Source organism: Pieris napi, chromosome 4 (genome assembly GCF_905475465.1).
Source record: "Pieris napi chromosome 4, ilPieNapi1.2, whole genome shotgun sequence".
In the NCBI taxonomy this organism is placed as follows: domain Eukaryota; kingdom Metazoa; phylum Arthropoda; class Insecta; order Lepidoptera; family Pieridae; genus Pieris; species Pieris napi.
In genome coordinates this window covers 5,392,090-5,526,055 of record NC_062237.1, presented here as the reverse complement: position 1 = coordinate 5,526,055, position 133,966 = coordinate 5,392,090, and the positions used below count along the sequence as shown (strand labels likewise).

At 34.2% G+C, this 133,966-nt stretch overlaps 11 protein-coding genes and 1 long non-coding RNA gene across 19 annotated transcripts; 5 read left to right on the top strand and 7 right to left on the bottom strand.

The window, feature by feature from the left end:
- Nucleotides 1-1,179: 1,179 nt before the first annotated feature.
- Nucleotides 1,180-1,850, bottom strand: LOC125048780. The gene has a single exon (XM_047647661.1). It carries the CDS (start codon nt 1,793-1,795, stop codon nt 1,271-1,273), a length of 525 nt encoding a protein of 174 aa, XP_047503617.1. The 5' UTR covers nt 1,796-1,850; the 3' UTR covers nt 1,180-1,270.
- A 1,658-nt stretch (nt 1,851-3,508) lies between these two features.
- LOC125048781 lies at nt 3,509-6,318 on the bottom strand. The gene is made up of 2 exons (XR_007116869.1): nt 6,018-6,318; nt 3,509-3,806 (listed from the first exon to the last, which is right to left on the bottom strand). It is a non-coding gene; the product is annotated as an uncharacterized LOC125048781 (long non-coding RNA).
- A 16,708-nt stretch (nt 6,319-23,026) lies between these two features.
- LOC125048778 (larval/pupal cuticle protein H1C-like) lies at nt 23,027-23,992 on the top strand. Of its 2 annotated transcripts, XM_047647658.1 has the most exons (2): nt 23,027-23,418; nt 23,455-23,992. In XM_047647658.1, exons 1-2 carry the CDS (start codon nt 23,112-23,114, stop codon nt 23,901-23,903), a joined length of 756 nt encoding a protein of 251 aa, XP_047503614.1. In that variant the 5' UTR covers nt 23,027-23,111; the 3' UTR covers nt 23,904-23,992. The 2 variants fall into 2 exon arrangements, with proteins under 2 accessions (XP_047503614.1, XP_047503613.1); XM_047647657.1 differs by having other exon boundaries at nt 23,027-23,992.
- A 2,371-nt stretch (nt 23,993-26,363) lies between these two features.
- Nucleotides 26,364-27,314, bottom strand: LOC125049148 (cuticle protein 16.5-like). The gene has a single exon (XM_047648276.1). It carries the CDS (start codon nt 27,220-27,222, stop codon nt 26,440-26,442), a length of 783 nt encoding a protein of 260 aa, XP_047504232.1. The 5' UTR covers nt 27,223-27,314; the 3' UTR covers nt 26,364-26,439.
- Nucleotides 27,315-37,432: 10,118 nt separating this feature from the next.
- On the top strand, nt 37,433-42,470 carry LOC125049160. Of its 2 annotated transcripts, XM_047648293.1 has the most exons (6): nt 37,433-37,546; nt 38,490-38,837; nt 38,929-40,095; nt 40,334-41,152; nt 41,248-41,540; nt 41,688-42,470. In XM_047648293.1, the coding sequence occupies exons 2-6, from the start codon at nt 38,493-38,495 to the stop codon at nt 42,295-42,297; spliced, it is 3,234 nt and encodes a 1,077-aa protein (XP_047504249.1). In that variant the 5' UTR covers nt 37,433-37,546; nt 38,490-38,492; the 3' UTR covers nt 42,298-42,470. The 2 variants fall into 2 exon arrangements, with proteins under 2 accessions (XP_047504249.1, XP_047504250.1); XM_047648294.1 differs by lacking the exon at nt 40,334-41,152 and having other exon boundaries at nt 37,434-37,546.
- Nucleotides 42,471-42,838: 368 nt separating this feature from the next.
- On the top strand, nt 42,839-47,797 carry LOC125049062. Its single transcript, XM_047648145.1, has 5 exons — nt 42,839-43,178; nt 43,820-43,959; nt 46,075-46,169; nt 46,364-46,493; nt 47,672-47,797. The coding sequence occupies exons 1-5, from the start codon at nt 42,929-42,931 to the stop codon at nt 47,765-47,767; spliced, it is 711 nt and encodes a 236-aa protein (XP_047504101.1). The 5' UTR covers nt 42,839-42,928; the 3' UTR covers nt 47,768-47,797.
- On the bottom strand, nt 47,792-50,255 carry LOC125049063. Its single transcript, XM_047648146.1, has 3 exons — nt 49,894-50,255; nt 49,510-49,758; nt 47,792-48,241 (listed from the first exon to the last, which is right to left on the bottom strand). The coding sequence occupies exons 1-3, from the start codon at nt 50,074-50,076 to the stop codon at nt 48,086-48,088; spliced, it is 588 nt and encodes a 195-aa protein (XP_047504102.1). The 5' UTR covers nt 50,077-50,255; the 3' UTR covers nt 47,792-48,085.
- A 1,739-nt stretch (nt 50,256-51,994) lies between these two features.
- On the bottom strand, nt 51,995-94,118 carry LOC125048607 (3-phosphoinositide-dependent protein kinase 1). 3 transcript variants are annotated; one of them, XM_047647357.1, is made up of 6 exons: nt 93,925-94,118; nt 90,831-90,903; nt 55,222-55,477; nt 54,199-55,137; nt 53,812-54,089; nt 51,995-53,590 (listed from the first exon to the last, which is right to left on the bottom strand). In XM_047647357.1, exons 3-6 carry the CDS (start codon nt 55,403-55,405, stop codon nt 53,486-53,488), a joined length of 1,506 nt encoding a protein of 501 aa, XP_047503313.1. In that variant the 5' UTR covers nt 55,406-55,477; nt 90,831-90,903; nt 93,925-94,118; the 3' UTR covers nt 51,995-53,485. The 3 variants fall into 3 exon arrangements, with proteins under 3 accessions (XP_047503313.1, XP_047503314.1, XP_047503312.1); XM_047647358.1 differs by having other exon boundaries at nt 90,831-90,895; XM_047647356.1 differs by lacking the exons at nt 90,831-90,903; nt 93,925-94,118 and adding an exon at nt 56,757-57,171.
- A 370-nt stretch (nt 94,119-94,488) lies between these two features.
- LOC125049010 (DEAD-box ATP-dependent RNA helicase 20-like) lies at nt 94,489-101,180 on the bottom strand. Of its 2 annotated transcripts, none has more exons than XM_047648004.1 (7): nt 101,046-101,180; nt 100,840-100,938; nt 98,871-100,317; nt 98,564-98,792; nt 98,271-98,429; nt 97,704-98,180; nt 94,489-97,470 (listed from the first exon to the last, which is right to left on the bottom strand). In XM_047648004.1, the coding sequence occupies exons 2-7, from the start codon at nt 100,872-100,874 to the stop codon at nt 97,340-97,342; spliced, it is 2,478 nt and encodes an 825-aa protein (XP_047503960.1). In that variant the 5' UTR covers nt 100,875-100,938; nt 101,046-101,180; the 3' UTR covers nt 94,489-97,339. The 2 variants fall into 2 exon arrangements, with proteins under 2 accessions (XP_047503960.1, XP_047503961.1); XM_047648005.1 differs by having other exon boundaries at nt 98,871-100,311.
- A 3,369-nt stretch (nt 101,181-104,549) lies between these two features.
- Nucleotides 104,550-120,174, top strand: LOC125048776 (integral membrane protein GPR155). 2 transcript variants are annotated; one of them, XM_047647653.1, is made up of 16 exons: nt 104,550-104,777; nt 104,917-105,032; nt 105,109-105,398; nt 105,492-105,793; nt 106,054-106,175; nt 106,452-106,617; nt 109,346-109,573; nt 110,902-111,054; nt 111,619-111,790; nt 112,575-112,733; nt 113,702-113,716; nt 114,047-114,173; nt 115,255-115,444; nt 116,893-117,068; nt 118,334-118,459; nt 119,145-120,174. In XM_047647653.1, exons 2-16 carry the CDS (start codon nt 104,941-104,943, stop codon nt 119,335-119,337), a joined length of 2,511 nt encoding a protein of 836 aa, XP_047503609.1. In that variant the 5' UTR covers nt 104,550-104,777; nt 104,917-104,940; the 3' UTR covers nt 119,338-120,174. The 2 variants fall into 2 exon arrangements, with proteins under 2 accessions (XP_047503609.1, XP_047503610.1); XM_047647654.1 differs by lacking the exon at nt 113,702-113,716.
- A 1,641-nt stretch (nt 120,175-121,815) lies between these two features.
- Nucleotides 121,816-123,603, bottom strand: LOC125048777 (DNA-directed RNA polymerase III subunit RPC8). Of its 2 annotated transcripts, XM_047647655.1 has the most exons (4): nt 123,381-123,603; nt 122,684-122,867; nt 122,316-122,456; nt 121,816-122,035 (listed from the first exon to the last, which is right to left on the bottom strand). In XM_047647655.1, the coding sequence occupies exons 1-4, from the start codon at nt 123,489-123,491 to the stop codon at nt 121,833-121,835; spliced, it is 639 nt and encodes a 212-aa protein (XP_047503611.1). In that variant the 5' UTR covers nt 123,492-123,603; the 3' UTR covers nt 121,816-121,832. The 2 variants fall into 2 exon arrangements, with proteins under 2 accessions (XP_047503611.1, XP_047503612.1); XM_047647656.1 differs by lacking the exon at nt 123,381-123,603 and having other exon boundaries at nt 122,680-122,816.
- Nucleotides 123,604-126,148: 2,545 nt separating this feature from the next.
- Nucleotides 126,149-132,390, top strand: LOC125048884. Its single transcript, XM_047647837.1, has 4 exons — nt 126,149-126,468; nt 126,776-130,747; nt 132,092-132,328; nt 132,379-132,390. Exons 2-4 carry the CDS (start codon nt 126,806-126,808, stop codon nt 132,388-132,390), a joined length of 4,191 nt encoding a protein of 1,396 aa, XP_047503793.1. The 5' UTR covers nt 126,149-126,468; nt 126,776-126,805.
- Nucleotides 132,391-133,966: the final 1,576 nt, after the last annotated feature.

Here is a 133,966-nt window from a genome sequence, read left to right as displayed (position 1 = left end):
TTTCACTTCATTTTTTTATAACCTTTTTGTTTCTGCATTTAAATTATAGGGAACTATTTCAATTGAATGTATTGTTTTAATGAGACCTTATTTATCGAAATCAATAAGAAATGTTCTGCTATGATCGGGAAGCTGGCAGAGGATTTTACGATTTAAAAAAAAAATCTGGTCTCAAACGTCCAGAACTAAAAACTATTAGGAACTGTAGACCTATTGTGTGTACTAGAACTCAAGTAATCAAATTTTTGTGTACTGCTGGTAAGCGCTCTGCTAACGTTACAGACACCTGCCTTGCGATTCCGTAACTCACTTTTCGAACTCTCACAGCGGTTTTCGCAGCGGCCGCGGCTTTCGCGCTCAAATCAGTCGTGAAGCAGTCATTTTATGATTTGGCATTCTGATAAACAATAAACTACAAGCTCCCTCCTTAGCAGGTTTGAGAGTTCGAAAAGTGAATTACAGAATCGCAAGGCTGATCCGACCCTTTATGAGTCCTTTCGATTTTTGAAACAAAAAGAGAAAAGTTTTATAAAGAAAAAAATATACAAGTAGTTAGTATAACAAAGTACTATTTTACTTATGCGTAATAGTTGAACAAATAAATAGAATTTAAGATTGATACACGGCGAGTGTCCTATATAATAATTGATCGGGTTGACTCTTAATTTATGAGTCCGCTGCACAATAATATATCCATAATTGTAGAGGAGGTAACGGATTTGAAAATTTGTGAATTGCTCGAGCAAGAGCAGCTATTTAAAAGTTAAAATTAAATTTATTGTAGGCGTTACACATGGTTTTTTGCACCGACATTTATTTAAACTGTAATGTAATTAATTAATAATAATAATTAAATTAAATTTAATGCATTTTGAAGCCGATATTTTTATACGAAGTATAGAATAATTTATAAATTCTTTAAAAAAATTGGAATAAAACTGGACAACACATTTAGTTAGACGATATATTTACAACATACGTTATTTGTGCCATATTATGGATGGAAGAGAAATAGTTATATGTGGCGTTAAGATGCATTTAATAAACAAATTCTTGAAACCATAGCTTAACCATTGAAGATTTTGTTTGGATAGTTTGATTGTTTATGCTTAACTACATTCACGCAGATGCATAAAATGCGCACATTAAAAATTATATGCTGGATAGAAAAGAAAAACCTTTTTAAAATTTAGGTAACTCTCTTTATTTTGTCAATTTTTAATACTATATAATTAATTTTGATAGCCTAATATTGTTGTTCCAATTTAGTTCACCAACCGTGTCCCCAACGTGCGGCGACTCCCAAACCCCAAGGGGCAACGGGAGCAATGGGTGCGGCTAAGCCAAGAGGAGCGACAGCAGGTCCAACAATGCGAGCAGCTGGCCAGTCAACACGGGCAGCGTGGGACCAAGCCACAGCCGGTGCAAGAATGGATCTCTTCTTCAGAAGATGTCCGCCATCGAGCGCCCTCGCGGTGTAGTGAGCGGCACGGTCCAAGTTAACACTGAGCGTATCCAAAGGTCTTCCGTCGGCAGCCAAAATGTTAGCAGGCTGACCAGGTGCCAGGGAGAGGGGCCCTCTGTAGTTGTACGCACTGTGGCCGAGGCCAAGGGGCGCGGCAATCGCTGCCGGTCCAACCAAAGCTGGGGCAGCTATCGCAGCGGCTAAGGGAGCTGCACGTAAGTGTGCACCCAGTGGAGCTCCCCAAGGGGCGCCCCATCCGAGACCGAGAGGAGCCAGCCCAGTGGCCGACGTCAGGGCAAGGGTTACGGACAACACCACCAGCTTAAACATTGTGGTCTGTGTTGTTATTTGTTGTGAGTGAAACTGTGCATGTTCCCTGTAGTTCACAGCTTATATACTTGAATTGTAGGCGATATCCAGATTCTTTGTGACGTCAGGTACTATGCAATAAGGCGTTGGCTTGGCATCATACTCGGAAAGAAATTACTCTACAAGGGTAGCGCCACAAGCTGTATTGGGTACTAAGCCTACTGATCAATTTAGACTCTATTCCCTTAGAAATTAATCTGAAACTTGACAACTTTTGTTATTGATAAGATTGTTCGAGTTTACCTTGGACTCCTTGATAAAGGTCCATTCTCTTTAAGGATTACAATAATTATTATGACAATTATGTTTATAGTTGTCTGTCAACTAAACTATGTATTAACAATGAAAATCCCTCAAGTGGTGGCCAAGTTTAAATCGAATATCATGATGAATATTAATAAATTTCCTGAACTCAAGTAAGCAGGTCAAATATTATCTAATGCACATTGGATTACCTACAATTACGAATAATGAAACGTCGTCCTAATCATCTCTTATTTAAAGAACTATAGAGGTTTTGTTCGTATCACTTCAGAAGGATTATTTCTGGATGCTTAATTAGGACCTTCGAACACATACATTTTGGCACACGTTTTACCCGAATATAGCCAAAAAACAGAGTTCGTGTAAGAAAACACATTACCGTACAAATATCTGTTTAGTAATAATTCGTACATTTTTAATTAAAAACTATACGTAATCTACGCGTGAAAACGCGGCTAAAACCTAGTAATCATATATCTGGGGCATATGTATGTAGGTTTTTGTATAAAAGTACCATAAAGTACATTACTTATTTGTACTTTATGTTTTATTAATAACCAATGACAGTGATATGATCTAGTTGACTGCAAAATATGTTTTGCCATAAAAGTAATTATAACCTTGCTAGCTAACTTATTATTATTGAAAAAATATTGTTATTATTATATATCTTATATATTATATATCTATAAAAGCTTGCCAACGCTCGGCACACTGATACATTGATAAAATAAAATACAATTTTTTAATGTGTCAAGCACTTACAGGCAAACATAGCATATAAGATATAATAAAAATAAATTAAGAAAAACAATAATATAATTTAAATAAACATTAAACGAAAATCGCTCTTAATGTGTGAGGGGAGCAACTATGGATATCCAGATCCAGCTCATTTAACAGAGTGCTCAATCTGGACATCGAAGGATCTCATAATCTGGAGAGGGAAAAATACATTTTCTCTCTCTTTCTATAAATACGTAATTAAAAAATACATACACATTCTATCATTTTATTAGACGGTACGTGCGATTGCCGGATGTCAAAAGGGTATTGAATATGACCGGGTGCCATTGAGTATTTCCGAACCAATTCGACTTAGGATCTTAAAAGACCGGCAACGTACTTGCGAGCCTTGCAATGTGAAAACATAACCTCCTGTCACATAAAAAAAGACATACGTTCTACGTAGTACCATATAGCTAGTGTTTGTTCGCACTGTCTCCAAAAGGTTACCTTTTATCAAAATCGGATATAATACCTTTTTTTTAAATAAAACCTTTTTTTATAAAAACTAATCAGTGACACTTTCCCCGATTACGCAGTCTCAAACATATACATATATATTCTAGTATCCCTCTTTCTAATCTTATTCAATAAAGGGTTTTACGAAATTAAAAGAAGAATTACCGGCAATAGGCCATTTATTAAATACAAGAAAGAATATATAATATAAAATATGGTTTAAATAATAGATATTTTAAATGTGAATATAATTAAAAGATTAGAAAAGAACTTGATCATATCCATACGCCTGCACTATTGGTACAGATTCCACTAATGGCACGGAGACTATAGGAGTGCCGTGAACCACAGAGTCCGAATAGCTGGAGTAGCTTTCAACAGCTGGGTACACTTCAGCGTATGTCAGGATGTTGCTAGGTGCTGGAGCTGCCATAGATAAAGCCAATAGGGCGAACAGGAAGACCTGAAATAAAATTGTTTATGAGTTTCTCAGCTCATGAATATTTAAAATGCGCTGATACATTTTCGTATGTTATTGAGCTTTAGATTCGCGTCAATAGATGGCGCTAAATGCATAAAAAGAAAATCACTGGAAACGATACTATTTTGGATCTGAAAGTAAAGGGTAAAATTTAAATAGATTAGCTCAAGTTCGGGCCCTAAATATATTTTTATCCTGAAAGCCAAACTTCGACCTTCCGTTCAAAACTCTTTGTTATATCAATGAGCGAGTACCAGGGAAATTTCGTTTAATCTACCAAAAGCATTAAGCCATCAAAGAAATTTAATTTCCGGCGAGTGATTTAAGGTCAATAACTTATTTCGTACACAAATATCCTGAAAGAAAATGAATTTTTTTCAGTAAGTAAACATTTTTTCATTTTTCTGACGTTACTATCAAAATCAAAGAACGTTGCGATCATATTAAATAAAAAGGTTTTCCAATATTATTTACACTTGCACCTCAATGAATAGGGAAATATACTTAAAATGAAATTTGGCATATGTCTTGACTTTAGCATCACTTAAGTTCGAAATAAAATTATGTAATAGATAATATATACAAATGATCTCTCCTCTCTTTAACAGCCTGCAAGTACACAAATGTTGAATTCATTCTTATATTACTGTCACAACCGAATATGATATTATCTCAATTCATCTGGTGTCTAAGTCAGTGTATTTACACTCTTTTAACTAAATTACTCAGCCTTTCAGTGAAATTGTCTTCACATTGTGATAAAAGAAATTCAGTTTTAAATATTCTCATAATATATTTTTGTATGATGCGTGACGGAAAAGGATATTTATGTTGTAATTTACATTTAAAATTTAATTCTATCCAAAAGAAGTCGCGTAGTCATTAAAACAACACTTTTAATTAGATAACATTATGATAATTTTATTTTAAAGTGATGGCCATACACGAACTTTCCGGTCTAGCTGTATGAATTATTAAGACGCTTTGTTACTGCTTTAATTATGACGCTCATACAAAACAAACAAAGAATCCTACTTATATACATTATTTGCAAATGTTAAACTGATAGTCACAAATTATTTTTCTATTATGTACCAACTTCGTTTACTTGGAAATAAAAAGGAAATAAAAATTCGCTGCTACCGAAAGTAATTTTGAAATCGCCTAAGAACTTTACATATTACAGACGAACAGAAAAAATCTAATCTTTCCTTTTTATAATACTTGTGTATATTGACCATTAAAAACTTACACACTCCTATATACTATTTGAATATTTATTCAGGAAATGGCGCTACAACTATTACTATTATAAACAATTTCTTATGTTTTGTGTTTGGTGAATCAAGTCAACTCGTCACCAAATGAAAGTAATTTATTTTTTACATAAAATAACCAAGAATATCCCACATATATTTATTTAAAGAGACATGAGAAGTATGTTAACACATTCAAGTTCAATCTATACAATCCTACACAAATATTATTCGGTAAAAGTACGAACTTCTCGTATGTACTCAATAAATGTAATCAACCGAAAAAATGTATGAAAACATAAAAAATATTTGTAAACACGCGAAGCTCTGCAGATGCACAGGTTAACGACCCCAGTCATAAGATACCGACAGTCGAACATCAATACGACCTACATTACTATTTCTATAATACAGCGCCTCTCGTCCCTTCCAAATCCACCGAAAAATTATTTTCCTTTACTTTAACGTATTAGGTTTCAGAAATATAATAAATAAGCTTGTTTTCGGGCTTTATCTGAACAGAATTATTATAAGCATTTATATCACGTCAAAATTAAGGTTCGTTATCCAGTTTACTGTAGCTTAGGAATAAGTTATGTAATTTAGTTATAAAAATAAGCTCAATTAAGACAATACTACAAAATAAGGATTTTCGTTAAAAATTTTACTTTTAATGGCTAATTCAACAATTTTACATTTATTTCCAATTGGAAACTGTAGTTGCATATTGCTTGCTATCCAGCCTGCGAAATGCAGTACTGGTTTGGAGTAAATTATATTTTATTAATGTGCGTAAATATTATTTATTTATGAAAGTGTCACACAATAATAAAATTCTGTTAACTTCGTTGTACAAGTACAGAAGATATTAGGCATAAATATCGAAAAGGAGAGTAACGGAAATAATTCAAACTTAAAATTGTGTTCTCAAACTTACCGCTTTGGACATCATGATTATTGAATTTAGGTAGATACTGTTTGAAAGATTTACTTTAACTAAATTTATTAAATAATTCCTATATTTATATAGGCCTTATACTCATTAGATTTTTTGCACCGTTTAATATTTAATAATATAATAATAACAATTATCACTTACGTTATTAATCAGTTTTTCACATGAGTTTAGTGGTATTATGACCTTAAGAACACTAATTAAGAATTTCAAAATAAGAACAATTACGAAATGTTATTGTTGTATGTTGGTTGAATGTGGGCATTTAATTATTGCGTGTGGCGTTTATTAACTGTTGTCTCATGAGAATAGTAATGATAATCGTGGCTAGATCTCTTATTATCTATATTTACATTACATATACTTTAGACTTCATAGCTCTTAAAAACCCATAAAAAATATATATAATCCACTTTCCTTCTACTTTTATTGTTTCCCTTTATTCTTTCATGTATTTTTATATTATCATGAAAAATATCCCTAATTCCTAAGGATTTCGTTAATACGCAGCTAGAAGGCTAGATGGCGTGCCATGCGCAAGGGTGTTTAAATCTCTTGTAAAAAACAAGGACACGAAACAACAATCTCAGCGCCTAACCTACACATATGAAGGTTCATCACGAGAAAAAATTAGACACAAAAACTCTTTCTATTGTTCATATAAGTTGCGTTTGACGACGAGTGATTCTTAGTAGTGATTTGGAAATTGAGTAGAGTAGTAGAGAGTAGTTCGTTGTTCAACGATCCATCATGTTTTTCAATTATCAGTCTCAGCCCAGTGCAGAGTTCAAACCCTGGCTGTACACCAATGGTTTTCTCGCTCTATGTGCCATATACTACTTGCTTGTGTGAAATTATCACCAGGAAACCGGCTCATTTATTTATTTATTCACTAGCAGACAGCCAAGCGTTGCTATGGAGAATACCAATCATGGGGACCACCACGCTTTTTAGGTGATGCCATTAAATTGTAGCTTATGTGAAACGTTGGTACTTTCAACACAGCGCCATCTGTCAGAATTGTGACTGTCAAATAATAAACAAATAATTTGCAATAAAATAATATTGCGAGTATAAATTGAGATGTAAGCTATCCTATATTTTAAGTTAGATCAAACTGCACACCGTGTGCAAATTTGATTGAAATTGGTTAAGTAGTTTAGGAGTACATAGCGGACAAACAACGTGACTGGTAATTAATATATTTTAAGAAGATTATTCACATGCCACGACATGTCAGGTACATAAAGGTATAATTAGTTTTTTGTGTATGTAATAATAATGTTACAACAAAATTTACAATAAAACCGAGCCTGAAATGTGTATGCGCATATCTAGTGGAGGGTTCATACATAAATAATCCTTTGATTTTTTCGATAAGCGCCTATAAGTGTGTCTTTTAGAAAATGTAATTGGTCCATTCTATAGTAATATTTGCGTGGTATTGTAGTACGGATCAAATCATTCATCACCTTCAAAGTATCAGAGAAGTAGTAGTAGTGTTTAAATTGCTCTCAGAGTATCATGCTTCAGAGAATTAGTACTAGTGTTTAAATTGCTCTCAGTATCTTTAACATGACTCAATCTTTGTGCTACACGTGCCATTCAAAGTAGGTAAAGAATTAAAAAGTGTATCAGACCATTTCCGCTATTGAATAACACCGAAGTATTTCAAGGGCATCGGCGCTAATATGGCAACAAAAACTTGTACAAAAACTAATACCACTGAACTTCCTTTAATATTTATACGGCGTTTATAATTGTTTTCCGAAAAACTTATACCACAATACCTTTTATTCTCCTTCAGGGTTTAACAAACCAGCCGTAATTGCTACGAGTCATACATAAATCTATAATTTTTAGGAAAAAATTCCGATGATTTTATCAAGTAGGTATTCGGTTTCTTACAAATACTTGGTTTTTAGACAAACACTATTCGAAAGGTATTGTATGTTCTGTACTTCCAAATGAAGTACTGCTCATGTTTTAATAAAATAATGTATAACTACAATTCATCTATTAGGGTTCTTTTCAATCAATGTAACAGTAGAAATTAAAACCAAGAGTAGTTTAAAACCTTTAAAAAAAATTTATTTCAGATGGATTAAAGAATTACGCATTGGATATAGTTAACGTATCTTTAAGATTATATATACGTATAAGTGTTATGATTAAATAAAATTGAAAGTTGTTTGAAGAACCGAAACGCAGGGCAGACATATTTCTGTGTTTATTACTAAATTTTAAGGCAAGTGTCTCGCACTTATAAAAGTAGAAGGTAGAGTAGCGTTTCTAGTAGCTTCTATTTTTAGATATGTTATACGGTATTTAAATAATTCTATCTACATTCCTTTATTAAAATATGTAACACGGGAAGTAATGAGTAGTTCGGTCAAGCAGTTGTAGGTTGCCTTGATCTAGAAAAACTGGTTCTACTAACAACTAAAGCTTTTCTCTGCGCTATTATTTAAATACTATCGGAACTATAATTTTATTACTTTATAACCAGCCTAAGCAATGTTTTTACATACAATCACTGTCTTAATGGTCACTCGTGTTTCTTTTTTTTAATGAATTGTTTGTTCGAACTCCAAGTGGCCAATTGGCAACAGCGCAAAATCGTTGCAGAGACCGTTCTCTTGTCCCGAAGGACACGACTCACTTAAGGTCATTCCGCCAGCAGACTAGCTATAGCAAGTAACATTTAATTTGCTATATAAAACATATGCGAAATAGTCCCTATATAACAAAGTAGAAATTTCGTTATTTATTGCACTCCCACTGGGAATACCCTAGGTGTTCCGGTAGCTTTACAAAAACGCTCAGCCAAGAATTTCAATTTAATATGACCAAGGTCAAACTAGAAGTGTTAGCTTATTGGAACCAGCATTCTATGTGCGCTTTAACACGTTATCGTAACTCGTAGGTCGAAGCGAAAACATAGTGGGGAGACCGGCATGCCAAAGATCGACAACGCGTGTCAAGAAGCAGAAATGCGTCTACCCTATGCCTCAATGGGGGGGTAAGATGACTTCATATATCAAGGCGAAATCAAACTCTTGCGTATGTGCTATATTATTTTTTTGCGTCCTTTAAATTTGGATACAAAAAAAAAGGCTATTGCAAAAATTGTGCGTCAAATTATTTTCCGTCTTTAAGTTAAAAACTACAAACCATATTTCCTAAGACGGATTCTCACTTTTAAGACCCTATGGAAGCGACTTTATTTTTTTTAATGGATTTTCGCTGTTGGCCTTAACGGCCTTTACAGCTCAACTTGGGCTGCTTTGGCGAGCACAGCTCGGCCGCAATGGGCGTTTTCGGACTTCGGCCTGGGCCGTCGCGGGGTGGTCAATCGCCTGAAGGATAGGACAGAACCTCACTGGAGTGACCGAAGTACATGACCTAGTCTAGGGCCAGACGGAAACGACTGCGTGTATCTGTCGACTGTGCGACACAGATGGCTTATCATCCACCTGTCTATGAAACCATGAAAGAAACGCATGCAATCTGAGGCCAATATCTATATGGGGTTGTAGCTCCGCTGGATTATTAATAAAAAAATCTGTTGTCTGTATAGTCGGTTTACTAACGATAGTTGATCGTGACAACGTCATGAGAAAATATTGATGGAATGGTTGCATTTTTCAAAAGAAATTTTTAATTTTATTTGTTTGATAGATATTTTGTATGCATATAGTGAAGGAGGTAAATGGAAATCACAATTGAATTGATCAAGTTACATTTATTTGTACGCATAACTACAATTATGTCAATTTTTTAACTAACGAACGCTGCCGAACGCAGAGGCCGATTGTGCCTCTTTGTCACTTTGTGCAAGTGAGAGCGAGGACGCTCTCACTTGCACTTCAAGCCTTAAATGGAACGCCTCAAAGAGCGGTAACGCCTCAAAGAGCGGTAACGCCTCAAAGCGAGGTAACGCCGCATGCGTCATGTTTTTTCGTGCGTGCAGCCGGCTCCATCGAATTATAAGACGTTGTCACGTCAAAAATGTCTAGCACCGCCAATTAGAAAAAATAAATAATCTCGAAACTGATACAGAAATCTGAGGCCTAGAGGTTGTTGGGCCAACGGTCTTTAAGTCAGCAGATATTATGAAGAGAATATTAATATCAAATGCACTTTTAATAATTTCGAGAAACTTATTATACGCGCAAAGGTACGGGTATCCGATAGTATTATAAGTTCATCTGAGTCCAATAGGACACTTTGTCAACATTACGTATGCTGAGCACATACCAATCTTCCGGACCTAATCTCCTGTCAGTCAGTACGGGTTCAATCTGGAAATATATGAGGTCACTGAACTAAGGAAAACATGTGGATTTTATCAGCGTTCCAAATTTAAAATTCGTCCAGATTTTTACATATTCTTTTTTATAACAGTATAATACGGTGGAATACTTCTGTCTTTATTTATATATAGTTTTGAGATAATGTGATATTTTCTTTACGTGTGGTTAATGTTTAATAATATTTTTTATAATACGATACCTTTATGTATATTTGGTATTCTTTCTTATTGTAAATAAAATGTAAATGGCATACAACGATGTATGTTGATGTATCGATTATATGTAGTGAATACCTGAACATAGTAATAATTAAAAAGCGATCGCTTAAACCTAAAAGTTTAATGCATGCAGAGACGTTTCCGAATATACATCTTCACAAACGTTTTAAAAAGCATGTTTTGTTCTCAAATACATTGTTAGGCCTCACGCTCAATCTTTAAATAACTAAAAAAAAAAAATTTGTTGGAAGAACAAGCTATTTGTCTTCCTTGAGAGAAGTGATGGCCAAGTGGATTCAAAGTTGGCACCTTCACCATTCTCATCCCTAAGGTCGTAGGCTCGACCCCCGATTTTGCACCAATGGACTGTCTGCCTAAGACTGGATTTTCTGTGGAGGAAAACATCGTGAGGAAACCGGCCTGCCTTAGACCCAAAAAGTCGATGGCGTATGTCAGGCACTGAAAACTTATCACCTTATAATAAACATATTTTATTTTATTTTTTACTATTGATCACCTATTAAGGAAAAACAAATGATCACGAAACAGATACAGAAATCTGACACCCACACCAAAATGTTATTAGTGCCACTAATTTCTTTGTTTTGGGAGGGAGACAAATAATAACATGAGTATGTTACAGTTAACACTAGTTTTTAGTTAAAACTCGTTTTCCCAAGTTAAAAATAGTTTTTACTAAATGCCTTTGTCAAAACTAGAAATAACAAGTGAAAACTAGAATTTACCACTGATATAATTCATTTTCTGATAAAACTAGTTGTCACTCCGAGCTTTAGTTACAACTAGCACTAGAGAAACTAATTTGAATTTTGGGATTGAAAACAAGATAAAGTTTTAAAAATATTTATTAAAAAGATCTAGGGTATAGAAACATAGTACCGTACCTAGTAAAAAAAACTTACACTAAAGGAACATTTTAGGGAACATCAGCATAAAGTAGTTGCCAAGGTGACAACATTAATTAAAAGTAAATAAAATAATCAAACAAATCAACAGAATACAACCATAAAATTTAAAAAAGGAACATTATAATAATATTTTTAAGGGATATTGGTAAACATACAATAAAAAAATAATCAAACAACCTTAAAATTAAAAAAGATGACGATCTACTTGTTATTGCAAGACAAACTATCGTGGCATTTTGAATTACAAAGGTAGCCATTTTTCTTGCAGAGACACCTTTTTGACATACATCCTTTAATAAGTTTTTTTTACTAGGTACGGTACTATGTTTTTATACCCTAGATCTTTTTAATAAATATTTTTAAAACTTTATCTTGTTTTCAATCCCAAAATTCAAATTAGTTTCACTAGTGCTAGTTGTAACTAAAGCTCGGAGTGACAACTAGTTTTATCAGAAAATGAATTATATCAGTGGTAAATTCTAGTTTTCACTTGTTATTTCTAGTTTTGACAGAGGCATTTCATTTAGTAAAAACAATTTTTAACTAGGGAAAACGAGTTTTAACTAAAAACTAGTGTTAACTGTAACAAGTACATAGAAAAGAAATATAAAATTCGTAGCAAACGTTAGAAATGACCTATCTTAGATCTTCACTAAAGTATTTTCAGTTTTAAGGTAATCTACGTAGAAGCAAACATTCATCAAAGAAGAACAGAATAACAAACGCAGGACAGTAAATAGCTAATTCTTTAATAAAACACTTGTTTTCACTCCATTGACTTGTTTACTATTTCGTATATGGGTGTAGAAAGTAGGAAGTTATCAAAATGCGTGATAAAAAACTAAGGACATGTTTAAATATGGAAAACTTTTAATGTCCAAATAATATTACATATCTAAATATAAAAACGGCAACAAGACTCGGAGCTGCTCAACCAGATATCCACAATTTATTTTTATTTTGTTTAAAGACAATTCACACCAATTGACCTAGTCCCATGCTAAGCTGGTGAAGCTTGTGTTATGGGTACTAGACAACGAATATACATACATATTATAGATAGATAGACATATAAATACATATTTAAACACCCAAGACCTAAGCACAACACCAAATGCTCATCACATCGATGTTCGTCTCAGCCGGGGATCGAACCCGGGACCCATGGATTTGCAGTCAGGGGTACCACTAGACCAATGAGTCGTCAAATTTATTTTTAATATATATTATTTATCATAAAAGAAAGAAAAAGTAACGGTTAATGATGCTTTAAGTTATTGTAGAAGACAAATTTACATACTAAATTAAAACTAAATACTTAGCTTTCACTCATGCAATATTCTGTTTGATAACATCATTGTGTGCTTAAATGTTTCTTACATGTTTAGTCTAAAGCGTCGTTAAAAGTTATTTACGAGCCCTTATCGACCTTCACGTACTCTTTGTTGATCATACCCGGTTTTTCGTGCGATGATATTTAATAAGTTAATAACAAAATATTTACAATTCAGATAATGAACGCAGATTGTTAATGCGATGGAACCTTGTCAGATTATTGATGACGAAAAAAAGGTTAATAAATTTATCAATAAGTAATTGATATTGACTATATTAAAAATATACAAGTAGGAAAGTAGTTCACGAACCAAACTGTAAATACCAATACCGAAGCCCTAAACATCAAGTAAGTAAGTTTAGGTTCATCATCGGACGTCAAGGCAAAATACAAAATACCATCCGTATCACCTCGACGTCCGTCGTTCCACAACTGAGCGTTTTCTAAGGCAGTTTTTGCCGCGCACCACCACTATATGGAACCAGCTGCACACAGAAGTATTTCCGAACCAATTCGACTTAGGGTCCTTCAAGAAAAGAGCGAACCAATTCTTGAAAGGCCGGCAACGCACTTGCGAGCCTTCTGGTAATGAGTGTCCATGGGCGGCGGTATCACTTAACATCAGGTGAGCCTCCTGCCCGTTTGCCTCCTATTACATAAATAAAGCAGCACAGTAAAGGGCAGTAATTATGGCTATACAGTCAGGAATACATTTTCGCTTAACAGACTATAACAATTGTATTTTATATTCGGACAAAGCACAAGTCGTATAACATTATTTGGTGCACTAACAATTGCAAAACAGAGATCTAGGTCACAGAGATAATTCTATTATAAACACTTTAAATGTATCTTAAAGACATCAAACCTTTCTAGATAATACTTAAGCTGTTGAAATGATTTTAACATTCTTAAGTGAATAATGTTGTAAGTATTGTTTTTATTTAGTCCTAGCTAATTCGTGAAATAAACAGAGTGGGAATTATGTGGGAAAAGACACAGACAAAAATATACACGACCATATGTAACTCGCTATTTGGGTTAGGAAAATCAAGGACTATAGAACAGAAGCAGCTGGAAGATGCTGCGCTACGATGACGTGATTCCCTGTTGAGGATTTATACAACTTCTAGATCATGGCCTCATAGCTGGGGCCTTCGGGCTGGCCGGTCAGTGATTACGCAGGTCGGAGATCCTCCCTTTAGATTAAAGGAAACATGGTAAACTTCCTCCATAAAGTGTGAATGTACAGTAGGAAATGTGTAACAGGACACACTGAAACAAGTCCTGAGTGTTAGTTAACAAGTCCTTCATACTGTATTCTTTCTTTTTGTTTAATTTTCAGGTATTATATAATTTGCTGATACAAGGATACTATATCAAATAAAATGATTCACTCAAACTCAATAGTTAACATACATTAATAAATTTATCACTTAAAATATTCCATCGATATTAAAGGAAAAAACAAGTAAAACTCAGTAATATTTGTAATATTAACTCTAGAAAACAATTATAAATCACAAGTCTTAGGTATCGCCACAAGAAAAAAAAACTTTCATATTGCACAAACATAAAGAGTACATATATCCCTTAATGTTTGAAAAAGGGTTTACATAATAAAAAAATAAATATAGTTTAAAAAAACTAAAAACGGGACGCTCGATAGACGAAAAATATGGCACAGAGCGCCCCATGCTTTTTCACAATAAAACCAGTATTTTTGTTCATCACCATTTTCAGCCTAAATTAGGAATTATTTTTCACTTTTTAGTTTGATGTGCTTTAAAAGCGTGTTTTATAGTTTCTTTAAACTATATTTATTTTCCACTTTTGAGTCCTAGCAGCAATACGTGTTGTCTCAATTTAATGGTATTGCTTTGTGGACTTAAAAAAAATTTCATTGTTTTTTCGAGATAAACCTATGAAATTATTATATTGTCGCTGATTCTTTATAAGTGTACAGTTTGAATTAAATCTGTCCGTCTAAAGTGGGTCAAAATCGAGTCCGAAGAAGTCGGTTAGTTATACATACATACATACAGGTGAAGCTAATATAAAGCGTGCTTAAAAATTCTAAAATGCTTTTTGAAAAATGTTTTGACAGGTCTTGATTTAGCCTCATAAAGGCTTTAAAATAAGAGGTTTGTGTGATAAATCAAGAAGACAGAGACATTAGAAACGCGTTGACGGATGTATTAAGTATTAAGTTCAAGTAAAACGACAATTAGCATAGAGTGAATTGTCAGTATAGCTTTGTCCTCTAAGGACGGAAACTGGTTTTGTGACCGGACAGAGGTACATTTGACCAGACTATACTTTCAAATTCGCAAATACCATTTCGACCAGATTAAATCAATGTGACGACTCATTGGTCTAGTGGTTAGTACCCCTGACTGCGAATCCATGGGTCCCGGGATCGATCCCCGGCTGAGACGAACATCGATGTGATGAGCATTTGGTGTTGTGCTTAGGTCTTGGGTGTTTAAATATGTATTTATATGTCTATCTATCTATAATATGTATGTATATCCGTTGCCTAGTACCCATAACACAAGCTTCACCAGCTTAGCATGGGACTAGGGCAATTGGTGTGAAATAAAAAATAAAAAAATGTGGCAGAAACTGGAGAGATAACATTATTTTACTTTAGCAGTTTAGCTACATTACTGCAGTGTCAGTACATAATATCTAAAATGGGCTAACTTCAGAGGATATGTTTTCACTTCGGGATAATGGGCTCTTTGACAATGTAAAAGATAAAGTGTGATTTAGTAATCTATATTACTCATTTTAGTAAATAAAAAAGGGCTTTAAAAAGCGTTATGTAGGGAAATAACTTTAGATTAATGATTGGGTTATTAAAAATATTGATTTTTTACGTCAGTCACGTGACACAAAACGGTCACAGTATAGTCGAATAGATGCTGACTTACTGTGCCAGTAAATGCCAATGCCAGTCTTCGTCTGACTATTTCTAATACAATATAGAATTTTTTTTTCATCGGTGACTGCTTTTATCGAAAATAATGTGTATTTATGCAATTTATACCTTCTTAACTGTAATCTTATTGTTTGTTGCAAATGTTATATAGGAGAAAATAAATTATTATTATTAATTCATTTAAGACTGATAAATAACAAACAACTTTACGTTTGTTTACGTTTGTATGGTACCTACGTCATAAGGAATGGAGCGACAACATCTTGCCTAGAGATTTTAACTGGTTCTTAAAATGATCAATGTTTTTATTCACATTTTGAAAGCCTAACAGAATTAAAAATAAGAATTTATGTAGGTTTATAAAACCAGTCACTAAAAATAATATGAAATTGTTTTTAAAATCTTACCAACAGCAACGCATCTAAATACCGAATTATTATTTTTATTAGCTAAATAGCTTATAGCACTATGAAAGTTTACTATGAAATAAGCACAGTAATGTTAATTAGTTTTACATCGCTACTGTTGTTAATAAGACTGTATAATTGCACGATTTGAACTTAAATGCTCATCTGTCTCTTTTCATCGCAGATTAAACACAATTTTACAGACAGGGAAGGAAGAGCGTAAACTGATTATTTTTTATGAGGGAGCTGCCAAAAATCTCATCCTTTATAATTCTAAATTAAAACGTTTTATTAAGGTGATTTTTAAGCCACAGCAAGTTTTAATATTTACTATATTCATTCAAAAATCACCTTCACTGTCAAAAAATTAGCAACGTTAATTTAAGTAACCTAATTTTATGTATATTTTACACTCTAGTACACATAGGCGTGCGATTCTCAACCCTAAGACCACACAATATTTTCAGTGTGCAAATAACACAAGGTCAAACGGTGACGAAAAACGTGTTAATCACAGTTTTTACCGGCACGTCTTAGGGAATGATGAATGTCTACAATAAGGGTAAGATTCAAAAACGAGATGTAGCGCGGGCTCTAATTTCCATCAAAGTGTCGAACGTTATCTGATCAACACTTTACTATAAAACACACATACATTGAGGAATTATGGAATTACAAAATTAAAATTCTTTAAAGAAAAATCAAAATTATGTTACCTTATGAATCATTTATGAAAGATAACGGTATAATGAATTAGCACGTCGTTTCATCTTCAGAATTCATTTCAAATTACATTTTTTATAGTAACTCTAGTGCTACCAATATATTTATCTCAAGCGATCTGCGCATGGGCACTATATCTAAGCTTTATATCCACATATGTACATATAAAATGGTGTGTCTTAGCTAGCTGAACAGCTAATGGAGCAGCTTTACCACTCCATAACGGATATCGGCTGGAACCAAATCCCGGGCGATGCAAACCCACTGCCTTACTAAGCCATAAGGCACAAAGTCGGTATAATATAATTAATTGAAGTGAAACTTCTTTATCGGCGTTAGAAAAACATTTAACGTCACATTTTTCAGTTACGCGTCACATTTTTCCGTTACGCGCTATCTTTTTCTTTCCCTACCACGGTTGATTCGAAGAGATTCTAAGCCATTAATAACAAAAATATATAATAACGATAACAATGATAGTAATACATAATTCTATTACAATTAATGAAATCCAGTAATAATCTTAGTAGTAATAAGGTAAAATGAAATAATTGTATTATTTTATTCATGTCTATGATAATAAAAGCCTTTTGTGAAACTTTATCTAATTTAACTTTATTTAACCAATTTCTGTAAAGTCGCTTATAGTAGATCATTTTTCGAAAAATAAGGTCATAAAGAAGTTTCACTTCTTACGTGTGTACACTAGTCACACATTTTTTATTTATTTTTTATAAATCCCCTTTCAGAGCTTCACACTATCTCAAAGAGACGTTTCTGATAATGACTTCCACAAAAGCCAAATTATCTCTTACAATACCTGTAGGAGTGAAAACAAAAACTTAATATTGAAACCGGAATCGCTTTTGGAATTATGTGGTATGCCTTGTGTTGCACATAACGTGCAAAAGCCTACTTTAAAAATTATTGCTTTTAAGGTTATACAACCACATCGGCCTTAAACGTTTAAATTTGTTACCATGGTAACAAAATATAACCAACTAGCGGCCCGTCCCAGCCTCGCACGGGTGGATATTTTATAAACATTTTGGCATAAACTTACAGTAAATGCAAAACTTACATACAGTTTTTTAGGTAAGGATTAAGGTAAAGGTAAAAATTACATGGTCTGATTTTGGTCGGAATTTCTATTAAATTTAAAAAGTTCTTATAGTGACATAACTACAAATTTTAGACACATGCGACTACTTTTTTTAGATATTGATATGTTTTTTTTATATTCAAGAAATTTTGTTCTATCATCAATAGTTTTCGCAGCGCATACGATGAAAGATATTTTATAGAATTTTTTACACCTTGGGTAACATTATTGTATTTTTAGTAGGGATCCTTATTTTTCAAATGGTGTAAGAATTTTTAAAATCGATCCAGTATTTTTAGAGCCAATTCGTTACAAAAATACTTACATACAAATCTTTTCTCTGAATAATATTAGTATAGATTATAACACAGTACTATAGTCGGGTTCTTCTGTTAATTTTTGTCACTGACCTGACTTTGTACGATTGGATGTTTATTCTATATAATAGTTTGAAAATAAATATATAGCCGCTACTCAGACATACTCTAGCATTTAAATAGGGAATAAAGTTTTGAGATAATAATAAAAATCTTTCCTCGTTATAATATGAGCAGATATAATCAAAGAACACTCAGGGATCACGAGTGTGTAGTCAACGGTGGTTCTATGAGCAGACATCAGTTACAATTGAATATTATTTTGATTATACAGTAATGATTATGTAGGCCAAAAACTATAGAACCTTGACCGACTTATATAATAACGTGTGTTCGAGTATTCGGCGTGGGTCAGTCGAGTAATTTAGAAGATTAAGTTTTAAAAAAACATTATTTATTGCATAGTAATTGTATATAATGAAACAATAAGTGCTTGCTACTTTATTTGCGTATAACTTATAAACAAATTTTTATACGAGCTACAAAAGGCGTAAAGAGAATTGTACTAGAATAGACGCCTATTTACGTTTTTTAGTTCGACCACAAAATTTGGACAAACACATTCTACAAAAAACAAACATATCAAAATATTAAAATTGTGTTGTGTCCCTACATACACGGCTAGAAAATATAATTATTCTAAAAAATACGACCTCTTGTAAGTAAAAAATATTAATAACATATATATCCAAGCGTTCAAAGAAGGTTTTTGCATAAAACAAGAAGACAGAGAATTAAAACCAGTGGCGCCATTACCATACCCACTACGCGATATTAAATTAAAAACAGCTATTTACGGAATAGGATATTAAATTCACAAAAAAACTTCAGTATAAAAATAATATTGTGATTCATTGGACGGGCCCAATTATTGTAAAAAATGTAATAGGAAAAATATTAGCTTGTAGCTTTGTACTATTATTTAGATTGTGTGTACTTTTTATCTACAACCGGTGGTTTTAGTGAAAAATGTGATTTAAAAAAATAATTAAACATTCCTCCATGTTAACAACAATTGGTAAAATTATGGCACTTATTGTCCAAGAAAACTACAAATCCGGCTGAATGATATAAGAGCAATGAGCATATGAGAGTTATGTTCCCCTATGTAATATTACACTAGACTATTGTATAAGTTAGCTTAACTCCTGAATACCTATGTACAAACGGTCAGTTTCAACTTATATATATTAAGTATACACTCACTTATGTCAATGTCATACGCTTTATAATTAATATCAAGGCCATTTACCATTCTAACTTCTGCGAACAAATTGCAATAATTCGTTCACACGAGTAAACGACGAAGTTATGCACAGAAAATCCTGGCACTTATATCTTTAATATATATTATGTATAGATTCGTATTTCAATGAACTAATCATGCAGATAAATCGTAATTTTATCCATCAGTGCGTAGTGTAGTAAATTACAATTTAAAAATATGGAATAAAAGTTACATAATTTCCTGTATTGAGAAAATGACAGGTATAATTATGCTTTTTTCCACAGCCTATCTTCACCACTGGTATTACCATTGTTAGCTGAGGTTTGACTATGAGACGGGAAACCTCCTTTGCCCACCAAAGCAGAAGGACCAATTCACAATTATATTTAAAAAATCTAAATATTTTCAAAAAAATAATCCTACTTGTACTATCTCTCTATTCAATTTCGATGAAGACAGCTTATGAAAATTATATGTGGGCTACTATTATTTCGTTTGTTTAGTAATATAAAGCTATATATAGGATCAATACATACATTATTTACTTAAATCATTTAATTTCGATCTGTATACAAAACTGTTTAACTATTATCCAACAAACCTATGACAATTATTGTTAAATCATGTCACGGTGACAACACCGTGAAAATTAAGTATTTTCTTCAAAAATTTCCTGTAACAACAGTAATTAATTATGTCAATCTATATTAGGAAGTCGATCTTTTATTCATTTTAGTAATCGGAGCAAGGTTTGTACTTTTACCTCGAGAAGCCTCACGCATACAAAAGATTTAAATGGACCACTGATTACAAATTGACCCTGTTTCAAAAAAGGCCTTTATGCCATTCTTTTGATAATATATTCCTATGATATAAGCAGTATCAGGCCAGTGCGGTGTTTCCAATACTTTGACTACGCATATTGAATACGCGGAAAGAATTGCTATGAAAGAAAACGTAAGGAAACCGGCAAGACTAATAATCAAAAATCGACAACATATGTCACGCAAACGTACTAAAAGCCTGTTGTTCTATGGCTATATTTTTGGAATCTAGGTTCACATCTCAGAAGTAGGATCGTGAAGGCTGTTAATAAAATAATAATCAAAGAGCCCACAGAATAGTAGGATTCAAATCAAATATGCGTCAATATTTAAAAAATATATTTAAGATAGATTTGCTTTAATTCAAATTAACACCGGTTTAGGCTTAGTAGCGTTTCGAAAAAATTTAAGTGTAGTAGAGATGAAAATTACGATTATTATTACTATGCTAATTATACGTAGACCAACATGAAGTAAAGAAGTAGGCACGATCACACGAATATCACAGCGTTTACTCCATTTAAAAGAGACAGTAGAATTTTTAATTATAAGAGTGCAATTAGACTGATTTAGTTCTCACATATAAGGGGGGATCCTTAACGAAGTGAACGTGTTTATTTACGGAATAAATTTGTGCGTAAATATGATCTTATAAGTTCGACATGTACGCAACAGTAAATACATTTCAAAGTCGATCGGAATTACGCATTATAATATTATTACAATATTGACCTCCACTTGTTATACGGAACATAACATTGCGTGGTCGAATATAAAAATAAGTTGTCATTACACAATATTTACTTCCTTCCTGATTTTCAAATAAGAGATTTTAAACTCGATAAAAAAAATGAAGACATTACAAGTACGCGAATATGTAGGTGTTGGCGAAATATACATCAAAGGAATAATCATTGTTATGAATTTGAAACAAGAAACAGGGTTTTTAACTTAGAACCTTTTTACAGTACGAGAAAAAGTGCCGCATCTAAGAAGGTCTCTACGGGCGTTGTTAGAATGCACTTGTGTCATAATCATATATTTTATTAAAGAAATGAAAACATGCTTTGATCAATATGACGACAAATAATTCAATGTTATCTAAGTGTAAGTCACAAACGGGTTTTTGAAATTGAGCTTGAAACCTACACGTCACATACAAATCCTGTTCAGTTGAATTACGGAGCCGGACCCGCCCACAGCCAAATGTATCAATAATATTTATGTATCTACGTATATTTTTATCTGAGCTGACAACGTAGATTTGTATAGTAGTTCCGCAGTACGCGGTAGTCTTAGCTATGAGGAAAATACATGTAATTAATATGTACGTTTTAAAAACTTATACGAATTAATTAACCCAGTTGAACTGTGAACATTTGCCTTCCGATAAATATGTATATTTATAAGCTTTTGACTCTAGTAGATGAATTTTTTTAATTAAGCATAATAAACACGTGGTAGTACAATCCTTTTATGCCTTAGATAGCATACATTGCTTTGATATATTTTTTTTGTCATAAACAAGTAAGCGATCAGTCTTCTGTCTGACCTGTCGTTGATTTTTGATTCGACACCTGCCGGTTCCTCACGATGTTTTCCTTCTCCGTACGAGCGAAAGTTAGATGCGCACATAGATATAAAATCCATTGGTACACCTTGGGATCAAACCTACGACCTCAGGGATGATAATCACACGCTGAAGCCACTAGGCCAATACTTCCCAATTAAAGGGCCTGGGACTAGTGCTAGACAGGCTACTTCTAATTTATTTGCGATATTTGTTTTAAAATAAGTGTTGTTTGATGATTTGCTATTTTAAAAGAGTACCGAGAGTTTTTTCTCTCGGCCTACACCCTCTGTCTTCTTTGCCGATGAGTAGGGATGCCTACAGATTGAAATTCAATGACGTGGAATAAGTGATACCTGTATCTAATGTTCCATAATAAACATATTTTTTTTTTTTTTTTTTTATAATAGAATTATGAAATACAAAGGTATTAAGGATATGCCAAGAATTTAACTCCGTCAACAAGTAACAGTCACCAGTATACGCGGAACTATATCGTTATTAATTCTTATTATTAACGCGCTTTAAGTTCAAGTGAACTAAGCTTTTCTTTGTGAACCTAGTCTGCTACTGTCGAAGTTAACAAGGCTACCTTTCTATTCACATTCTCCGCATATAACCTAAACGAATTATAGGACTAGAACTAAGTTTCAAAATCTATTACGAATTATGAAATCTAGGCATGGCAGTAACACGAAGTTGTTTAACTACAAATAACTATGTAAGCAATTACCCAATTCTAAATATTTATTTAATTAATATTAATGAACTCAGTTTTTTTTTAAGAATATATTTTACTTTAAATACACAAGTTAACAAACGATTCTATCTTCACATATGTGAGGTCTACAATTGTTGCGCACTACATACCTCGACCACGAAATTCTTTCGTTATAACCGCCATTCGCAACGAGGTCATACATTTTATTGACATCTGACATTGTTCTAACTTACCGTCCATTTGCCCACTGAAATTGCCTTACTTTTTAATTATATCCGGGCCGTATAAATAAGGCTGAGGGCGAGTCGAATTTATCAGTCGGCCGTGCACGGTTTGAAGTGATCTACTAAGTTCGTCAGCAAAACACAGACCACGTTCATTATGCAATCGCTGGTGGTGTTATTCGCTCTCGCCTCCGTGGCATGCGGCTCTTACATCCCTCTGGCTCAGCCAGCACATCATCCCGCAATTGTGCTGGACCCTCACGGCCGGCCCTTGGATACCGCCGAAGTGATCCACGCTCGTGCTGCTCACCTGCAAGCTAAGGCTCTGGAGCCACACGCAGCTGTCGCAGTCGCTCCCGTGGCAGTCGCCCACTCAGTGGTTGCCCCCGCCTATGTCGCCGCTCCCGCCGCCGTGTCTCACCAGTCCCGTGTTGATGTCCGCACCAGCCCCGCCGTCTACGCACACGCCGCACCCTTAGCCGTAGCCGCTCACGGTGCATACGCCGCACCCTTATCGGTAGCCGCTCACGGTGCATACGCCGCACCTCTCCTCGGTCACTCCGCTCTCGGCTACGCTGGCCACGGACACTACTTGGGCAAACGTTCTCTGGGACACATCGCCTACAGTGCCCCCATCGCCGTCCGCGCCTACCACGCTGCTCCCGCTGCCGTGTCTCATCAATCCCGTGTGGATGTTGTGTCCAGCCCAGCATACGTATCGCACTCCTACGCCGCCCCAGTGTTTGCCCATGCTGCTCCAGTCGCCATCGCTCCTTCTGCAGTCTCCCATCAGTCCCGCGTTGACGTGCGCACCAGCCCCGCTGTTGTATCCACCGTTGTCGCTGCACCCGTAGCGCATTCCGCTGTCTACGCCGCTCCCCTCGCGCATTCCGCCGTATACGCTGCCCCATTAGCGCATGGTGCCGGACATTACGCACATGGCTGGTAATTTAGCGAAAACTGACGAACTCCTAAGATAATTTGTACAATACTCATATAATATTTATAAATCAATAAAAAAAATAATAATATAAACAATTTTTGTAGTTTTAATACATCGGCATTGACTTCATTTTGATTATAATAACCATGAGGCTTAATTTATTGAAGATTCTTATGCCTCTTGTTTAAAAACATACCGAATTAAAAAAATCCTATTATTTATTTCTTATTAACACTTTGTTGCAAGCGATTTTTCCAGGCAACCCTAGTATGGAAAAAAATTAATACTAAGAGTGTGCAAAAAAAAACTAAATTGATAAAAATAAAATTACATTTAACAATGTAGACCTGTACCAAACTACCATCTAAAATAAAAATAAACACTAATTGCGAATCTTAAGAATGATGAATCACTATTAAAGCTAGGTTCCAAAATGTAATAAAAATAATATAGGTAATTGAGATTTCAAATATTTGTACAATAGTAGTATAAATACAAAGGTCACGACTGAACAGATGGAAAGAATATGGTTAAGAAGTTTTGATAGTATGGGATGGGGGGGAGCGTACATAACTTCATGGTGGAGAGCCATGCACCTCCTAAATGCCTAAAAATATGAGCTGTGAGATGGAATTTTCAAAAATTATATTTCACATAAAATATTACTTTTGTTTTTTACTATAAATCAGATTTACTTTACATCAGAATAGCAACACGTCAGAGTCTGAGTGTGTTCTTTTCTAAAGTATTGAGATAAGCTCAAAAAACGCAATTATTTTTAAATAATTGCGTGTGTGTGTGTTCTACACCTCTCATTTCAAAAGGTAGTATGATGTGTTGCTTTCGTGCAATTTAAAAAACAAATAAATATGACAAAGGCTTTTTAAAAATCGTTATAAAATAGATAAACCTACATTATAATTACGTCCGCTTATCGTAGCTATTCTAGGCATTATTATTACTATAAAATAACATCTGTCATGAAGCGTTCACGTAATTTCATATTTTAAACTGAAACTAAAAAATGTAACACCACCGTGTAATCAGCTCTATGAGAAGTCGTGTTTTATAATTAATTTAAATTAATATTCATTACATTGTTTAACTAAATTATATTATATATAATACTAGCTCATCCGGCAAACGTCGTTTTGCCATGTAAGTATATCATTTATAATAAAAAATAGGGGTTGATCGTAGAGGGGTGAAAATTAAGAGTTGTATGTATTTATTAATGCTGTATCATAAAAAAATAAAAATGTATCTAAAAATAAAAATAAAAATAATTTAAGGGTGCTATCCTTAACGTTTAGGGGGATGAAAAATAGATGTTGTCCGATTCTCAGACATCCCCAATATGCACACAAAATTTCATGAGAATCGGTCAAGCCGTTTCGGAGGAGTTTAACTACAAACACCGCGACACGAGAATTTTATATATTAGATATGTATAATTAAATTTGTTCAACATTAAAAATTATATAAATGTAAATTTTACCATTTTACTATAATAAAAGACTTAAGTTCATTTTAAGGCAAAAAATTAAATAAATACTACTACTACCTACTAGGCTACTTTAAACATTATCGTGTGATAGGTATATAATATGGTAGGTGGACCTTCACCTAGAGCAGACCAGACCTAGACCAGAACCAAGACGTTCCTTTTAAGGACAGATAAACAGCACCCATAACCAGCGATCGTCTGAGATTTATTATAAATTTAGACCACAAAATTAGTACAAACTCATTTCATAGCAACAAATAGAATATTTAAATTGTGCCGTCCTTATAATATGTGGACATGACCAGCGAACTTAAATAATTGTACAAAAAGAGTTAAAAAAACAACTATAAAAGAAGGAAGAAATTTCTAGTGAAATTATTGATTATGAATGAAGAATTAAATTGTCTCTACTCTGTCTTAATTTTAGTTTTAGCCGATGCCAGACACTTTCAGCCTTAAGTTATCAAGATTTTAATGGCCTCCATCCTAGATTGTACATATATTTCATTAGGTTATAATCTTTATTAAGAATTATAGTTTATTTAAAACAACACTATTTAAAAAATGTAACCTATTTGAAAGTTTCATTTTTAAAGTCCTATCCGTTAATTGTATTTTTACTACAAGGATAATGTTCAAATGGTAATTCAAACATTTATTGCATAAACCTAAATAAAAAAATTACTGACTACTTTTATACATTTTTTATTCGTCATCGTTTATCTATATTTTACTGTTATTATTGATATAAATATTCTCAGTATAAAAGTACCACCAAAAAATATTAACGTTTCGTAAAACAAAGCTAACACAGTTTAAAAATCGAACTAATGTAAAAAGAACTTTTCTCAAAAGCATTATGCAAAGTAACCTCGGGAAGATATCACATGTGTATAATGATGCAAAACGTGTTTTATAATTATGCGGAGGGTGTAAACAAAGGATATTAAAAGATTAAATTTTATTTTAATTGTTTTTATTATTTTTTTATAAATATTTATATTTAGTATCGAGGATTCGTCAGTTTTCGCTAAATTACCAGGCATGGGCGTAATGTCCGGAACCATGTGCTAATGGGGCAGCGTATACGGCAGAACGCGCAAGGGGAGCGGCGTAGACAGCAGAATGCGCAAGGGGAGCGGCGTACACAGCGGAATGCGCTACGGGAGCAGCAACAACGGTGGACACAACAGCGGGGCTGGTGCGCACGTCAACGCGGGACTGATGGGAGACTGCAGCAGGGGCGATGGCGACTGGGGCAGCATGGGCAACTACTGGGGCGGCGTAGGCGTGTGAAACGTAAGCTGGGCTGGACACAACATCCACACGGGACTGGTGAGACACGGCAGCGGGAGCAGCGTGGACGGCGTGGACGATGGGGGCGCTGTAGGCGATGTGTCCCAGAGAACGCTTGGCCAAGTAGTGTCCATGGCCGGCGTAGCCGACAGCGGAGTGACCGAGAAGAGGTGCAGCGTATGCACCGTAAGAAGCTACAGCTACGGGAGCGGCGTGAGCGTAGACGGCGGGGCTGGTGCGGACATCAACACGGGACTGGTGAGACACGGCGGCGGGAGCGGCGACCAAGGCGGGGGCAACCACTGAGTGGGCGACTGCCACGGGAGCGACTGCGACAGCTGCGTGTGACTCCAGAGCCTTAGCTTGAAGATGAGCAGCACGAGCGTTGATCACTTCGGCGGTATCCAATGGGCGGCCGTGAGGATCCAGCACAATTGCGGAATGGTATGCTGGCTGAGCCAGAGGGATGTAAGAGCCGCATGCCACGGAGGCGAGAGCGAATAACACCACCAGCGATTGCATAATGAACGTGGTCTGTGTTTTTTTACTGACGAACTAAGTAGATCACTTCAAAACCGTGCACGGCCGACTGATAAATTTGGCGCAGTATCAAGGGTATTTATACTGACCGTGCGTAATTAAAAAGTTTTCAGTGTTAGAACAAAGTTAAGTATCAATGAAATTACCGACCTCGTTACATTCAATGTCGGTCATACATTTTAAGGAAATATTATGTCGTAGATATATGTAAAACGAACAATGAAAGTCAATGTTTGGTGTTTACATTAATGAAATCTAAGCCTTTAAAGTAGAAAAATGCAAAAATAAATTATACTATTATTGTTACTATTTATTTATTATTATTATTATTACTATTTCACAGAGTAGAATTTTTTTTATTCGCCTCATTATTATTTTAATGCAATACAGTCGTAAAATTGTGACCGTCTTTTGTGTGTATATTAAACAATAATAACATGAAACATTAATAATTATTATGTTTAGGTTTATTTAACACATCCAATACGCAAGATAATAATAAAAAATAGTGATTCTTCCATGTTATTGTTACGCCGCCAGAAAACCGAGTTTTATAATACACGTTCATAATAATGTAGCAATAGAGAATAATCACAATACCATTGTTATATTAGTGATCTGTTTCATAGAAATAACTACGGAGAATGCTAGAAAAATGTTACGAAAATATTTGTATTCCCTAATTACTCGTTTTTAGTACAACGTAAATATTCGATAAAAGTATATATGTAAATAGCATTTATTTTTGGAACAGTAAATAAAATAGCTAACATTGTGAGATATACTACGCATCTGTTAGCCTAATCCTTGCGACACAAAATACAGAGGTTGTGTGTTCGAATCCCGGTGGTGGACCAATACATTTTACTTTCTATGCACATTGCACAATTAACACTTTATCGATACCTACGATATCACAGATAAAACGTGTCAGATACAGAAGGCTGATCACCTGTCCATGTAAAAAAACGCTTTAATTTAAAGCTAAGACCCATATAGAATTGTGACGCCTAGATTTCTCGCCTCTAGATTTTCTACTGTGTATGATTTTCGTTTATTTCTATCCCTATCGCAATTATATAAGTCAGTTTGTACTATTTTTAAATTTTCGATTTATTTCTTTAAATCGAGTGATACTGATAGAAAATTATTGTATTTTTTATCATAGTTAAGGCTAGTGGCGTAGCTACCTAGGGGCTAGGCGGGGCAGTACCCCGGGGCCCTCAAGCTCAGGGGGCCCTCGAATCCTAACCAGAAATCTCGATCGTTCTGAAGTTTTGGAAATTTCTTTTTTTCCAAGTATTAATTGTAATTTATGTTGTTACTGTTTAACATTTTTAGTACCTTCCCTGCGCAAAAAAGAGCTTAAGTAGCTTAGCATTTTTAAAGTAATTGTAAATTTAATATTTTGATCAGTTTACACAGCAGTGGGGCCCCATTTTTTTATTTGCCCCAGCGCCCTTGGTCACCTAGCTACGCCACTGGACTTATGGCAATATAATTTCTAATATCTGTCGACATTAATGTTGATCATAAAAGATAATAAAACCAAAAAGAATTGAGGTCGATTGTATCTAGGAATATAGACGAAGTTCACAGTGAACATCGACTACTTTTATATAAATAGAACTTGAATTAAAAATTAGTAATTAGATTAATATTAATCTATAATTAAGGTTTGTAATTTTATCAACAGACTACAGTTTATTATAGAATTTTGTAAGTCAACAAACAGAATTTTTAAAACGCACTTCCGTGGTAATTTTTGTATATACAATATACATTAATCATATATTCACCAATACAAGTGAAAGGGCAATGTCAAAGTATCTTGAGAAAGTAAACGTCCTTGTTCTGTGCTGTTTTAAATCTATATTTTGTTGTTTTTTTAACCTGAGGCGGATTTGCTACAAATTATTATGTATTATAATAACTACTATTATAGGTGGGAATTTATTTAAACATTTCACTATTAATTCAGCCGATATAAATAGGCTAAACATTCAAATAACCGTTGAGTTTGTGATTTTCTTTAAATAAATCAAATATTTTTCTGACCTTGAAAGAGTTCGTTAAATTTAATTATTTTGACACACATTCTATTACAAATTACTAATGCGTTATTTCAAACCGTCTGCAATCGTGAAATACTTTTTTTAATTACTTTCAGTACCAAATTAAACATACATTATTCTTGCAGATATTTTTATTTTAGCTTAGATGCATAATTAAAAAGCGTAGACTGGGTGAACATTGACTGGAGACACGAACTGATGTGATACTACAGCTGGAGAGGTCTTGACGTCCACACGAGATTGATGGGAGACAGCAGAGGCACTCTGGTAGACCGCTGGGGTAAGATAAACGGAGCGGGCATCGACAACGCTTGGGACAGTCTCCACCACAGCTGGTGTCACAAGGTGTTCCGACACGATGCTTGGGTATGACTTTACGTCAACTCTAGACTGGTGGGATACAGCACTGCCCCCAACGTAGGTCTTCTCTACAGGTACGACCACGGATTTGACGGCTGGAGCAACTACGGGAATGCTTTCAACGATTGGTGACGTATAGTAGGCTTGAGAAACTACTGGAACTAGCTTTCCGTCGAACCGGGACGAATGGGAAACCGCTGGTATACTGTAGAAGTTCGGCGATACAACTACTGGTTGCACTTCCTCCGAGACCAAGATCGTTGATCTTTTGTCTTTAGGTGCACCAGCACACAGAGCGAATAAAACGCTGAACACCACCAAAAATCTCATTTTGAGCGAGGTCTGTGTTCTGTTTTGAAATCACCACAAAAATATCTGCTAGACTGACGTTATTCGGGTGAAGCGCTCTATTTATACACCCACTAATTTATTTTACATCCTCACATTAAAGTTGAGGCAGATAGGACATGTGGGCGTCCTTGATCGTCGGTTTTCTAGCGATCTGTATTCTTATTCCTAAATTGGTGCTTTTCTTAACTTAATTTTCAGATTATGACCAATCGAACTGTGTCTTCGATTGTGTATAAACTTATGAATTTCTTGTGGTGCATAGTCAATGTGTATATTGAATAAAGCCTGAATTTAAAAACATATATAATTATTCAATTAGAATAAGTAGATAAATATTTATAGACGGTGTGCTTTTTTGTAGAACAGAGGTCAAATGGGCAGGAGTTTCATCTGATGTCAGTGCTCATGGACACTCTCAATGTCAGAGGGCTCGCGAGTGCGTTGCCGGTCTTTTACGAATTGATATGCTCTGTTCTTGAAGGACCCTAAGTCCTTTAGAAATGTGGATATAATACGTAACTAAATTTATATTTAAGCTAATTAATATAAGGTTTTTAGCTTGCTTATTCGTAAATCTCAAAAAAGTCGAAAAATTATCCGATATACGGAACACTCAAATCAAAAATTTTACATAAATTATATGGAAACAAGAAATCTCCTAACAGCATACATGACATTTAATTATTACATAAATTGTAATTTATTAAGGGCGTATTAAAATATCCGCAATTAAAAATGGTATTTGGAATTAATTTATAATAGACATAATGATATGGTGTGTTTAGATAAAAACTTATGATTATGATCTCATTTATTATTTCTTGATGCCACTAACATTTGTCTATGTATTCGTTAAGTTAATCGCAATTTTTAATGCTCCGAATCCACTACTATTCATGATTAAAAGTGTCTCTTATCTTTAAATTTTCATACATGTTATAAATGTCTTCTTCTGTTCTGTTGTCTTCTATATAAAAGACAACAACTTTATATTACAATGCATCGTCTGAGGAACTGTGACACACAATAATATAACCACGTATATAATAGAAGTAACAACTTCCTTTAATATTGAAAATAATATTGTCTAAATTATATTTAAGTGCGTTAATAATTCCGATACTATAAACTCAAACTCAAAATATCTTTATTCATATAGGTAAACAAAAACACTTATGAATCGTCAAAAAGAAGTTAAATTAATTGCAAATATACATTTACTACCAGTTCGCAAGTCAAGGGAGTAGAGCGGGTAAGAAGAACTGGCAAGAAACTTTCTGCCACTCTTTTTAATCGCCAAGTATTGTCATACAAATTGTTTGAACTGGAGCAAATCAATCCCAAGGATTAGAATCATTTAAGTATTCCTCAAATTTATAAAAAGCTTTATTGATTAATTTTCGTTTAACGAGGGCTTTAAATTTATTAAATCAATTCTCTAATTTCGCTTGGGAGTTAGTTGTAAAATCGAATACAATTTTCATGGAGTGGTTTATCTTTTGGAGCCTGGTTGGTCGTACACTGAAATTAGTTTTATTTCGCGTATTATACTGGTGAAAGTCACCATTTGTTTTAAAATCGTTTATATTTTTTGTACAACAAGGCTTAAAGAATATATTGACCAGATAGTGTCATAATATTTAATTCCTTAAACTTATCCCGTATATATATAAACATCTCATCTATCTTAACCAATGCAAAAACTGAAATGCCTGCCATCTAGTAATCTTATAAGACACTGTTAAAAATATAAAAGTTTAAAGAACATTAACTTCACGATATGGAAAGAAGAACTGTTCCTTGGAAGGTTCGACTGTTACGGTATTAATATTACACTCCACTAGATGGCGCTAAAACCTACTTATTCTTTTGATAGCCTTCTACACACTTATATTTTTTGACTATTGACTTATTAGCGTTATTTATTTAAAATATTTTTTTTTTATATACTTCATTAGCCGAAACTATTTTTCTTATGTCTTCATTTTACTTCTTCAACTGATGTTTGTTTCAAATGTAACTCAATTATTTATATCAAACGTAGGACGCTGTTCCATTAGTAGTTTTTGATGGTCATATCATCTTGCTTCAAGGAATCGAACCCAGAAAATTCAATTACTACACCAAGAGCGTTAACTATTAAGCTACTAAGGCAGCCAGAGTCCAAGACACACCTATGTCCTTTGAATTAATGTAGATATAGTAATAGAATATCTTGTTCTCAAGAATAACAATACCGAGTCTTGTATGATATAAATCAGTTATTTAATTGGTGTAAAAAACTTTATTCCAGAACGCAAACTTGAGTCCTTGTCGGGAACCTTAGGGAAACCCAATACGTAACATTGGTACAGTCGAACAATCGACCAAATGTAGGACATCAATAATTTAATCGGCACAGAAAGACATGAGAGTCGTCATTCAACATTAAAACTTATAAATAAGTAATTTGACAGTAAGCTAACTGAGACAAGATACTATATTTTCTTACTTACAATTAGACACATGGAGTATTTAATAAATAAATAATATAATCTGGTTCCAAGCCTTGTGCTGTAAAATTTTTGGGTAGAATTATTCGAAAACCTAAGAAACGTGCATTACATGAACGTTATATTAACTGCTGATGCACACAGAAATTTAAATATCTGAATTGAAAAGTACAATTTTCTAATGCTGTCCTACATATTAATGAACAACATGGCCGCAACGTACATAATAACAAATATCGTAGTATGAATCTAGACTAATATAAATAGTCCACACAAATCCTAAAACTTTTTAAGTATATAGATTTCTAGCTATATTTATTACACATACCACCACACCACATATTTTTCATTTTCTACACTCTACACTCCCATCTACAATATTTTCAACTATAGTATTCTCCATAATCACCAGAAACATAAATGCATACAAATATCAGTATAATTATAAAAACACCTTTTAGTTTGAGAAATAGTAAATAATTCAACTCTATGTATACTTTGTTCTTAATGTTTGACCTCCCTAGTCAGTTACTGCAACACTCGCGGCGCAGTTCGGAAAACCCCCAATATCACTTGCAATAGCAAAATTAGCTACTTTTTATTAGATTTAACGCGAATTTAATAATTTCAAGAAACGTTTAAGGTTGAATCGGGCTTTAAGATCTTTAAGATTTTAAAGTAATACTTTACTTATTACTAACATTATATTGCTATATTTCACAAGTCTTCCTATTTATCGTAATCTTTTTTATTAGGAATGTCCTAATGAGGTTTTGTGAGTTTTAGTTTAGGTTTAGATTTAATATTGCGTTTAAATTTGCTTATCTAAATAAAAATAACAATTTTTTTACGTATTTTTAAGTTCCAGTGCTTATAAATCAACCCATAAATCAATGGTATTAACAAGAACAAATTTAAAAAAAAAATTGATCCACGTGGAATAAAATATTTATTCCTTACCTAAACCGTATTACATCAAATTAGGTTCACTAATTTATGTGTGTATCGCCTTTGATTATAAAAAATTAAATTAAATTTTTCCTCCCATTTCAGATTTGAGAAATAATTGGGTTCGTGTTACAAATATTACAAACATTGATGAAGTGTACATTGACCGGAACATCCCGGTCATTGCATCGTATCATGCCTATGCACTTTAGTACAACAAAATTTCGGTACCGCAATATTACGACACATCTGTAACTTGAAGATTAGATACGGTTTTTTAAGCGAAGATTCGTTGAGAATCTTACAACCAATATCTTCTACTTCCAAATAAAAATAGAACAATTGAAACGTGGTTTTCAAAATATAAGTCGTTGGAAACAAAACGTCACAATTTTCGAAATGGTTAGATTTCGATCGACATTTATGTAGAGCGTCCTAACAAAATCAAATTCGAATTTATTTCGCTAGGCAGTATTCACATACAATCATAATCTTCTCTATCAGATCAATAATATTAGTGCCGCAAGACATACTGAAGCAGAATCATACGCGTTAATATTTTGGATTTTAGTTTACAAAAGCTGTTTGCAAAACTGTATTTATTTTATTAGTTATAATTGTTACGCCTTATATGTAGCAAGAAACTTTGCCAATCCGAGGCCCTAATACCTTGGTACTTCAGCACCATACTACAGAACTCATGTCTTACTTTTTACACAGAGACAGATTATAAATTATAATAGGTAGTTCATTAAGGTATTTCATTTAATTACAATTACTGTTTTGACATGCATGATATGGTATATATAACGGTTGCAGTTACTTTACAAACATTTTAAAAATAAACCTTGCCGATTCTAGAGTTACTTGCCAGTTCTTCTCGTTCCTTCTACGCCCTTGATTTAAGAACTGGCAGTAAATGTAAATTACGAATCATAAGTTTTTTTGTTTTAACATTAAGTTACCTACACGAATAGAATTTTCACGCATTCAGATAATCTGCATAAGGTTATTCCTAACAGTATATCGATGAGTTGAACAATGATGATGATGATAATAAACATGTAAAACGCAAATATTGTTACTTTTTTACGTACTTCAAATTACATACACTATAATCTTACAGTACACTCATATTGCTAGTTTCGCAAACATTACATGTGTCATCAACTGAAGCAGAAAGCATAAAAGAAATGTTGCTTTATGTGATTATTTGTTATATAACTATAGTTTACTAAAGTGAATTATAATTATTTCCTATGTTGACTGTTCCTTAATAATGATCATGTTTCTCTTTCGATGTTTCAGTCTACTAAATTATATGTACATACTTAAATATTGTACATTTAAAATTAACTTACTTTATCACAAATTTATTTCTTTATTTTTTTTTCTTTATAAATTTCTATAATAAATTCTCGATACTGCTACATAATATATGTAACTGGGAAGTCCTGAAATACTAAATAATAATAATAATAATCGTAATAAATAAAATTATAATGATTATTATTATTATATGAAATGATTGGGTTGGAAGAAAAAACAAAAGAATTAATAAGGCATGCAGTCTATCCATATCCATTGTACATTTACAAACTTAGTTTAAAAATTTACTGTTATTTGTTTAACACAGAGATATTAGAGAGATAGTTACAAAATATTCACGAGATATTTGATGTTTATTGAACGGTTTAGTAAAGGGGGAAAGTGTTGAATATGTATGACTATAACTTTGAGTTTTAGATTAATTTAGAAAATTATTTTTAACACCTTTACAATTATATATATTTGGAAGACTTTATTTATGTGAAAATTAAACAATAAAGAATTAAATATTTACAACACAACACAAAAATATATATATTAGAATTAAGAATGTATTACATTACATTTTGTGTTTGGTTTGGTCTTTAGTGTAAGTTTGGAACCCGGAACCCCATCTTGGGTATAGGTCTCCTCCAACTCTTATCGCGGACTTTATTCATTCAAGTCTTCACTATATCTCCATCAGCCAAGGCCAATTTTTTAAGTCAATTCTTCAGATTTTTAGTTTGTTCAAATTCCACATTTATGGTTATCTTAAATAGCACACTAGAAAAAAGTACACTACAAGAACTCTATCTCTTTCCAAATATGGTTTTGTAACCTAGTCTAAATGAAAATCTTATGTAGGTCACATACATTATTCCTGGCGGTACTTTTGCAAACGACATATGACCTTGACACAACATTATTCATGTTTGTATTGTACAATGCTTTAATACCATAAGTATTCAACAGGCTGAGTAGGAGGTAAAACGGTTCAGCGAACTGTTGCGCAAAGAACATCGTCAGCGTGTATTGCGCCCGCGCAGGTCCGGTTTCTGTTGCACTGGAAAGCCCCTCTTGTGCAAGTCTTCACTATTAAATCCTGGTTTTATCCACGAATAGCCGTGACCTAAATAGCACACACTTAAAGTGTTTAGCATGAATGATATCTGAATCCGAGAACGTCAAAAGATGCTTATCGAGATGGCTTGTTATAAAATGTAGACTTATTAAAAAATGGTAACCATGGTAACCAATACTGAGCCATCTTTATGCCACGTATTAGAATAAAATAAAATATTTGTTTACATCTTCAATAGTTAATTAAATGATTTTTTTTCCATTCGAATAGTATAAATATCGCTAATACGCACAAATGACATGCGCGTTGAAGTCTTTACTATAGAAAATACACACCAACACAACAAACTCTGATTCTGTCTATGCGGATATAATACAAACACTAAAGGAATAATGCAATACTTATTATTAAGAAGACATTTTTGTTTAGCATTCTAACTCTATAAAGCTAATATTCTCACTATATTCTCATTATTAACAACTAGAGAAAAATTAAGATTTTTATAGCTTTTTAATAATAATGCAAAAATCTAGAATAAAACCTTTTGTTAATTACTACTACAAGTACGACTTAGAACTTTGGACTTTTTCTAAAAAAAATATATCTCTATACATTAAACACAACAAAAATTTATGGAAAATAGAGCTTCGGTTTTGTAATGGTAACTTTTGTATTTATGTTAATACGTTATCATAAATTCATAATCCTTATTCTATTTAGATGTGTCAGGAGAAAGTAGGTTAATACAATTATAACCTATTAAGGTAGGACATAATACACGCGGTGTTAGGTAACATTACAGCATAGGCCACAATAATCAGCATGTATTAAGTTTTTGTTACTAAAAAAACATTCGTTAAGACTATACAGAAAAACTAATATAAAAATAAAATCGGTTTTATATAAAAAAAGTTAAAACTTGATTCGTTCTGTCGTATTTTTACAATAATTTAAGTTAACCTAATAATTAGGAATTTTAGACACCTCTGATTATATTTTAAATTTGGTTTTGTTTTATTTGATGAAAGTAATTTTATAAACCAAATATATCGACAAGTGTGACGTGAACAGTTATTATACACATATTCATAAAATATAAGTTTAGCAGTTGATGGAAAGGCGAAAGTAAGAGAGATATTTAGTAAACTGCAATATGAACTTGTATATAGAGGCGATTTTTGTATTTTTTCTTCGTACCTTACTACAAATTTTAATGAAAAATTTTTGAGGTGCATAATTTACAACATAATAATATTAAAAAAATGAGTGTTAAGGTTGGTTGAAATATAAAAACCTACTTAAAATTTCCGAGATCCGTCTGACCTTTGTGGATATCCCTATTGCCTAACGTCTAGTCAGAATTCATGAATTAAATCAAGGGTTGATCAACGGTATCTACGTCATACTCTGTACCAAGATCTTTGAAGTCGCGATTTGGTGTTTTGAAGTGTCGCTTTAAAATCGCTTTTTACAAAAATGCAGTCATATTTAGACGTCAGTTTTATTTAGTGGTACAAGCCTGCGTCGATCATCTTACAAAATCGGAGCGCATGCATCTTTGCGTTGGTAGAACTATAAAGCGTTGTGGTGGTAGATGAAACCGTCATTCGAACGCAAGCTAAGCATCAGTGAAGTTGTGAAAACACAGTAAATATTTATAAGTGTTATAAAGTGTAACAAAATAATATGTAAGTTTCAGTGCGTGTGTATCAATAGTTTTAATTTTATATGGATCAAAGTGCTTTACATTAACCCAATTTAACATTTTCTATATTTTTAACAATCTTACAATAACTTATTTAGAACAAATGACAGTTTCAAATATCTTTTAAAAATATTTTATTTTATTTACAAGAACTTGTTAAAAAGTACAACGCGTTAAACAATTAGCGCTTTCACTTTTAAACAGACCACGAACAATAACAGGATACAACATATCAAGATCTAACATTTAAAATATCTTATTCTTCTCCTTCGAAAGTTGTTCCCATCCACACTCGTTTTCCATTGAATTCGCACTTTTACTGTTTAATTACTTTATTCGACAATATTTACAAATATAAAAGTGCCGAATTGTATAATGCAATGAATTACATAAACAGACTCTAGTTTGATATTACATCAGAATGTTACGAGAGTTCATGACGCATATTTCGGACGTGCTACTCTTACTGATGAAGTTCTACCGGTTTTTTGTTGACATTGACACCATTAATGCTTTCTTTCATAACATAAACAAGTCATGACCTAATTATATCGACATAGAGGTTCTAATAAAACTGTAATTGAAGTTATTTATATTGAAGTAAACTCGAATCTAACAAATAAAACTCTAGAAGTCTTTTGTTTTCTGTTGTCGTTTGTTTTATGTTCATTTAAAAGAAGTTCGTTATAAATTAAATGCAAGATTATTTTTGTGTATGAAGAATTTAAAAATTTGAATTAAAAGAGAACATGAGAGTGTGCTTTCGCATCGCCGCACACAGTCGTAACGGAGCATTGACGTTATGGAAGCTTATGTAATCTTTGTCCGCAAAAGTAAAAGTGATCCTCTACCTACTAGTTTCGTCATCGTATTTACTTCATATGTATAGATAATATTTAAATTAAGCTCTCACGTTTTTATTACAGATAATGCGGTGGTTTACTATATGTGGCGTACTTTTAGTTACGATAGCAAGTACATCCGCTGAATGGTCTTGGAATAATGACGATGCAAACAAAGATGTAGATTCGAAGCCCAAATCAACAGAACTCTTACAGGGTGAAGAGATCAGCGAGGCGGAAGACAAAAATGGCGATGGAACTGTTCTTGATGGTATTGTTGATGAATTGGTTAGCAACAAACAGGGAAGAAGTCTAAGTGGATTTGATGACGTGTATAGTGACCCTACTATTAAAGAAGCTTTAGACGCAGGTGATGACACTGAAGCAAGAAATTTAATTAAAGGAAGACTTTGTACGCTAGGCCTTATACAAGTAAGTTTTACATGCAAATAATCAAATCTAATTAAAATAATTCATTCATTCAATGCATAACAGAATTTAATAAACGTTTTTATTATTACAGTGCGAAGATGAAGATACACAAGAAAAACGAACTTACGTTTCGCCAGATGAACTCATTTATGCTCAACCTGTCGATATAAAACCGATTGGAAAACCCGTTGCCTCTATCGCCATTCGTGGTCCACCAAGGGCTTATGGGCCTCCAAAACCTATGCCATACCCTCCACGACCACAGCGATACCCATCCAAAAGGCCGACATATGGTAATAACCGACCTGGCTTTGCTGATAAATATGGAACAGCCAGCAATGCTTTCCAATTTTCTCAGAATAGTGGCACGTACGGAAACGAATTTAACTACGTTACTAAACAACCAACCTTTGGAAATGACGGCCCATACTCATACGAAAGCCCTAAACCCCTATACAATAAGCCATCCTCTCAGCAAACTAATTTGAAGCCTGAGTCTGTTGTCCAACAGCACATACACCATCACTACGTGCACGAAGATGCAGCAAAAGATCCAAAAGTTATTATTAAACCAGTAGCAATTCCAGTAGGGTCAGTCGGTCATTTAGCTTCCCAAATTCATAATCAAGAAAATTCAGGCATCATAACAGCCTCTGGATCAGATTTTAGTACCTTAAACGCTGGTGGTTTTAAACCAATGACAGGAGGATTTAATCAAGTCAAACCAGTATATGAAAGTGATACTATTTATGGCTCCCAATTTGGACACAATAACTATAACAGGGAAAACGGAAATATTCAGGCACAGAATCTGCCCAATCCATTCCAGAACAATGCGTTCGATGATCAAAAGTACGTAAACTCGTTAGGATCCTATGGCTCTCAAAATTCAGAGTTTTATAAAAAGGAGTTGCACGTAGGTTCAGGTAACAATGGTTACTCCCAAGGGCTAGGACAAAACAATTTATATCAAGAGAACTATCAAACCGGTAAAGCTCAAGGTTTCGAATGCGTATGTGTTAACTACGATCAGTGCCCAAGTCAAGAAGTGATCGGGCGTAGAGATGACCTGTACCTTCCAATTGATCCACGTAACAAAGGCAGTGAGATTTTGGCTTTGACCGAAGATCAAAGTGATATTTCTAACAGTACAACTGAATTGGAAAACTCAGAACAAAACGGCACCGAAGTAAAGAATATTCAAAAACGCGAAGCTAAATCTGATAAAGCCGAAGAACCAGCTAAGGAAATTGAACCGGTAAGTTTATTTACTTTATTTTAAAGTTAATTTCAGCCATGCTTTTCTCCCATTCAAATTACCTTAGCCTCATATCCTTATAAAACAATGAAAGCGAAGACTGGGGTAACCATTCCGTAATTAATAAACCAAAACTCATTGTCAAATTAATCAAGAAATAAATTAACTCATTTACTAGAAATTAACAATATTCTTAAAAAAAGAAAACTTTTATTGGAGTACTGAATTGTTACTACAGCGCCTCCTTGGACTCGCTGGCTATGGCGGCAATGGTGGTAATAACAACAAACAAGTGCAGCCCACGTTTGGTGTCTCGTTTGGGTTGCCCCAGCCTTCCCACAGTTACCCTGTCAACCCTTTCAATGCAAACCCTATCCAAAATCCCTATGGACCGGCACTAAATGGCGGTGGAATAAACTTAGGCTTACTTTCAGTTAATCCGTTATTAGCTGTACAAGTAACAAAAAATGATTATGGCGAAAAGATTGTGAAGCCATTTGTCAATTTGCATGTTACACCGAATGAACATGTGGTTAATAAGCTTGGACATCTGTTTCATGAGAAGAAACATTACCTTTTAAACAAGCACGAACATTATCATCATTATAATAATCCCTATAATAATTTTAATCACCATCCTCAACCTTATCCTCATCCCCCATATAACTTTGTTCCTCAGTATGATTCTCATTATGCTAAACCTCCTTTATACTCACCTCATGTCGGCCATTATCCCAATCACTATCGCGTTCACCCATACAATGCACCGGGAATTCCTTCCGGTAATGAGGATTATTATGATGATGACAATATCAACCACGACGAAAGTGACTATAATCATGCCAATTACGGCTTTGAAAGGTCTTCTAATGGTACTCAGTTTATAAACGACGATAATAATAATAATTATGCTGGCCGTTTCGCATACTCCCGGTCCATTAAAATACCTTCATCCCACCCTAACGGGGCAAACCGGGGAGAACAAACGATTCGTTTTCCCGAGAGTCGAAAGAAGAGAGCCATAAACAGTGAAAATATGACTGAAATTATAGAAGAGGTAAAACCTCCATATATGATTATAACATAGTAGAATTGTTTTATAACATTATATGAATATAAACAATTATATATTAATCTGTTTTTTTATTGCAGCGACAAGGATACTTCGGTCACAATCAAATTCAACAATGCGGTTCCAACCAAGTTTGTTGTAGAAGACCGCATCGTCCCCAAGCTTCAAACCGTGGTCAATGTGGCCTTCGACACTCGCAAGGGATCAATGGAAGAATCAAGACACCAGCATACGTAGACGGAGACAGTGAATTTGGCGAATATCCATGGCAAGCAGCTATTCTCAAAAAGGACCCCAAAGAATCTGTATATGTCTGTGGTGGTACCTTGATCGATGGACTTCACATCATGACTGCCGCCCATTGTATAAAATCGTAAGTTTATTTTATGTTATATAATATATTATGTATCTACCATTTGTACGTAATATTTAATTATTCAATAATATATAACAAATCACGGAAGACGAATGTTGTGATTGTAATGAAATGAATAATAAACATATCTTCTTTTGTTTTCAGGCACAAAGGATTTGACCTTCGCGTGCGTCTTGGAGAATGGGATGTGAACCATGACGTAGAATTCTACCCGTATATTGAACGAGATGTTATATCTGTCCACGTGCACCCTCAATATTACGCTGGAACTTTAGATAACGACTTGGCTGTCTTAAAACTGGACCATCCTGTTGAATGGACTAAATATCCACACATCAGCCCAGCTTGTTTACCTGACAAATATACTGACTTCTCCGGACAAAGGTGCTGGACAACTGGATGGGGTAAAGATGCCTTTGGATCAAATGGAAAGTACCAAAACATCCTTAAGGAAGTCGATGTGCCGATACTACCTCATGGAGTTTGCCAACAGCAGCTGAGACAGACAAGATTAGGATATAACTACGAGTTGAATCCAGGATTTGTTTGCGCTGGAGGCGAGGAGGGAAAAGATGCATGCAAGGGCGATGGTGGCGGTCCTTTAGTCTGTGAACGTGGAGGCACTTGGCAACTGGTTGGTGTAGTGTCTTGGGGCATTGGTTGCGGACAACCCGGCGTACCTGGCGTTTATGTTAAAGTTGCTCATTATTTAGATTGGATCTCACAAATCACAGGGAAATATTCACCCTATTAAGTACTGACCCAACTTTCTCCGTCGGGCCTAAATATTGTCAAAGCATTATGATAAGTACCATGTAATTTATTGTAATTTAAAACCTAATTTATTATGTTTCTTTGGACGGTAATGTCCAGAGATGTAAGTAAATGCTTGTGCAGTTAATTTTATATTAAAAATCTTTTTCATTATTTAGTTTGTTTTTTTTTGTTTACTTAAAAACGTACGATTTTGGGAATTTTATATAATGTCAACTACAATCAACGGACCTATTTTACAACGCTACATCTATTAGTCTTTCGGCAAGATCGAAAACTCACTTCTTTCGTGAATTCAAAGAAAACAATAGTACGTAAAATAAATCTTAGATGGCGTTTTTCACAACTAATATGAATAGGTCCGCACGAAGTATTCATTGTCTGCTGGGGACTGGGGTAAAATATCTAAAATTTTACAAAACAGTTTAAACACAAATACCCCTATTTAATTTAAACATAGCACATAACTAATTATTAAATTCAAAAAAACATCTTGACATCTATCAATACATATTGAAGTATAATTCAAAAACATAGAAATCAAAGTTTCGTTTATTCGAATTTTAAGGTACATAGCTTATATTTTTAGCGATCATAACACATTTTTAATAATGGCGGGTAAAACCACAGATCGCAAGAAAACTAAAGATAAAGGACCTATTAGTGAGGCGAGCGACAATGCTGCTACTTTTACGCTACCCGATTCCTTACCATGCTCTGAAATTGAGTTTCCCGTACTTATAAAGAGGGTCAATAAAGCAAATTGGAATCTTATAGTTAAACAGAGAGAGAAGGAGTTGCAAGAAATAGAAGATAGCCGAGAAAGCAAAAAAGAGCCAATAATAAAACAGCCCTTTCTTAGTAAGCTTTTTACTACCGTTTTATTAATGATTAACTTAGATGTTTACGGACGTCAGTCTCTGCACCAGCAAGTACGTTCTGTCGGTTTTCCTATGAAAGCTTCCCAATTACAAAAGCCCTTGGTTAGCTCGCCATTTCATGGACTTCTATAAGCATCCTTTTTCTGATTATATTAAAAACAGCTTTCTCTGTTGACGTTTTGCGGAGTATACATCTAGTTCTTTCTAACAACCTTCTGTAGATTTCCTGTCCATACAAACTGAAAATCTACTGCTACTACTGATATACTTCTATTTTATATTGCCTGCTTGAATATTTTGCCGGTGCTCATATGATCCGTGAGGCACCTTTTCTACTTATTTTGATATTATTATTTTTTTCTCATTGGAATCGTAATCTCATTGGAGTCAAAATAAGTACAGTATTTTAAATAAATCATCATAAAATTTATTTCCCTTAAATGACACCCTCTACATCTTAAATTGTAAATTATAATACCTATTGAGTCGTGGGAAATTTAAAGATGTATCCAGAGTCAGCATTCACTCTTGAGAACTACCAAAAGGGAAAAATAAACATAGGTGAGACCTTAGCATATTGCCTATTAGAGATTATATTAATCATAATTTGATATATCTCAGGGACCGAAACAGATTACATAAGAGACCAAGTATTTGTGTATTTAATACCAGCACTGGAGGAAACACTTAATAAAGCTAAAATATGGGAAGCGCTAAAAATACAAAAATGTTTTTTCAATGGCATTGACAATATTGCTCAGGTGAGTTTGATTCAGAAATATGTATTTAAAATTGTAATCAGTAGTCTCTTAATTAATTAGAGAGATTAATTTAAAGCGCATGTGCGGCTAAATTTACGGCGATGGCGCATAATCATGGTAGGGGAGCCCAAGAGGGGATTTCGGGATTTAGGTACTAAAGCGCGGCAGAATAATATATAGGGGGATACCTTGTACCCGGTTAAGTACCTCCACAAAATATGAGGCCCATATCTATGGCCGCCCGTGAAGGAAACAGGATCAGATTAGTAAAAAAAAATTGACCATCAGAAATTCCCGAGCGCGTCAGATTAAGGTAGGGTGAGTTAATTACATCCTAAAAAGTGTATATTATTCCACTAATCTGACAATTTGAGAGTGACGGAAAAAAAGGGGAGGGCAACAAAGTTGTAAAAAAAAAACGTCATCTCGACATTCTCGAGCGTAGCTAATTTTTTTTTTATTTTGGAGGAAATAATTCAAGAATAATGAAAAATATATAATTTGACGATTTCCGCAAGCCGAAATAACAAAAATTCGTCGATAAAGTTAAATGCGTGCAGCTGCGTGATGCCTACATTTCCTTAAACCGATCGGAATCTACTAAACGGCGTTCTAAATATTTCCCTCAAAATTACATTTCCTGTGAATTTGAACCGATTCGGACCGATAGATTTTGAGAAATTTAAAAAAAATCTTAAAATAATAAGAAATATTTTTTTTTTAAGTGGTTTCTTTATTGATCAACTTCAAAAACTAATCCGCCTTTGAGCTTGAAAAATCACGTCGATCGCCACCAAGCTGGTTAAAAGTGGTTGATTAGTTCGAGAGATATCGTGAACGAAAGAAACCCGAAAAAGTGTTTTTTCGGGATTACTCCGAAATTTGTGGTTCGATCAATTAAAATTGCAAAATTACTTATGGGGATGATAAAACTGCGTCGAATGCCGGCAACTGCGTGAAAATTGCTTGATCCAAAAATAGTGTTCTATGAAACTTCTATCAGACTTTCGAGCTGGGAGAGCTCAAATGTATAGAAATATTATTTCTTTGAACTCAGCGAGCTCAAAATATCAATTTTAAGCGCCCAGGAATGGAATTAGCGGGAAGTTTCAGGGATGGCCCTTTAGGTGAACCGTTTTTCTAAAAAAAAATTGTCAGATCAGACGAATCCCTCTAGATAACCGTCAGATTATGAGACAGTACGTTTAGAACATAAAGGTGAACCACATATATCTTAATCTGACGCGCTTGAGTATTTCAAAATTGCGATTTTTTTTTTGCAAATTATGAAAATGGCCGTGGGTTTGCGTCCCATCGAAATCGTCAGATTAGTGAATGAGAGCTTTTTTTTGGTGCACTTAACACTCCCTTAGAAAATCTGACGCGCTCGATAATTTTTTTTTTTTTTTCATTTTCAACCCTTAAATACAACCACCCGCATCATGCAAACGATCAGATTAACATACGTACATTATTAAAAATACGTAGGGCATTGATGCTATAAATATCTGACGCGCTCGAGGATGTCCATGCAACAGTTTTTTTTTACATACATATTTAACAATCTATAGCCGCTTCCCCCACCGATGAAAAGATATATATCATATAACATTTTTTTCTTCTTATTATCTAAGCTTTGCATCCCAATAGGTCTCTACGACGCTCGAGTAAATCCCCATTTAGCATCGTGGGCTCCCCTACCATCACGATGTGTATTTAATTCCCGGTTAACGGTTTATACAGAAGGCTAATCACATCACCAGTATAAAACAAGATATCTACACAAAATAATAAGCAATTTATCACATACATATTTACTAAGCTGCTGTCTTGTATTTATGATAATGATTGTAACTTTAACTACAGTCGCTAGATGGCGCTCTAATAAGTCGGATCCAACCCATGTTCTTTTACCGAGTCAATAACTATATAAAGTTTATACCAAATCCTAATAAGCATATTGACAAACAGGGTACATATATTATATGAGATAAGAAATTATTGATCGCAGCTATTATTATTATTTATAAATGTTTATGTAAGCTTTAGTATAGAAAAAAATTCAATATAGTAGAAGGCATGTTTTTATAATTCAATTAACATTAAATGTTTTAGTTTCTGTGGAATAATAACCCAAGATATCCTGATCGTATGTCGACAAAATCTCATCTATTCAACATGCCATGGGTTCGAAAACAGCTTCAAGAGAAGTACTTACATATTTTTATAGAATTGTGTATATGTATAATTTGTATATATTTAGCAAAGTCGAAAGACTCTCTTCTACAAACAATATTAAGTAAAAGCAGGTAAAACATGAAAAAACGGACCTAAATATATATTTTTTATAAATTCATATATGTTTATTTTATTATTCTGTTGTTAAATATAAATTGTTAACTAGGCCACGTCCATACTACCCCAAATCTTGGTTATGGCCTGAAGATTATGCAGCTACGCTCATACAAAAGACTGTCCGACAGTACTTTGTACAGAGAGAGGACGATGTACAGGAAATGCGTGATTTCTGGAGAGTAAGTTATCTTTTAAACCTAGTAAAGAGTATTAGTTATAGTAGGAGTTATTTGTTAAAGTACTAGCCTAGTCTGATCAATGTTGGCCTATTGGCTTGAGCGGGCGCCTCTCAATCCTAAAGTCATGCGTCCGAATCACATCTGTGCACCAAAGGATTTTCTTTGTACTTCAAAATTAATTTTCGCTCGTACGGTGAAGGTACATCCCATAGACGAAATTGACATGCCTTAGACATAAAAATCCTTATTAGTATGAAATTGATAGGCTCCCCAGTACCAGCTCCTTCCACTTGACCGTATTCAACGAAGAGCGGTTCGAATCGTCGACGACCAATCCCTCTCCGAGCGGCTTGATCCTTTGGCGTAGCGTAGAGATGTGGGGTCACTCTGCATCTTCTACCGCAATTAGCATGGATGGAGAGTATTCAGAGGAGTGGTTCGGATTATTACCTGCAGCTGAGTTTCATCATCGGACGTCGAGGCAGAATACGAAATTCCACCCGTATCACCTCGACGCCCGTCGACAACTAAGCGTTTTTCAAAGCAGTTTTTGCCGTGCACCACCATTATGTGGAACTAGCTGCACACTGAAGTATTTCCGAACCAACCCAACTTAGGGTCCTTCAAGAAAAGAGCGTACCAATTCTTAAAAGGCCGGCAACGCAACGAGTGTCCATGAGCGGCGGTATCACTTAACATCAGGTAAGCCTCCTGCCCGTTTGTTCTATATAAAAAAAATTACAACTTTTTGAAACTAATAGTGGGTAAATACTAGACCGAGGCGGCCGTACTGGACATCAACAGGACATTCGATACCGTCTCGTAGCTTTTTTATGAAACAGGGGGCAAAAAAACAGACGGTTCATTAAGAAACAAATAAATTGGTATAACTCGAATGGAGACTATCAGAAAAGGCGCATTTGCAATATTATACGATTTTTGTTTTTTTATAGTTTGATTTAAGTTCCAACCGCCACCCATAGACACGTGCAATGTGGGGCTTGCAAGAACGTTGCCGGTTTATAAGAAATTGATACTCCCTACACTTGAAGACCCCTAAGTGTTTAAGTTTGCGTAGAGTGTATGATTTCTAGATGCTTATTAAAGTTAGAAGATTAACTAATCATCTTAATGAACAGCGTCATTGTGGCTTGATTTAATTTATCTTCATTTTTCAGAAACTCAAAATTGAACAAAACCTTCCTGATATGGAAACCAATCCATTTTTGGCGAAAAGGTTTGCATCATTGCAAACATTTCATAAAAATAATTAAACATAAATAAAGAAAGATTTATGATAATAAAACAGTTTATTTAAATATCTACATTAATGGTTACTAAATTTAAAACAGTAGCTAAAACTATGTAGATGTAAAAGTAGGATTTTATTTTGAACTAAACATGTCTGTGATCAAAACAAAAATTAGGGACTTATGCACATTAGACAAGGTGTTTCAGGTTAATATTTAATAGCATATCTTCATTCAAATAAAAACTTATTGTACATAAAGCTTTACACTATACATTCAGTACATAAGTCAAAATAAAATCCATTTCTGCATGCATTTCCCTTAGATATCGTTAAGCATGAACTACTCTAAGGGAACTCCTTTATACAGTGATGGACTGATGGGTTTTCCTAAGCCCATGCCGAACTGGATGGTAGGTTTTTCATCACCCTTTGCTATCCTTGCCACTCTGTTAGGGCTATGTTTGTAGCTTAGTGGCATAACAAATTCTTTTAAGGTCTGAAAATATACATCAAGTCATTATTATATGGAAAAATATAAATAATATTCAGTCAATGGATTCAAATATCCAACTTCTAAAACAATATGTATTTACGTATAGTTAAAAAAAAATATAAAATGCCTTTTTATAAATAGAAGGTAAAAAAGCAGGTTTGTGCTGCTTCATTGCCAGAAGGCTTGTAATTATAATTTTTTTATGTTACCTACAGAGTCAAGTTTTAAATGTCAACATGTAATATACAACCATGGATCAATACACTAGTTATGTATATATCAATAGTTAGAAAAAGAGAGTGTGTTAGAAATTTAAATGAGATGAGCAAATTCTGAGGGAACTTGTTGCATGTCTTTGCAAGCAACAATTTATATTATTTAACAAGCAATAATTTTAATCCACAAAAACATAACATTGTTTTAGATTCTCAAATTCCTAATACAAATACATGTGTAGGATAAACTCCTACATATGTAACACTCTTTTACTTTCAGTTAATCGCCAGATGCCTAATTAGAAATATTTAAAAAAAGCACCCATAGCTCGTTTTTCGAAATTGGAGAATAATATTTCTTTCTTGGCTTTTTCTATTATTTTGGCGGCAATTCAAATTTTAATCTGAATTTTATTTTGTTCAAAATGGGCAAAAATAAAAGTCGCGTCAACTAGGCAAATAATTGTTAATTTACATATAGGTCATAAGTGGGCATACAGAAGAATAGCTGAGCATTTAAATTATTTTGTTAAGAAAGTTTTTAATGCAATCGATCATTATAAAACACATGGAACTGTTGACAATGTTCTTATAGTATGTGCGTTGTAGCGTGGCGCGGGTGACAGTTTCAGTAATGTTTGGTTTCAACAGCTATAAGTACTATATACTATACTTAATACTCCTTTCTCATTATACAACCACCACTGTATATTATAATATTACAAATGCAGATAATAGCTAAATTAATAGGAATATGGGGCTACATACCTTCTGGCAATGTGAGTGTCCATGGGTGTCAGTATCACTTAACCTGAGATGAGCCTCCTACCCGTTTACCCCATTATATTATATTATTATTTAAAAAAAAGTAGTGTAAATCTTAACGCTCAGGAGGGGTATACAAACTAACATTTCTGGTCACCCACTATTTCATTGATAATTTTTCATTTAACAAACAAAAATTATAGGCCATTGTAGCTTTGAGTTATGGCATACATTTAACCGAGACCAACAAATGAACTCAGGATTACATTTTTTTCCTGTAACTGAACATACCTGTAAACCTTTCTTTTCATGATCTCGAACAATAAACTTTTTCATTAGAGGTGGCATTTCAATAGCATTAGGTAAGATGACATCAGGGTAATTGTGTTCATTAGTAAGCTTCTTGTATAATTCTTGCTCCTCGTCTTTAGATATCAATTGATAATCAGGTTTATATGATGTTCGATAAATTTCTGTAATCTCTGGCAATTTTCTTCCTCTAAAAGTTTTTTCAACCCATACACGGACTCTTCGTCTCTCCTGGAAAATAATTGGTCACAAAATTACCTAGGGTTAGATCAAGTTTAGGTTATAAGTTATTGACAATGTTATGTAGATAAACCTGAACTCGTTCTTTGAATTTCGGTTAGAATATTATAGTGGATTTCCCCTTACCTCATCAGGACAAGTTTCTACTTTGACAATTCTCATAAAACTCGGTTCAGGGTACCTATTAAAAACTTGGCGGACTATTAGTCGTCCTACTCCGAAGTTTTTTAAGCTTCCGACTATTTCCCACAATGTTTTTCCTTTGAAATCGGTCGTGCGGCCAACATATTTCACAACCTTAGTTGTCATTTTTATATTAAAGTTTGGAAGCTATTCAATCTTAATACTTTTGGACGTATTTAAGTAAATTATCAACTGCAAAAATTATTAAGTTATCTCAAAAATCTAAACAATTAAATCATTGTTTTTTTTATAACCTGGAGGCCGGAGCCTGGAAGCTTGAACAATTAAATCCTCTACTTTATCCATAAAGTATAAACACTGAATCAGTAATCTGTGGAGTGGAGTGTGGAATGAACTATATTACAGATTTATGCTCCGATTTTTAATTCCGTAGAATTCTGATTTCTGACAGCTATCATTTTTTAACGTAACGTTACCACTCGCCGTTAAACCACTTTTAATGTAGAGCACCGCACTTAATAAAATGTATACATTAACTTTAACAGTAAAATGTATGTATAGACTCAGATGTTCAGACTGATATTGAAATTGAAAAATGTGCCCAGCCAAAAAGGTTGTCAGAATTCTCCGGAATTAAAAATCAGAGAATAGTGGTTTACGCCTGTCAAACTCCAATTGACATAATATGGTTAACAATGACTAGTTCGCTATAAGTCTCATTTCTTTTTTTCTAGCCCACGTTTAAGAAACTCATCTATAGAGTATAGAGTAGTTTTACACATACAGATAGTTCCGTTGCAACCTATGTGTATGGTGTGGATTCTGTGGAACAATATATAACTCCTTAAGAATCTGATCGCTATCCATATTCCATACACGCCTATATAGAATTAGCCCTTCATGCCGATGACACTGCTCGTTATAACACCCATAAAAAAACTGATATAAAAAACGTCACAGGTGTCATCGGAGACAGACACAAAACCGACTCCACTTCACTAGGCGAATGGTTCCACAAGAATGCCCCATGGAGTTCATATAAACTGCAGATAAATTCAGATAAAGACGTGGCAGTTCTTTGCCAGAGGTCGGGAAATATTCCGCCTCTAAAAAGAAGTAGGTAACTTACGGGTAAGCCTTACTTTAAGCTCAAGTACGACCTCATATGGAATACTGCTCGCATCTCTGGGCCGGTGCTCCCAAATACCAGCTTCTTCCTTTTGACCAAATTCAGGGCTTGTCGAATTGTCAATCACCAATGTCTTACTGATCGGCTTGATTCTCTCTCGCTACGCAGAGACATTGCGTCTCTTTGCGTTTTTTACAAAGTTTATTACGGAGAGTGTTCGGAAGAATTGTTTGGGTTGATCCCTCCTGCCTTTTTTCAACACCGTACGAGCCGAACGACCTCTAAATTTCACCAGCATCATCTTGATGGTTGGAGGTCTTCCACAGTCCGTTTCACAAGGCATTTTCTTTTGCGAACTAGCGAACTGTGGAATCGGCTCCCGGGGGGGGGTCTTCCGTCAGAGATACGACCTCCAAATGTTCAAAAAGCGAGTCTACTCCTCCCTCAAAGGCCGGCAACGCACCCACTAAAAATGGGTGTCTACGGGCAGCGTAGATAGCCCATTTTGGTCGTCCCGCAAGCTCGTTTGCCCCCTTTTATAAAAAAAAGAAAAAAAAATCCAGTCGTAAAGGTCCGTTAAGTAGTCTAGGGTCTAGGCGTCACACTCGACGTGACATGTCCTTTCGGCAAACACTTACCTGCCGTTCGCAATAAAACCCATTTGACCTTTATCGCCTGTCTTCCTTCTCCTCTTTCTCTTTTCTCTATTTCATTAGGTATTATTATTTCATACATTTATATTACATGCACACAAACTAATGTATAAAATATAACTTGTTTTATTGTCTGGTTCTTTGCTAATTAATGTATCTTTTTTTACACGACCTCAATTCTACTGCACTTAAGAAATGTATATTAAATATGAGGCAATGATAATCAAGATAAAACATTTACCAAATGTAATGTTTGACGATTAAGAGAATTGGGTGCTCAACAATCAAAACAAAAAAGAAATAATGCTTATTTCAAAATCAACTTTATTTATTTTGCTCCTTGGAATTAATAGGTACAGTTAAATATATTTAGTACATAAACAAGTTCAATCTGCAATCAATATTTAAATGCAAGTCAGTTGTAATGTCATATATGTTGTTATTCCACCCATATTGAACTAAAAGACCAATTCTAAATGCTGCAACTGTATTAAGGTATATGAACTTAAATTATTTCCGGTTTTAACTTTTGTAATTACAAATATTTTTTTAGCGAGACAAATTACTTAAAGATTAAAATGATCCATTACAAGTTACATGATGTTTGTTTAATCAAATGACAGTACTAGTTTCATTTGGTTTTCAATCTTTCCAATGGGTTTGGTTACAGTTTATTGTATACATTTATTATTTTCGTTTATTTAGTGTTACAGTCAGAGACTTCTCGAAAGTGCCACAACAGACTCAAAAGAATTCTCTATATTTTGCTAATTTGAAATGGATCTAATCCAAAACAAAGAACCTCATCACAAGCTCAGGCAAGTTTAGGCTGCTGCTGTTCTTATTTTTTTTAGGAAATCAAAAGCATTATATACTTATATCTACATAGGATAAGCCATGACATTAAACATAAAAATCCAATTAAACTCAATCCTAATTTATCATTCTACTATAAATAATTTTAATAAATTATAATCAGCAAAGTCATGTTAATTTAGTGCCCTTAGTGGCTCAATCAGTATACATGTGAAATTTTCATTAACTGCATAATATGCCCTAACACTCTCAACAAGAAAATTGGAGAGTTTAAAATAAACCAGACAAAAGCAGAGACAAACTAGATATAATTGAATCAGTCTCACAACTTTTGCCCAGTTTCATTACTTCTTAGAAGCTATCCATCATTCATTTGGTCGATTTCTTTCTTCAATATACCACTGCCATTAGAAAACAACTTAAAGCTAGCAAGAACAGTTGTTTACAGTCGTGTACACCTACAGAAATCAACCAATTTCCTACATTTATAAATAAACTGTACAATAGTCACATTCCGTTGGCAATAAATAAATAAATATTAATTTAGCTACAAAATTATCTAGATACCAACAGGAATGGTCTTTGTGAACACTCAGGTGGCAAATAACAAGTCCAATCTTACTCGAGGCGCGTGGCCCATAACATTAAATCTAAACAATTGCGACAAATATTTACAGATCACTCCTGCTATTTAATTAAAGACCTATTATGATTTATGAGTCAGGATTGTTAGGAATCAGTCAATTGCCTTGACACTAATCGGTTGCATTCTCGCGTTCTCTTCCTCGTTCGGAAGCGTTTAGGAACATGTGGCGCCCGCTTGGCGGCGTTTCTTTGTCGTGGCCGTTGCAAACTTCGGTTTCCGCTCAGGGCACAGGCCAGTCAGACTCTGATGAAGGCTAGATCTATCCTAAAGTATGCACTCGCCGTGCAGCCCGGCCCTAATGCGACTCGAGGCAGCGCAATGACTGCGCTCTTAAGTCGTGTCACGGCCGTATGTGCCGATACGCACCTCGTCAATAACTCTACTCCATTCTAAGGCGTACGACTCGGGGTCTTCTAAGTAGTATGTGCGGTTTGGCTGCAAAAAAAAAACACCGTTTAATTTTGTATGAAAATTGCGTAACATATTTTTTATGATTAGGTAATAATAACTGAAACCTTATTTAGTGTATGTTACAAGCAAATAAAATTTTGATAAAAAAAATACTACTTTATGTCAAATTCGTAAAACAGAGGGCAAATATTAAAAATTCGTAAAGATCTATCACATTTCTAGTATAAGAGGAATAAATAACTTACTGTGTGTATTAAAAATATTCTGAAATTCTTGGCCTCAACACGTAGATCTGGCGACCATGGAATTTCACCCTTTAAAACCATATTAACAGGATCTACGTAGAATAATCGTGGCCCCGTTGTCAATAAAAGCATCCGCCGTCTTGCAAATAGACCTTTCCTCTTCTCAACCAAACCTTGCTTTAAAATCAACTCCCCATCTACAAACTGGTGCCATTTATTTTCTCGTGCTTGTACCTCCAAGCGTCGTCGTCTCTCTTCTGAACTTATATTTAGGATACCTTAAAAAAAAAGGAATCGTTAAATTTGTATTACAATTCAAAGACAAAATAAGACATCACAAGATTAGAATATATTCTAATATATTAAATGCATGTTAATAATAATTACCTCTTGAAGTCGAAAGGTCTATCTCCCACAATCGGACTAATTGATCTTTGCCTAAACCTGGTTCTAAGTGGTCTGGTACAGTGTACTCTTCTTCAAATGATCCGCCAGGTAAATAAGGGCAGATAGTTGGTGGTGTTTGGTTCCATACGTCATCCCAATCGATACCTTCAAAGAAAGGGTGTTTGCGTATACTTTCATATGTGTTTCCAATGTCAGTGGCTCCAAGACGTTTTGAGTGATCGAGAACTAAAAGCTTTTCAACTAAATCCTTTGCGTCAGCCGGAAATCCTTCAGGAAATTCGTAATCCATTTTTAATATCTTTTGAAATGTCAAAAATTCTGTTGATGCCCTAAATGGTGGAAGTCCTGAAATCATCTGGTATATAATACAACCTAAAGCCCATAGATCCGAGGCACGTGTATCGATTCGATTCTGCAATAGATCTGGGCTTACGTATTGTGCAGTTCCAACAAAACTAATCTTTCTTGAGCGTTCATTTGTCTGATCATCGCATTTTTCCTTTGAGTCCTCATCTTCTTTGTTGAGTGATGGTCGGATATCTTTAGGATTGAGAATTTTAACTGTACCAAAATCGGCTATTTGAAGATGCATACTTTCGTCTAATAAAATATTTTCCGGTTTTAGATCACGATGTATAATTCCTTCAGCATGCATCTTTTCTAAAGCTAATAATAATTCAGCAGCGTAGAATCTAGCCACGTTTAACTCAAACGAGCCAACTTTGTTTATATAATGCAGTAGTTCTCCATTTTTCGCATAAGACAAAACAAAATATAGCCTTTCTTCATCTTGGAAAGTACAATATAGCTTTACGAAACCATGGGGCACATGGAACAGCATATTCAAGGCGTCTTTCTCTCTTTTAATGTATTGAACTTTTTGATGACGCACAATGTGACTTTTTTCGCAAACTTTAACTGGAAACAAAAGAAAATAATCAAATAAAGAATATTAAAATAAGAAAGAATAATAAATGATTTATTCAGCAGTTCAAAACTTACTTGCATATTCTTTTCCCGTGTGAATATCTTTCGCCAAAAATACTGTGCTGTAGCAGCCTTCGCCGATTAATTTGCCGAATATGTAGTCTTTAGCTGTTCTCTTCGTGTGTCTGTGAGATTGGCTGGAACCGTGTGTAGATTGCGGAGTCAAAACAGTAGTAGCAGCGGCCTGAGAAGCTTGCATCTTGGGTGATTCCACCAATGACTCTGTTGTGGCTATGGGTGCCCGTACCTCACTGGCAGCTCGGCCGTTAGACTGTAACAAAAAATTTACAGTTAAACAACCTGACCTTGATTACTTTTAAAATAAAATTTAGTTTAGTTAGCGGTTCGCAGACCAAATATTGAACTAATATGTGTATAACAATAACAATATTTTTATTTTATTTTGCTAATTATTAATTCCTTGGCTTCTGCTTTTAAAGTTTGACTTAAGACGATATCTTCCTAAGCACGAGCCATATTTAAAAATGATGATATTTTTAAATCTTACTACAGTTTAATTCAACAAATATCCGAGAAGGAATGCCGTCTGTGCATGAGTCACTAAATACATCAGTTGAAAGGCGCTAGTTAATGCGAAGTAGAAGGAAGTATTACATTCCGTAGTGAGTGACGGTAGCAGTGAACATAGCCCCAACGGTACTCTGAGCGCATTCTCATCGCAACGCATTCCGGAGCCTTCGCGCACCTACACCATGTAGGTACTTGACCTCAATCCCATCCATTCAAGTCATTAATGGTAGTGAAGGCGTATGGGAATTCATGAGCGTTTGTATTTCCCCATTTCAAGTACAACACACTACTTTATTGCACGCGATTTGTGAGTAACGGATAATTTGGATATTGCAAAATCTATTATAGTCATATCCTTTTAAATAACTGTTCAACATCCGGTTCAAGATAAAGGTATTGAATTTAGAAAGGACATTTCAATTGTCAAAACATAAATTAACACAATAATATTCTTGTGAGTTATGGAAAATTCAAATTTTTGCAATAAATAGATTATAAATTAAAATAATATGACTGTCAATTTTATAGACAGTTGTGAAAGGTATTTATATTTTTTAAAGGGTTACTCAAATAAAAGATCAGATGAAAATTAAAGATTTTCTAACCGGGAGAACTAATGAATGTAATTCAGAATAATAATAATGCATTATTGCAGTTGTAAACAAGTTGGTCACGCCGTCAACGCGTGAAAAAACAAGTGCGATGGCATGTCAGTGCCGCGCCCGCCATCGATGTTTGCATCACGCCAATCAAACGCGGCGCGTTCCTCGCATCGACTGTATGCTGCATATTGCCGTGTTGAAATTTACAATATTCGATGCGAAAGTTCCTATCAAAACATGCAGCGAAAGTATGCCAATTACTAATGATCATACAATTTCATATTCTTCCGTTATTTTACAAATATTTATAGCAACTAATAAAATTTTACGTATTACGCACTGATATTGATTTTCCTCGCCAAGTAGAATGTGTTTCATGGGGTATATTTAAAGGATGCGCGATGCCGTTGACCTTACCTTCGCTTTTGGCGAGGACTGTTTCCCGCGTTTAGATGAACTGACACCAAGGAGTTTTAGAATTCTGTTGGCTGCTTCCAAAAGTGTAGCACTGCCCCTCGATCCTCTTTTTACTCTTATGGTCAAACCACTCATTTCTAACCGTCGCATACAATGTTTATTCACTCCGTTTTAACACTCGAAGCAGTTTTACCACGTTCACAGTTTATAAAATGTCAATTATTATTACTATTATATTATTATTAAACACTAGAATAAATTAGGAATGCAGCTAGATATACTAAACAATTATTACTAAATTTTACTATTGCACACAAACACGACCGATCGACTGGACGGCGCGTTGCAGACTAAACTATTTAACAAACAAGTATGTACAGCAACGCTTGACGCAAGCGAAGCATTGACTACGTCCTCAGCTCGGTAGACGGAATAATCGTGATTCGTCGTAGGTACGTATAGGCTATGGCGCTGTTATGTGGAGCACCCGGCCCCGCGCCTCAGCCCTTCCGTCGATGCTTTAGCGCGGTGCATGCTCTTTACAACTGGGCAATTCATGCCCTTATCAGAATACAATAAAAATATGTTCCTATGACCTAACATTAATTGTAATTAATTCATTCATATTTTAAAGGATGTTTTTGATTAATGGTTTTGCTTTATATGTATGTACTACATATGATTTTTAAATGAAACTCACGTTAAACTTTATTTCTATAATTATAATTTGTGTTCTTATAAATGGAAATGTGTCATAGCATTCGTATTACTCCAAATTGTATCATAAACTCCAGAATGAAATTATAGTGCACGCTGCCATAAGGCAATACGTATCAGTTGTATATTAAGAGCCAGGTGTTTAGGCCTTTTTTTATACCCCTGCAACCCCAGAGCTTCCTTTAAGGACATAATAACGCGGTGTAATGAACTCAGCACCTGGTTCTTTCGTTTGATAAACACACCTTGCAAGCTACACCATTTCTTGCCATCGTTTTGTTATCGCGGAGATAAGCATTAAATAATAATATTTATTTTTCAGTTTGGAACTAAACAAGACGTATTTTACAACAATGCTTATTTGATCTTACTGTTCGTATTTAAATTACATCAGTTTATCTCCTGTAATGAATTTTTATCTATTTAAAGGATAATTGTAATCGAAATATAACCCGTTTTTATAATGTCATAAAAACATACACTACAGTAAAAGCTTTATAACGATTTCTTGGTACATATTAATAAAAGTAATTAATACAGATTTAAATTTAATGAGGCATTCTGTTTGAATAATAAGCATTTTTAAAGATAATGAGAATTTTAAATAACCCAATTTAATGATATATGGTAATTAACAAAATTCAAGGGCTGTGTTGTTTTGTAAAATATGTAACAATACTTTTTTTTGTATTAAATATATACAGTTAATATTAGTCTGTACTGTAAATTCAAATACAAGGATATTTATAATTGAAAATCCATACCCAGCGCCTTTTACTTTTTATGACAAATTTCAAAAGCTTAAAATATTGCATTCATACCTTAGGTTCCAAGTTCTGGGCTTGTTAAACAACAAAGACAAAGATTCTTATGAATGTGTATTGTTATAATTGTATGTACAGAATGTGCAAACCCTATTCGCAACTATGTAAATAGGTGAATGTATAAATATAATTTTGCACTTAGCGACAACAATCATTGCACTGCAATAAAAGATTATTTTACATGCATATTTATACATCAGCAACGTTCACGGACGTTCAATGTAGGTTTAAATGTTAACGACACGTGTAAGTTGTTTTGATAATAATTATGTGAACGTGTAAAGTCGGTTCTCAACGTCGTCGATGTTCATAAAGATGATCAATTAAAAAAAAAGCATTGTTAAGTGCTGATACCAAAATCCGCTGTTTTACTAGTAATTGTTTGCTTATAGCAACGAGTGAAATCTAAAATTAGAAGTGTAATACATATTTTAATTTTTTGATTATTTGTTACATTTCTGATTACCATAATTGCAAAGTATTTTTAGAACATATACTGTAGATATAGCATTATATATGATGAGATGAACTTTAATAAATATATAGTTACACAATGATAATATTCTCTTATTATTGAACACTCATAAGGTTATCGTATGCAATTGAACGTTTGTTTTTTATTTTTATAATTTTGAGCAACTGTTTTTCCACATCTGAACGATTTTTAAGGTAGTTTTTTCCGCTCACCACCACGTTGTGAAACCAGAGCCCACCGATTTATTTCCGAACTAATTCGACTAAGGGTCCTTAAAGAAAAGAGCGTACCAATTTTTAAAAGGCTGGCAACGCACTTGCGAGCCCTCTGGCAATCTATGGGCGGCGGTATCACTTATCGCATCAGGTATTATATAAAAAAAATCAAGGTGTAATGCATGCAGCTCTTACAAACATCCAGTAAAATAAAATAGTTGTAAATTAAAGCATAGCGGAGGTTTTTTTACTAGTTCTAGTCCCTTCTACCGGCTGGCCATAAATACCAATTAAGATTAATTGATTATTTTTTGACGTATACAATAAATATATGTTTTAATGGCATGACCTATTTCCTGGAAATTTTACAGCTGTTACTACCTAATTAATATTATACGTAACAACTTCAATAAACTCAATAATGGTACCGTCTACCATTACATTTACAATGTAAATATTAAAGTTTGAGCTAGTTTATGGTGTGGGTAATAGGACATTTAAACGCGGTGTCAACAGTCACCGGAAACCCTTAACGTGACGACTTCCTTCCGGATAAGTTTAGAGTTACGGTCAGGATAGTTATCAATATCTTCATAATATACTATTAATTACATAATATCTTAGTGTGTGAGGGTAGTTTTAAGGTGGGTATTTTTAACTTTTAGCTATGTAAACAATGGGTGCTCCCAATAAAGGTTATCTGTTGTCATGGTGATAATGCATTTAACCAACGGTGGCCGGTGCGTCCTGTAATTATATGTTCTATTCCTACCGCGTGGCCCAAGCGTGGTATTTCTAATTTTGCGTCGATGCGGCCCGTAATGACCCCTAGTTTCTCGTTTCTGTACGTCTGGCGTCTGGGCATCGATCTTTAAATTTTTCCAATAGCCATCTTACGTCTCGTGCCTTAAGAATAAAATTTCAAAGAAACCAAATATGACTCCTATAAAAACGGCCTCGCCGTCCTCGGAAAGTGCATTGATCTTGGGGCTCGTCCTTCTGTAGCACAAAAATCGTTGCACGGGATACAACCGTCCTCTTTATTTACATTGTCGTGCCCTTACGTGTGAGAGGGATAACACGCGTAATAGACAGGATGCGCGTACTGGGCTGCGGGCAATACACCCAAGCGAGCGCAATGAACGGTCGCCGTGGTTGAGTACCTTACTAGCTACACGCGGCTTTTTGGCGCCATAAGCATGGTTAATATACTATCTAGACTACCTAGACATGACACTAGGTACACAAAAATTTAAAATTAAAGACATAAGAACGTTGTTAATAATTGATAACTTAGTTACGTTCGGAAATATTTATAGGGTATACCTACGTATTTATTGTAGAATTATAATTGTTTCAATATTACTACGCAATACACACCAAAGTTATTATTACAGAAAATAATATAGTACAAGAATTCGATATAAGGAAAACAAACATCGTGGAAAAGGCGCGAAAACCTTACAAAATGGCGGCGACCACGTGCTCTTTACACATGCTGTGCGGCAGAGCTTAGAACGTGCTTTACGTGAAAACCGTTACATTACTATTTCTATTTTCCATTGTAACATGTTGCTTTAGAAATCTTTCGAATTATTGATCGAACAATGTATGCACATAATTGTGCAATATTTTGTACAAATTAATTTAATCACGATTATGTCACGTTTCATTAATACTCTTTTAATAACATAATACGCAATCAACATTGTTTCTTTATGAAAAATATCGATAAAAGATTAGCCTTAAACTATCTATTGCAACGGAATTGATTAGAAAAGTATTAAAAATCATATCGCTTACTTTTGTAATAAGGTGTTGATTGGTTAAAAAGCAAAAAATATAGAGTCAACGCTCTGTTTAGCTGAGAATTTAGGCGTGAGACTGTAAGTGATTCAGGGGAAGGGAATGCATGTCAGACGGCGCGCGTCTACACTATATACCTACTTGTATGGGGGTCGTTTCCCGCGTTCGTTGCAACTTTGCAGCGTTCGGAAAGCAACATTCCATAGATTCTTTATTTTTGTCTCGGTGCGGAGTATAATAAAATGAGAAACACTTTATACCTACTTGCCACAGAACTTAAGACGTGAAAGTACAATTGTTTTCTTAGAATAGCTTTGCTTTGTTAATGGAGATAGAGAGTTAAAAAAAAAACTATTGTTATTATCTTTACCTGCGTTAAAACCTTTCAAACTCTTGAAATACAAAGTACTTAGTTAAAAGTATGAACAATTTCTAGTTTTAACTACTTTTTTGTCAAGAATCTTAAACACGTGTTAATTTAATCCTAGTGATTATTCAATAGAGCCCAAGGTCCGAAAAGAAAAACATTTATCATTTATGTGTATTTTATATAAATATAATAATTTCATAATTATTTGTAGGTACAAGATGATAAATTGTTAGATAAGTTATTTATTTAAAGATATAACTTCTTGTAAGTGTCTTAAAGCGGATTTTATAAAGAGTATTTTATTTATGGTTTAAAATGACCGAGTCCAAGGACATCGGACGGTGTGGGCACTCACAACCTGCGCCATAATTACGCTCAGGTTGTGGACCCAGTCATTCACCTCATCTCGTGCGATCACATCTACCTGGCCCTAAAATCGTTTTATTTCTGCCTCAATATTAACGCTGCCAATAGAAACACAAAATTTTATAATTTTCTAAAAAAATATATTTAAACAATGCTTAAATAAAAAAAAGGGTGCGTGTACTTAAGTACGCGCGTAAGAAGTTATACTTCTTTGACATTATTAAAAATAGTTTTTGATTGCATGCAAATAATTAATTACAATTAAATAATCAAAGACTGGAAAAGGAGTCATTATAGTCAATAAAGTTCAGTTTACATTTGAAAAATTAAATATATAAATATTTATTATTATTCTCTTACTTACATTAAGTGTAACATAAATTATATTATTATTCGATTGTTGTTTTTAAATTATGTCCAATCCCGTAGCATCTTCCGTGAGCAACTTCATTCTGTTAATTTTGTGTCACGGTGCGCGCGCATCGTAAAATTTCACTCTCATCAATTTTTCATAACGCGCCTAAAGAAGTATAACTTCAAAAAGAGGGGATATGTTTACAACAAGTTAAACAGTTTGCATTTAAACCGTATTTTTTATCACAATAGAACTGACATGAGGTGTTATCAGTCGCAGAATGAATAGGGAAATAAAATGTTACATTTTTTTTAAATGGAATCTCTCTGTTAGCCTGAAGGGCCTTAGGAAGGAAGCTCAGCTCGAGCTGTTTTAGCTCTGCCCATAATTTTAAGAAACAAAGGCTCCTCGTTATGCAGAATTCGTCACGGGAGTTCCCTATTGTCGAAAGGATATAATTTAACAGACTAGTGATAAATACCCTGATTTAAATATAAATATTGAGGTTTAGAATAGAATTCACAGGTAATTTTCCGTCTTTTCTCTAGTCCTCTCGCGAAATAAAGCGTTGGGAAAGTTCCAATCTCAACATACAGGGTTAACAAAGTGTTGACTATTGATTAGAGATAGTCAACATAAAATAAATATCCATTGATTATTTTTGTAAATATTTATTTTCTATGCCGAATTTGACATGATCTAGTCAAGAAATAAAACATAATTAAAATCATATGGTCGCATTTATTTAGAAATTATGTCCTATACTTAAAAGAACAAAAAGACATTTGTTTAAACAACACGACAACGAAAAATTCTGTTTTTTTATAAATCAAAAAAATGTTTTTTCACTTAAAAGACATTTTTTAAGTCTCTTAACCTTACTATTCAAAATATATACGTCTTTGACATACGGGAGTTGTACTTTGCGCTAAGTCTCGTTTATGAATTTTACCTATGTTTCAAAAAGATACAATACTTGGAACAATCATAAATCACGATAATTATGTTTTAGATTCTTTGTTTTTCAATACTTGTTATATTAGAATTTGTTTACGCTTTAAAATATGTATCTTAATTATTCTCATTTTAATGATTATTTTACTATAAAAACCATGGTCACGGATGAATAATTGGTTAAACATTTTATAAAATGTAAAACGGGACAATTTGTTATTAAAATGAAATTTTTCAAACTGTATTTTTCCAAGGACTGAATCGCAATACATATTTGTTTACCAGACTAAGGTTGAGGTCGCGCAACTACAACGTAGGAACAGTAATACGAAATGAACACCGACCCAAATTAATTATACAACTTCAATAAGGTTTCAATGTGATATTACCATTCCCACCTGAACCTCTTAAGTTCTAATAATTCTGTCTAGACGAACTAATAATAATACCGACAGACAAGCGAGGTTATTGTACCGCGCAATACTTTTAATCTTATTTGGGGATATTCGTCGGGCGTTCTTCAAGGGCAATTATTCGGTTGGGTCGCATATTCTTCAATGCCCAGACGGTATTGAATTTCTATAGGAGCCGTTTCATTTAAAAACCAGTAAGTCGAGCGTAGAGGCCAAACCATCATGTCGCCTCGCCGTCTGAGTCGATACATCCGGCTTTAATAGTATATTAGATACCTGCTATAACCACTACATTTTGTTTACAAACGACGCGATGAAATGTTGGAGAACGTAGGCGCAGTTACTTTCACTCGCTATTCACATCAATACCAAACTGGTTTTATGTGAAAGACATTGTTTGTTTCAGTAATCCCACACAAGTTAATATATTGCTTAATGCTGGGATAATTAAGTACGCATGGTGTTTTTAACTGCGCACCATTGAAGGTTACATTACGTGAGATTCGTATTCTTCAAGGTTCTTTGATATTTAGAAAGCCGGGTGAAACCCCTTACGTTTTTGCACGCTGTCGGGCCCTCAGCGGATCAAGCCAATGGTCAGATGGATCCAACGAATTCTCCCAAGTAGAAGGAAGAAGACTAACATTTAGTCACTTACCTCCACGTATATTCTTTGTTTCGTTTCTCTTTTTTTTTATGGCTCTGGCACGATTTGTGCATTAGCCAGCGTCAAGTATAGGATTTTTTTATAATTCGTGCTTGTCTTTTAGAAATTCGACCGTGTCCTCCATGTACGGTTTAGGCACTCGCCCGGTACCGCACCCAAAGGCCGAGAACAAATTTAAATTAATTTAAAACTTGCCCTCGAACCAAACCCGGTACCCCTCACCTAGCTGCCACTTAATAACACCGCTAGACTATGAGGCCCCTCGTTTGACTCTTATGAAGATAAAAAGACTTATTTCATTATAATGTAACAGATGATGTGATCAGATATAAAATAGTAAATCTATGCTATTTAAATATCGATTAGATTATACCCTGGATTATACCATAGTGTTCTTGGGATTGCTACAATATTTCTCTTCTATTTGAAAACTCGACGAAAGGCACAATCTACCCGCATACACCCATTTGTACATTTTCAAAAGCGTACACTGTATATAAAACTAAGTAAGATGTTTCCCACGAGACGGCAACAAATACTTTACGACACAGTTTATTACATCGTAGTAAACGTATACCACGTGTAAGTCTTATCTGAAACCCTATACTAAAAATCTATGCACGCTTTTTACATGCATTGTAAGGTTATGCATGAAAAACAATGTTAATGTAAAACTAACTCCCAATACATTAGAAGGTCGCATTTCAAAATCGAAGCAGAATTTAGATTTTTATTGTTGCTCAAAACTTAGCTCAAACTACCACTGGCTAGGTGAGGGGTACCGGGTTCGATTCCCGGTTCGAGGGCAAGTTTTAATTTAATTTAAATTTGTTCTCGGCCTTTGGGAGGGTTGTGCGGTACCGGGCGAGTGCTTAAACCGTACATCGAGGACACGGTCGAATTTCTAAAGACTAGCACGAATTATAAAAAATCCTATACTTGACACTGGCTAAATGCAAAAATCGTGCCAGAGCCATTAAAAAAAAAAACTACCACTGACATACATCAAATTCCAATACATTTTTGACGTACTTACTTGACGACGTCAAGACTTAGAGGAGTTCTTCCCTTACCAACACAGCCTGCGAAGTAAATGTATTACACTGCACTGCCTATAGTTGTGGGATAATATTATTTACAATATCTTATTTATATCAAACTTTATCTTTATTTTTCGCTATTTAAAATTGACGTTGACGATTTATTTACTTTATATGATATCCAATTTTGTGATGCACGCGAAGCTTTTCCAAAATGATTCCACTTTAAAACATCTTTTTAGATTATATATGTACACCGAAGTAATGTTACAATTGAGTTAATAAGAATTTTCGTACGACTAATACCATTTATGACGAAACTGTGATTAATAGATTGTAGATTTACCCCCTTATTATAAGAACTAATCAGTATTATTAGTATTTTAAATGCAGTAGTCACCTCTCTCTTTCAATCAAAGCGCAAACACAATTTGACAGAAAGAGACGATCATATAATTTCGCCTCTGTCGAACGTCAATAACGACGAAAAACAATAATTCATTTCGTACATTAACATTGGAGGGTAGTAATGAAAAACGTACTGTAAACTTAACAACGTAAGCCCTTTACAGACAATAATAATTAATTCTAAATTTTTACAAAATTAAAAAAAGAGAAATCGTTTTATACACAAGTACATCTCTTTGTAACGTTGTCGATTATGACCTAGTTCGACTTCGAAATTTAAAAGCATCAAATATTTGCTTTTAAATTGCCAATTTAGTTCGATTGAATTTGTTCAGTGCATATTATAAGAGTGACGTGAAACGTTCTTCATAATTCCGTACGATCACCGGACGCGTTGTAAAAATACTCGTGTGCTGCATCTACACGTGGAGTACTATGAACTCATTTCGATATTTCTTATCGTCAACAAGAAACAATATTTGCACGAAAAACCAATAAAATTTTCCTTTGTCGCCGTGAACTCAGAACGAAAACAAACACGAGGACGCAGTTGCATTGCACGTGGAGCCTTTTACGCTTAATTAATGTTTACAAAGTTACGCGTACGAGTGGAAATATCGCCCTATTTTGCCGAGAAAAGTACAAACACCTCCGACCTACCACCACTATGTGGAACCAGCTGCCCACAGAAGTATTTCCGAACCAATTCGACTTAGGGTCCTTCAAGAAAAGAGCGTACCAATTCTTGAAAGGCCGGCAACGCACTTGCGAGCCTTCTGGCATTGTGAGTGTCCATGGGCGGAGGTATCACTTAACATCAGGTGAGCCTCCTGCCCGTTTGCCTCCTATTACATAAAAAAAAAAAAAAAAAAAAAAAAAACCTACATACAAAGCCCTTTAGGTCTGATACGGCAAGCATTACATACATGATTTCATTTATTATATTTCTAAGCGTAAGCTAAGTCATCACGCGAATGACAATCTAAAACGTTTTCGACATACGAAAGTTATACCCTAATTTTCGACATAATCTTGGCTCATATAGGCAAGTTGTTGTGTCTTTCATAAACTATTTCTAGGGTCAAAGTTATTCGGACGATATCAGTATTGATTCGAAAAGCAATAGAGAAAATTATTGATCTCAATTGAAATCGTTATGCGGGTTATGATTAGATCGGTATTGTCATCCCAACTTATTACATTTGAGGAGTTCGTTACGCTTCTAAGTACTGGTGAAATTCATTATAAAAGCATTGCCCAAGGTTTATTCTTCGTACGTAATGGCTTAAATTATTTTGTTACGAAAAATAATCCAACATTTTATAATTTTATATTATTCTCCAATGTAAGTTACATATTTATTAAAATGTACGATGTCTTTTTCTGTCAAATTATATTTGCGCCGTGATAAAAAGAGACGTATGAGTACTTTATTTAAAATAGTGCAAAGTAAAGATGATTATATTAAAAAAATATTCGGTCTATTTGAATTATTATTGTCATGATGACTGGTCACGACAAATTCAAGTCAATCACTTATCTTAAAATTAATTAGGACACTCACGCTCTATTATTCAACGACCGTAAAATGTTTTATTAGAAATCTAAAAAATAATGGATTTTTAACTTTTTGTATATTCAACTAAAGTCAGTACCTAAGCTCTCGTAAAAACTGCAATTTTAAGTCGTGAATTATTTTCAATCCAATGTAAATTCTAAATACCTAAAGATATTTCGATTCATTCATCACGTGTAAAATCTAGTATGAATCAATCAATTACCATTATAATAATTTAATCTTCTATAACATATTGGAACCGTGCCCGCACGTATTAACAACGCATTAGATTAACAAAGCAGAGACAAACGCAATTACAAATTGAATTTGTAAATGCAAGGCAAAATACATCAGTCTGTGGAATGCAAAACAAAGAATATCGTCTACTAGGGACTGGGCTCTATTGTTGGATGCATCGTGGCGGTGATGCACGGATCATGTTGCGGCTAAAAGCGGACGCTGGTCGGCGGGCGCCACTTTTTAGTACAACTCAAACTAATTTAAACGTCTGACAAAATATTCATGCGAACATCGTTCAATCATTAATATTAATTCTGTAGTGCGTCATCTGTCAAATCCAAGCTAACGCGTCTAGTGTCATTTTTCCCGCCATTTTTTTTTTCGTGGGGAAAAGCGTTACGCATACCCTCCCGCGGCATGGTTGACCTGCTGGGGAAGGGTTATGTGGGACTCGCTGTTGTGCATACCCATTAAAACCCCACGGCGCCACCAGCAATCGCCCGGGGCAGGACACGGTAACAGCGTAGCCTTGTCCGCATGTCATTTTTCCCGCCATACCTTAAGTATTTGTGGTGATTACACTCCCATACCTATCGTATGCTTACAAATATGATAATATATTATAAGCTGAAATAGAATTTGGTATATACATATGTATATACATATATTCCTTTAAAAAAAAATCGATCACAATTTAAGGTAAATTGTGTTGCAAGTTGCAACAAAGCTGAAGAAACCTAACCTATTTCCTTATTAGATTTCGCCTTGTTCATAGTCTGTGACTATACTAGGACGGTTGCATGCAATGGGTAATGTTTACCGTTGCTCCGCCAAACGAATGAATCACGTGCAGCGTGGGCGCAACAGTGACGACCAAATCCGTCCTGTCTTAAACGGTTCACGCTCCCAATTTTGACATTCCTATAAATAATGTCTATTCATTCATCACCGACTCGAAAACAGCTGACGTCACGATACGAAGAATCGTCGAAACAACATCTATCTTCAGTTCCATTACAGTAACAAGAAAAACAGGTTTAACACGGTCGTTTCGTTAAAAATATTTGTCATGATTTTTGCGGTTTCGTGATTGCTTCACAGATAGATGGTGTCATTCTGTGAGGTAATTGGTTTATTGTTTACATAGAAGTACATAATAGTATACAACTAGCATGTAACAAATGAAACTGGCAGGTGATTTTATTTATTTCCACTTCGTATCCTTAAACATACATAAAAACCGCAACCTTTTTTTGAATGAAATCTCGCTGTTGGCCTTAAGGGCCTATACACTATACAGCTCGGCTCAGGCTGTTTGGGCGAGCGTAGCTCGGCCTAAATGGCCCAACGGGTTACGACGGTGTTCAGTTTGCCTTATTTGAAAAAAAGTACAACCTTCATATCGTAGCCTAAAAACCTTTAATAGGTATAGAAGCTAGTGTAAATATACCTACACTAGGTTACACGATATCGTGAAAAACCTGACGTTTACAAATGTAGTAATTATATTACATTTATTTTATTATAAAACATAATTATTAATTTTAACAGCGTCTATTTATTATAACATTAACTGTATTCAAAACAACAAATAATATTAATATTATCAAACCAATCACACTCGGGACACTATTCAATCATTCATCAATTAATAGAAAACATCCGATAACTTATCTGCCGAAACCGACGAAACCGTACGGTTGCATGTTTAAATATAAAACAAATATAGTATCTCACATTCAAGATTTCCCTCGTGATCGGCGACGGACGCCGGCGCCGAGCCAAATCGATCGCTGCAGCGCGGCGGCGCGTCGGCCACGGCGAGGCCGCGTCACAAATCCATCAGATCTCTCATCACTCGCTATGAATAGAACATGAGCCTAATGTTTCATTCCTAGAATTCCACATTCCGTAAACAATGGTGTCATGATTGTTAAAAAAATGGAAACGTACCTAGGTGTTGGGTAACATAAATGGCGTTAAAGTACTGAGGTATATGAACGATTACGACATTGTATGCAATGGCGTGATAACCTTTTATCGAAAGGCTGTGTTTATAAACATGATTCTCATGTGTTCGGAAAGGTCGACTATTTTAAACAATGTTTTTAATAACATTGTCTTTTATTGACCACTATTTTACATTTAACTGTTGTATTAGAAATACAATTTCCCGATTAATTAATTATCATTGTATAACCGTTAAATTACTATCACTATTAATTACGAATTCAATTATTTACGTATTTAAAATACTTATCCTACTGAATAATTTAACTGATACAACAAATTAAAATTCTAATAAGTAAATACTTTATAAGTACCTACAATAACGTTGTTTACATTTTTGTCGAACGAAAGAAACGAACAACAGAACAGCGTTATAATAATGAAAGTATTATGAACCCGAGTAATTCGAGTAAATGAATTTGAAAAATACTTTCATAAGGGTTGACGACCATTACAAATACGCTCATTCATATCGTTATTTACTTTAGCTCAGTTAAAATTAGCAAATATACGTTATAAACAATTGAATAAGCCCCAAAATTAAAACTAAAGTGTGATAAAAAAGAGCAACATATGCGCGCCATGCCGATGCAAATGATACGACCGATGAGGGTCGCGTGTCCGCTACATACATGTTCCACTCACGATTGTAAACAAGGGGAATCGTTCACTCACTCCGAGAATATTCCATTGCACTCTGGCGCACGCATCGCTCTATGTATGTAGTGCACCGGAAATACCCCATGTGTACTTTGTATCTACCACATGTTTACGGAACTTTGAAAACAGAACGGGCGCCAAGTGAATGAGTCGCGCGCGAGTAAATACGGCTTATAAGGAAAAAGTTTGAATATTCAATTGCTTTGTTAAGGTATTCTAGTAAAGGGGATTGCCCCTTCGCAATAAGCTGAAAGGCCACCAATATACAAACAATATCTTTATATTATTTAAAATGTTTATTTCATAGAAATTGCAATATAATATACGTAGTAGAATTGTAATTTGTAGTCCTTTGAAAATAGCAAATACGGTTTACATTAGGGAATGCAATCCCGGCTCGAGGTCGTAAATTCGAGATTAGAAATATCAATCCAGCGGGATGCCGAGATTTTCGGGATCTCGTCTTGTTTAAAAATAAATTCACAAATGTTTTATTACTGAACTTATATTTAAATCCTCTGCAATCATAGAAAATGGCAAGTGATCTTCGTTTAATATTGTCGTATTAATCTCTACTTGGTTCTTTAAGATATAATCGTGTGATTATATTTTTAATTTCTTTCATTATGAGATATTTGCTTGGCAATTGGAAAGTCTTGTTGCCTTTTCATTACTCCAAATCATCTTGAAAATTATTCGGATTTTTCAAATATAAAAGCGCTGCAGTTGCTTTTATGCGAAGCTCACTTCGATGAATAATCGTCATCGAAAAGAACGCAACGTATGTTCTGCACTAACTAAATCAGTATCTCGACGGCACTCCATTATCGCCCAATCCCGTCAATCTCGGGATCTCGTCATATTATGCTTCGGGATTGATCCCGAAAAATTACCCGGGATCTCGCGAGATCGGGATTGCATTCCCTAGTTTACATAAATAAATATTTAAGAAAATTTTAAAATCCTCACTGATAAAATACATACAGATGATACCATCATAATTAGAAGCATTTAATGTAATTTTTTTTGACGTTCATAAGTGAAAATTGTGTTACCTATATGAATAAATGATTTTTGATTGATTGATTGATTGAATTACATTAAAGCATCGTAATACGTGTTTAAAAACTTTAAATTCCCAAGTAACTAATAATTTGTTTCGTCTGGAATCGAAGCAAGGGTTTTCGTCGTCACCTTTTTGGTGGCGTATAGCAGTCCATAACCTATTTAAAGTAAAATTGTGATTATATAATCCCACGAAAAAATGGCTTCTTTCGTTATTTCCACTTATAATAATTCTAATAATATTCAGAGAATATATCACATTACTTTTGTTTCTATATAAACAGGTCACGTCAGTATCCAAATTTAAACTGTTTTCATCTAATCATGAAAATATGTTGGCAGTGTCTGTGACCTCAGTCTGTTTAGAAGGATGTCAAAAACCCGACGGTCAGTTACCGACATGGTCATTGGTTCCTTTAGAAACGGTCACGCGAATGTTTTAATGTAAAGCATTTCCTTAACAACGCTGTTCCCTTCTATTTAGCTCAACATAATCGCGAAAAAACATCTTGACACTACACAGTTTTTAATATACTTTTGGTACTTCTTATCTATGACAAGACTATAAATTTTTTTTAATAATTTTTTTTTTTTTTAATCAGAGCTATAGTCAATAGTCTATAGTCACATTTCAGTCTTGTTAAGGAGATAATTTATAGCAATAGTACCTCAATGTCTTTAGTCAACTGATTAATAAGCGAGGAAGTTGCATTGATCTGGTTAGCGTTAGTACCTAGTAGTAAGTTTTTATGTCATTTTCACACTAATATGTACATATATTATTTGTTACATATTCCACAATTGTAAATTTTCCTGACCACAAGAGTGACGTCTCAGGGCAATAATAAAATATATTTTTTAATGGATTTTTCCGCACATTTAAATACAGTACGAAATTTAACGAAGCAATTATAATTTTTATTGCTTGCATATATTAATTCCAAAACAACAATTGATAACAATTCAAAGCAAACCACGATTGTTTACGATACGATGTCATTGTGACGCAAAACAAAACAAGTGAGGACAAATATTTGAAAAAAATTTCGTCAAACCAAATATTTATTCGTGTAAACCTTATTTGCAGAATTTGGAATTAAAACAACGAACAAAAAACGTAATAATAGTAAAAACGTTTTCACATTGAAAGATAATTAATTAAAATTCTGTCGTATATTACATGATACTGTTGTGATGACGAATTTATAAGAATTTTTAACATAACAAAATCCGGTTTGAAATTAAAACATGATAGAATACTATTGCAATAAGTTGTACTCTAGTACGTTATTTGAAAAAAAAATACCTATTTGAGAAATAAATGTAATAATTGTCTATATTATTACATTAACTAAACGCTTGAAAAAATATTACAGAACAGTAATATATTTACAAACCTCCCATTTTTTTATAATTTCACGTGACGTATATTGGAAGGATAGGAAGTATGTATAACGTTTTCTAATTAAAATATTGTCTAGTTGAATTTTTAATTAAGTCACAGTTAATTTCCACGACGTAGGGCAACGTTGGCGCCTGAAATGAGACGTAAATAGGTTCAATAACCCCGACCTTGGAGGACGGCGTATTGTCTTCAATATCATTATTTTACTTGTATTATCAGCAAACGTTTAATACACTTTAAAAAACAGACACGTATAAAGATATTCATTTGGGATTCTTACAATATATTTCCTCTCCATTATAGACTTTTTTTTTTCATTAAATAAAATGTTTTACCTATTATCCTACTACCTAGTACAGTTAATACAAACGAAAACAGTCCAAATAAAACATAATTACTGGTCGTACATGTAAAACATATTTATCTAATCAGAATACGTCATTTGTCCAAACGTATACATATTTCATACTGATAACACAGGAAAAACCCTTATACGGTTTTTTGAGGCCGGAACAAATTTAGATATTTTTCAACGAGTTTAATTAACAATAGACTCCGAAGGCTACGCTTGGAATTAAAAAAATCGGTTGTCTGTAAAGTCGGTTTACTGACGATAGTTGAACGTGACAACGTCATAAAAAATATTGATGGGATGGTTGCATTTAAAAAAAAAAAAGAAATTGTTTGATAGGTATTTTGTATGGATATAGAGGAGGTAAATGGAAATCACAATTGAATTGATCAAGTTACATTTATTTATACGCATAAATACAATTATAAATGGAACGCCTCAGAGCGAGGTAACGCCTCGGAGCAAGGTAACGCCGCACGAGTCATGTTTTTTCGTGCGTGCAGCCGGCTCCATCGAATTATAAGACGTTGTCACGTCAAAAATGTTTTAATCACACAAATCAGGGAATTTGCTTTACCCTAATGTGACTGCCCTGTGCGGTCCTCACAACGAATTCAAAAGCTTCGTCAATCTACGTATAAGGAGGTATATGATACGTGTAATGTGTACAATACAAAGGTTACATGAAACATGATCTATCTTGATAACGGGTACTTATAAATTGACTGTAGCCCATAAGGCTTGACACATTATACGTCAGATTGATTGATTCTATATATGCAAGGCCGATGTCTTTCTACCCGATAAATTATTGTTCAATTAAAGGACAGTGCGTTAAGATAGTCACCATTAGCCAAAACGCATTATTATTTTTTCCGCAATATTTCCGAGTGCCTCTATGGCCCAGATGAAAAAAAAAGTGCGTGCATACAAAGTACACATGTCAGAAGTGAAACTTCTTTGGCAAACTAATTTAAGTCATGTTCATATTTATACAAATCAAAAACTTTAGATTTCCGAGACTTAAGAGGTAGGGAAGATATGTTAGGAATTTACTGAATTTAATTGTCATTAAAATATTAAGCGTCGAAAATTAATGCAAATAATTTAAAAAAAAAATCATTTATTTCTTCGATAATAAAAACACGTGGCATATTAATTTACAATTCGTCCTTTGGGATTTCAATAAATTATTTTGCATAAAATATAAAATACTAATCTATATAATATAAAAAGCTTAAGAAACTCAAAAAGTTATGCACCGATAGTGCTGAAATTTTAGCATGATCCGCATCAAGGATTGTTTTTATCAAATTTTTTTAATTAATTAATTTATCTATTTGTTCAACAGTATTCCTACAGCTACTCACTAAACAATATCCAAACAATTAATCTTTTTTTTTTCATTTTTTTTCCACAAATATTGCAAAATTAAACTTATATGAAATGTTTTCTTTGTTTTGTTTCTCATTTCTCAACCATTCAATCACAATGTGCCACAGCGAAGCATGGCAAGGAACAGCTAGTATTTCATAAATTCAATTTCTAAAATAGAATTTCTATAAGGTAATTCACCCGTCTCACTCTTCCTCAATCGGTCTCAATCGCACTCTCCCTTTTCTGCGACAAAAACGCTGCACATCTTCGTGACGTTTTTTAAATATTTTATCCTCATGCGCCTAAACAAGTTTCACTTCAAAAATCGGTTAGGTTACGAAAGGCCTCGCTTTAATTGTTTTGCTTACAACAAAGTACAATACAATAAATTCAACCTGCATAAAGTTTGCAGTTCACCTTGTTTACATGTTATGAAAATAACAACAAGCGTCTAAATATAGAATTCAATTCCAATGAGCAATCATTTATATCTATAAACAAGTGATTAGTCAGTTACACTCGGGGATCTCCGCGTTGCAAAACATTCGAGTATGCAATGCGGACAAAATGTGTTTATTTACCAAGAGCATACAAGCCACAATATTAGAATTATAATCGTTCAGAATTTAAAAGACTGATGATTTAGTCTTTAATGTCTTATTTTAGTAATTATCAAAGTATTCAAACGCAAACAGGGGTATTTTTTCAAAAAATGTAAGGTTTATTTTATTTATTTTTAATAATACGAACGAATACGATACGGCGAATTGTGAGACCAAATAAACGCTGGTAATCAGGGCTGTAGCGAGGAAGCTGGAGGAGACATATACACAAAGAATTTCCAAACCAAAAGATAATAAGGTTAACTACAAAGGTTAAGTTAAGGTTACAACTTTATAAGGTTGTAAATATAATGAAGGCTTATTAATCATATTTAGTTTATTTATTTATACTTCGTTACCTTAAACATATAAAAACCAGGTTACATAAGTTATTAGGCAACGGCGGCCTTATCGCTTAAACAATTTCAATCTCTTATCAGGCAACCCTAGTATGGTAAAATAAAAAAAGAGACTCCTACTGGAGGTAAAGTAGAAGACGTGCATAAATAATTAACAAAAAACTAATAGTTACTAAACTAATTAGTTTTTTTGATAAAGAAGACGGTGTCTTGAAAATGATAAAGATATTGTTTCATCAATGTTCTTGGAATATAAATATACACATCAAACTATGACCATAAAGTAAATATCTATAATATATGTTCTACGAAACAACGATGTAGTTTTAACTAAATCTCAACTGAAAGTAGTTATTCACCTTTTTACATTACAGAAAAAAATGTAAAAGTAAAAGCAAGTTAATAGATATTTCATGACGGAAAGAGCTCCCCCGCTTTCACTTCATATAATAAATCCATACATTTAGCGTAATTTAACTGTGTAAAGTGATGTATGTACGTTATGGAAGGGTCGCAACCCGTCTAGACTAAATAACATCTATCGAGTCTAGACGTCTACGTTTTTGTACAAACTCATCTAGGAATTCTGTATATTATTATTAATATATTTTATTTGGAGTCTGTATAAGGACTGTTCATGCAATAATCGAATTTGAATTAAGAATGCAAATAACAACGTAAAAAATGTTGCCGTGTTTTATGGCATTATCATTTCCGCTTATTATACTAACTTACACACATTTGCAACACTATTTCCTGTGACATAGTAAACAACTTGTCGATTATCAAACAAAAAGTGCATTTTTATCTTCAGTGTACATACAAGGTGATTATTTTTAATTGAAATTGTTAGTTTAAAGAAACGAGGAAATAATTGTTGAGTAAACAGGAAAAAAATTAACAATAATAAAAAGTGCTATTCCGACTAAAAAAACTATGTTTAGAAAATATAATTTTTTTGGTGGTAATTTCCTTTCGACATCTAACAAAGAATACGCACCTATTTAAAATATGCAAATAATAAAAAATGTGTACATCTCTTTTAAATTTAACATGCAATGAGTGGGATAATTAACGCACCCTTGATGACGTTTTCGTTATATTAAATAAACCATTCGTGTTTTATAAACTCACGGCGACACTGTGCCGTTGTTTGTTTTTAAAATATAAGTGATCATTTTAAAACAGTATAACATAAACATTGGCTTCGCAAAACAGCTTGCGTCACTTGGTTGGGTCGTTGAGCTCCACACCGTTTTAACTTTATTTGAATAACAAATTACAATAAATCGTGACTGGCCGAATCCTTCAATCCTTTTCCTTCCATAAATCGTCTTAATATGACGAAAAAGAACTATTTTTATACGAAAACGTGAACGTTCTAAACGTTACGAATGTTTGCTCCTCATCCTTGTTATTGAATGTTAATCGATGCAGTTTCTTTTTATTATCAGTCTCGCCTAACACAATTAGTTGTCCAATCAATGATTAGGTCATTGCCTTTAAGTATTTAATAAAACCTAATCTAACTGTGTGTAACCACAAACAATCAATCGAATCACGAAAGACTAGGATTTTTTTTTAAAGACAATTCACACCAATTGACCTAGACCCATGCTAAGCTGGTGAAGCTTGTGTTATGGGTACTAGGCAACGGATATACATACATATTATATATATATATAGAAATATAAATACATATTTAAACACCCAAGACCTAAGCACAACACCAAATGCTCATCACATCGATGTTCATCTCAGCCGGGGATCGAACCCGTGACCCATGGAATCACAGTCAGGGGTACTAACCACTAGACCAATGAGTCGTTTTAAAGACTAAAGAATATGTATGTTATAGCCATTTGTCTACACTACATATGGCGTAAGGTGTCGACTTTGGTAGAACCAAAGTGTGTAATATAAATATTTAAAATACTATAAAAAGGTAAATTTCGTGAGATTGTAAAAGTTAATCTTTGTATCTACTCAACAGATTTTAACGATTCTATTATCAATAGAGTAGTGTTAACTTGTGCCTCAACCATGAGAGATATTTGTTGAGAGATTGATTTCTGGAGAAACGTTGCAAATCTTGATACAAAAAAGTACTAAATTAATTGTCGTGTTCCGAATATATAAACAACTTTTTTCTATTGCGGGTAATAAAAACAGTATTGTATAATTGCAAGTAATTTATCGATAAGGATCGTAATATCATTAACAGGAAATGCCGATACAGCTTGGTCATTAAGTCCTATTTGCGATAAAAGTTCGAAGAATTACCGTTGAACAAACCTTAGACTACTTAGAATTCGCACCTGGCTGCGATACTACTTAGAATTAAATAAGGATATGATAACTTTATTGGTTAACGAATAAATAGTTGCAACCCACTTCACATTTCCTTGAACAAACTTAACAAAAACACGACGCATTTGCATTTTATTGACTGCACTTGAACAATTTAACGATTATTAAAATAGCATTTTTGACGTAAAGCCATTCAGACTTTTTGTTATCGTAAATTACGGGGGTTATGGTTCTTATATGCGTAATCTCGCTGACGCACGCCAACAAACAACCATGAATCTTACATATACTATTGTGTTCGGTGCCATTGGGCGTGCCGTTTCACGTGACAATTACAAACAGTTTATACGTCAAACTCGTCGACTGAGGGACCTTCAAGAAAAGAGCGTATCAATTCTAAAAGGCCGCCAACGCACTTGCGAGCCTTCTAGCAGTGTGTGTACTGTGTCCATAGGCATTACTAAAGGCCGATTTACATTATCTTAGTGTTTAGGATAGTGCTTTAGTACAACTTGAAAGGCAAGTTCTTTAGCGTAGCGTTTACTAAAGCAAGTAGCGTCTACATGTTTCAACTAAAGTACTATCCTAAAGCACTCTCCTAAACACTAAGACAATGTAAATCGGCCTTAAGTGTTTAGGAGAGTGCTTTAGTACAACTTGAAAGGCAAGTTCTTTAGGGTAGCGTTTACTAAAGCAAGTAGCGTTTACATGTTTCAACTAAAGTACTATCCTAAAGCACTCTCCTAAACACTAATGATAATGTAAATCGGCCTTTAATATGAGGTGAGCCTCTTTCCCGATTGGCCCTGTTAGTTAGAAATTAATTGCGGCCTAAAATATAATACAATAAGGTACAACGTTTTCAAAACACATTCCCCTATCTGTGGAATACTAAACTGTAATAAATATGAGTAGAACTATGTCATGCATATGAGTTATTTTATATGTTTTGAATAAACCACGCGGACTGCAGCCCGAAATGCATGAATCAGTATACAAACAGTTTATAAGAGTAAAATAGACTTATCTTCAAGGCAATCTATTTCAACCATTACACTATAGTATGAAAATAGCGCGTGCACAGTGGACACCACGACAAGATCTAAGGCACGTGCCATATACCCACTGCATAAATGCGTCACGAACAATATTAACAACTATTTTCAATTTCAATAGTACGTGATATTTACGTTTATCGATTAAGTACATAGTTTTGCTGATAGGGTTTTGTTTTCAAAAGAGTCTAAGCAGAAATGATAAGTGCTAGTGATAATACAACGTTGGTGACGCCATAATCTAAAATATGACATAAATAAGTGGAAATGGTGAAAAACTATGAGATTAAATATTAATCCTAATCTCGTTAATATTTCACGTTCACGCCACACGTTCCTTGTACGTGCTGGTACTATCGTTACTGTAAGCCGATATTGTGATAAAAACTAGTTGGAATATAATATAACGTACACCAATATTCTAATAATTCATAATCCGCAATTGTTTATTGAATAATATGAATGTTAATATTCATCATCATCAAAGATGTCCAGGTGGGCCTAAGTCTTCTCAAGTATATTTCGACATCACAATAAATTTCATGCTTCTTGCGTCCAACTTCGAACACCTATTGTTTCGAGGTACTTGAATACTCCATCCCAGCGGGTTTTTATCTTGCCACAAGGTTGTGAGTTCAGTAAGGACCTCGGGATTCTGTCGTCATCCATTCGGTGCACATTCTCCAACCAATTGAGCCTTTTATGAATTGGACGATGTTGGCGTCGACCAGGATGTTATAAAGTTCTTTATTGTAACGAATACGCCAAACGCCGCCATCGCAAACAGAGCCAAAAATATAATTTTAATATTAGGATTCATAAAGGCCATCCCTACATTTGGTTACACTGGAAAAAAGCACATTTGTGAAAACATGAGCATAAATAAATGAAGGAGGTCCCGTCCTTTTGTTTGAAGGTTAAGAATTAATGAATCCTGGAATGTCTTGAAATTAGGTCATAAGATCCACGGCTAAGATTCTCTAAACGTGAACGTCCTTTACTCATTAAGGTGCAGCAAGAAAGGAGGTCGGCGCGCCGCCGCTGTATCATTGCATTACTTCATACATGACTCAAAATGAATCAGCCTTAATAAACATTTCGCACGAAACGAACGCTTATTCAGAATTCTCATACCTGTTTAATAAATAACAAAATACGAATCGAAATTTCTTATCAGATTGTCTTAATCTGTTAACCAGCTGGCAAAACAAGTAGAAATTATTTTTGACGAAAACATATGAAGATATCAATATATCCTTTACATAGTTATAAATTCTGCTGTCGATCCATAATGCGTAGCATTTTTGCACAAGGTTCAATGTAATTATAGGTCTGCAAAAAAAACACGATATTCGTGCCGCAAATTGACCCGGACTATCGACATTATGCGCAACAACCTTCAGAGTTAGCGGAACTCGTCGAGTAAACAGCAATGCACTTATATAACTGGAGAAACCTGCAGTAATACGGCATTAGATACTAAGAAAATAACAAAAATCACTATTAGTAATGATTTAATTGATATCGCAGTTAGGTAAGGTATGCAATAAGTGTTTTGACACTTTCACTTCTCACGTGAAATATTTTGAAAATGAAAATGAGAATGTTCCTATCGTTTACTATGATATGGTTTAAAGCCTTTATAAAAAAAATACACGATCACAGCGAGAACCGATCCAAATCAAAGAGTACAAACAAAATTATTATTTCTACTCTGGGCGTTAGATATTTTGAAAATATACTATCACATTTCAGGTAACATGTACTAATTCAATATATTTACGTTCTCAAACCAAGGCGCAACCCCACACACAGTATGATGAACTTTACTAGTTTAACTGCCGCGGGCCGCCCGCCCACCGGCCACCCCTGCAACCGCCCACAGATTGCAACAACTGCACTGCACCACGATTTGCCCTATGCCCTTTCCTTAGTGGACGCCTCCACAGCATACATATAATTAATTGTTATGCAAGCTCTAAATATCTTACAGCCATACTCATGTTAGTTCATTAAATTTTATCTATGTTAGATAATTGTAAAATTTACAGTATTAGTAAACGAACCCGCATTACAGTTTAACATTAAATAATGTCATATTAGAAAAACAAAATAGCTTTGCCATTTGAATTAACCTGTATTGTTAATTAATAATTATAGAATAGAATTGAAAAACAGAGAACAAAATAAATGAAGGTGCATTGTGTATTTTTTTATGCTCCTAGTAGTCTTTTCACACAATTATTAATTTATTTATATTAAGTTTGCAAAATAATATGCAAGCTTCAATTATATTACAATTTCCAACATACAAGATGAAACTAAAATTTTAATGGATTGAAGCTGCTTTGTACGGTTAACGATGAATAAATCTACCTGATAACAAACTTATGATCTATTACTATAATAGATTCAAAGTTATTTTAGTAAAATATTATATAAGATAATGGAAAATTATGCGTAATTCAAAACCTTGTTACACAAAACTCATGGGCAAATGGTGTAGGACAACACTGTGTGTATTGTATATGTTTTCTCTCGATGGCCGATCTTATTTCTCTACTAAAACTTATTAGTTTAGCGACGAGTGATATATTCCAAACGCTACTTTAAGTCTCAAATTGATAAATAATTTTAATTACAGCAGTTACCTTACGTAAACATTGACTTACGTCAACGACGGTTCATTAACGTAAACTACGTACGTAGAATAATAGAACGCAATTGACGAAAAAAATATTATTTATATATATAAATGAATCCCTATTTCCCTTGGTCACGGGCATCACGCGTGAACGCCTGAACCGATTTCACTAATTCTTTTTTGTTATGTTTGTTACTGGAGAAGGTACTAATGAAAGAATAATAAGAAAATTGCGCGGAAAATTAGAAAAGTTAAGAATACATAACCACCATATTAAGTAATCCTGACTTTTGTCACCTATCGAACTGCATAGTTAATTATACCAATTCGAAATCAATATTAATAGTTAAGACAGGACAACGTCTGTCGGGTACGTTAGTATTTGCATAAATAAAAATTTTTTATGTCGAACAGCTCGGCTATAAGCCACATAAAAATTAACAATATCAAAGTCAAATCAGTTTAAGACCGTTAATACTTGCGGTTTAATCGATTTGCCAATATTACTAGATCTACAAATATTTATTTGTTTGTCGATAGTAATAACGATAGCGCCATTGCTCTGATTCATCAAATGTATTTTATAGGTGAAATATTCTTAAAAATTTTATCTTTAAATATATATGTGATAATTGTACTTATTAATATAAAAAATTGGATACTGTTATCTCACCGTGACTAGTCAATATTTTACAAACAGTAGGTATGAAATAAATTGTGTACTATATTTTACGGTTAAAAACGATTTTGCTCTAAGATTACTTGATCTTTCGTTTTCTATGTTTTCACCCACTCTCAAGTGGCACTATCAATTCTTTTATGGAACACTGGGCAAACGATTAGGCGGTTCACTTTGAATAAAGTGACAACCACCGCCCATGGACATCTGCAACATCAGGGGCTAGCGGGTGTGTTGCCGACTTTTCAGGGAATGTTACGCTCTTTTCTTTGAAGGCCTCTAAGTCCTATCGGTTTGAAATACATAATAATAAAGTGCCTCAAAAACCGGCGTGTTGTGGATGCGAGATGGAAATGATGGAACTTCATTTCATAGAACAGAGCATTTATTTATTGCGTAATCCTACACCTTACCTACGGTTAATGTTATAGACTGAACTAAGTAAATAACAATTATTATTAGGATTATATAAATTACAAATTAAATTTCAAGTTAAACAGTTGCAAAATATTATGCAAGATAATAGCGACATTTAGATACTGCGCAATTTTCAGGTTTACGTCACAACTCTACCTGTAACAGACTATATACGAAGTATAGTCATACTAGGTTAAACGCTAAATGACTTGTGTTGAGTTAGAATAACTATACTCTGTTTAATTCCTTTATTTGAAATTGTTTTTATTTGATAGTTTAGCAATGTTAAATGGACAATTAAATTACCAATATTTATAAACGATGCTACTCAACTACGAAATTAAAAGTCCGATTAAAGACTGATTTACTGAAGCGTTTTAGCTTCCAATTAGATATATGGAATATGTTTCGCATTGGCATTAATTCTTAAAGAAAGGCGGTTGTTATTGACCATAGATGTAAAATGCAAGTCACGAAGAGAATCTATAAAATCAGTATAAAAACTTTGATAATTAACGTATTTATTGGATTGTGTACGTACAGGTGTGGGGTGAATGCAATGGGGTGAACGGGGTGGTATACACGAGTGTACTATCGACGCGACGACCGCTACGTCATTTACGGCGCCACGTGGACGATCAATAGTGACGTCGTAGCCCGAGCGGCGGCAGGGTGAAGGGGGGGAGAGGCGCGCGCAACCACCGACCTACTTACGATACGTTTCGTCGTTTCACGTAGATTCTACGTAACACGATCGAAGCGCGACAGGATTCAGGCATGCGCTCGTTGAAAATCTACAATTTTTTACAACGTGCCCTAGATATTATGAAACTCATTCATTGCAACGCTCTAATTGCGAATATTTAAATTGGGATAGATTTCTCCTTCTTGTAAATGAGGCCGGCGATGGTAAATTCGACGTTTTAATATAACGCTTACGTAACATTAATCAGCGAAGGAATTCACGAGTCTAGATTGCTATAAATCATATCACGTATACGCCATAAAGAGGATTTTTTTCGTATAAAGCCTGAACCAATGGGGCATCTGTTTCACTGGATAATTCCAGACTTCAGTCTTAAGACTCAAAGAAGGAAGCATTCCTTACGACATTTTCCTTCACCGTACGAAAAAGTATTAAAAGAGTACATAGAAAAAAAAAAAGCATTAGTAATATGACCTCAAAAACTAGTTTGATTAACGCTATCGTTGTTTTATACACATACAAAAATAATAATGGCTTTATTATACCAAACTATTCGCAATAAATGTACATTTCTATTGATAAAATACCTCAAAAGCAAGGCATAAAACGTGAACTCTAAAATGCAGCAAGCATTTTAAAATCTACCGTATTCATAAAATTTTTAAATAAAAACTGCAGTTTAAATTACTACGGCTGCAATCAAGATCAGCATCTAGTAGCCGTGGCCTAGTTGTGGGCTGAGCGCCGCGCACCTCGTCAACCTACTAACATTATATTACCTACGCTAGACGCCATTAAACCTGTCTCCACTTAAGCCTACGTTATTTCTACTTAGGGCACATCAGGGGTTTCGTAATAAGAGATTATCTTTTGAAATACGCACTTACGCATGGGCAAGGATTTTTCCAACGGCGTCGTATAATTTTCCGTTGCGGTATAGACGAAATCACTTCGGTAGAACATTAGGGGCAATAAAAATATTTGAGTCATGTAAGCTGACGCCTGCGAGTGCTGTTGGGAATATTTGTAAGACAAGGTAGTCTAGAAGGTCTAGAAGTTAGTAGTAGTATTTATAGCCTTTAAAGAAAATAAAAATAATAAAAAAGGCCATATTATTACAATGATAGATGTTTTAGTATTCAAACATAAAAGAGTCTACACCACAATATCATCGTGCTATATTAAATCGAAATAAACGGCATTTTTAATAAGATTTGCATACTAAAAACGTTATTTTCCCGGAAAATTCACAATAAATCTACTGACCTCTTCTGAACCTTATATAGAAACAGATTTATAGATTTGACACCATTTCGAAATGGTGCATGCTGCATAGGCTACATATTATGGCAGTGTTGCGTGCGCACATTTTGGCACTAGCTTGTGTTTAAATCGATACCGAAGACCCAAACAAACTGAACCGAGGGAGTAGGGGCAAGTGACCCATTTTCAAGAGACTAGGCCATCTCTGCGGATTTTAATCGTTAAAAACACAACTTGGAACGTTATTTTTTAGCGAAGAGAAATACAGAATTTACGAACTGACACGGGTTTATTAAATTGTTGTATTACACAGTATTAGTATTTATTAAGTTTACGTAGAGTAAGTAAAAGTGTCTAATATCCCTTCCAAGATCTCTTAATATATCAGCTATTACATAATATTATACAACTGTGTAGGTTGTTTAAATGTAAAAAAAATGTTAACAGGAAAATACGTAAAAAAATATTTCACGGATTCAAATGTTAATGTAAACATTAATATCTTTATGCACACATATTCAAAACATTTTTCTATTTATAGACTCTTTATTATATAGAGAATTGAATTTATAGACTAGCATTCAAGCTCAAATGCCAAAATATAATTCAAACACCAGTTACATAACTTCAAGATCTGTCTATCTAATTTCCTCATTAGTCGTCGTCATCAAAACAATCAAAACAAAATTATAACTGCAAAATGTATAAAAACAGCAACAAAAAATTGTTTACAATGTAGGTAATATTGACTTTTGTTTTTTTATTGTATTGTTACAAACAAAACACAAACCGCCGTTGAAAACAAAACAATCCCGTTATTATGCAGGAATTTTACTTTTCAACAATGTTTTGACAGCGGTTTTCCGCTTTCGCCATTCCTGTTACACGGAAAATAACAATTCAAAGCAACTTTAACACGACATTTAAAAAATGCGGGAGAAATAAATATTTCACCCGTTATAAGTGTAAAATATATAAACAAATCGTGTTACGTCATCACTTAATCTGTATTTATGTAACAAATTTTATATAGACATAAGGTATTTTTACGTAATAACTCTATACGAATCAGTACAAGGTGACCCTGAAGAGTTTTTGTTAGGTAATAGGTTGCGGTACTTCTTATCGTCTTATCATAAAATGCATTGCCTTGAAACAGATTTGGCAGAACCCAAACAAATCATCACGGATTTGTCTTCGATCTGACCTAAATACCTCCGTGCAGAGGTGGAGCAATGCAGTGCAACGAATGAATCATGCATCTGATATCTGGGCCGACGAAACTCCACATAATATTAAGTTTCTGCCATTTAATACGAAAATAGATGTAGAATGTTGAAATACGAGACTAGGTTTTTTTTAATAATATCAAAAATGTCTTTGGTTCAAGCGTTTTTTTTTCAACAGACATTGTCAGTGAGAAACGTGATGTTATAGAAGTAATATAATAAATGCGTAAATGAATTTTTAAATAATAACATTATTGACGTTCATTTCAAAAAATAGAATCAATTATTTAAAACTATAATAGCGGTTAAGGTTAGCGTGTATATGACCCAGTTTCCACACTAAACAATTATTACAGTAGACCAACTAGAACGCCCTCTGGGAATCGAGCCTTTAAAAGCGTTATGCAAACTTACTAAACAATACAATACGTCTATTTTTCCTGTTTACGCTCTTCTGTATAATACGTATTCAGGGAAATGTATCAAATAGTTTATATAGGGGAATAGTACATATTTTTGGATGACCAACCCCAACAACAACCGGGAACAACAAGAAATACCTTATTAAAGTCTATCGCAAACAATAATTAGGTTATTTAGCGCGATTTCGTTACACAGGTATCGTGAGTATAGTTGAAGAAAAATGTATGTTAGCAACCTTAGCCTACTTAGGGACTTGGCGGCAGTGCAGTAATGAACAAATAGACAGTCTTAACTCAACAACGTATACATAGACAAGTAAGAATCGAATCTATACTGAAGTAAAGAGCTGAAACATGCGATGTATAGTAAATTATGTAAAGGTATCGTCTTTACGATGCAATCTAACTCGTAATGTACCCAGGCACATGACTGGCGCGTGAAACCACGTCAATGTTCGCTCGCGATCTTGTGACACGATTTCAAAACTGCCGGCGCGGTGTAGGTTGGCAATAAACTGTGCCAAATCGTTCTTATTGCTTAAATAAATATTATTATATAAAATAAGGGTCCTACGCACAATTGTTTGCTAAGGTTTCCCAGTTTTAATAGAATTCACCCTCTTGTCCTTTACCACGAGGTAATGAGGTTTAAAACATCTTAAATATTGTATATTTATAAACGCAACGTCACCAAACCAGGTTCATTTTAGCTAACTTCAATAGCTAAAAATAAAATGGACTTCACAAAGGTTAAATAACAAGTGAAAGTTTATTTTAAGTCCGTTACATTTTCCCAGCCACAGAGACTGTGAGAAATTCTCATGCGGAAGTACTGAGAAAACTGCAGATACAACGCATTATGTGGGACATTCAAGTTCCTTTGTCTATTTATAATTACACAGTACTCAAGTCAATAATCAAGTGAATGTTAAAAATATCTCACGGTAGGTTATGAATAGAATTTACTTCAATGCTTGTCACAAGGCACATACGCAGTGACTGACAGCGCCACGACCTTGCCGCGGCCTTTGGAATTGAGCAACGTCAGCGAACAACAAAAACAACTTAAGTACTCGTTAATAGCATTGAAAACAAAACAGACGATCAAACAGATACAAACAGGAAATAACAGTCGTGATATAACAACAGAATATTGCATTAAAAATCCATTATAATATAATGCCATTTTCAGAATTGAGAATAATAATCATCTTCCTGATTCTAAAAATCAAACAACTAAAAAAATCATTACTGCAATAATAACGGCTAATAGACCAGTGCCGATAATTTTTGAAACCAAACCAAAGAGAAGTAGGGAAGGAGATGACGGGTCTGGGCGTTACTGCATACGATTTTTTGCATTTTCCGAGAAGATTTACTATGGTAATATATATATATTTTTTTACCATAGGAAAGTAGAGATTTCAACGCACTGAAAGCACATCAAGTATTTGAAAAAAGCTGAAATTTTGACGTCAGAATTTTCGATTGAAAATTAGGGTGTTTTTTCGATATTAATTCAAAATAAGGTGAAAAAATAAATATTTTTAATCAAATAAATTACAGTATATTTGGGACATAATAAGGTAAGTTTTCACCAAATTTCGTTTAAAAAAATAAATTTTTGTAAAAGACCTTTGGATCTATAAATAGTTTGTTTAATGTCTATGTCTGAAAATATCTACTGATAAAATAAAGGCTATTAGTCAAACCCACGTTACGTATTGCGAGTAAAAGCATAGCTTTATCAGTTGTAAAATTACAGTATATTAATGTAATAAAATAAATTTATCCGGGATACAGACATAATTTTAGAATTATGTCTGTAGATAGAATAATTATGTCCAAATAAATACAAGGCATCAAAAATAAACAAACGAAAATGGAAATACATACAGATAGAGGAGAAACCCAGTATTAATCGATTAACAAATGACTTCAACTAAATAAATACATGTCATTGGAAATACCACAAAATAAAAATAATGTACAAAAATCGTTTTTAACAATGAAAATATTTAATAATAAACAAAAACATTCATAGATTGCATCTCAACTAACATAAAGTTTAGAGAAACGTAAAGTTTTACGAGATAATAGAAAATTCATGTTTTAAGTACAGTAGGTAAGATAGCGCTGAATAAACAACAACAGTGCATAGCGAACCGTGCCAGCTGCAAATAGATGGTGCAATCGTTTTGCAAAAACATCGCCTACGGCAAGGCTGTCGGCGCTCCACACAGAGGCAACGCGTGCGGCCCACAGATTTCTTCGTGATCACGAGAATAATTTTAATTTTCAGATTATATTAACGGCATCATTAAGATTCAATTATCTGCTTAAATTACACGGGTCATTCGAGTTCGAGATATTCGTTAAACAAATAAATCTACTATGTATATAAAAATATGTCGGGTTTTCCTTCCTGACGCTATAACTCCAGAACGCACGAACCGATTTCCACGGTTTTGCATTCGTTGGAAAGGTCTCGGGCTCCGTGAGGTTTATAGCAAAGCAAATTTATAGAAAATTTTCAACAGAAAAGCGGGATCACCAAACGAAATGTTACATAAAACGAAGCCATCTGGTGGCGAAACGGAGTTCGCCGAGTTTGCTAGTTCCTAATAAATTTAATTTGATTAAATCAACCAAACTAAAACTGTCACTTGACATAAGGGCCGATTTACATTATCTTAGTGTTTAGGAAAGTGCTTTAGGATAGTACTTTAGTTGAAACATGTAAACGCTACTTGCTTTAGTAAACGCTACGCTAAAGAACTTGCCTTTCAAGTTGTACTAAAGCACTCTCCTAAACACTAAGATAATGTAAATCGGCCTTAAAACAAATGAGTCGAGAGGTGGAAGTTGAAATACAAACAAAACAAAAGGCGTGTAGCAAATGAAGTAACTTCTCTGCCGTCAAAACAAGTTGCGCAACGAACTGGCATTCCGAGAGCCCTCGTTGCACGGCGACCGCGTCTACTCCAGTTAGCTTTCCATTTCTATTTATAGACCCCTATTTTTTAGTGAAACACCTCTAATTCACTGTATCCATTGATTAATTTGTCTGTGCCTATTTTTCATTTACCCTGCACCATATGAAGATATTTGTTAATTAAACATTTTTGTTTAGTAAATATGTATGTGAGATAAGATAATAATAAATTTAAACAAAACTTCGGTGGGTGCAGCAAGATTAACAGCTCAATATTAACGCAGTTATTTGTTGAATATTTCGACAATTCGCCGACCATTCAATTACAGTCGGTATCCTTTGTACACGGACTGTTCGTGATTATGACACCATTCCATTCCAAAATGAACGCAAAACCGTTATGTAACGTAGAAAGTTGCAAGTCTCATTTACCGTAAAACGGTATTCCACTCGACTCTCGTAAAGTACTGTCTGCTGTTTTATAGATTTTCATTAGGAATTATTGACACACCATTATTACCATTTAGGTATATTGTTGATATATTTGACATATCAACGTTGACAACTTTTCTAAATTTAAAAGGCCGGCAACGCATTTGCGCCTCACAAATAATATATTGCGCCTCATAAGCCCTCTGGCATAGTGTTCATGGGCGCCGGTATCACCTTACATCAACTGAGCCTCCTGCCTGTTCCCTGGTATATAAAAAAAAACTAGAAAAGATTTAGCTAGCCTGTTACCATTTCAATATTGTTTTATTACTTTTTTTTTTTTAATCATAAACATAGTATTTTTATTTACACAATTTAATTTGATTACTTCTTTTAGTTTCTATTTAAAGGTAAATATTAAACGTATTCTTTCACCGAGTTGCAAATATTATTTCAACGCGCATGAGTATCATAAACAATGGAAAATCTAAAAATACATTTTATGATAAATTTTACATGTTTACATCATGAAGCCATAGAGTATCGGCCTCGCATTGAATGCAATTATGGATGACAAGCAGTTACAACCTCGGTCACGTTGTTTTGTTTGTAAACACATGGTACATGCCGAAGGTTGTTACTAGTTTCTCTTTACAAAGGAAATGTCTCACGTACGACGTATCCGGTTTGGACTATAAATTAACTTGAACAAATAATTCTAGAATAAAGCTAATGATAAATAAATAGAACTTTATTCGTGACAGGAATATGATAGTGATAAAATTGATCTTCCGACTTAAATATCAAACCTAATATTAATAACTAATATCGTCATGATCGTAGAACAATGTCGGATTTGAAAAAAATCCAAAATCCACTTTTTATCATATTTGGATACTACATTGCCTAAATATTACGTCTACACAATAAAAATTCTATGAGCTTTAAATTTCAAATTAATCAGTCGGTAAAGTGACGGCTTTGATAGAAACATGTGATTTTTCTAGAAAACTAAGTAATTTAATCATATTATTTTTATTTTGTTTCAAAAAAACCCCTTTTGTTTGCTTGAATGCCAATCTTCATAATAACAGAATATGAATTAAGATAGTTATGACAAAAACTAAAATGGTTATATTATTTTGAAATGGCTGCCCTGTAAAGTTTACTATTTGTCAGATACGTCACTATTCTCACTATCTTTAGGAGCATAGAAGTCGATTTTTAAATCATTTTTATAAATAAGTTCTGGTCATGATTGTAGAAAACTGTGATTTAACCTAATTATTAACAACTATTTATCCAACTCACATAGACAGACGTTTTTGACTGTGGAATATTAATACACCACATAGCACTTTATAATGATAAAACAAAAAAATACTTTAAAGAATAAAGATTATTACACAGTTAAAAGTTGGACAAAGACAGATTGAAGATAATTTTAATAATACATCAAAGGTTCTCTTGTGTTTTCAATTTAAATTGTTGTATCAACAAAAACAATAACTATTTCAAATAATTCACATCTTTTCAATATCTTATTAAGAGTCGTAGCTGTATAGAACGGATAAAAAGGCTCTCAGTAACAAACGTATTGAGTAAAATCTTATCTGTTTTTGAAATATGGAAGCCACAGTATTGCTAAGTGTCGACATCTTACCCAAATTGTTGTTAACTCGTTTGAAAAGTATGAATTCCTAACCCATATAAAAAAATCATGAATAATTGTATTAATTCTTACCTGAAATTGTATCAGGATCTCAAACACCTTCACCTACTTGATGACATGCTGCCACGACTCGTACTCTGTTAACCTAAAATAACGCATATGTTAACATTTCTAAATAAAAAGAATTAAAGTCTAAAAAAACACTCAAAATACATCATTTAATGGGGTATATGTATATCTTGCAACTGACATTCTATAGATTTACTTGAAAAAGTTAAAAAAACTGCACAAAAACCAATATTACGTTTTTCAAAACGAATATCGTCCATCACAAGTTATTCACACATGACAAGAGCATAATGTATATTATAAAAGTAATTGATATATGATTCTAAAATACTTCTATAGTTGTGTCATTAGAGCAATAACTACGAATGCGTAACCTTTAAAAACCTTATAGATTTGGGTCTGTGCCTCGACTCTGTATCTGTTTCGTGGTCGTTTGTTTTTTTCTAATAGCATGATACGCCGTGGATGTTTTGGGTTTATTACATGCTCTTCCTTACGATATTTTTCTTAAGCTGAGATGAGTCGTACGATAAAGACTAGGCCAACACTGCTCTCTATTTACATTGGGCCACAAGTATTAATTACTAAACCTTACCGTAACAAAAATTTAGATTCAGAGTCGGGAATTAACGCGTATTACTCCCGTATAAAACCAACGGCTTTAATATACTTAAAACTTTCTATTAAACTTACCCTAGGACGTACCTAAGGTGACATCGAAAACATTTCAACTATCTATTACGATATAAACGTAGGGTGAACGCGCCAATTTACCGACCACTTAAATTTTTTAAAAAGAACAGGGTACAAACGAGCAGCAAGCTCACCTAATGTTAAGTGCTACAGCCGCACATGGACACTCTGAATGCCAGAGGGCTTCGCGAGTGCGTTGCCGGCCTTTTAAGAATGGGTACGCTCTTTTTTTGAAGGACCCTAAGTCGAATTGGTTCGGAAATACTTCAGTGGGCAGCTGCTTTCACATAGTGGTGGTGCGCGGCAAAAACTGCCTTAAAAAACGCTCAGATGTGAAACAACGGACGTCGAGGTGATACGGGTGGAATTTCGTATTCTACCTCGACATCCGATGATAAAACCCAGCTTATATAGGTATTAATAAGAACAACTCATCTGAACACTCTCCATGGTAAATGCTGTAGAAGATGCAGAGTGACCCCACATCTTAACGCAACGCCAAGGGTTCAAGCCGCTCGGAGAGGGATTGGTCGTCGACGATTCGAACAGCTCTTCGTTGAATACGGTCAAGTGGATGGAGGGGCTGTTCCCGCCCAGAGGTGAGAACAGTACTCCATGTGGGGCCGAATTTGCGCTTTATACAATTGCAAGCGGTGGTCCGGGGTAAAGTACCGCCTTGCTTTGCTGAGCACACCAAGCTTTTTAGAGGGTAATTTAGCCTTTCCCTCCAAATGACCGCGAAACTGAACGTCATTCGATATGTCAACGCCAAGTAATCCGATACTGGCTGTGGCTTTAAGAAGAGTGTCTTCGTAAAAGAGGAGTAGCGACAAAGGGTGTTTTTTTAGCGGAAAGATAATAGCTCATCAGCGGTCAGTTTTGGCATTTCCAAACGATCAATACAGGTACGTGTAGAATCGTGGATGGTCATCGCAGTCTACGCGCAACCAGAGGCTAGATAGGTCCGTTCCTTCAAGCGTCCCGAGAAGAGACGAAGAGAACAGACATCCTCCCTGATGTACACGCAAATTCACACCCACGGCCCAAATGAATGTTCCAATTTGTACTCCGGGTAGGAGGGGTAGGAAGTATCAGTCGGGAAGGATATCTGAGTTTCGATAAGGAATAATAAGGACGGCTTCACAGTTTTTAGATGAAAGTGAACCGCGTTGAGTTTAGAATTAAGCCCCCTAACATTGGTAAAGTCTACTGTGAGGAGGGAGGTTGGCCTTCGGGAGTCGCACTCACCGCACGAAACGCGAGTACAATAAGATGAACCTATTGCATCACTTCACACTGGTTTTCTGCGATACAGTGGTACTCCCCCGTTCGTGCCTGCCCATTTGGCTGAAGCCCGAAAGCAACAGCATGGCACTCCCACTAGGAAGGGGGTTGGGGCTTGATCAACATTTCGCGTTTAAAGTCGTTATACGTCATGATACTATTTGTTACCTTGATTCTACGGACATCGATGACTATAAATAGCTTCGAAAACGAATGCGTCTCATAATCTTATAGAAACGTAAGTATTTAACAAAAAGATTCTTATATTCAGAATAGCTAGAGTAAGGCATATATATCTACCGGGATAAAAAGTTATGTTGTACATCCACAAAGTTATATTATATGTCAAAAATATATTTATATTTTAGTTAGTTGACGTTTAAATTTACGATGTCCCCAATTGGACTTAAACTGGCACGTTTACCCTATGTAGTTTTATATATGTATACAAATTACAAATAATTGGCATACATATTTTGGTTCAGAAAATGTATGAAGAAATATTTTTTTACTGTATCTTATTATCGAATAAATCATTTATACATTTTCTTAAATTGCAGAGGTCCTAGAACTGATTCACGCTCTGGTTGTATTGCTCATAGCTAACCCACATATTTGTCTATGTAGACATCTGTCACCACGTACAACGACTTTGCATTAACAAGCTTTTGTCACTTTTTTCGTTAGAAAAATCTACGATTTGTAGCAGTTACGACTCATATTATGGATAAAGGATGTTAAGGGGACGGTGACTACTACTTTTTTTTTTATTGTAGCCACTACATAATATGTGTAGGTACATATACCTATCTAGGCAACTGTTTACTGTTTAGCTTTTACTAATGACTTCGAAACCTACTGAAAGTAAACTTCAGCACCTTACTCACCATTTAGCTCAAGATGTTTTATTTTTTCTTAAATAATAAAATGTGTATCTATCGACATTGGCAAGATTAGATTCAAGGCCGTCTGCGTGTAATATGTATAATTTTGTGAAAGTTTGGTTATGTCTGAGATAATATTTTACGAAATCAATAACACTTAGTAAAACGCTAACTGATACGCCATATTAGTGAAAGATATATACTAACTATTAGTGGTAAGGATTTAGTCATATTACCAATTCAATTTGGAGATTTCCTTAAAAGTTGACCTCGTTTTTGTCAGGATTTTTCACAGTATGTATGTATTTTACTAAATACAATAGTATTTCCTTCACGTCACTCGAAAACAATATCACAATATACTTTATTTTTTGTAACATAACATCTTACAGTTAAAAAAAAGGTTTTATCACCTTATCGGACAGACACAAGTCATAGACCTAAACGTCAAAAAACCATAATATGAAAGCTTGACTGTTGACGTGATCGCGTAACGACATCTATTGAGGATTTTGGAAACTCTGTTGGTAATCCAACGGACTGAAGGAACTCGTCGCGTGTACATTGGGCAAAATGTTTAGTATTAAAATCATAGATGGCATAAGTAGAAATGCTAAAGAATTGCGATTAAATAGTACAGTAGTGAAACTGTTTCTATTACTTAAATTAGTAGATATTATTTTAACAAGTTTCAATCAAAGCTAAGAATTTGTTAGAATGTTGGGATTAATAAAATAATACTTTCATCACTGGAGTGTTGTAGGTGAATAACTCAGGATATAAATAATAAAATGCCAACGTAATTACATCAATTTATTAATCGGAATTTAATACTGTATTACATAGAAGAAATGCACTTCTTAGAAACATTCAGAAGACCTCCCTTTGGGACAGTTTTGTATGGATCCTCCCTCCATTTCTCATACAAACATTTAAGTTTGAATTTGTCTCAAACTCTTTAAGAATTCATGAAGATCTGCATTGCCACATACTTAAAAATCTATACTTTTGTCAAATGGTTTTCTTTCCAAATAAATTATTAGTATAGCAACTACAAAATGCCTATGAAATAGTCGACTCTGGTTGAATAAATAAAATTTTGCAAATTAACAACAAATAATAAATCATTTTGTAACGTTACTCTGTCGCTGCCACTATGTAAATAACACAAGTAATATTTAGCATCACAACAAAGAGTGGGATTACTTATGAAACCAAATCATACCTAAAATTCAAATTGGTGACCCTTTTAGAAAGACATTTTGACACATATCCAACATAGTGAATAATAAATTTGAGGGAAAACTCACAGCACGAGATACTACCAATATAAATAGACATCTTCACTCAGTCAGTGGAACGAGTATAAAATATTCAAATAGAAATAATCATAATCAGTCTTATTTAGAGAAAAGTTATCAATAACGCGATGAGAGTATTGAAACGCGTCTTTGATTAAATTTATTATCACAATACAATATGTCAGATATGATGTCATTCCTTCTCTTGGACGTAACTAGTATATAAATTGCCTGTTAAGCTACTTAGTGTTATTATCACAGTTGTTTAGTAGAGGTGGGTCAGTACTTTGTACATAATAAATACAGGAGCTCCCTGCAAGTCTGCGACCGTACTCGACACGACACGCTTGCCGATATTATACGCACTATCTACTCTAGCCCGACCGCCCTATTTCCAATAAATTATCTTTGTATAACAGCTTCCACAAACTAACAGCAGGACAGGGCTAGAAGGATCATCTTTGAGATGAAATTATGCATAATTATACTCTATCAATGCAGTCTTTCTCTTATAATGTACATAAAATTAAACCTCGTATCCGACATGACCCATACGAGGCCCACATAGTGTTCACCCCTCATAATTCCCCCACTACCCATGTGCATTAAACGTACATAGCTTTGCTTCGAGATGTAGTCTATAGTGGGATTAGGATAATAACTATTACGTCCCTTTTGAACTGGTACAATTTTGTCACCTCTAGATAAATTGTGAAACTAAACTGAATAACAATAAAATAGTAAACCTTACACCTATCATATATTATTTATTATCTGTGAATGACTTGAAAGCTTTATAGTCAAATTTTTGTGTAATTTGCTCAAATTGTTAAAAAAATATATTTTTGTCACTTTCCGAACTAAGGAAGTGTTCTTATGTATTAACAATTGACCAACAAAACGATAGGTTACAGTAATGAAATATCACAGATTATTTTACTCTTTGGACAGTAATGGGCCTCTGGAACATTGCAGAAAGTGTCTGCTGTGTATTGTACCAATTGACGTCGCTCATTTTAGCTCTAAGAACCCTTTTACGTACAAAGAATTTCCAGCAATTAACTACTAGATACAAATGTGAGATACAATTACAAAAATAATGAAAAACAATATGATGAAATGAAACCACTTATCTTTCTAAGAAACGAATGTAGCCGCTGTTGTCGGTCATCTATAAAGATCAAAATATATTAATCTTCCTATGTTAAATGCATGTATTTACATTTCTAACCTTTTGAATGAGGAATTTAAAAATCCAAAACCTTAATGTCTATGTCAACTCGACGTAGACCCATACTTCTAGGCATAATACTCAATAGATCTAATTTCATATAAAATAATCTTGACCCAATGTGACAATATCACATTAAAAAAAGGAAATATGTTTTATCTGGCAATACAGATTGTCTGCAATATCAAAAGCATTTTAAATTTCTTACTCTAAGTTGTCCCTCATTTTCACTGGATAATAAGATCATCATTAACAATTAAATAATTTATATAAAATATTATTCAGATACTATGACGTTAGCAAACCTTCCCTATAATTTCACTCATCTTCTATATGTTTCGTGCATTTCGTACATCATACAGACATTTAAAACGAAAGGCACCCGGTTACATAGAGGGTACCGACACCGACTACTCTAAATACTACCACATTCAAACACAATCATTAAATTTAATTATTCATATATTGAAAACTAATCTTTCCAGAAGAACTAACAATACATGTACTACAATAATTCAAATTTAATGACGAATTTAACTGTGGATATAGTGATTTACATCTAAATGGTGGAAATGACATTCTGCTCATTAAAAACCACCAATGGAAAGTTTTTTGTTAGCCATACAAACAATTATACATATCATCCAAACTTTTAACTAATTGTAAAGAAAGCAATGATTTAAAAATTTAAAGGTTTAGTACAAACTTGGTAATGTTTTTGTGCTAAATATGGAATCTAAAATTAATGGCTAACAAACAACAATCCCTTAAACTAACACACTTATTATGAATAATTAGTAATTGAAATTGATCTGAAAGATTCACAAACATTTATTTTCAATATTCAAGTATGACTTTCGTGGAGATTATACCGTCATTACTTTTGTCAGTTAGAACATTTTCGAAAAACAGAATTTGCAACTTCAGATCTTTGAAAAAAACCCATTTCCCAATAGAGCTCCGAACCAACTAAGTATTAAGTCAATGAAGAGCAAAGTTGAGAAATATGAAACTTAAGATACCTAATACAAAACTATAATATGTAACCTTGAAATATGAAGTTACCAGAATCCTCATTGTTTAATTAAAAAACTAAATAATAATTGTTAGTAAGAGTGTTTACTGCTGTACGGGGGCTGCGTATAACAACGGGCCGGGGGGCAGATGCGGGTAGGGCACGCCCCCTCCCACCGCTGCCTGGTAACCGCAAGGCCCACCACCACCCACGCCGCCGCCGTAGAACTTGCCACCTGCAATTCAAAAACTCTCTTAGTGTACTCTGTCAAGTTTTTCTCAATATTTTCATTCAATATTGAACAAGTTATAATTATTGCACACATGGAAATAAAATATATTGGTGTACAGCTGGGGTTCTAACGTATGTCCTCATAAACTAGGCTAACATTGTCACCAACTCAAACAATTATTTAATCATCTTATAAACCAATTTAAAATATATAATTACTATAAGTTTAAAACATACCTAGCATTTCCTGGTGGTGGGGATGCATCTGCGGGTAATGTGCAGGAGCATAGTGAGGTGGGGGTGATCCAAATGAAGATCCTGATCCACTGGATTTGTTGCCTCCTGCATTATTGTTGCGGTATTGTTGGCCATTATTACGTGTATTATTGTATGGCCTTTGACCATACCCATTTTGGTTATTGTAGGCATTTTGATAACCATTATTGTAACCTCCTTGATATGTGCCCATTGAATCAAAAACATTAGGACTCGGGAAGGGTACAGTTTTTTGATAATTGTTCTGTCTATAGCCCTGGTTGTTTTGAGTTTGGTTGGAAAATCTCGGTGGTTGCTGAGTGAATGTGTGGGTTTGAATAGAGTTTTGACCATCATCACTACCACCACTGGCCATTTTATTATTCCACTGGTTACTCTTTTGGCGCGGTGAACTAGAGCCACTGTTGTTTTCTTTTCGTTGCTGCCAACGATTACGCCCTGTAGAAATTTTCAACAATATTATTTCTCTTAAATTCCTAAGACAAGTAGTAAATAAAATAGTCATAAATATATATAAATGGATCTTACCAGAGCTGTTATTGTTGTTTCTAGCCATATCATTTAACTTTGTGGGTGGGTTTTGTCCCGTCTCTTTTAGGACTCCAACTAATGCACGAGCTTGACGAGCGTCACCACTAGTAAAGTAAGTGTATGCTGTACCAGACTGCTGGCATCGCCCCGTGCGGCCTAATCAATAAATATATAAAATTAACATTTGGTTGAAATTACATGTTGCTGTGATTAAGATTGCCTTTAGGTTGAGGTATTATTAAGGTATTTAACAAAAGCTATTTAAATGTTAAGTTCACAGAAACCCTTACCGATTCTATGAATATAATCTTCAGAGGAGTTAGGGTAGTCAAAATTGACGACGAATTTTACATCTTCGACATCTAAACCGCGAGCAGCTACGTCGGTAGCAATCAATATGGTCGTAGAACCATTACGGAACTCCGTAAGCACTGCGTCACGCTCTGGTTGAGATTTGTCTCCATGAATAGCTAGAGCTTTGTACCCATTACGTCGAACAGCACGAGCAATATCGTCAACCTGAAATTAAATATTTTAATTAATAAAAATATTATATACATAGGACTTGATAACACTTTACATAAACATTACACTTACTTTCTTTTTTGTTTCAACAAAAACAATGACCTTATTGTCTTTCTCCGAGGCTATCTCTTTTAGAAGGTTGCTTAGTTTTGCTTCTTTCTCATGTTCCTCACATACTTCAATAATTTGTTTAATATTATTATTTGCAGAAAGGTTTAGAGAGCCAATGTTAACTTTAATGTAATCAGTTAGGAAATCTTCGGCTAAGGCTTGGATTTCCTTAGGCCATGTGGCAGACCACATCAAAACTTGCCTGTCAGGGCGTATCTGTTCAATAATTTTCCTGATTTGAGGCTCGAATCCCATATCCAACATCCTGTCAGCTTCATCCAAAACTAAATATGTGCAGCGGCGCAGGTTTGTGGTTCCACGTTCCAAAAAGTCAATAAGGCGACCAGGAGTGGCAATGACAATTTCCACACCTCTTTCTAAGTCTCTGGCTTGTGGGCCTTTAGGTGATCCACCAAATAGACAAGTGTTCCTTATGCAACCACGTGCACTGTAAGCTTGAGCAACAGATTGAATCTGCTGAGCTAATTCTCTTGTCGGAGCCAGAATTAAGGCAATTGGACCATCACCTCTCTGGATCCTTTGTTGATGTACAATGTGAACAGCAGCAGGTAACATATAAGCAAGGGTTTTTCCTGAACCAGTAGATGCTATACCAACCATATCACGACCAGATAAAGCAATAGGCCATCCTTGTGCCTGAATACCAGTAGGATCTTCATAACCCTGTTCTTTGATAGTGTTTAGAATGTGGTCAGGGAAATTACCTTCATCAAACTTTTGGTTTGGTCGAGGTATATTATTACCACTAACAGTTATTTCTTTTGTTGATCTAAATAGTTGGACTTCCTCTTCAGAACGGGCATCTACATTAGCATGAGGTTTATAGAAATTCTTCTCAATTTCTTCAAGCTGCCCCATGTCCCATACAGGCTTAACTAGCCCATCACCTGGGTGTTTAGCTTTGCGACTTTGTAGTTTACGATCATTAAAGTCTTGTGTTTGCCCACTGGTGTTAGAGTTATATGCTTTCTTTTGCATATACTGTTGCTGCTGGGCATTAGTAGGTGATCCATTTGGATTATTGTAGTTTTTAGGTCCAAAGTTATTCTTCTGGAAGCTTGGTTTGGGTCCCCCAAAATCATTTTTAGAATTATAAAATTGCATATTATTACTGCCTGAAGCATTATCTCCATCATACTCATTTTTCTTTTGCATGTTTTGATTATTATAGTTATTTCTTGGCCTATATTCCTTAGGCCCCCCAAAATCATCATTGCGGTTAGCATTAAAATCTGGTCTCACTCCATTAAAATCATTTCTGGGTCTAAAATTTTTGTTGCCCATGTTGTTCCTAGGAGCAAAGTTCTTAGGTCCTCCAAACTCGTACATTCGATTGAGATAAGGCATCTTACCGAATTGTTCATTCTGATCTAACCGAGGCCTGAAACTATTAGACAATGATATTCAAACTGGCAATACACATTATGTTCTAATCCTAAAATTATAGTTACAGAATTGTACATGTTTAGCATTTGGTTATTCAGAACTTAACTCATAATTCGCGCCTCCCCCTAAAGAACCAAACCCTATGATTTAAAGCTTAGCCCTCTATGCGGCTAGGTATTTAAATAAATAACGATTCTGGATATTAGCTTATAGCTACCTACCTACGCAATGGACGATTGTGAAGGTCAATAATTCCGCGCATGGTAGATAGAAGCATGAAAAATTTATCATGCTATTTCACATAGACAAAGTTATTATTATAGAAATTCAATTTAACTGTTTAAAATTAAGAAAAACACACGAAGAGCTACCTATGGAACCTAAATACCATGATTATCAGCTGTGAACTGAACGAAGTGAATTTCACAAAATGGCCGCCCGTATCCGCATTTAAGTTTCTTAGTTTACTATGTCCTAATAGGTTTAAGAAGCGTAAATTATATGTAATTTAAACAAAACTTACATTGGGTGTTGATTGTGAAAGCTGTTGTACTGCATTTTGAATCCTTTAAGTTTTTACGACCCCGGGACAGGTGGTATACGTGGTGTGAATGGAAAGTATCTGTAACGAAGCATACAATTTCGAAATCTAGATTGGGAACGTATATTAACACTGTGTAACTTGTATTAATTCTTAGTTAATCCGCTATGAATAATATTTTAACTTACCTCTCAAACGAGAGAATTTAAAAATAAAATAAATGTGTCATTCACCAGAATCCACCTAGCAGACCCGGCGAACGAACAACTCGATAATGAAAATAATATGGCCGTCGTCGGATGAGTGTTGCTAGCAATAAGTAAGTTCGTAACCAACACCCAATATTAACGGAATATAGAACGTAGTTACTACAGCGGTCTTTACCGCTGTAGTAAAAAATGTATTATTATAATATTCAAAAAAATATACTATTCCTTAGTGCAGTATATGTCAACACCTAATTCACACTTAGAATTGGATAAGTGCAAATCCTAATACGGTTTGAATTAGACAGGAATATTAACGTGCGTATAGATATACTATGCACAAACTTTTCAAGTTTATAATAGCATTTATACATCAAACCAAAATTATCAGTAGATTTCAAGTTAATAGTGAAACACAAGAAACTATAATTGTAATTAATTTTAAAACGTGCGTAATGTTTGGTGTGTGTGAATTCAATTATGTATAATATACGAATTACTAAAATATTCTAAAATTACTTAGTTAATTATATTATATTGCAAGTCTTCTTCACTAAATCTTTTATTAAAGAAGTCTTGCAATATAATATATCTACTTGGCTCTTCAGTCCTGCTATTTTTACTGCTTTGTTTTTCTTTATATTTGGATGATTCAAATTGCCTAAATTAAAATCAGAAATGTATAACCGATACAAAGTTTGTCAAAATGATATAATGATATCTCGATAGTTTATACAAATTACAGCTAAAATTTGTAGATAATTTGAAAACTTTTAACTGGCAGCCCAGGTTTCATCATTGAAACCGGAAAAGGAAATAATATCTTGACGAAGTATTGATTTTAGTATTGCCCGTCTACAATAATAGACAGTATTGGGCATAAGAACTATATAATATACATAATATAATATTATATATGTATATTATATATGTATATTATATCTGTATATTATATATGTATATTATATCTGTATATTATATATGTATATTATGATGATCCAAAGTTTTTTTAGAAGGAAAAGTGATTTTGATAACAAAAAAAAAATAAAATGGATTTATAAGATTTTGTTTGCTACTGAGCAGCAAGTGGTCCGTGTTATAGAATGTTTTTAATGAAAAAGTAAATAGTAAATTTATTTGAATTTTACTACATATTGTTAAACTAAGCGAATATCAAATTAATTTATAATATTTTGTCTGTTATTATCAAAACCAAGATACAAATAAACATGCACACTTTATATATGGTAATACCAAAAATTATCTAACCCAAATTCCTGACTGACATGACTTTCCCATATTAGGTCTAAATACCTTGAACACCTTAAGGAATTTTAGTAACGGATTTCTATTTTTTATGTATTATTCGAAGTAAACAAAAAATAAACAACATTCCAAGTACCTGATCAACTTTGTTTTTGCGTTTTGTAATGGTAGTTCCTGTATTTAACCATCCTAGAAAATACTCAACAAATTCTGGACTTCAGTTCATAATATAATAGGGTACAAAATTATAAGGTGAAGAAGATGGCCAGAGGGGTTTTAAACAAATTTTTAGTACTTAATTCAAGAAAAGTAAATTTCGCAAATTGCATATAAAGCGGGCCATAGACGGACCGCATGTTGCAGTCAAGACCCTCTGCAATATGCGGTTTGCTCAGGAACTGCTCGAGCGGTGCGTGTATGGCCCGCTTAATAATATATAACGCAACTTTCAAAATAAATTTCTAGACAGCCTAGCTAAACAAGCCATTGGTAGCAGTTGGAACCACTGTTGGTCTTGGGGGAACATTCTCTAGGAGTTAGCATCACTAGAAGTCACTGTTTGACATAGGGATGTGACATTCTGCATTTTAAAAAAAACTATTTTTTATTAATCGATTGATTTTTAGCATGAAAAATCGATTAATAATTAATCGATTTTGTTATTAATCGATTTTTTACTAATTTTTGAATTCATTTCAAAATAAACACCCTAAATATTTTTTTTCATGGTTTTATTAATTATAAATACACAAAAGAAATTATAAACACAATTAACGTTTAAGAACAAAATCGAAATAAACTTAATCTCGTTTTGGTAGATTTTAAGTGAAATTTGATAAATGCTGAGTGTATACCTTTTTAGTTTCAGTAGCCCATTGCAGTATTTTTGTTGTCTTTTTATTGTATGTAATCTTGTGCTACTGAATTATTATTTTTATAAAAATTAAGAATTATTATATTATTTCACTTTTAAATTATACTGTTTCATTCAAACTTGAGTTTTTGTAAAATTAGCTGGTTTTATCATCCTTTCGATGTTTTACAAAAAAAACATCAATGCAGACCTCCCAGTCTGGGTGGCAGAGCGGCGCCTCACAGCGAACGCCGCCAAGACGCAGGCCATCGTCTTCGGCCAGGGGAGAAAACTCCAGCCGCCGCTCAAGCTGCAAGGGGCCGAGGTCCAGTGGCGCCCCCAAGTGACCTACTTGGGCATCACGCTGGACCGAGGCCTCACGATGCACCCACACATCGCCGCAGCCACAGGCCGCGCAAAGGCGGTCGCCGCCAGACTGCGCCCCGTGCTACAGTCTATCCTCCCGATAAGGCGCAAGCTAGTCCTATACAAGACTTACATCCGACCGCGGCGCCCGCGTGGTATGCTCTCGCGGCCGAGACGCATCGGCGTTGGTTGCGCGCCGTGCAGAACACCACTCTACGACGTATCGTCGACGCGCCGCGTTACGTGAGAAACGAGACCATCAAGAGAGACCTGAGGCAGCAGAGTCTGTTCGAGCGTGCGGACGCCTCCGGCTTCCAGCACCTCCAGCGCCTCGCCCCGCACCATACACGACCTCCAGACCACAGGCGAGCCTTCCCGCGCGAGCTTGTTCGCGCGGAATCAGATGAGTCTCAGTAAAACATCTATAACATCTAACATCCAAGACAAAAGGGCTGGACCCCTCCCGTCGGCGTCTCGGAGCGCGCAGAGGATTCGTCCGCAGGTCTGCCTCGCTGGGCTTCCCTCGGGTAACCGAGGGTCTCACCCGGTGTGGTACGACCGCGCCCGCGCGCGCCCGTTGCCGCCACGGGGGGCGCCACAAGCCCCACCGATATGAGACGAATAAGGCGCTGCGAGAGCGAAGAACGCTCCGCGGCGCAACCGAGGCTTAGGGCTGCTCCAGGCACGCCCCAACGACCGCCCCGCCGTTGAGCGGGGCGCGTACAACGCAACCCCCCGCAAGCCCATGGGCGCAACGGGGTTCCCAGCGCCACCTTAGGGTGATTGCGCGGAAGACAGCAGTTAATTGGGAGGGTGCAGATGAAAAATCGACAATGATTGATTTTCAATTATAAAAATAATCGATTATTAATCGATTATTTTAAATCTAAAAATCGCCTACAAAAATCGATTTTTACTTTAAAATTAATCGATTTTAATCGATTTTTTTAATAATCGATTATATTTTGACATCCCTTAAGTCACTAGTACTTAATCTTATTAGTAGGCAGCTAATAGCAATCAGCATTCAGATTTCAGCATATTATTCTATACAGTTTACCACAAGTGATAACATAATACAAATAACTGCGAATTAAATGGAATTAATTTAAATTAAAATATAATTTAAATCAAAGATAATACTAAATTAAAATATCAATCTTTGTTCTATGGCTAACAAGAACAAATAAAAATAGAATTTTGATTTAATTCTATGTATAATCGAACATGTAAGAAAATAAGTTGCTTTAAATCATCTTTTGCAAGAGACTTTTCTATGACTTGCATTCAGTTTTGCTAAAATGAAGTATTTCATGCTTGGTATTTGAGAATTCTTAGATAATATTACTTTATGATTTAATCTTACAGTGTTTACCTCACAATTTCGGCACAATGGATAACTCTACTTCAGCAATGTTAATGGATCCTGTAACAGATTATTTGTATCCAGCTTTATTTCAGTGTTTCACTATCATTGTGTGTGGGTGAGTACATTTAATGAATAATATATTCACTGCATACATGTCTAATTTGAATTAATCTATTTCTATTTTGCTCTAGATATCTCGCTGGAAGACTAAATATTGTAACAAAATTGGAGTCAAAGGGTATTGCTACATTCGTAGGCACATTTGCTCTGCCTTCTTTAATATTTTTATCCCTCGCTCGTTTGGACTTTAGTACAGTGAATTGGAAGTTTCTCATAGCAATTTTGCTAGCAAAAGGGCTAGTATTTTTTGGGGTTCTTATAGTGTGCATACTAGTATCTAAACCAGTGAATTTGGCACGAGCTGGAATATTTGCAATTTTTTGTACACAGAGTAATGATTTTGCTTTGGGATATCCAATCAGTAAGTACAATAAAAAGTGACTTTTCATATTATAAACAGGCTTGTCCTTTTATATTATCATTAAATGACTATATACATGTGATTTATTTTCAGTAAATGCAATTTATGAGAAAACACATCCTGAATATGCTCTTTATTTGTATTTGATGGCTCCAATTTCACTGGCTATATTAAATCCTATAGCTTTTGTGTTAATGGAAATAAATAAACAAAAAGAAATAGAGATGTCAGCATCAGACTCCAGTCAGAGGAAAAATATAAGTAAATGGAAAATGCTTTACCAAATATTTCGAGGTGTTATATTTAATCCAGTGTTGATAATGACTATTCTGGGTATTATTGGAAACATAGTATTTAAACATAAACTTTCCATCTATATTGAAGGATTATTGGATGTGAGTATAATTTATTTTTTCCTATATTTATCCAGGTTTATACTATAAAAACTAAATTGTATTCTCGGTGCCAGTATTAAAAGCCATAATATAAAATAATCATAGTTGAATAAATTTCAGTGTTTTTGATATTACCTATAGCTAAAGATTCACTCTAACATTCCCGCTTGTGAATTTTAACTTGTATAAAATATAGAATTTGTTTTGAACATTTATGAGTCTTACACTTTTTTCATTGAAATACATATTAATTTTTTAAGGTATTTGGGCAATCCTTCTCAGCCTCAGCTCTGTTTCTCTTGGGTCTTCGGATGGTTGGTCAAATCACACGGTTAAGAGGCCCTGCACTTGTCTTGCCCTGTGTGTTAATTATGGTCAAATTGTAAGTTCTACATTTTCAAAACCTAAAGCAACTAATTCCTTTAAAAAGCTTTTATACATGAATACTCTAGTCAGATTTATAAATGTTTCAATTGTTCCACACTGACTTTTAGCTTTTTATGGGTACTGGTGGTATTTTTAAATACGACACTTGTATTAAACCCAGGTTTAAATACTGTAAGGTATTGTTTAAATTAATAAAATATCGCTTTTTTATATAAGCACACTATTGCTAATGCCTTTATACCTCTTACCTTTATTAATCTGTATTTTGCAGGATAGTACTTCCAGTGGTAATGCGTGAATGTGTAAGTGGATTAGATGCAGGTGTTAATGTGACAGACACACAATCTCTCTCGACTTATGCATTTTTATATGGAACAATACCAACTGCACCAGCAGTCTTTGTCTTCTCTAACTTGTATCAACTGGAAATTGATTTGGTAAGAAAACATATAATTTATCAGTCAACGATAAGTAGGTGTGTTTTTTATTCATGTGCCGGGTAATCCTTTATGGTAATGATGATTTTACACACACTACTAGAACCTTATTTTTTTCAACCTCTAAGACTTAAGATGCGTTCCTCTATATGTTTTAGTCCATTAGTATTTATTTAGAAAATAATTAAGGAGACAACCTCTAGCCATAAAACTAGATTCCACAGCTCTTGCTAAATTACAATAGAAATCTCACATGATAAAGTGTAGTCTTATTTATATTCAGTTTTTATATGGAACACATACGTATGTGCACCTATTTTATTTCGTATACTGAAGTAAGTTTCCCTTGACAACATGCTTTTTTAAATCAAGTCAAAATAACAAATTTATTTTAAAATTTCCTTGCAAACTGTAATCTTGCCACACATTTCCATCTTAAATATGATTTAAAAAACAAGTTGGTAAACCCTTCGACTCGTCAGTCTAGTCATGTGGCCTTCAATGTAATAGTCTCAAAAAAAACATGCAAAAAGTATTAATTTTTTTATTACTTTTTGACAAGCATGAAATAAAACCAGTTTGACAAAGTTTTATAAATAGATAATATATTTTATTTATAAATATAACAATCAGTTGTTGTAAAATTTATATTTAAATAATATTATGCAATTTTTGGTTTTGGAGTTAGTTCATCCATTAACAAAATTTATTTAATAATTTTCTTACAATATGCTAATGAATTACTAATAGCTTTGAGCTTATGTAACGAGCAGCAACATCCTGTTTTTCTATATAAAATCATTGATAAAATAAAATTTATATGCCATTAATATTGCTGGTGCTTGTATGTGTGAAATTCTATTGCACATAATATATAATCATAGGGCAAATTTTACGGTAGAATTATATATATTTTAAATGCAGATAATATTTTTCTATTCCTGATATTAGATTCAATTTAACTAAGCCGAAATGTTGCTTCGAGTAGCATTATCGTAGCAACGGAAAATATTTTTTATTTCGTTTTGGAGAGTTCCTAAAGACATACAGACGAAGCTATTTAAGGAAGCTACTACTGTATTGCTAGGTATATCTTTAAAAAAGAGAATTCTATTTTATATTTTTATTTGTATTATTGATTTAGATTTATATCTGAGTATTGATTAAGATATATGTATATCATATAATATCAACACAAATCAGTAATATATATATGTAGTAGTCTTCTCCAAACGTATAAGATTTTACTGCTTTTTTTTTGTAACCGTTGGTATATATCAGAAAAAATATTTATTTCTGTAGATTTACCGAAAAAGTATCATAACTTTCATGGTAATACCGACGTTGGTAACAAAAAATGGCCTTTTTATTATTTGGCGTGATTTAGTAACAAACTCTGGCGAATCATTTTGCCAGAGTTTAGATGGCAGAATTTTTTATTATATTAAATACGTGCAAACTAAAACTCCGCGGTTCGATGTAGGGATGATCGATGTTTCCATTGCGTTGATTCGTAGCGTTATTATGTATTCCTCGACCAACAAAAAAATATCAAAAACCTCATACCTACCAATCATTTCATAAATCTCAGTAGAGGCGTTTTGGAGGAGTGACACCGTTATTTTTTCTATATATAAACTTAAAATTATAATGCGGAAAGAATTCTATGTTTGTAACGAATTAACTTAAAAACTACGAGACCGGTTTCGAAAATTATTTCAACTCTAGAATGTTATATCACTCATCGGCTATATTTATTTTAAAAATATTGTGAAATATACGCATCCAGCCAAGGGCTGGACACGAAATTACTTTTGATTCGTCAGTTAAACGAATTTATATGGAAACTAGCTGACCTGGCAAACGTCGTTTTGCCATGTACATATATCATTTATAATAAAAAAAAAGGGGTTAATCGTAGAGGGGTGAAAATAAGAGGTTGTATGTATTTTTTAATGCTGTATCATAAAAAAAATATAAAAAATATTTTTTATCTAAAAATAAAAAAAAACAATTTTAGGGGTGGACTACCCTTAACATTTAGGGGGATGAATAATAGATGTTGTCCGATTCTCAGACATACCCAATATGCACACAAAATTTCATGAGAATCGGTCGAGCCGTTTTGGAGGAGTTTAACCACAAACACCGCGACACGAGAATTTTATAGATTAGATTACATTAGCTCACGGTTTGCCGCTGTGTGTGACCATATTTTCATAAAAATGTTTGGCGACACTAATGCGTCACGCCTGGTATAAAGTAATTTGGTCTCAAGCCCCCGGTCGCCATTAGAACAGACAATTCGAACATAAATCTATATATATATAATGAAAATGGTCTTCGTTTGAGGCTCAATCACGCCTAAACCACTGATCATATCGACATGAAACTACCACCATTCGATGCGAAATTTTTCCTAGATGGTTTATGGCTATTTTTTTTTTTAATTCCAACGTTCCTTCATTTTTTTATTTCTGTTTTACTTTTATGAAAATTTTTCCCGCTAATAAAAACAAAAGAGGCTTCCTAGAACCTCTAAACGTCAACATCTGTTAAAAACTCGATTTTCGAAATATTTCAATTTTCTTAGCGGGAAGTTAAAAAGAAGAATAGTAAAAATATGAAAAAAAAATAAAATAATGAAACATAAAATTTATTTTAATTCGTCCAGCAAAGCGGGCGCGAAACGGCTAGTATTATTTATAATACAATAAATCCATTTCAGGTAGCGTCATCTATGGTGATATGTACGTTTTTATCCGCCCCAATGACATTCCTGTCTGCTGAAGTGATAACGATGAACAATGATTATGCAGATAAAATAATAGCTTTCCGATTTGATATATCCATAGTAGCTTTGATAGCTGCTGTTTGGGTGCTAATTGTCTTTTCTATAACAAGGAAGTACAAAAGGATGCCGCATAGATTGACACTTTGCTTGATTTTGTCACAGGTAATCAAAATACTGTATTTGTTGTATATAAACGCCTTTGGATAGTGCTTAAGTAATGTTAGCAATGACATAGTAATGATAATTATATAATTTTTCTCATCTATAAATGACTTAATTTTTTTTTTGTGCCAGGTTATATAAACTATTATTAGATAAAACAAAAGATTAGAACGTGTAGGTACTTTAGACTTTTAAAATCTCCTGAGGTTAGGTTAGTAACAAGTCCGTTCCGCACGAAGTCTCGAAATAAAAGTGAGTCAACGCCGGTGTTGCCACGCTTTGTATAGGTTTCTGCTACAAGATGGCGTTAGTCCGCTAACACTATATTATAAGGTAGTACAAAATGATTCGATTTAAAGTAAGAATAAAATAATCTTCATAATAGTAGTTTTTGAGCAGTGCTGTAGGAGCTGTGTGTCGATGGATTTCTTTTCATTAAGGCTTGCTCTTATGGTGTAGAGAAATCATCTTGAGAAAACTAGCTTGTGCTTAACCCAAAATCTACGAAATGCACACAAATTATAAACATTATCAACAACAATAACATAATCCATAGGGTTGTAGTACTACTGGATCATTATTATTTTTGAATAGCAATTCTACCATGACGCATACGTAACACGGGTTTGACGGCTCATTGGTCTAGTGGTTATTACCCCTGACTGCGAATCCATGGGTCCCGGGTTCGATCCCCGGCTGAGACAAACATCGATGTGATGAGCATTTGGTGTTGTGCTTAGGTCTTGGGTGTTTAAATATGTATTTATATGTCTATCTATCTATAATATGTATGTATATCCGTTGCCTAGTACCCATAACACAAGCTTCACCAGCTTAGCATGGGACTAGGTCAATTGGTGTGAATTGTCCAATAAAAAAACACCATTTAACCCCAATTCAAGAACTTATTGTTTGATTGACTACTGAAACGTTTGGACGTGATGTGAAATGTGTCTCGAAACTTTTAGACCGAACGGAAACACTAGCTTAAGAAAACAGTTTATATCCCAATAGTATAGTTACATTTTGATCTTGTACTTGTAAATCTAACTAGTGAGTTAAACGCGAACCTAAATTCGTACAATTATGTCTGATTTCGTGGTTCTATCATTCATTTTACCATGTCCGTTAGGTATTATTTTTCGAATACTAGCCGGTTAGTTTCCGGGTGTGGAAAGAGTATTTTCAAAATCTTTTAAATGCATTTTCGTTCTTGTAATTAAGGTATGAATGAATACTTTCTCTACAGATGGCATGAAAAAATGTATACTTATCGTACGTAGCGACTATTATGTAGATTAACTAAAATAACCTATATCTTTTTACAGATATTATTGGCTATAAGTATTATATGGGGCGGGACAGAGAAAACTTTTACACCCACCTGGAGTACGATAACTCAGCAATCGTTGCAGATGTTCAGTATTTATTCCTGCCTCCTTTGGACGTCTATGCTCTCGGTGGGACTGTTTATGTTGGAGGTATGTCAAGTGTGCACAATAATTTATTTAGAAGAAACAAAAGACGGTAGTTGTAATTTTTTAGTTTCATACTTTATGTTGAAATTAAAAAAACAACGTACCTCTTCAAAGGAAACAACCTTAAAATGACTCTACAACTTTATCGTCAAAGGTCAATTCCATAGAGTTTATATTTCATAGGTTTTGTAGTATTTGTTCTCAGTTCGGTCCATTGTATTTGACATAATAGGCTATTCATGTTTTAAAAACCATTTCAGATTATTTTCTAGATACTATAGAACCTAAACAAATTGTTATTTTTAATTCTGCATTGGCTTAAAAAATTAAATTTGACATTAATAATTTCAAGAAGCTGCCGAAACGTATATTTCTATGAAAAACATTCTCTATCCCTATTAGGATTAAACATGCGAAGACACACTATTTACTGTCACGGTACTTCATCGTCAATTCGACTAAGCTGTGACCGTTGTGTCTTAATTTAATATCTACACATTACTGTACAATTGCCCATTGTGTAGACGTTTTATCTAGTATACTAGAATATATATATTTCCTCTATAGAGCCGTGGCCCATGTTTCGTGGTCACCCTTTGGCCCGTACTGGCGTTCGTGGCGTGGGGCGCTCCCGCAGTCATGGTAGCAGCTCTGCTGATCACCAAGCAGACTGGGACTAGCATCAATGCTGATGCGTGTGACGCTATTCGGCTAAGCGTCCTCTTCTTTTGTATTACGGGTGAGATTTTTTATCAATGTTTAATGTAATGATTCTTGTTAAGTCCTCGTGTACCTAACAGTCTTTATTTATCATAATGAGTATACCAATACATTTTTTATGGATAGAAAGGTTATTAGCATGGTGCTTCGTCAAAGACATTTCGGTTTAAGCAGAATATAAATACATTGCGGTCGAGATGCGATCATCAATATTGTTCCTATAATTCTTTCCTCTAATATTTAACCAACCGGCAATACTCATTTAAACCAAAACTTAGTCATTTACACTTATTCCACAATAATTAAATAACAATAAAGTTTAAAAAAGGATAGAAAATTGTGATGTAACGGGAGGCCTTAGGGAGCGTTCAAGTAGTACGTAACGAATTTTGGGAGGTGGGGGGGTCAATTTGTAAAACGTTACGATGCGGGGCGGGGATTGAATTACGCGTTAATATTATTTTCGACTTTCCAGTACTTTACACCACATAATGGTAAGTTTTAGGTATAAAGAGTCACTGGGTGGTTACGAAACGTTAAAACGTTTACTATTGGGTATAGAAAAACGTTACGGCGCGTTACATGGGGGGAGGGTGTCAATAATCTCCAAAAATTGCATGACGTAATACTTGTACGCTCCCTTATCGCTAGTAATTGATTTCTCATTTCATAAGGCATTTATCTATATATTGTAAAACAGTTTTATGTAATTGTGATTTCAGGAACGGACAGTAAATGTCATGCGTATTTTCTTATACCTGCATTAATAATATTTTGACTTTAAGGTATAATTGTAATTCCAGTGTCAACGGGCTGTTTAATCTTGTACGTGAGGTTCCGACGCCGCAGCGCTCAGTTCTCGAGTCTCACTGATTCCCCAACCATCTCGCCGCCGGATGAATCAACCAGCTTGGTGGAAAACGCTGAACCGATTTCCAATACGCAATCCATATCCAATAATAGTATGTATCAAGTGTTACAAGAGAGAACATTTTATTTTCTTTTAGTATAATATTTTATCATTCTTGTAAAGTCTTTCATAATAATAATGTGCTTCAAAGATTTATTCCATCCATAAGAAAGCTTAACACGTTCGAATCACCTATGCACCAATGGAATATTCTTTCTATCTTTCCTCTATACTCCTACGGTAAAGAAACTGAAAAAAATATCTCAAACTCAAAAATCAAGACATGTGCACATAAGGCTGATCACCTACTTGTCAAAATGTCAAACCAACGAATGCAGTATGAGGCCAATTCTCATTCAGGGTTGTAGCGCTTGGATTATTATTTAAATTTGTATAGAATAGATATATGTCTTATATTATTCCTATGCATTAAGGAATGAATATAAAACGTATATGTTGTATACAGATTTCGGCTTGAGCAATACCTATTCATGCGATGGTGATACTATACGAATACGTACAGATACCGACAAACTTCTTGAGCATTAAACAAGGGAGTGGCGGAAAGTTTGCGCATCTGGGACACAAACGTCAACTCATTTACTAATCACGCTAACGACACGTCACTCTCCCGCCGCCGCGCACCACCGCCCGCCGTCCCCCCTCCCAATGATACCTAAAAATCGCTTCTGCGCAAGCAAGGACATTTGTTCAAGATGTTTGCTGGTATCTGTATAGTTACTTGATGTTTATTGTTAATGTTAGTTGATAGCAACAACTCAGCGGTTTTCATACATTTGGTTGGAAATGTAATCAATGTTAACATAAATCATATGTATTCAATTTGATTTTTTTTATTCTCTTTGAACTATTGATTTTATGGGAATGGTTCTTAATATTAAACTTTATAATCATAGCTAACTTTTAATATAACAATTTAATATATATAAGCACAGTTATCTTTATTGGGTCTCTGTATAGTAACTATAACTTACTAACCACAATTTTTTTTCTATACAGGCATGGAGGAACAAGGTAAATTAATCTTTTTTACACCGTATACTAATCAAGTATATATTCGAAGTAATTAAAATATCATTTCATAATTTCCACAGTTATAATCATTTTCTGGCTGGTGTTTATGCACTCATTTTAATATTTAAAGCGTAAAAATGGAATCGACTTTTAATATGGCATGTGTAGAGCTTTTTTGTAACTATTGCTTATATTTCTATTCGAATTCATATAGTTCTGTACTAAGAGCACTGATATATGTGCATACTATGTTATGTAGCATAACATAGTATGCACATAGTAATAATACTTCTAATTATGGAATAAGTAGGAATTTCCTAATATTTTCAGGGTGTTACGGTACTATTACGGCAACTCCATCTCCAAACAAAAATTTGACATGTTGCAATAATGACCCTAACTGTGAGAGTGGGAATCTAAATGAGGGTCAAGATATTGAAGATATCGCTAATAATAGGTAAGTTTTTTTTTAATTCTATTAATATTTAGCAAGCATTATTTAATGAGCAGTGCTGGCCTAGTGGCTTCAGTGTGCGACTCTCATCCCTGAGGTCGTAGGTTCGATCCCCGGCTGTGCAGCAATGGACTTTCTAAGTTCACATTTAACATTCGCTCGAACTGTGAAGGAAAACATCGTGAGGAAACCGACATGTCTTAGACTCAAAAAGACGACGGCGTGTGTCAGGCACTGGAGGCTGTTCTTCTACTTGTCTATTACGTCAAACCTGGGTAAGTGAGAACTGGATAAGTGAGAAAACTCTATAAGTGAGAGTAATAGCCGGGACCCATCATTTTAAGCTCACAAAACCTCTGTTAGCGAGAAACAGAAACCTCTCTAAGAGAGAGTAGTTTTTCCCTCATGAGCCTCCGTAAGTGAGACTGCTACTTATCTTTACCTCTATTAGCGACAGTCGAGCTTTATTTATTTATATTATTTAGGAGGAACTACAGCTACAATAAAAATACAATCAATATTCGACGAAATTTATGAGTTAGACAAAGCATTCAAAATATAAAAACAGAAACTCAAATGAAATTGACGGATTTGTTAAAGTGTAACTAAGTTCTAAATAAAATAAAATATAAATGTACATAATATATGTTGAGAACATTATCCACATAATTTTATCATATTACATATTTACCTACTACATTCGTACTAGCTGTGACTTGTTATTGCTGCTGCTCTAATAGAGGGACTATTAGAGGGAAACGCTACCCATGTACCTACCTCCATTAGCGACTCGGGTTAGTGAGAAACCTCTATAAGCGAGAATGAGATTGTGGTCCCTTGAACTCTCACTTATCCAGGTTTGACGTATATAGAAAAAATATCATGAAACAGATTCTGATTCAGAAATCTGAGGCCCAGACCTTAAGATGTTGTAGCGCCACTGGATTTTTTATTAAAATTTAGAGAATTAGTCCTAAAAATTGTTATATTTTCAACTTTGACTCTTATTATATAACGCTAATTCAAATTATTTTATTTTTATTTGTGAATTTTGAAGGTTCTACATTTTTCTAATTAATTTTAGTAAGGAATGCGCGTGCCCGGCATCCCAAAAAGGTCGTTGTATTACCTCAGAAACCTGTCAATACTTGAACGACCTGGATCAGGCTGCCAGCGCCTTAGGCCTCGTGCCACCAGAACAGTCAAGAGGAAGAGGTGGGCAGTTATTGAAACACACTGTTCTACTCATCGCTTATAACCTTACTATGTTTATTGTAAGTATTTAAAAAAAAATATTTATCTCCACTTAGTAAATAAATGATCTATAATTTAATTTATGCGTAGTCTGGCTAATGAAAAAAGATAATTGAATTATTTGAAACCTTTCGGATGGCAACACAATTTCATTGAATTTCTTAGGTTAGTATGATTTATTGTCTTGATACTTCATGCAATTACTCATTTTTATTTCTATTATATATTTTTTCCGAATAGTTAACAGATATATTAGCCTAAACTTTGTTTTATTTGATAGAATATTTCGTTTCTTTCGCAGGATTTGATTATTCCGAATAAAGTTGTGTTTTATAGTAAATATAGTTTTAGTTTTCCAAGCAATGCTTATCATTTTAAGTATCAATGTAAAAAATAATAAAATAAAATCAAGTATCAAGTAAGTTTAATCCACAAAATATATCAAATTTTTAGGGATACCATACTAATTGTTTTTTAATTTGCCGCGCTTTTTCGTTATCTTCTTTCATTAGCCAGACTCTAATAATAAAGTATTCATTTGAGAGGTCGAACGATATATTTCATAAATATTTAGTAAATTAACAAACCAGTTAGCTGATTTAATACATTTAAGACATTAGTATTTTTTTTGTTAAACAAAGTATTTGTATGAAGTCCGTATGCCGCATGGGACGGAGCTGTTTATATGTCTGTTACATTGGTCGTTTTATATAGTGAAATAGCATAATATGTCAATATGTCGTTTCTCTATGGCAGTAGCAAATACCGTTAAACAAGTAGTATTAATTGCGTATTACTAAAAATCCGTTGGTAGACGGCTGGGTTTCATCGTCAAGAACATCAGATTGAGAATAGCATATATTTTTTTTAATGCTGCCCGACCCATTTTTTGGGTCTAAGGGTAAATTCAGAGTTAAGACTTAGATCAAATTATGACTCCGGTCAATGTCCAATTAGGTTTTGACATACAGAAGTTAGTTATACTTATCGCTATACGTGGACCCTCTGTCTCAAGGAAAAATAATAATTATTATTAGTTGTTTATTCCGGATCGCAAGGCTAAAATATTATATATGTTGCAGTAAACGTTAAACGACAATATATTATATAGGAAATTATATATTTTTTTCCTATCAAATATCTTGGTCACCCTACCAATGTTGAAATGGGACTTGTTGTCTAGGAACTTTTAGAAAACTCGATAAACGTTTCGTTCAGTCACTTGTCTGACGGAACTTTAGCGAGTTGATTGAATATCGATCTTTAATTAACTGTCTAGAGATTCAATTAACTCTCTGATTTATCTACTTTACTGCGACATATATACTACTGATATTTAATCACTTACTACTTGTCAGTTCATTGACCTTAATACAATTATCAAACAGCTTTAATATCGCGTTGGTATTGGCAGCGCCATTTCTTCGCCTTTTTATTGAAAAAACATAGTAATAAACACTATATACAGGGCGTAACATTTACAACATGGCGAGTACTGCGTAAGGACCAGGCGGGAGTGTTCATAGAGATACAGTTTCTGGACACGGCAGCTGTGTATGGGCAAGCTCTGGTTATGTTTGCCCTCTTTGGCCTTGACCCAGAAGAAATATTTATACCAGCTGTTCGGTACTTCAAGAAGAAGTGGTGAGTGATCTAATTTATTTACGCGTTATATATATTTACGTATTCATTTTGATTAAGGCTTATGTGATAGAACAGCGTAAAAGATTGTAACAATTTATGCTACTCGTCCGGCTTTGCGCAGCTGGGACATTTATTACTAAAACTAGCAGACTCGGCCAAGCGTTGCTGTGGCTAAGGTTTTGGTTATATAACATAGTAGTAAAATATTTGAGGGAAACGGTAGGAGAACACCAGTCATAGGGACCACCATGCTTTTTTGGTGGTTATGCCATTACATTGTAGATTACGTGAAACGTTGGTAGTTTCAACACAGCGCCATCTGTTAGAATTGTGACTGTCAAATAATAAAAAAATATCGGGTATAAATTAAGATGTAAGCTATCCTATCTTTTAAGTTACATCAAACTGCACACGGTGTGCAAATTTGATTGAAATCGGTTAAGTAGTTTAGGAGTCCATAGCGGACAAACAAGGTGACACGTTATTTATCTATATTAAGATATGGAATATGTTTAAACGGTAAAATAATTTTTTAAATCGATTCAGTAGTTTGAGTTTAATTATTACAAATCTTTCCCCTATATAATTAGTATAGATAAATAATATATGACCGACACAGACATAGTTTGCCACCACAAGGTCTTTTAAATGTCGCCTATCAAATTTACACTTATGTTTTGCACATAGCGATCAATTTAACATAATTATAGGTATTGCTTAAATTCGTGATAGCAAATTGTCCATTATATTTTATACTTTTGCTCTCAAACATCACATACGAATGAGGACAATCAGATACTTATAAAATATGTTAAAGAAGGCGCTAAACAGATCAATTTCCTCACAATCGATTAGCCCGCAATATCGATGAATATTTCCCAACTATAATATAATAAAATTTAAGTCAAGTCAAATAAGTTTTGCAAATTTGAAATTAACTAGTCAGTACATAGATTAACTAATTGCTTTTCGTAATGGTGAGAAAGCGTTCAAGTATTACGTAACGAATTTGGGGGGGGGTCCTTTCGTAAAACGTTACGATGCGGGACGGGGATCCAATTACGCGTTATTGTTAATGTTATTTTCGACTTTCCAGTACTTTACACCACGTATTGGTAACTTTTAAGACTCTTTTTACACTTTGTCACGAAACGTTTTACTATTGGGTACAGAAAAACGTTACGGCGCGCTACATGGGGTAATAATCGCCAAAAATTGCTTGACGTAATACTTGAACGCTACCTAATACGATTAAATTTTTTCAGGCACGGAGCAGACACTGTGGTGCTGCCCTCAATAGAGGAATTAAGTTTTGAAACTAAACACGTGTGCGATCAGTTTATTACGCATCATCTTGAACGCTGTAAGGAAGCCATCGCTAAGGATACACGGTAAGCTATATTTTTATATTACATATAGCTGAACCGAGCCCACATAGTTTGGCTACTATTTGTGACTTAAGAGTGCGCGGTAAATTTTAAGAATTTTACTAGCCTATTTCATCAACCCACACAAATCTTAAACACTATTTTTTTTTAGTTTGTTTGTAAGAGTAATCTCTATAACTACTTAACGCCTTCTAAAAATTATTATAATAATGATGACACTCTATGTGTGTATATGTGTGTATATAAAAATATATGATAGCAAAAATTATAATAACGAGTTTTTTTGTCTATTATTTTTAGCCATTATTATTCAATTAACTTTTGAATCTTAGATAAAACTATAAATACACATAAAGTATGTTTGATAACATATAATCGGTAACAAAAATTGCATTTTGTATCATGAGTTTCACAAAGTCACTATTGTCTAGGTAAAATATTTGTATGAAAACCTTTTAGCTATCTTAAGAAACGGGAAAAGGTTTTCTTTTTCATAGAAATAAGGTGTTACTACTTAATACACCATGCTCGGCTCAGTTTGATAAAGTTTAAAGCTAATGTTTGCGAAAAATACATGTTTAAAATTCTATTTTTCCAAGGACATTATAAGATTTATCATGCAAATACTTTACTCGACAAAGCTACTAACATATTTTCACTAAATGAAATTCTATGCGCTTGTTATAAGGTGGCGCATGCGCACCTACCACGGAGTATTTCGCGGGTCATGCCTAGTTCGTTGGTTAGTCTCCACTGGACTGGCAGCCGATGAACACGCCGCTATTGTTTACGGACGACATTTACTAGATGGTAGACTTATATCACATATTAATAAGGCTCATCATTTTACAAATTCACCATTGCTCTATACATTTGCATAGATTTTAATCGCTTTGTAAATTGGTTTACCAACTTTTGTAAATTGTTTCTAGAAGCCTCTATAATACGGTATTACGAACAAAATATACAAAAAAACTGTTCGAATTTTTGATCTACCTATGAAGTTCGTAAAGTTGGTAATTCCGATTACAGCCACCACCAATTATGACCAAACCATAAAAAGAAAATTTAAAAGAATAATGGTTTTCACAACGTAGGTTAAGGAAATAAATATTTGCTTGAAATATCTTATTTTCATATTAATATTTAAATCGTATTATGCTAAAAAATTATTGTGTGCAAAAAACACTTTATTTAAAAAAATCGTGTATTTCAGAAGAATCTTTCCTGATTTTACTTTAGAATGTATAAATATTTTTATCATTAAAAAAACACTTAATCATATTCACGCTTTTTTACTTCTACTTATATTTTCTTGCGTAGGTTGTTTAGCGTTTGACGCAGTAGTAAATTATCTAACCCGTCCTTAGTTCGACACCGAAATATTTCTCTCACGTTTTATAATGTGACAAATAATATTCTCAGCACAACATACATGTTTTTCATTTAGCTGAATGTTAGCGAGATCTTCTTGACTGATAGTTTTATATTTATTGTACAAGTTTGCTGTGTTAAAGACGGGTGATCGAGCATTTAGACACTTCATTATGTACTTACATTATAATGATTTTTTGTGTAGTATTTGTGTGAAAGTCCGCAGTAGAGATGGGTAAATACTGCGATGCGTATTTCCCCCTAATTACCGAGCGCGGGTTGCAATCAACTTTTAAAATGTATTAATAACCCAAGTTTTCGTAAAAAATAATCATTTTACATGTACACTTATGGGGTAAATGAATTAACCACCATTTTAAAGTGAATTAATTTAATTCCATGTTTGGTTACAATATTCACTTAATATAATATAAAGAAATAAACATATGTGCGTCAAATACCAAGCCACTAAGCGCACTGGCTACGTACTACTGGTTACCTGCGTACACGCACACATTCACGCGCGAATCCCGCAAGACCAGTTTTTATGTAGTTCTGTGCGAGTGACGATATTACGATATCGATGTAAAATATCGATAAAATATGAAATTTATGTGAATATGAAATGTATGTTTATACATGTGTATGCTACACACTTCAGCAATTATCAGTTAATTGTGAAAGGGGCATACCCCACTGAATGAGCTGTAATCTCTCTAGATAATTCCCCGTGTTACCCAACTCTACTGATACTGCTCTCTATTTTTAGTGAATTATATTCCATAATAGATTTAAATTTACCTGTCGGTTTTGTAAAACGTGGAATAAAGTAAACACGGTATGTTACCGTAGTTACCATTATATTTGTATGAAAATAACATTAATACTTTAAATAACGTCTTATTAAAGGAGTGATAATAGTAGAAATTTCTGTACTAACCTGGATTAGACATTCAGAATGAGTCGCCATTTCTCTATTAGAAGATTTTTGACTTTGTTTTTATTGTGCTTTTGTATGTGATTTACATTATTATTAATAATCATAGCTTGTCATTCGACGAAGTCACAAATATTGGTTGTAGTATTAAGAACGAATTTAGTTGCATTAGTTACAAGCGTTTGGTGCTGTGAATGTTTACTTTTAGATGTTTCTTTGAAAGTAAAGCGTGTAGCCTTAAGCTTAAATAAATATTAAAGCCCAACCAATAAAATAAAAATTCTCGCCATATTACTGAAACTAATTTATTCAAAAAATCTTAGTTATATTTATGTCAATATTTAAAAACATATAAGTCATGCTCCTTTAAATTATTAGTGTGCAACTAATATTATAGGCAGTTTGCATGTATATGACCATTGACCACAGTGTTGATATAATCATACTTAATTTAGACCCCAAGAGCAGGCATTTTATATTATTGGTTGGGCTTCAATATGTTTATTTCAACATTAGGATTTAATTTTAAGTGGTATATTTTTATATTAGTTACTCTTATTGATAAAATTAATCATTGAATTACTGTTTTGTCTTTAAATTATTCACTATGACTTTAACTTGCACTTGTAGTTCAAATATATTTAAGCATAACACTTTTTTTCCTAATATCTGTTTGTTTGAAAGCAATAGGAAAAGTTAATTTGAATTATAAGAATGATGATACTTGTACGAATGTTGGATCAATTGTGATAAAAATATGGCTGTTATATTTTGCTTGTTGTATACCATTGAAATACTATGCTTTGGCAATTATTGGTAATGGAAAAAATATAATCTTTGTTGTCTATTTATCAAAGTATACAAATTATAATGTGTAGCAAGTTGAATTATGTTTTATTTTTGTCTCTTTTTCAGCAGTTAGATGGTTTATTTTTGGATTGATTTATAAAAATTATCATCTTTTGTTTATAGTTTGTTTCTTTACAGGAATGACTTGCAAAACTAACATTCCTCAGGTAGACACTTTACAAGGTGTATTACAAACAAAAAAATTGGTAAAGTTTTTTATTCATCATTTTCTTCATCTTCTTCAGCATCATCTTGTTCTGGTGCTTCCCACCAGGTCAGTAAACCTAAACCAGGTTCATTTATGCCACCAATTAACCTATATGGGGCCACCGTCTGTGTTGTACATTCAGAACCTGGTGGTCCACTCGGTAAAATTTCCTCAAAAGCTTCACTTGTAACTCTGAACCTAATTGATTCACCTGCAAAGTAGATAAAGCTTTTAGGAAGAAAAGCAGTGAAAAGGAGACACATTACAAAAGGTAAATAACACGGGAGACAAAAACCATCCAAATCTCCATATCTTCTATATCTTCTCTATCTTCTAAAATATAAGAATTATGTTATATTATCTGTTTGCAAGAATGGGCTTAAATCATCATTTGATAATTGGCCAATTGACCAATTGGCTTGAAAATTTGACTATTTTTAAACCATAAACCATTAGGTATAATCTTCAATTGATAAAGGGGATTTTACTACCTGAATCCATAAATAGATCATGTTTTTCACCATCTTCTTTAGGGTATTCCCAAACCCAAGCTTGGTCTGTTTCATCAAACCGTGACGGGTGTTGAAGTGCATTGACTGGTATTAGAATATCATCAAAGAATCCCATAGTTACTGAAATACAATAAATACTTATTCATTTAGTTATTTGATTATGTTGGTTGCATTGGCCCAATATTTCTCATAAGCCCTACATTCTAAATATATTTAACAGAGTTGTGGTGAAATTAAATATTTTCTTGTGTACACAACTAATTAAAAAAAGACAACTAATTTTCAGGACACTTTAAAATTTGTGTCATGATTTGTTATAGATAGTTAATAATGTTTAACTTACACACCATGGACACCTTCCCTACTGCAACTTCTTATTTTTCCAATTAGTATTTCTTCAACAATTGGCCTAAAAACTATGTATCTGAATTTGACTTCTGTATGTGATGAACCATCACCCGGAAATATAAAAGAGTGTCCTATGTCTGTTATATCAAATAAAGCAATACATAATCCTATTTTCAAAACTACCTAAAAAATATAATGACATTAAAATTGCAATCTAAAGACAATTTGTAATGTAACAGCAAATATTTTTGATTAAACACTTAAAATATTTCAGTTCTCAGTCAACATTTTAACACTATTTAAAGAATCATCACATTTGTTAATAATCAAAAATACCCTATAATATTCCTTTAGTTTTAGGGTCTTTAATTGTAGCATCTGTTAATTTGATCATTTTGCATTTAAAAGCAAGAAGGTAGTAGGCCTTTAAGGGCCTCAGACATACAGATTTCTTCAATGTAATGCTTCTCCACATAGGAGAATTTAATCATTCACACAAAAAAAAAACTACTGAAATTTGAATGCATAGTCCCAGGATTGAAAGTCACATGCTTAACCAATAGATAAACACTATCCCAAAATAATAATTGATAAATACAGAATGTATTTATCAATTTTTTTTTGTCATGAATCTTTTACTAAATTTGTATTATTCATTACTAAACTAAAAGCTATAGACGAAGAAACCTGTGTTACCTTATTAGCTAATTTTCTATTTAGTAATGTGGATATAGATTCTGTTAAACTTTGATGAAAGTGATCAGGAGTAACACGTATAACATCTTTCATTTCAGACAAAACAAACATATTTAATTAAAAGCTTATTAATCTAAGTTTATTTCTTCAAATTGAATCTTCATCAAGTTCGAGGATCAAAATATTTACAAGTAATCCGACTTTCGAGGTTCTACGACAGATCTACGTATAGTCCTTTTCACGAAAGAAGTCCCCCAGACGCGGCGCTGCAATCGCATGACGTAATGTTGCCATTTATGAGTAAAAAATTTACCTATTTTATTTACATTTAGCAGATGTAATTTATCAAGTAATATTATTTTCTGCATACTTCGATGAAACAATATTTCTGTTATGTAAAAAGTATATATTTATTTACTTATATTAGCGATGTTCTACCTACTTACAGGGAAAAGTTGAGAAAATAGGATAAAGAAAAGCTATACAATTTTTTATTCAGAGTTTTATTGCATAATTGTTGGGTTACAATTTTTTTCGAAGTACACACCGCTGTTATACCTTCGTTTGTTATTCTTGTTACAGTTATTTCTGACACACCTGCAATTAAATTATGAACAATTAAAAATAATAATAACTTTAAGTTTATAATGCTTATGTAATATATGTTTTAATTTCAGTTACCTAGTTTCATCACGTTATGTATTTGTTGAATTTTGTCGCAAAAACGAATTTATATCATAAAAGTCCCATCAATACAGCAAAAAAATATTAAATGGCAACTCTAAAAAGTACCTGTTATGGCGGCAATTCTCTTCCGAACATTGTTTAGTTGTATTAAAACACCTTGATTCTTATGTTCCGCTTCACAGAACTCTTTCACCTTTAATATCATTTCTCGAGCCGAACTTTTTACAACTTTTGGCATTGTAATCAATATTTAAAATACACTAAGCTAGTTAAAAATTCACAAAAATCTACCACAACAAACGAACTTGATAACATCGACGAATGACAACATTGCCGACCTGTCAAATTTAGTTCCAAAAATATCCGCGGGACTTCTTTCATGAAAAGCACTATAAGTAATAACTAATAAATATGGCACAGATTAACAGCTAGCTTTGAAAGCGTCACACGCCGCACAGAATAGATACAACTTAGATTGGAACGTTAAAATAATACCAACGGCACTATTGGGATATTATTAGATTATCCTTCAATTATTTATTATTGATGTTGTTTTATGTATCTCAATTGTAATAGTTATATAACCACCTAAAATGAATGAATATTTAAAAAATAATTTTAACATACATCCACAGATGCTGTATCGCCATATAGTATATAACCAAAACGCGTCTTTACAAAACAAAACAGATTTTCGGTACAATGCGATAAAAACATGATTTGTCAATAATATTACCAAAGATTTTATTATATTTAAGTTTAGGTAAGTTTAAATGTGTTTTAGAGCAAGAGCCCACGACGGCCAGACCTTCGTTATTTAATAAAAGCTGAAAGTTCTTCTGTGCGTGTCCCCTAACAGGTAAGAACCTACCTTAAATTCGTTAAAGTATAAAGCTCAATTTTTTTATATCTTATTAGGGATAACTTTATAAATCACGTTATCCATTGCCAGACACTTATGACAGTTACTACCCCCTGCCAGACACTCCTAAACTTTAATAAATTATAATTATACTTTCGTTAGAGTATAAAAGCTAAATTTTATATATGTTACTTGGGGGCCTATGAAAAAATGTTACCTCAATAGCCGGCCAGTTTTAATGGTTTTTACACCTTGAAGGACACAAGCGCGAGCGCGTAGTCGATTGCGATCTTTAAAGATATCCAATAAAAAATATATTTTATTACGTTCATAGCCATGTTATATAAAGTAAAAAATGTAATTTTATTATTATAAAAACAAACAAAGTATTATTACATGTAAAAAAATACTCTTACACATGTAAGTAATACACGTAAAATAACGATTTTTTGGGAAGACGTAACGTAACGTAATCTATTTATTCAGAACCATTAACACAATTCAAATATAATTCTTAATATAAAACGCACCACAATAATTGAAAAATTAGCATAAACTATAATTGACACCAAATTACAAAATTCTTAAACTTCTACAATATTAGAATTCTAAAATTAAAGTATATTAATAAATTATTCAACCCGGCTCATTAAAGAAACGTACCTATATATGGCGGCGCTAACCATGCATCACGCTTGCACACTAGTGCCTGCTCAAGCGCGAATTTCGTTTCTGTAATGAACTTGGAATTAATATTAAAAAATATTACATAAATCAGGGTTTACAAAATACGAACATTGCATTACATTACTATAAATACTTTAAAGCTAAACACCGTAGAACTCGTAACAAAATAATTTATAAGACCGAGAGAAGAAAATAATAGAGAAGTTATGGGCAAGATTAATTTTTTCAAGAAATGCCAATGCCTTAAAAGTATGTAGTATATAGCCGATACAATATTTTCATAAAGTTTTACTACAAGGGAGGTTTAGAAATCTAGACTGATATAAATAGGACTCCCTAGTGTCAACAGTATATTTGACGTATGGAAGTCATACTTAGAGCTAAGTCGCTACTTACGAGCGTTACCAGAGACTGGTTTGAAAAGAAAAGCGACCAATAATTTTACTATTGAACTATAATGGTCGGGTTTGTATGAATGCGTGATTCGACAATTTTTTCATATTTCATGAATAAAGCTATTTACGCTTTAATGTTACTGTTGGTGCATAGCGCCTGAATACTATTGAGTAGCAACTACTACAATTGTCTTAACTGCTACAAACAGAACAAGGGCGTGCTTTAGCTTGTAGTATTACTAATTCATTCCGATTACACCTCTGTTCAAGGAAACACCTTGTTTAATTTATAATCCTTTTTTCAAAGAAAAGATATTAGTTTAACTTTCATACTATCCTGCAGTAACATTGGTCCTTTGAGCACGGATAATAATTGAAATAAGGAATTAATTAATTACTTCAATCAAGGTCAGTGGAGGTTATCAAGAAGAAAAAAGGATTTGTACAGGAGTGTGTCGTGAGTCGGTATAGTTTTTTCTTATGTTATTTAAATGATTTAAAAACCTGATTTAATTATTGTTATGTATAAAAGTGATTTGTGTTAATTATTATATACGTAGTTGGATATTATTTTTTTTAATAAAATTGTAGGTGTTACGTACTATTTTACATACCACGTTTTGAATACTGCTACCTACTACTTATGTTCAAAATATATATTTCTTTTAGTGTTTTTGAAGTAGATAATTTAATTCTGTTTTATTTTGGTTGATTGTGTGTGTAAGTTTTTTTTTTAATTATATACCTTAGAATATTGACGATAGTTCCAGGATTTAACTGCTGGCTCTGTAAACATGTCTGAAAAAACCGAAGTAGCTGAACTTATTAAAAAGCGCAGCAGCTATAAGGGTCAAGTTACCATTTTCAACGGGTTTTTATCTTCATTTGAATCGCCATCACCTCCCGATGAAAGGGATTATGAGGAGTTGGAGTTGCGCATTAAGAGGTTTGATGCATTGTATAATAAGTTCGATGAGGTGCAAACACGATTGGAATGTTTACAGGATGATGAGAGTCAGGTGTTTGGGGAGCGTGAGGAATTTGAAAATAGATATTATAAGGCATTAAGTAATGCTCAGAAAATTCTTTCAAATTATAAAAAATCTCACATTCCTCTTCCATCTGATGGCGAATGTAGTGTCATACATAGTGTTAAACTGAATCCTGTCAAATTGCCCACGATCCAAATACCGAAATTTAACGGTTTATTTAACGAGTGGATCGGTTTTAGGGATACGTTTATGAGCCTAATTCACACCAACAACGACCTAGACGATATTAACAAATTCCATTATTTGAAGTCGTCTCTAGAGGGCAGCGCTGCTTTGGTAGTATCTTCCGTTGAGCTCTCAGGAAAGAATTATAGCGTAGCTTGGACATTACTGTGTGACAGATTCGATAATAAAAACTTATTAATTCAACATCATGTTGCTGCACTATTTAAAATTGAAACTGTCACACGGGAGACAGCATGTAATTTAAAGGGTATCGTTGACCAATTAAATAAAAATCTAAGGGCCTTAGATACATTGGGCGAATCCACTAAACATTGGGATACTTTATTAGTTTACCTAATAAGTCAAAAGTTAGACACAAAATCATTCCGAGAATGGGAGGAATATAAAGGCCGGCTACCCACCGACACACGTATTGAACTTTTACACTTATTAGATTTCTTACGTGTTCGCATTACTTTATTAGATTCAGTTGAACACAACACAAATTCAAAAATTAAACCCAGTCACAAAATTATGACGTTACAGACTAATAATATTAACATTAAAGAGATTTGTCCTAAATGTGATGGCGAGCATAAACTGAATATGTGTTCTCAGTTTTTAGCTTTAAATAACGAAGAGCGTCTTCAATTATTGCCAACATTTAAGGTTTGTTTTAATTGTTTCTCTAAATCTCATTTCTCAAATAATTGCAAAAAATCAGGTTGCAAAATATGTAAGAAAAAACATTCAGTTTTAGTTCACGTTGCAGATAAGCAGAAGCTGTTAGTGCGTGGTGAGGGTATTGGTTCTAATACTACTCCCGCCATCAGTAATCCGAATAACTTGACATTATCAACCAGCGTTTCTTCTGCCGGTCAAGACAATAATTGTCGCCGCGGAAATTTGGTTTTATTATCCACTGCGCTAGTCAAGTTATACGATTCAAACAATCGCGAACACGTTGTTCGTGTTGTATTAGATTCTGGTAGCACATCTAGCCTTTTATCGTACAGGATGTTTCAACAGTTAAAACTGTCGTATAATAAAATAAGTCAATCCGTTCAGGGTATTAATAATGCAATTACCCAAATCGATAAAATGTGTAATCTGCGTTTTAAGTCATTGGATGACTCATTTACGTGTAACATTAATTGTTTTATTTTACCATCGTTAACTGATAGTGTACCAAACAGTACAGTTAATATCTTAAATTTCAATATTCCTACGAATATTTGTTTAGCGGATCCTCATTTTTATAAACCCGCGTCCATCGACCTTATATTAGGCGCTGATGTCTTTTGGAATATAGTAGGAAACCAAAGAATTGAGTTAGGTGATAACAAACCTACTCTTTGTGAAACAAGGTTAGGTTGGATAGTTTCTGGTCCAATTTGTGATACGGTTTTATTTTCAACTTGTCCACCTTATCGTATTCAGTGCAATTTTGTTAGTAAAAATCTAATTGATGATGATATTAATTCTACGTCAAATAATTTAAGCCTTAACAGTATTCAGATGGTAGGTCCAACGGTTCAGGACGATCTTGTGTCCATTCTTTTGAGGTTTAGACAACATAAGTATGTTATCGTCGCTGACGTAGAGAAAATGTACCGAAAAATACTTGTTCATCCTGATGATAGATACCTGCAGCATATATTATGGCGTGACAACCCATCTCAATCCCTTAGAGCTTTCCAATTAAATACTGTAACATATGGTACCACGAGTGCACCATTTCTCGCTACAAGATGTCTGAAACAATTGGGACTCGAATGTCAAGACCACCAGATAGCAGAAGTCATTCTCCATGATTTTCTCGTCGATGATTTGTTGAGTGGGGGGGATGATCTGAATGTAGTGAGGAATATTCGCGAAAAAGTAATAACCACACTAGGCTCAGCTGGTTTATTCCTACGAAAGTGGAAGTCTAATGAGCCTCAATTAATTTCAGAGTCTGCAACAGAAGCCTCGCATAATCTTAATGTTGGGGGGAATGAGCCAAGTAAGACCTTAGGTTTAGGTTGGTTATCTGTTTGTGATGATCTTTATTTCCCAATTGGGTTCTCTACTGCGGCTAACACAAAACGTAGTTTGCTTTCAGTGATCTCACAAATATTTGATCCTTTAGGTCTTCTCTCTCCTGTTGTCATTAAATTTAAGATTATATTACAAAGTTTATGGTTGCAGAGTCTATCATGGGACGAACCTCTTCCTTCGCACATCCAAGCACTCTGGATGGATGCTACTAAAAATTTAAATGTGTTAAATAATTTACGGGTATCACGTCATGTAATGATTAACTCGTATGAACAATTAGAAATTCATGTGTTTTCGGACGCTTCTGAAAGAGCATACGGTGCCTGTTTATACATACGTAGTAGTGATCGTAGCGGTAATGTATTAGTACGTTTATTAACAACTAAGAGTAGGGTAGCACCGATTAAACCAACTACAATACCACGGCTCGAGCTTTGTGGAGCTCAAGTGGCTGCAAAACTATATAAAAAGGTTTGTAGTTCGTTAAGAATTAAAGTTACGAAATCATTTTTCTGGACTGACTCTTCCATTGTATTAGGTTGGCTTAAGATGTTGCCAAGTAAATTAAATACGTTTGTAAGGAATCGCGTCGGAGACATTTTAGAAATAACCGGTGATTGTGAATGGCGTCATGTTCCTACCGCTCAAAACCCAGCTGATTATGTTTCCCGAGGAGTTAAAGTCGATGATATTGAATCACTAAACATATGGTGGTCAGGAACAAACTTTTTACAGAAGTCTTATATTGTTTGGCCTTCCATTTTAGTACAATGTGAACCGTTGCCAGAAATGCGTAATGAGGTATGTTTACTTAACATTGCTCATCCAATAGAATTCATTCAATTTGAACGCTTTTCAAATTTTAACAGACTACGACGTGCTATAGCTTATCTACTTAGGTTTATTGAATCGTGTAAGGGTCGAAGCGCTGTAACTAATTACCTTACTGAAACAGAATTAAGTAATTCACTTAACGTTATTATTCGTTCTGCTCAGAGAGAATCTTTTCCAGAATATGATATTCTTTTACAAAAGAAAGAATTACCAGTTACAAGTGCTTTGTTAAAATTTAATGTATTTTTAGATAAAAATAATTTAATGCGTATTGGCGGTCGTATTAGTAATTCACAATTTTCATATGATAAAAAACATCCTTTACTATTAATGTCCACACATCGATTAACACAATTAATATTTCAACATGAACATTTGAAACTTATGCATGCTGGGCCACAGTTATTGTTATCTTCAATACGAGAAGTGTATTGGCCTATCGGAGGTAGAAATTTAGCAAAGACTACTTATAGACGATGTATCAGGTGTACACGCATGAAAGGAAAGATTGAAGCTCCTATTATGGGTAATTTACCTCAGCGTCGAGTAACTCCCGGTAATTATCCTTTTGAGTCTGTTGGCGTGGACTATGCAGGTCCTATTGCTTCTGTTAGTCGTCAAGGTCGAGGCTCCCGTGTTGTCAAAGTTTATATAATTATATTTGTATGTTTTACGACTAAAGCATTACATCTGGAATTAGTGGGTGATTTGACAAGTAACAGTTTTATTTCTACTTTTCGTCGATTCATTGCTCGTCGGGGTAAACCATTGCACTTATATTCAGATAATGGTACTACATTTGTTGGGGCTTGTAAAGATTTAGCTAATTTCTTAATGCGTAACTCTGACTCTCTTGCCACTGATCTCATCAATGATGGCATAAACTTTCATTTCATACCTGCGTATTCACCACATTTTGGTGGGATTTGGGAGGCAGCAGTTAAATCTACGAAATACCATTTATTAAGAGTATTAGGGAACTCTAAATTAACTTTTGAAGAATTGTATACAGTTTTAACGCAAATAGAAGCTATTTTAAACTCACGACCACTCACTCCCTTATCAACGCACCCTGAAGATCTGACCCCACTAACCCTTGGACATTTTTTGATCGGACGTCCACTCACAGCTATTCCAACTGAAAGTTATGTAGACCACAATTATACTCATCTTTCAAGATTTCGAAGAATTGAACAGCTTCGTCAACATTTCTGGACACGATGGAGCAAGGAGTATATCTCAGAACTCCAAAAACGGACAAAATGGCAAACCCAAGGAAACCCTTTGCAAATTGACTCACTTGTTTTGCTAAAGGAGGAAAATCTGCCACCTATGAAATGGAAGCTGGGTCGCATCGTGGCGCTCTTTCCTGGTGCAGATGATGTTGTTCGTGTCGCAGAGATTAGAACGTCTACTGGAAATGTGAGACGATCATTTTCAAAAATTTGTCCATTGCCGAGTGGATTGGTTGAAGCCAAGCCTTCAACGCCTGGGGGCATGTTGGTGCATAGCGCCTGAATACTATTGAGTAGCAACTACTACAATTGTCTTAACTGCTACAAACAGAACAAGGGCGTGCTTTAGCTTGTAGTATTACTAATTCATTCCGATTACACCTCTGTTCAAGGAAACATCTTGTTTAATTTATAATCCTTTTTTCAAAGAAAAGATATTAGTTTAACTTTCATACTATCCTGCAGTAACAGTTACAAATGTGTCGCCATAAAGTAAAGCTGAGTAGACATATTTATCCGCAAATATTCTATTCAAAGCAACTGTTATATGATTTAGCATACAAAAGTGTTTGTCCATAAATACATAGTCAAGATATCGTTTAAAAATATTAATAAAACCGATGCAAAACCGCAATAGCAAATTAGGCGTTGCAAACTTCTTATGAAACTCAAAGAAAATTAGCTTTTCCTCAAAAAGAGAATGCAAAGACGCCTGTGTCCAATCAATACACAATTGTGTGCCACAAATTTGAAGCGGAAAATAGAAGATGTTCTAGTGGACCCAGATACCCAACAGCCCATTGAGGATGCCAAAAAGCCTAGGATAGATTTAGACTCGAATAGGAAATACTTGTGTTTGAAGTCTATTGTTGAAATGTACGGGAAAGTACTCACTTTAGCTTTCGGAGAGAAGAAAAAAGGTGAGGCCATGGAGACAGATGCAGATGCAGTAGCTGCAAAAACATTGATTGAAGCCACAAAGAACATAACGGTAGGTAACCACATTGTGAGTATCATATTCACTGCTCACAATGTGAGTAGGCAGGAAGTTAAGAAGACAGCCACTAATATGATGAAGAAGACAGCTGGGACGTCATATAAAATGACATTTAAAGGAAATGAGTACTCCTTGGATACTCAACAGATTAAGAAAGAGTGGGTCGAACTGCTGAAGGGGAATGGGTTAATATATAAGGACTTTTCACCGTCTGATAAAGAGAACTGGTATGGGACAATGGGGCCATATTTAGATATGTTTTCGGCACACGCGTTGAGGGTGAACGAATTGCGAATGGGTCACACAAAGATGCCACTTTCTAAAGTTGAAGATTCTCGCAAAAGTTTCCCCGTATCTAAATATGGTCTTTCGGGCGCTCATCACGTCTTATTGGAGGGCACTTCTTTTCCGCCGGAGAGACGTTCATCAATCGTACAGAGCATAGGTCCCATGACCGCGTGGCTTTGCATGATCCGGAGCGAGGGAATTTATCGAAAGAAATACGCTGCTGCAGTAAAGAGAGCAATGTCCCATATACCGTGTATCGACGACTTAATAGAACTTACTAAGAATACACGACAAGCGTCCGAGATCTCCAACGTAACCACACTCTTGGCCGAGATACTACTGGTTACTACAGCAAGGCAGGCCACTAGGATGTTTTTTCCTTTAACCATGTTTTCTGCAGTGTGGAAGTCAGAGAAAAACCCAAGGGACTTTAGTGACTTTTTTAGCACAACAGGAGCAGGGGGCTGGTACGCCTATAAAAAGATGGCTGAGATGAAGAACAGGTTCACCATTGCGGGACAAATAGAGGAAGAAAAAGCGTCACAAATTGTTTATCATGGGATCTTCGGAACATACAAGGAGGACTTGTCCATATTATCACAGATTACCAACGTGTCCATCTGGTTCACTAGGGAAGAGATGGGGTCTTGTTTTAGACAACAGGGTAGCACAGAGGGTACTTCCAAGGTAACACTTCCAGTGATGAAATATTATTCAAAGATGAGCTGCGCAAACCAGACGGGACTGCTTTCAGGCGTGTATAATCAGGTGGTGACAGTACCATGCTTTAGTGGCACCAGGACCCACAAATTCGACGCAAACTTCTTCGAGCATATCGAAAAGAAGAGGATGATAGGGGCTATTGTTGAAATGTACGGAAAAGTACTCACTTTAGCTTTCGGAGAGAAGAAAAAAGGTGAGGCCATGGAGACAGATGCAGATGCAGTAGCTGCAAAAACATTGATTGAAGCCACAAAGAACATAACGGTAGGTAACCACATTGTGAGTATCATATTCACTGCTCACAATGTGAGTAGGCAGGAAGTTAAGAAGACAGCCACTAATATGATGAAGAAGACAGCTGGGACGTCATATAAAATGACATTTAAAGGAAATGAGTACTCCTTGGATACTCAACAGATTAAGAAAGAGTGGGTCGAACTGCTGAAGGGGAATGGGTTAATATATAAGGACTTTTCACCGTCTGATAAAGAGAACTGGTATGGGACAATGGGGCCATATTTAGATATGTTTTCGGCACACGCGTTGAGGGTGAACGAATTGCGAATGGGTCACACAAAGATGCCACTTTCTAAAGTTGAAGATTCTCGCAAAAGTTTCCCC

Excerpts from the sequence above, each read along its gene's own strand:
- LOC125048780 (XM_047647661.1), bottom strand. The coding sequence starts at position 1,795 with ATGTTTAAGCTGGTGGTGTTGTCCGTAACCCTTGCCCTGACGTCGGCC.
- LOC125048778 (XM_047647657.1), top strand. The coding sequence starts at position 23,112 with ATGCAATCGCTGGTGGTGTTATTCGCTCTCGCCTCCGTGGCATGCGGC.
- LOC125049148 (XM_047648276.1), bottom strand. The coding sequence starts at position 27,222 with ATGCAATCGCTGGTGGTGTTATTCGCTCTCGCCTCCGTGGCATGCGGC.
- LOC125049160 (XM_047648293.1), top strand. The coding sequence starts at position 38,493 with ATGCGGTGGTTTACTATATGTGGCGTACTTTTAGTTACGATAGCAAGT. Across the intron at positions 38,838-38,928 it reads GTACGCTAGGCCTTATACAA|TGCGAAGATGAAGATACACA; the intron begins GTAAGTTTTACA and ends TTATTATTACAG. Across the intron at positions 41,541-41,687 it reads GCCGCCCATTGTATAAAATC|GCACAAAGGATTTGACCTTC; the intron begins GTAAGTTTATTT and ends TTTTGTTTTCAG.
- LOC125049062 (XM_047648145.1), top strand. The coding sequence starts at position 42,929 with ATGGCGGGTAAAACCACAGATCGCAAGAAAACTAAAGATAAAGGACCT. Across the intron at positions 43,179-43,819 it reads AATAAAACAGCCCTTTCTTA|GGACCGAAACAGATTACATA; the intron begins GTAAGCTTTTTA and ends GATATATCTCAG. Across the intron at positions 46,494-47,671 it reads AAATGCGTGATTTCTGGAGA|AAACTCAAAATTGAACAAAA; the intron begins GTAAGTTATCTT and ends TTCATTTTTCAG.
- LOC125049063 (XM_047648146.1), bottom strand. The coding sequence starts at position 50,076 with ATGACAACTAAGGTTGTGAAATATGTTGGCCGCACGACCGATTTCAAA. Across the intron at positions 49,759-49,893 it reads TAGAAACTTGTCCTGATGAG|GAGAGACGAAGAGTCCGTGT; the intron begins GTAAGGGGAAAT and ends ATTATTTTCCAG. Across the intron at positions 48,242-49,509 it reads ATGAAAAGAAAGGTTTACAG|ACCTTAAAAGAATTTGTTAT; the intron begins GTATGTTCAGTT and ends GTATATTTTCAG.
- LOC125048607 (XM_047647356.1), bottom strand. The coding sequence starts at position 56,906 with ATGCGACGGTTAGAAATGAGTGGTTTGACCATAAGAGTAAAAAGAGGA. Across the intron at positions 55,478-56,756 it reads AGTCCTCGCCAAAAGCGAAG|TCTAACGGCCGAGCTGCCAG; the intron begins GTAAGGTCAACG and ends TTTTTGTTACAG. Across the intron at positions 54,090-54,198 it reads AGACCTTTCGACTTCAAGAG|GTATCCTAAATATAAGTTCA; the intron begins GTAATTATTATT and ends TTTTTTTTTAAG.
- LOC125049010 (XM_047648004.1), bottom strand. The coding sequence starts at position 100,874 with ATGCAGTACAACAGCTTTCACAATCAACACCCAAT. Across the intron at positions 98,430-98,563 it reads AGATTATATTCATAGAATCG|GCCGCACGGGGCGATGCCAG; the intron begins GTAAGGGTTTCT and ends TTTATTGATTAG. Across the intron at positions 97,471-97,703 it reads CCACCACCAGGAAATGCTAG|GTGGCAAGTTCTACGGCGGC; the intron begins GTATGTTTTAAA and ends TTTGAATTGCAG.
- LOC125048776 (XM_047647653.1), top strand. The coding sequence starts at position 104,941 with ATGGATAACTCTACTTCAGCAATGTTAATGGATCCTGTAACAGATTAT. Across the intron at positions 105,033-105,108 it reads TTCACTATCATTGTGTGTGG|ATATCTCGCTGGAAGACTAA; the intron begins GTGAGTACATTT and ends ATTTTGCTCTAG. Across the intron at positions 105,794-106,053 it reads ATATTGAAGGATTATTGGAT|GTATTTGGGCAATCCTTCTC; the intron begins GTGAGTATAATT and ends TAATTTTTTAAG.
- LOC125048777 (XM_047647655.1), bottom strand. The coding sequence starts at position 123,491 with ATGTTTGTTTTGTCTGAAATGAAAGATGTTATACGTGTTACTCCTGAT. Across the intron at positions 122,868-123,380 it reads ATAGAAAATTAGCTAATAAG|GTAGTTTTGAAAATAGGATT; the intron begins GTAACACAGGTT and ends TATATTTTTTAG. Across the intron at positions 122,036-122,315 it reads TGATCTATTTATGGATTCAG|GTGAATCAATTAGGTTCAGA; the intron begins GTAGTAAAATCC and ends TCTACTTTGCAG.
- LOC125048884 (XM_047647837.1), top strand. The coding sequence starts at position 126,806 with ATGTCTGAAAAAACCGAAGTAGCTGAACTTATTAAAAAGCGCAGCAGC. Across the intron at positions 130,748-132,091 it reads GAGGCTCCCGTGTTGTCAAA|CGGAAAATAGAAGATGTTCT; the intron begins GTTTATATAATT and ends ACAAATTTGAAG.